The 144,179-nt window shown below is 34.7% G+C and overlaps 14 protein-coding genes across 19 annotated transcripts; 6 read left to right on the forward strand and 8 right to left on the reverse strand.

Moving 5' to 3' along the window:
- Positions 1–4,050: 4,050 nt before the first annotated feature.
- LOC110656534 (myb-related protein 315) lies at positions 4,051–5,617 on the forward strand. The gene is made up of 3 exons (XM_021813360.2): positions 4,051–4,615; positions 4,703–4,832; positions 4,932–5,617. Exons 1-3 carry the CDS (start codon positions 4,483–4,485, stop codon positions 5,509–5,511), a joined length of 843 nt encoding a protein of 280 aa, XP_021669052.2. The 5' UTR covers positions 4,051–4,482; the 3' UTR covers positions 5,512–5,617.
- A 24,171-nt stretch (positions 5,618–29,788) lies between these two features.
- LOC110656608 (uncharacterized) lies at positions 29,789–32,109 on the forward strand. The gene is made up of 4 exons (XM_021813476.2): positions 29,789–29,942; positions 30,861–30,968; positions 31,453–31,517; positions 31,623–32,109. Exons 1-4 carry the CDS (start codon positions 29,853–29,855, stop codon positions 31,768–31,770), a joined length of 411 nt encoding a protein of 136 aa, XP_021669168.2. The 5' UTR covers positions 29,789–29,852; the 3' UTR covers positions 31,771–32,109.
- A 1,424-nt stretch (positions 32,110–33,533) lies between these two features.
- On the reverse strand, positions 33,534–37,310 carry LOC110656607 (uncharacterized). Its single transcript, XM_058136255.1, has 9 exons — positions 37,118–37,310; positions 36,946–36,971; positions 36,661–36,745; positions 36,372–36,581; positions 34,744–34,866; positions 34,611–34,668; positions 34,440–34,513; positions 33,888–33,976; positions 33,534–33,811 (listed from the first exon to the last, which is right to left on the reverse strand). Exons 1-9 carry the CDS (start codon positions 37,211–37,213, stop codon positions 33,745–33,747), a joined length of 828 nt encoding a protein of 275 aa, XP_057992238.1. The 5' UTR covers positions 37,214–37,310; the 3' UTR covers positions 33,534–33,744.
- A 597-nt stretch (positions 37,311–37,907) lies between these two features.
- Positions 37,908–44,711, forward strand: LOC110656606 (peptidyl serine alpha-galactosyltransferase). The gene is made up of 8 exons (XM_021813470.2): positions 37,908–38,438; positions 39,696–39,866; positions 40,285–40,528; positions 40,635–40,835; positions 41,149–41,621; positions 42,740–42,904; positions 43,086–43,329; positions 43,642–44,711. Exons 1-8 carry the CDS (start codon positions 38,137–38,139, stop codon positions 44,314–44,316), a joined length of 2,475 nt encoding a protein of 824 aa, XP_021669162.2. The 5' UTR covers positions 37,908–38,136; the 3' UTR covers positions 44,317–44,711.
- Positions 44,712–50,755: 6,044 nt separating this feature from the next.
- LOC110656604 (protein WVD2-like 7) lies at positions 50,756–53,932 on the forward strand. 4 transcript variants are annotated; one of them, XM_021813469.2, is made up of 9 exons: positions 50,756–51,045; positions 51,183–51,752; positions 51,851–52,213; positions 52,312–52,370; positions 52,467–52,541; positions 52,859–52,961; positions 53,091–53,153; positions 53,320–53,430; positions 53,513–53,932. In XM_021813469.2, the coding sequence occupies exons 2-9, from the start codon at positions 51,264–51,266 to the stop codon at positions 53,738–53,740; spliced, it is 1,491 nt and encodes a 496-aa protein (XP_021669161.2). In that variant the 5' UTR covers positions 50,756–51,045; positions 51,183–51,263; the 3' UTR covers positions 53,741–53,932. The 4 variants fall into 4 exon arrangements, with proteins under 4 accessions (XP_021669161.2, XP_021669158.2, XP_021669160.2 ...); XM_021813466.2 differs by having other exon boundaries at positions 51,216–51,752; XM_021813468.2 differs by having other exon boundaries at positions 50,759–51,045; positions 51,216–51,752; positions 52,886–52,961.
- Positions 53,933–54,651: 719 nt separating this feature from the next.
- Positions 54,652–58,088, reverse strand: LOC110656603 (protein FAR1-RELATED SEQUENCE 7). The gene is made up of 2 exons (XM_058136256.1): positions 57,864–58,088; positions 54,652–57,492 (listed from the first exon to the last, which is right to left on the reverse strand). The coding sequence occupies exon 2, from the start codon at positions 57,486–57,488 to the stop codon at positions 55,032–55,034; it is 2,457 nt and encodes an 818-aa protein (XP_057992239.1). The 5' UTR covers positions 57,489–57,492; positions 57,864–58,088; the 3' UTR covers positions 54,652–55,031.
- Positions 58,089–65,631: 7,543 nt separating this feature from the next.
- LOC110656602 (uncharacterized) lies at positions 65,632–66,255 on the reverse strand. The gene has a single exon (XM_021813464.2). It carries the CDS (start codon positions 66,253–66,255, stop codon positions 65,632–65,634), a length of 624 nt encoding a protein of 207 aa, XP_021669156.2.
- A 1,206-nt stretch (positions 66,256–67,461) lies between these two features.
- On the reverse strand, positions 67,462–71,559 carry LOC110656541 (cystinosin homolog). The gene is made up of 8 exons (XM_021813365.2): positions 71,328–71,559; positions 71,092–71,224; positions 69,988–70,077; positions 69,765–69,889; positions 68,762–68,804; positions 68,131–68,248; positions 67,993–68,042; positions 67,462–67,819 (listed from the first exon to the last, which is right to left on the reverse strand). Exons 1-8 carry the CDS (start codon positions 71,444–71,446, stop codon positions 67,673–67,675), a joined length of 825 nt encoding a protein of 274 aa, XP_021669057.2. The 5' UTR covers positions 71,447–71,559; the 3' UTR covers positions 67,462–67,672.
- A 3,224-nt stretch (positions 71,560–74,783) lies between these two features.
- LOC110656533 (cystinosin homolog) lies at positions 74,784–77,155 on the reverse strand. 2 transcript variants are annotated; one of them, XM_021813358.2, is made up of 8 exons: positions 76,701–77,155; positions 76,492–76,624; positions 76,257–76,346; positions 76,052–76,176; positions 75,773–75,815; positions 75,516–75,633; positions 75,385–75,434; positions 74,784–75,043 (listed from the first exon to the last, which is right to left on the reverse strand). In XM_021813358.2, exons 1-8 carry the CDS (start codon positions 76,817–76,819, stop codon positions 74,900–74,902), a joined length of 822 nt encoding a protein of 273 aa, XP_021669050.2. In that variant the 5' UTR covers positions 76,820–77,155; the 3' UTR covers positions 74,784–74,899. The 2 variants fall into 2 exon arrangements, with proteins under 2 accessions (XP_021669050.2, XP_021669051.2); XM_021813359.2 differs by lacking the exon at positions 76,257–76,346.
- Positions 77,156–78,515: 1,360 nt separating this feature from the next.
- On the forward strand, positions 78,516–81,473 carry LOC110656601 (uncharacterized). Its single transcript, XM_021813463.2, has 4 exons — positions 78,516–79,070; positions 79,461–79,635; positions 80,710–80,987; positions 81,156–81,473. The coding sequence occupies exons 1-4, from the start codon at positions 78,630–78,632 to the stop codon at positions 81,258–81,260; spliced, it is 999 nt and encodes a 332-aa protein (XP_021669155.2). The 5' UTR covers positions 78,516–78,629; the 3' UTR covers positions 81,261–81,473.
- Positions 81,474–83,580: 2,107 nt separating this feature from the next.
- Positions 83,581–88,279, reverse strand: LOC110656600 (succinate dehydrogenase [ubiquinone] iron-sulfur subunit 2, mitochondrial). The gene is made up of 2 exons (XM_021813462.2): positions 87,551–88,279; positions 83,581–83,986 (listed from the first exon to the last, which is right to left on the reverse strand). The coding sequence occupies exons 1-2, from the start codon at positions 88,219–88,221 to the stop codon at positions 83,809–83,811; spliced, it is 849 nt and encodes a 282-aa protein (XP_021669154.2). The 5' UTR covers positions 88,222–88,279; the 3' UTR covers positions 83,581–83,808.
- Positions 88,280–113,559: 25,280 nt separating this feature from the next.
- Positions 113,560–114,491, forward strand: LOC110656531 (protein NOI4-like). Its single transcript, XM_021813357.2, has 3 exons — positions 113,560–113,719; positions 113,905–114,099; positions 114,185–114,491. The coding sequence occupies exons 1-3, from the start codon at positions 113,711–113,713 to the stop codon at positions 114,206–114,208; spliced, it is 228 nt and encodes a 75-aa protein (XP_021669049.1). The 5' UTR covers positions 113,560–113,710; the 3' UTR covers positions 114,209–114,491.
- A 114-nt stretch (positions 114,492–114,605) lies between these two features.
- LOC110656599 (early nodulin-like protein 21) lies at positions 114,606–115,482 on the reverse strand. Its single transcript, XM_021813460.2, has 2 exons — positions 115,176–115,482; positions 114,606–115,091 (listed from the first exon to the last, which is right to left on the reverse strand). Exons 1-2 carry the CDS (start codon positions 115,357–115,359, stop codon positions 114,754–114,756), a joined length of 522 nt encoding a protein of 173 aa, XP_021669152.2. The 5' UTR covers positions 115,360–115,482; the 3' UTR covers positions 114,606–114,753.
- Positions 115,483–115,722: 240 nt separating this feature from the next.
- Positions 115,723–121,491, reverse strand: LOC110656598 (uncharacterized membrane protein At3g27390). 2 transcript variants are annotated; one of them, XM_058136159.1, is made up of 11 exons: positions 121,290–121,491; positions 120,791–121,148; positions 120,296–120,404; positions 120,012–120,204; positions 119,775–119,911; positions 117,797–118,085; positions 117,133–117,239; positions 116,914–117,046; positions 116,541–116,736; positions 116,180–116,423; positions 115,723–116,058 (listed from the first exon to the last, which is right to left on the reverse strand). In XM_058136159.1, the coding sequence occupies exons 2-11, from the start codon at positions 120,882–120,884 to the stop codon at positions 115,809–115,811; spliced, it is 1,752 nt and encodes a 583-aa protein (XP_057992142.1). In that variant the 5' UTR covers positions 120,885–121,148; positions 121,290–121,491; the 3' UTR covers positions 115,723–115,808. The 2 variants fall into 2 exon arrangements, with proteins under 2 accessions (XP_057992142.1, XP_021669151.2); XM_021813459.2 differs by having other exon boundaries at positions 120,791–121,177.
- Between the last annotated feature and the right edge of the window lie 22,688 nt (positions 121,492–144,179).

Raw genomic sequence — 144,179 nt, forward strand, 5'->3', positions numbered from 1 at the left:
GATGTATATAATTTGAATCATTGTGACTGTGGGTAGATAGAGAACATAATTAAATTTTTTTTTGCAACATGTGCCAAATTAATAAAAGAAAATATAATTTTTAATTTGATAAGTGCCATGTCAGCAAAAATAACCTAGAAATTAACTGTTAAACATCACTAAAGGATTTTATATTATTTAAATTAAAAATTAAGGAATTTTGTGTTACAAATTAAAGTTCAAGTACCATACTATTACATATTCCTAAGTTAAGATACTGTCTATGTAATCTATTCCCTTTTTTCATTATAAATTAAAAATTAAGAGATTTTATATTACAAATTAAAATTTAAATACCATATAATTACATGCATGTAATTCAAGGTATTATTTATATAATTTGCCTTATATTTCTCAAGGCCTCATGGGTGAGTAGTGTACTGTGTAATCTTCAAAAGATTACAATTGGGAATATTCTTCTACATACATGAACCATATCACTATAATTGCCTTTGTTTATAGTTAATCATATTATTATTTTATTCAGTTGCAATGTTCTTTATTATGTGGGATATTTTTTTATGAGTTTTGTTTTGCTAGAATTATAAAATTATTTTGTGAAAATTCAATAAAATTTTTAATTATTTCAATGTGATTCAATTATTGCTGACATTGTATGTAGAGTCCCTTTCTTAGTTCTTTAGGTCAAATTATAATATGTCCAATAAGTTTCAAAAGCGATGGGGATTGAGATTGGTATATATAATAAAAGAAAATTTCTAACTTAAATGTTGCTTAGAGATGATATATAGTATAAATGTATGAAAAAATTTAAGGATCCAAAAGAACTATATTAAGTAAGAAATAATTTAAAAAAAAAAAGCAAAGAGTCACTGCAAATCCAAAAAAGTCAATAATATTATTTTTTTTATTTTATCTAAAGGTATATACACGCACACAGACGGTTTAGAAATATGACACACTTCTTGATAAAATTATGACAATTTTACTAATGTATGTTAACTCATATAAACCGTATACACACAATATCCATAACCAATATGAGATCCCGAAGGACTAGCCTTCCACACAGTGGACCATGTATACACGACTCATGTGTGGGGAGTTGCCCATGCGCACACTTGCTTACCCTCTCGAGCACTTTGATTTTTTTTATCCAAAGGTATAGACACGCACAGAAATGGTTCAGGGACAGGACACACCCTTTGGTAAAACCATGGCAATTTTACCAAGGCATGTTAACTCATATAAATCACCTATACACGCTATCCACAGCTAATATGGAATCCCGAGGAACCAATAATAGTCCTTGATCCAAATAAAAAGAGCAACGTAAAGAAAAAACAGGATTATAGAGAGAGAGATTAGCCTAAAACAAATACTATAAGATAATATTTACATGTAAAATAAATGAAATTTACAATGTTTGTAAATTAAATTATAATAAATTAAGTTTATAAGTTTTGCCCTAAATTGAGACATGCCATGTATATGTATATATACAAATAATTGAAGGTTTGGTTTGGCAATGTCATGAGATATCAGTTTTTGAGCTTCAGAATCATTTCTGACCCCCTTTGTCTGCTACTAAATTACGGCCTTTCTATTGCTTTTTCTTGAGGTCCCCTGGTCTTGCCTTTCTTTTCAGCTTTTTATTCACCACCTTTTTTTCTTTAAAATCTATAATAAGTCTTACATATACAAATTCAATCATTATATATATACTACAAAATATTAATTGCAATAAATAATTTAATACCATTAAATTATATAATTTCTTTGAGAAAATAATAAAGAAATCATGTAATTTCAAATTTTTAATTAAATAAAACTAGTAATTTTTTTTTACACCTTAAAACTTTTATACACAGGATATGATATACATGATGTTAACTATTATTTAAAAAGAATAATTTATAATACTATATTCAAAATTAATTAGTGAAAATAATATCACATTTAAATTCTTAGTTATTTTTTCTCTCAAATTTATATAGGACAACAATAATAAATACTCAATGAATTTCAAAATTTTCTAATTTTATTGAATAAAATTTTAAGAAATAGAAAGGTGGTTCCAAAATTATTACTTACATCAATTAATTAAAATAAATTTACTGATTTAAATAAAAGTACATATTTAATTTATTCTTTAATATTTAAATAAATATTAAATTTATAATATAAATTAATTGATATATGTAATTTATTAATAAAATTATATGTGTATAATTTTTAATAAATTTTAACATATTTGTTTTAATTTATTATTATTATTTTTAAATACTATCACTATATTAAATACATGAATCTTATATATTTATATCTTAAGTAGGGCTGGGCAAAATTCAGTTCAAACCGAAAAACCGAACCGAGTCAATTCGGTTCAATCGGTTCGGTTTTACATTATAAAAATTTCGATTATTTCGGTTTAGTTTTGAAGAGAAAAAAATCAGTTAAACCGAACTGAACTGAATAGTAATTTATATATTCAAATCGAACCGAATCGATTTTTGAATTAATTTATTTTTATAAGAAATTTATGAATTATATTTAATTATATATATATTAATTGTTTAATTTCATTGATTAATGGTTATTAGGTTCAAACCAAAGTCAAAATTAGATCAAATAACTTGAAAATCAAGTCTAAATTAAAAAAGCAATCAAAAATCAAAATCGATCAGTTTAAACAGAACCGAACTGAAATAGAGCGGTTTAGTTCGATTCGGTTTTTCACCCATTTCGGTTCAGTTCGATTTCTAAAATTTAAAATTCGATTTTTATAATTTAATTCAGTTCGGTTAGAACCGAATGCTCACCTCTAATCTTAAGTATATGATAGACTGGACAAAAATTTTCTAAATATAAATATATTTTTTAAAACAATATTAGATTTAGCTCTAGAGCGAGAGTCCTTAAAAAACAATCGATCCAACGTTCGCTACTTTAAAATTAGGGATGACAATAAGTAGGGTACCTGTGAAAATTATCCTACCCAAATCATATTAATATTCTCAAAATCCGAGCACGCGTCAAAACTTGATTAAAATTTATTATCAATTACCCGAATCTATTTAATTTTATATATTTTAATTAAAAATCTACATAAAAAATTATTTTTATTAATAATTTAAATTTTAAAAATTTAATAATTCTATAAAATATTTCAATTTTATTTTATATAAAATAAAATATATAAAAATTTATAAATATTATTATTAAAAACATATATTTTATATTTAATTAAATATTTATATAAACGAATTCGGGTAATAAATATTTAACATGTAAAATTTGAACATGTCATGAGTATTAAATTTCAAATTTGAACATGTTCTAAATCTAATTATATACTACTCAAATTCGTTCTATTAAGATTCGATCGGATTGAGTATAACAAAAACCCAACCGTTCCAATCCCTAATCAATGATTCTGCCAAAATGCTTTCTTTTGGGGTTTTTTTAATTTATTTTATTTTTAATAATTTTCTTCATGTGAAACCCATCTGATGAAAGAGAGAAAAAAAAAATTATAATCACATCAGTATTTTAAAATATATATATATATAGTTAGGTGCATGTATATATCTATGGATTTCTTTTCAATGCATGCATACTCTCTTTCAGCAAATTGTTGGTGTATATACCATTTCCAATTAATAATTATATAAAATTTATTTTTAAATAAAAATAATTAAATTTTTATATATAAAAAATATTATTTTTTAATAATTTCAATATAAATTATAAATTTCTATAACATGTGAAAAAAAAAATTATAGTCTCATTTAATAAAAACCCCATGATGGTACATATATTTTTAATATTTTTATCCAATTTTTTTTATTAATAGACATTGATGTCCAAGACAATAATGGGGTGTTGGGAATTTAGTTAAAAGACTTGTGAATAAGGTGGTTCCAAGTCAAGTGAATCCATCATTGGAATTCAGGACTCTTTCACAATATAGAGAAGAAAGCATCTTCTCTCTCTCTTAAAGATGATAAAGAGTTGCATCCAACGACAAAACTCGCCAGCTTTTAAGGGGCCAAAAGAATCCTACCAATCTCACTAATTTTTTGAAACCCAGTAGGAGGAAAAGACTTTAGCAGCAAATATTAATTCTTGTCAACCAAGCTGGTTCTTCTTCCCTGTACAAATTTTCTTGCCTTGCAGGACCATTTCCATTGTCTCCAATAAGACTACTACTGCTGGCCATTTTATTATTATTACCCTCTCTCTCTCTCTCTCTCTCTCTCTCTCTCTCTCTCTCTCTATGCTTTTCCGTTCAATCATTTATCTCCCCCCTTGAGCAGCATCCTCCTTTTTTTTATATGCCTGAATGAACTGGCAGCATCTTTGCTTGGATTATAAGTTCCTATAAAGCACCACCTTTTTTTATTGCTTTTGGCTTTCCAATTCTCAAGAATCATTAGAGGTTTTATAACTTGTGCTTAATCGGTGACAAGTTTTGCCAAAATGGGAAGACAACCTTGCTGTGATAAGATTGGACTAAAAAGAGGTCCATGGACTATTGAGGAAGATCACAAGCTCATGAACTTTATCCTCAATAATGGTATCCATTGCTGGCGAATGGTTCCTAAGCTTGCAGGTGTTATATTACTTCCTCTCTTTCTCCTCTACAAATGCAAAAGTTAAAAAGGTTTAGCTAATGTTGGCACTTGGTTGTCATTGATAGGTTTGCTACGATGTGGAAAGAGCTGTAGACTGAGATGGATTAATTATCTGAGGCCTGATCTTAAGAGAGGAAGCTTTACAGAAATGGAAGAGAATCAAATTATTCAGCTTCACTCGCGTCTCGGCAATAGGTATAAATCTATTTACACTTACAGTGATCGACTAGTTGACCCATGATGCCAATTCTTTATATATACTAACACATAGAGGATTTCTTTTCGTTTCTGTAGGTGGTCCAAGATTGCTTCTCATTTCCCTGGTCGTACAGACAATGAAATCAAGAACCATTGGAATACTCGAATCAAGAAGAAGCTAAAGCAACTGGGTTTAGACCCTGTGACTCACAAGCCTATTGAACAAAAAGAAATGGGTACTAGTAGTGGCGTGAATAATGAGACAATTCCTGAGTATAATTCGTCGACCGGAAGAGAGGAAAACGTCGAGGTTAAGTCACAGGATGATCAAGCCAAGAGTGAGTTGATAATAAAAAAAGATGAAGAGAAAAGAAGTGGGAAAGATGAGACAGTGTCAATGGATGAAACATCTGATCTTTTGAGCAATTATGAAATGTTATGTGGAAGCATGGATCTGGGGTCATGGACTAACCAGCTAGAAACCAATACTACTACTTATAGTTCTTCATTGTCTGCAGATGAGTCCAATAACCCTTCAATTGGTGAGTCTCCTTCAGTTCAAGACATGGATTCTATTCTTTCATGGGAAAGCTTCAATCATCTAGTTGATGATATTTTATTCGTGGAAAATATCCAGTGTAACATACCTGCTGATTCTGTTTCCAAGTATTGTTAATTTCATGAAACGTTTAAAAAAAAAAATTAACCAAATGATGATTGTGACTGAGTGCTACACGCATGGCCTCTGATATTAATCAACTTTGATGTGTTTGTTTTTTTTTCATTGTAAATTTCTTGTTCTTTCATTGTCACAAGTATTGAGCTTGACAAATACGTATGACACGTACAGTGGGCCAAAAAGCTCTTGAACCTTGATATATATCTATATAGTACTGATCGATGTTTGTCTCCTTAACCTGTAACTCTATATTTCCCTTTGTCATATTCACTTTCATTTCTTTTCCTAGAAAATTCTTAAAGAAGAGGGACTGCCAATTTTCAATCTCTAGTCTCTTACATTTTAAAACAAACATTGATTAATCATCAGTTTGGCTTATGACTTCATTAAAAATTAATCAGAAAGAGGATATTATAAATATTTTCTTGCATGCTATAACTTTTATTATTGGGTTATCTTTACAATAAAAGAATGCTTTTGCTTGATTAGTGTTATATATAGGGACCAAGAAAACTGAGTTTAGGTCGTGCTTTGCAGTGAATGTGAAGTGATTCTAAGTGCTATCAGTGTGTGCATGCATCTATCTATCTATCTATATATATATATATATATAAAATAGATGGAATCTCATAATATAAATTATTCATGGCAAAAGAATTTGCCCATCTCTTTATTATATAATAGACAGCATTAGTTAGGTTTCTATTGGCTAAGCTATATATAAATCTTTTACACTTTTCCTTTTTGCTTCTTTTTCTTGGAAGGGCTCAAGAAAATGTAGTCACTAATTCTTGATCTTGATTAGCAATAATTAAAAATGAAATGCTGGCTTATTTTGTTTGGCCTTTAGATTATTGCTATCTAATTATGCTGATTTACAATAAATATTTTAATTTATTCAATGCACATATATATATAAGAATAAGAGGTGTAATTTGAATGTTAATTCTGATATGATTCATCGTAAAATTTACAATAATTAATGATTATAATAAACTTACCGCTAGACTAAGTCTATTTCCTAGTGAAAACAGAAAATGTCATCAGATTAATTATTTATTGAATTCTGTGACATTTTAAAATGACAAAAATAAAACCAAAAATCCATTAAAAAAATTACAGTGAAATATTTCAAGGGGTAAGAAAAAGGTAAAGCTAAAACTTAGCAAAGATGACTTCTCAATGCAATCAACAGCCACAATATATATAAGATAGGCCATTGCATTACTCTATATATTAAGCTGAACTAAGTTTATTATAAATGGTTTTTGATATATATATATATATATATATATATTATTAATTTACGTTGAGTGTTTATTTTGTATGAAAAATAATTAATTAAGCAGAATATGGCCACTAACCAATTAGGTTACAATTGTTAAACTTATCGTGTGTTGTCGTTTTGGACCAGTAAACAAAAGTTTTATGGTGGAACTAATTACCTGGAAAACAGACACATATAATTAGATTCTCACTTGGTATGGTTGTAGCTAATATATTAATTATTATCCACGTTGCTTATTTCTTAAAGGAACAATATATCTTATTATATATAATTATGCATATAGTTTGTCCTACCACTAGCATTAACCCATAGCCCATTCAATAGCGGCAAACAAACACCTTCCTATCACTTACCAAAGAGGCATAATAACCCATTCAATTAAGAGAAGAGAAGGCACAAGCCAAAGAGATATTATTAATTAGAAATTATAACATATGCATTTTATCCAACATGTAAATTAAAATTCTATTTTATTGTAACATTGGATATAATTTAGTAGTAACGGCATATATATTTAATATGAAAGATAATATAAAAGATTTAAATTCGACTCCTTCCTTTATCACATATATAATAAAATATATATATATATATATATATATATATATATATATTATCAATCATATTGAAAAAATTATGGTAATAAAAATAATATATTTTAATTTAATGATATTAGAGTTTTTTTCAAAACTGAAGTATAGAATTTAAATTTTAATGGAAATCAGTTATATAAAAAGAAAAATAATAATAGTGATAAAGGCGTATGGGCTGAAGTCATCATTCTACTCATGATTATCGTCACCATATATAATAAACACTATGCTTAGCAACATAATTACATAAATATTAGGAAGATAATTACAAGTGTTTATTATATGACAACAGAAAAGCTAGTTTTAAATTTTTTTTATTTATTTAGTGGAACAGGTGTCCCTTGAAGTTATTATATTATACTCGTTCGAGATCAAATGATAAACATTATGATGAGGTTTGTTGTTTATTAATTTATTAATTAATAAGATAAAACAAAGTTAGCCTCAATTCATTTTTTTTATGATTTCTTAGCCAACTTGCTCAATGATGTACTCATCCTAGCCATATTATATTTAATTAAGAGGGGCTCCATCGTTTTCAACAAATTAAAATTAAAATTATTATTATTATTATTTTAAATTTCGAATCGAGTTGCTAGGTTAATTTATTATATATGAGAGAGAGGAAAACAATTGCAATTCTTTGCACATGGTATTTCTCTAGAATCATCATCAACAATTACTTATTTTTTTCCTTTTTCGTTATTGGTCAGGATTAATTTTCATGGAGAAAATATGATACAAACGTGAATTGAAGAAGTTGGAGATGCTAAATGTGAGATTAGTTAGTAAAATGCAAAGCAGTGGTAGTAATAATAAGATGATGTCGTATCAATAAGTAGAAGAAATAGGAGGAGAAGGATTGGCGAAGGATGGGAGCTGTAATAATGGAATGCATGAGCTATCATTCTGCTGTATTGTAACTGAATGCATGAGCCCTCATTCTGTTGTGGGTTTGTTACGTCATTGTAACTGTTCTTGGGTCTTGTTAAATAGGCTTATGTAATTGTAAAGAAGTCATGTATGAGTATTCATGAACTTTTGCTTTCTCTCAGTAATCTTTCTTGATTTCTTTTTCTTCCTTCTGGACTTCTCTTTCTAGTTCAATAAAACCTTAGTTTGCATCATTTGATATCAGAGCCCATGATTCTCGGCCATGGTGGAAGGGACTTGATCAAAGCAATGGCGTAGGGAAGTGGTAGCGATGATTACAGAATCTGAGCAGAGACAGGAGGCGATGTTACAAGCTAATATGGAAAGTATGCTTCGAACTAGCATGGAGGAATTGAAGACTCTGTTAGGGGCCATGAATCTCCAGAACCAGGAGATGGCGGCATGCAGAGTTGTGGAAACAGTAAGGTTGAGTCCATGGGGCCAGTCGACAAAACTAGAATTTCCCCATTTCAACGGTGAAGGGTTAGATGGTTAGCTGTTGCGAGTGGAGTATTTCTTTGATGTTGGTAATGTGGTAGACGAAAATAAAGTAAAAGTAGCAACTCTTCACTTTGAAGGGAACGCTATTCAGTGGCATCAGGTTTTCATTAAGTCTTATGGTTTGGAAGCCTATCAAGATTGGAATGCATATGTGCGCTCCTTGAATGCTAGATTTGGAAGTCATGCTTATGATGATCATTTATCTGAATTGTGGAATCTCAAACAAATGGGGACATTACAAGATTATCTTGATGAATTTGATGAATTGTATCTAAAGATGGATATAAGGGAGGAATAGGCGTTGAGTTTCTTTCTCTTTGGATTGGTAAATGAGCTTCAAATGCCTATGTGCATTTCTAAGCCAGGCACATTAGCAGAGGCTTAATCGTTGGCCCATTTACAGAAGATAATAGTGGTTGCTCTCCAAAGCAAACCTAAGCCTCAATTTCGGTCTCCTAATACATGGCAATCAGGTACTTCTTCTATTAAAAATACTGCAAATGTTCCCACTTTTCCAAAGCCTGTCACACCTAAGGAAAATGTAGGAATATTACCTGCCCCTTTCATTCCAAGATTGCCAGCACCTATCCCATGTAATAATAAATCTTTGACAAGTAAAGAATTAGATGAGAAAAGAGCAAAAGGACTTTGTTTTTGGTGCGAAGAGAGGTACAGTTCATGGCATAGATGCAAAAAGAAACAGGTTTTTACTATGGATTTGAGAGTAGAAGTTAGTGGAGAAGCGTTAGAGGAAGGAAGAGAGACATTTGAGTAGATAGTTAGGGAAGAAATGCAGTTATCTCTCAATGCTATAGGGGTAACAAAGGGTTCATTGTAATATCCTAAATTTCGTAGTCCGTACGTTCTACTGTTCCGACAGCTAATGTCTGCTCTGGAAAGTCGGAATGTCTGGAACTACACTGTAATGACAGTGAAGAAGTATAAAATAATGAAAAATGTTATAAGAAAAATTAAGAAAAAATAAAAGAGATAAAATGTGACTAAGTTAAACGAGCCGAACCCGTAGCGATGGGTGACCGCACCGGGAAGTTATGGCGATGACCGTTGACTAGCCCTGGACCGCGGGGAACCCAAGAAAATATTTTTGAGACATAATTAAAGGTCTACTGAGGTGTAATTGACATTGGAAATGTCAAAGAAAATTTAGTAAGTCAATATAAACAAAAATGAAAATTTAAGGAATCGACGGTACAAGGAGTAAATCGGAGCACTGAAAAAGTCCGAATTTGACCCGAAGAGGGGCATTTTGGTCATTTGACACCTAGAGTAGACTTTGACCTAAATGTCCATTAAAAATAAGTAGTATTAAATTGTAAAAATTTAATGAAAAATGAAATTAAGTATAAAATGTAATTTAAGGAAAAAGAGGGCATTAGTGCAATTATGGAGAATTTGAATTATTTAATTAATTCAATAAGGTTAGTGGAGTACTAATGGACTATATAAGCCACATAAGGACCATAAAATCTGCATCAAGACTTCATCTTCTTCCCATTTTAAAACCATGCCTAATTCAAGCTCTCCCATTGTCCTCCATGGCCATCCCACATGCAAGCTTCCTCTCCTCCATGATCAAGTCATGATTCCTATAAGTGTCTTCATTAAAAGTGATGTACACATCTTGGGCAGAATATTGGGAGCAAAAAATAAGGAAGTTTGGTGAGGTTTTAGTCAAGCTCAAAAAAGGTTAGTGCTTAATCTCCCCATTTTCTTTCATTAGATCTTGTTTTGAGCTTTGGGTCAGTTGATTTATGAAGAAATTGAATAAATTAATGTATATTTGGTGAGCCCTTCATTTCGACAGCCAAGAAATTCATGGGATTTTGATGTGTTTAAATGATGTAGATGAGTTTAAAGATGATGTTTGATATGAGTATATGTATGGGAAGTAATAGGAATTGAATTGATTGAAATTGAAAAATTTAAATTATGGTTTGAAACAATTATTGGAGATTTATGTTGTTGCTTCATTTTGGGCAGCCATGGAAACTCACTATTTGTAACTTGTTTTTACTTATTAATGGTAGTTTAAGATGTTGGTATAAGTGTTTATGTGTATAAAAATAATTTGGATAATGTATACTAAGTGTATGTGTGATAGTGCACTTGGTTTTGGAAGCTTGGAAGCAATTTGAAGGAGATGTGTAATTCGGTAACTTTTAAAGTGTAGTTGAAATATGTTGTTTCATGGTTTGTTTTACTGAATTATGTTATTTATGGTGGCAGCATGTATATATGTATAATAGATTGGAATTGGATATGTAAATGGGGTATGTTCATGTGGTTAAATTGTGTAAATGGACTTTGGAAAATTCTGAGTTATAATGTGTATATTGAGAATGGTTACAAGCTATCCAAAATGACCAAAATGTATTGTTAAGTGTGTTAATGGTATGGTACAAACCAGAATTGGCATGAAAGAGTTAGCTTGGTAAGTATAGAATGTGTAATTGGTAAGTGATGAAGAATGTGCAGTAGGGCAGTGTATGTTTTAGCTTAGAACCTTAAATGTGTGACTCCAATTGGTATGAAACCAATTGGAGGTGAAATTAGGCACAAAATGTGCCAACTTTCATGAAGGAAGTTTACCTAAATTCTGTCCATAAAGTGACATAAAAATTGATCAAATCCGGAATAGGTTAGCGCAGGCCAGAATTTTTGACCATATGAACAGTAGTCATTAGGAGGACCATAACTCACTCAAAACAGGTCCAATTGACCTGAAATTTTTATCATGAATAGTTTAGACATATATCTACAATTCTTATGAAGACACAAAAGCCCAGAAATGGCCAGAACCAAGCCAAATAGCTTGCACAAATTCGGCTATCAAAACTGGCCGAAGTGAAAATGACCTAAGCCTACTATTTTAGTGTATTCTGTCCAGCAATGGTAAATTGACCATATCTTGGTCTACACAACTCAGAATGACCTAAAATTTTGCCTCGCGTGCAATAAGACATAGACCTACAAGTTTATAGTTTGGACCGAAACCCGAAAACCGAGGGAACTAGGTTGTTCGGCTAGGTCAAAATAGTATACCGAAATCCGGTAAATTACAATAAAATACAATATACTTGAAATTGAAATTGATAACATATACCAACACTAAAGGGCTCTAAAATGTGACATATTGGGAACATTAAAATTAATTCACCTAGAGTGCATTAAAGGTCAACATTATAGGTTGACTAATAAAATGAATTAAAGAGAATAGTATCAAGAAAATTTAGATATTGGATTTTATTGTTAGAAACAATTTAACTGAGTACTGAAACACTTTAAATTGTGTGTTTCAGTTGAAAAGGATATTGAGAAGCATAAGGAACATTGAGTCAAGGCCTAGGGGTGACTCAAATCAGGTTTGTGCATAATTAGTTTTTAATTGATTTTGTTCTAAATATTTCATATGATTAAATGAAGTTATTTTCCTTATGTATTATGTTTATCAAGTATTGGATTTAATTCAATGATTATTGAAATTGTTATAGTATGTATGAATTTAGCTTTGTGAAATGGTATTTCCACAAGTATTAAGCATTGTTGTGGATTGAATAAATTATGTTTTGAAAAATTGTGAAAGAACATGTTTTGAATTGTAATGGGCAATTTGCATGGAAAAATGTAAATTTATGATTTGAATTGTGATGAGCATAAAAATTATTGGATATTGGAATTGACTTTGAATCGAATTGTATTGTGATTTATGCTCACTAAAAGGATTGTGATATTGTTTTATATCTCACTATAGATGCTTGACTAGGTTATTACCTGTCTCTCTCATTTGTTGAGAAGACAATGGAGTTAGTTGTGTTTTGATTACCATGGTACGTGCACAGGCTTAGATTCTCCTCTTATTAGAGGTTATATCTAAGTTTTATGTTATGGCCCTTTCGGAAGATTCATTATTGTGATGTGTACTATGCACGATGATTCGACCTCTCCGACCATAGGGAGTTAGAATCTGATTCGACCTCCCCGACCATAGGTGTCACGACCCAACCTATGGGCCGGACCGGCACTAGGACCTGGGCCAGCCTAAAGCCCCCGAGGCCCGTAGTAAGCCTTAACTATTCATTTACCCAACTCTAAGGCCCATTTGGGCCCAATATCAAGAAAACAAACGGACAGAGTCTGGCCATAAAATGGACTTTCCAACGGGGAGTTTTCGACTCACCCGACCTGTAAACATAATAAATACTCAATTGGGGAGCTCAGCTCATCCTCCACATACTCATATCCTCATAAAAATAAATGGGAGCTCAGCTCCCTCATCCAATCCATCAAACATGCATATCATTATACGTTTACAGGTCCAACATGATAATAATATTACAGACCATAATCAAATAAATACTTCTAACATATGCAGAAATTCTAGGAGTAAATAAAATTACACAAATATCGATAATCAACCTGCAAAGGAGAAAAGCAGGTTAACCAAAATAAAATCCTCCTGTAGCCTGAAAAAAATATTGAACAGGAGTGAGCGTTCGACTCAGAGAGTAAAATATCAATTTTAACCATAATCTCTATAACTATCTAAAACTAATGCACCCTGTAGAGTGAAATGCAACATCAACAACATTTTCACATCATAACATCAAAAAGGTAATTTGGAGCACTCACGCACTCGTAGCATCAATCATAACATATGGGAGCCGATCCCTATACACTCTCTTAAATCCAACTCGTGCGCCAAGAACTCAAGCCTGACTTTCGCTTAATAAACCAAATCGAGGGTCCCAAATAAGAACTCAAGCCGTGACTACCCTCAAGGATCGGGTCCCCAAGAACTCAAGCCGTGACTACCCGTCCTATCCATAGTCCACACCACATCACACGCACGCCAACGCACGCACACTGCTCCAAATTACCACAACAACATCCATGGCACTTTAACAGTTATCAATGCAACATAAATCGTGCCTAGAGTTTAACTACATAAATATATGCATATAAGTGATGCATGGGCATGCTTGAACATATAATAATAGTGAAATTACAATTAAAATTAATATTTTACTCACAGACTTGACGACAATCATCGTGGGCGGAGGAAGAAGGTCGTCTGCTCACTGACAATTTTATTACAATCATTTAATAAATTTGACTCAATACAAACAAAGAAAAAGACCAATACATCCTAAGTCGTGCCGAAAATCCGGCAGAGTCTCCCCTATACCTAGGACCTACCCAACCTGCAAAAGGGCTCAAAACACACTTCTATATTCACAATCCATATGTCCACAACTCAATCACATCACACAGCCCCTCCTGGGCCCACCAAATCAATCATCCATCATAATATTTAAAATTTCAATTTAGTTCTTATAATTGATCATTTTTGCAAAAACTGCTCAAATAAGCTCTAAAAATTATAGAACTCTGCCCCGCGGTCCTTAGAAATATTACTAAGCTATTGCAAAAAGAATCATAATTTTCTAAGCTACCACGAATATTTTATGGATTTAAGCACTAGAAAATTACGAAAAAGCAAGGTTCGGGTTTACCTTTGCCGATTCCGACTTCGGGAACGCGCTCGGGATGCATGACAATGGTGGGGTAGCCAAAACCTCGATCCAATTCGGAGACCTTTCCCGGTAGCTGGTCTGTCTGGCCGAAAATTCACAGATCCGGACAACTGTCGAATTTCCGCGAATTGAGGATACCTACACGAAGCCCAATAATAATATATAAAAATCGTGGGTGTTACATTCTTCCCCTTACGTAAAAATTCGTCCTCGAATTTTACACAAGGCGTAATAAAGTACATGATTACACATTGAATGTATATGGTACTTGCTACGCATGTCCCGCTCGACTCCAGTGCACTCTTCCACTGACTGGCTCCTCCACAAAACCTTAACTATAGGGATCTGTTTTAATCTTAGCTGTCTCACTTGGTAGTCCACTATGGCTACAGGCTGCTCCTCAAATGTCAAGTTCTCTTTTAGCTCTATCACATCCGGCTGTAGTACATGAGAAGGATCTGGAATGTATTTCCTGAGCATGGAGATGTGAAACACGGGATGAACGTGAGAAAGGTTGGGTGGTAGCTCCAACCGGTAGGCAACTGCTCCAACTCTATCAGTAACCTCAAAAGGTCCAATATACCGAGGTGCCAACTTGCCCTTCTTTCCAAATCTCATGACTCCCTTCATTGGAGATACCTTCAGGAATACATAGTCGCCCACTGCAAACTCCACATCCCTCCGTCTGGGATCTGCATAACTCTTCTGCCATCTTAAAGTCGCTACTGCTCTCGATTAAAGGAACTACCTCTGAAGTGTACTGCACTAGGTCTACATCATGCACCTTCGCTTCCCCCATTTCTGTCCAACACAGAGGAGACCTACACTTTCTTCCATATAATGCCTCATAGGGTGCCATCCCTATGCTGGAGTGGTAACTGTTGTTGTAGGCAAACTCCACCAAAGCTATCTGCTCATCCCATTGACCTCCAAAATCCAAGACACTCATGCGAAGCATGTCTTCCAGTGTTTGGATTGTCCTTTCGGACTGTCCGTCTGTCTGAGGGTGGAAAGCCGTACTGAAGTTCAACTGTGTGCCAAGTGCCTCCTGCAACTTTCTCCAAAACCGAGAAGTGAACTGGGGCCCTCTGTCAGATATTATGGAAGCCGGAACTCAATAAATCTGACTATTTCTCGAATGTAGAGCCGGGCATACTGTGCCACAGAGTATGTAGTCTTTACAGGCAAGAAGTGAGCTGATTTGGTTAGGCGGTCTACAATTACCCATATCGAATCATATCCTCGCGTGGTACGAGGCAACCCAGTCACAAAATCCATAGAAATCATTTCCCACTTTCATTCTGGGATAGGGAGCTCTTGCAACTTCCCTGACGGTCTCTGGTGTTCAAACTTCACCTTCTGACAAGTCAAGCACTTGGACACAAAGTCTGCTATGTCTCTCTTCATGCCATTCCACCAATAGCTATCTTTCACATCATGGTACATCTTGGTGGAACCTGGGTGGACATTGTACAGTGTATAGTGTGCCTCTCGCATGATTTCATCTCTGAGATTGTCCACATCGGGCACATACATCCTAGAACCTTGCACTAGGGCACCATCATTGGTAAATCCAAACTCACCACCTTCACCTTGCTGTACTCTTTCTATGATCTTCATTAATTGTTGGTCTCTGTATTGGGAAACTCTAACTCTATCTCGCAAGTGTGGCCTCACTGAAAAATGAGCCAACAAGACCGCCTCATCTGAAAGATCTAGGATTAAACCTTGATCCATTAACTCATGTACTTCCTTAATCAACGGTCTCTTCTCTGCTGAAATGTGCGCCAAACTGCCAGAAGATTTTCTGCTTAAAGCATCTGCTACTACATTGGCCTTCCCAGGGTGGTACTGGATGGTGCAATCATAGTTTTCCAGAAGCTCCATCCATCTCCTCTGTCTCAAGTTTAAATCCCTCTGTTGGAAGATGTACTTCAAACTCTTATAGTTGGTGTATATCTCGCACACTTCACCATACAGGTAGTGTCTCCAGATTTTTAGTGCAAAGACTACAACCGCCATTTCCAAATTATGGGTGGGATAGTTCTGCTCATGCCTCTTCAGCTGCCTTGAAGCATAAGCCACTACTTTTCTATTCCGCATCAAAACACACCCTAGGCCAACTCTGAAGGCGTCACAGTACACGGTTTATCCTTCACCGCTCATAGGTAGTGTTAACACAGGGGTAGTGGTTAGACACTCCTTATCCTCATCATTATAACTGACTCTATCGAGCTCTCTTCCTGTCCTTTGGATCTTATCCACTTCCCTTTTCCTATTTTTGGTATTGTTGGTATCTTTTCAACCTGCTGTACTTTAGTCCTATCTCATCCTTACACCTTTTCCTTCAAAGATGTCTATCCCATCATCAACTTTAACTTTCTTTTTATTTCTTAGTCTTATCTTGATTACTAGTTTCATTACTTCGAGAATTCTAACCCTATGATTTACTCCTATCAGCACATTCTTCACTTTATGTAACACTTATAATTACCCATAGAGAATTTTTTTTGTACCCCCTTTTTTCCAACTTAACTATCAGAACATTATCATTCCCTACCAGCCTTAGTAGGAAATTGCTTATCCTGGATGAATATGAGCCCCATAAACTATAAGTTCCATCTGAACTAACACGGCTGTAGGAAATATGTGTCATGCCTTAATTCCAAACAAGATACTTCACGTGTTCATTCTCCTTAATATAATCATATATACTGCCCATAGCTTTCTAAACTTCAACCTCAAATTACCCATCAGCAACAATTTCATCTATTGAAACTCATACATAAATAGTACTTCATCTAGCTCATAGTTTAAAACAGTCGCAAGCCTTAGTAGCTAACTCAATTTAACTCCTGTCATTACTCTGATCGTCCTTTCATACTTAACACTAGGTATGCACTTACTGTCATTCTCATATCAGGAAATTGTATATGAATTGGTGCCTATCAAAATCTCAAATAACTAGGTCTCCTTGCCTCAGTCTCTGCTCCTTATATAACTCTCTGGAATCAAAAACACGAGCTAAACTTGAAAAGAAAGAAAAATATCCTCTATATTCAACTACGCCCGATTGTCCATATAATAATGTTTAACCTATGTTTCTTAGTTTTTTCCCTATGAATCTGGAGCCTAAGCTCTGATACCACATTTGTCACGACCCAACCTATGGGCCGGACCGGCACTAGGACCTGGGCCAGCCTAAAGCCCCCGAGGCCCGTAGTAAGCCTTAACTATTCATTTACCCAACTCTAAGGCCCATTTGGGCCCAATATCAAGAAAACAAACGGACAGAGTCCGGCCATAAAATGGACTTTCCAACGGGGAGTTTTCGACTCACCCGACCTGTAAACATAATAAATACTTAATTGGGGAGCTCAGCTCACCCTCCACATACTCATATCCTCATAAAAATAAATGGGAGCTCAGCTCTCTCATCCAATCCATCAAACATGCATATCATTATACGTTTACAGGTCCAACATGATAATAATATTACAGACCATAATCAAATAAATACTTCTAACACATGCGGAAATTCTAGGAATAAATAAAATTACACAAATATCGATAATCAACCTGCGAAGGAGAAAAGCAGGTTAACCAAAATAAAATCCTCCTGTAGTTTGAAAAAATATTGAACAGAGTGAGCGTCGACTCAGAGAGTAAAATATCAATTTTAACCATAATCTCTATAACTATCTAAAACTAATGCACCCTGTAGAGTGAAATGCAACATCAACAACATTTTCACATCATAACATCAAAAAGGTAATTTGGAGCACTCACGCACCCTGTAGCATCAATCATAACATATGGGAGCTGATCCCCTATACAGCTCTCTTAAATCCAACCTGGTGCCAGCGAAGAACTCAAGCCGGACTTTCGCTTAATAAACCAAATCGAGGGTCCCAGCGAAGACCTCAAGCCGTGACTACCCCTCGAAGGATCGGGTCCCAGCGAAGAACTCAAGCCGTGACTACCCGTCCTATCCATAGTCCACACCACATCACACGCACGCCAACGCACGCACACTGCTCCAAATTACCACAACAACATCCATGGCACTTTAACAGTTATCAATGCAACATAAATCGTGCCTAGAGTTTAACTACATAAATATATGCATATAAGTGATGCATGGGCATGCTTGAACATATAATAATAGTGAAATTACAATTAAAATTAATATTTTACTCACAGACTTGACGACAATCACTGTGGCGGCTGGGCGGAGGAAGAAGGCTGTCCCGGCTCACCTGACAATTTTATTACAATCATTTAATAAATTTGACTCAATACAAACAAAGAAAAAGACCAATACGTCCTAAGTCGTGCCGAAAATCCGGCAGAGTCTCCCCTATACCTAGGACCTACCCAACCTGCAAAAGGGCTCAAAACACACTTCTATATTCACAATCCATATGTCCACAACTCAATCACATCACACAGCCCCTCCTGGGCCCACCAAATCAATCATCCATCACAATATGTAAAATTTCAATTTAGTCCTTATAATTGATCATTTTTGCAAAAACTGCTCAAATAATCTCTAAAAATTATAAAACTCGCCTTGCATGTCCTTAGAAATATTACTAAGCTATTGCAAAAAGAATCGTAATTTTCTAAGCTACCACGAATATTTTATGGATTTAAGCACTAGAAAATTACGAAAAAGCAAGGTTCGGGTTTACCTTTGCCGATTCCGACTTCGGGAACGCGCTCGGGATGCATGACAATGGTGGGGTAGCCAAAACCTCGATCTAATTCGGAGACTTTTCCGGTAGCTGGTCTGTCTAGCCAGAAATTCACAGATCCGGACAACTGTCGAATTTCCGCGAATTGAGGATACCTACACGAAGCCCAATAATAATATATAAAAAAATCAGGGGTGTTACAATAGGGAGTTAGAATCACCCTAAAGATGGCCCTTTCGGATTAGTCTTGCATAATTAGTGAGATAAAGAATGGTTTTTGAGATAAAGAATGGCTTTTGAGATAAAGAATGATTTTTGAATAGTAAAGAATTGTTATTTCAATTATGATTTATGTATAATTGAAATTGTTGGAATTACCTTAAATGGTTAGTTATGATTTGACAAATTGAATTTCGTGATCAAAGTCATTTATACAAATGATTTATATTATTGACAATGAATATTTTGAGTTTTGAAATTTGATGAGTATCCAGATTTCCAAATTATTTGATGTAATTTTTGTTAAGGTATGTTGTACTATGTTTTAAATTATAGTTGTGTACTACTGAGTTCACCACTCAGCGATAGCTTTATATGCTGTCGCAGGTGAAAAGAGCATAGAGCAATTGAGTAAGCTTCTTTGAAGACACATTCAAATCAGCTCCAAGTATATCATAGGTATACTCATGTACATAGGTTTTGATGTATGCATGTGATAATATGTATATAAATTATTTGAGCAGTTGTATAAAAACTCTTGTAAAATATTTTTGTATGTAATTAAATGCAAATTATGGTAATGTAAATTTGAGATTTCATTTAGCTGTATAGTTTTATAACATTAATTTTTTATTCTTGTAATCAATGAAATGTTTCTTTTATGATGAGGTTGGTTTGAAAATGAATTGAGATTTGAATAATGAGATGAAATGAAGTTTATTGGAGTTGTATTTGAGAAAAAATATTGGGAGTATTTTTCTTTGCAGGATTGAAGAACTGTTTTCTCAAAATACAGCCGGCACTCTACCGAAATTTAAAAAAAAAGTTTTATAACTCCAGATTTTAATCGATGATTTAAATTTCACGAAAATTGTTTTAAACTCCCTTGTAGTATATCTAATGGGTTATCGGTAGGCGAAGTACGGTAAATCATTAGGTGTACTACAGGATCATGTTGCATCTTACGGGGGAGTAGGGCGTGACATTCATAAAGTATGAGATTAAGTGGGAATTGAGGTAGGAGAATTGTACAAGTTCTTATAGACACAAAAAGTAGTCACAATTTCATTAGCTCACAATTGGCCAAGAAATTAGGATGTGAATTAAAAGAAGTTACGAGGGTTATGATGGAAGTAGCTAATGGGCAAAGTTTGCCATGTCAAGCAATGTGTAAGGTGTTTTTGTGGAAAACGTAGGGACATGTATTTGTTGTCACGACTCAACTTATGGGCTGGACAGGCACTAGGACCTAGTCCGGCATAAAGCCCCCGAAACCAGTAGTAAGCCTTATTATTCTCAAATCCATGACCAGGCCCACAATTTAGGCTCAATATGCATATAAAATAATTTAAATTAAACTGTTATAATTTTATTTCAGGCTTAAAATTAAGGGAGCCCAGCTCAACCCTGTTACATCATTTACAAACTATTTAAAACTCATAAAAAAAATTTCATTTGTTAATACAAAAACTTAAATTCATGCAGTCTCTAACAGAATTAATGCTACTACTAGTACATGCGGAGTTCTAAATTACAAATTTAGATAATAATAATACAGTTAAATAATTTTTTCATAACCTGCGAGGAAAGGAACAGGTTATTCTGAAAAAGGTCTCCACCTGTAGCTTGAAAAAATATGGTGAACAGGAGTGAGCATTCGACTCAGAGAGTAAAATATCAATTTTAACCATAATCTCTATAGCTATCTAAAGCTAATGCACCCTATGGAGTGAAATGCAACATCGTCATAATTTTCATACAAATCACATCAAAAAGGCAATTTGGAGCACTCACACACCCTATAATGTCAAACAATACATATATGGGAGCTGATTCCCTATACAGCCCTCTTAATCTAACCTCTGCCAGCGAAGATCTCAAGCCGGACTTTCACTTAATAAACCAAATACGGGGTCCCAGCGAAGATCTCAAGCAGTGTTTACCCCGAAGGACCGGGTCCTAGCGAAGATCTCAAGCCGTGTCTACCCGTCCTGTCCATATCCAACACCATACCACACGTACGCCAACGCACGTACACTGCTCCAAATGACCACAAACAACATCCATGGTAATCCATCAATTAAGAATACAATATAAAATGTGCCTAGTGTTTAACTACATAGATATATACATATAAGTGATGCATGGGCATGCTTGAACATATAATTATATCGAAATTACAATTAAAATTACTATTTTACTCATAGTATACCGAGGACTATTGTGGCTTCTAGGTAGAGGAAAACAGCTGATATCGATCACCTAATAATTAAATTATAAATTTATTAGTACTAAGTCAAAATAAAACTCTAAAGAGACAACAAACAGCCTAATTCATGCTGGAAATCCTGCAGAGTTTCCCCTATACCTAGGACCTACCCAACCTGAAAAAGGCTTCAAAATACACTTATATATCTGCCAATCACACAATCACAACTTAATCACATCACAAGGCCCCTCCTGAGCCCACCCAAACAGTCAACAACCACAATTTGAAAAATTATAATTTAGCCCCTATAACTAGCCCTTTTGCAAAAACTACCCAAACGAGCTCTAAAAATTCTAAAATTTTGCCCCGCGATCCTTAATAATATTATAAAGCTATTGCAAAAGGAATTATAATTTTCTGATCATCCACGAATATTTTATGAATTTTATTCTAAATCGGTATTAGCCGAAAATGAGTAACTTGGAGTTCGGGTTTACCTCTACCAATTCTGACACCTGGAACGCATCCAGAACGTCTGAAAATGTTAGGATTGACTATAATATCGACCACGTTCTGAGACGAGCCGTCGAACAGTCGGATCTGGCTGAAAATACTGTCCCGGCGCTGGTGAGCTATCCTCGATCCGATTGCACTTAAATTAAGTCTAAATTGTGTTAACATTTATTATAAAATTATTTTTAAATTTTGAAAATCGAAAAAGTTTGAAAATCTCACCAAGCTATCTGGACTATCCGATTATCGCCTTTTTCAAATGGTATACGATCGGAGCGAGATCGATCCTATCTCGAAGATCTCGTCGTCCTGAGTTCATCGGTCGCCTCGGATTTCCGATCCGATGGCCGGATGGCAGAAAAAATGGCCGGAAAGCCACTGCCATTACTTTCTCTCTCCTCTTTCTCTCTCTTCGTTTCTTGTCGGAAACTCCATTAAAACTGGCGAGTCTTGGTCGGACGAGGAACACAGTGCTGCCAGAAGCTCGCTATCGGCATCCCCTATCTTCCCGTCATCGGAGATGGCCAGAAACGGCCTTAGATGGTCCTCGTCGTCGCTCTCTCTCTCTCTCTTTAATTCTCATTGCCACCTCCGTCTTCCGTCGCCATTTCCTGTCCCTGGTGGTCGCCCCATCACGCTAAAGCAACTAAGGTGGTCACCGGCAGTGGGTCCCTTGCCAGCAAGAAGAAAAACAGGAGGGAGGAGGAGAGGGAGGAGGGGAGAAAGGAGAGTGAGGGGGGGGGGGGGGTGTCCTGCGCACTGCGTTTTGATTTTTTTTTTAACTTCTAATTACACTATTAGTCTCTCAACTTTTTAGGGGTTTACAATTAGATCCAAAATTATTTTATTTATAATTTAAATTTTTTTTTTTGGTTTGTTACATTTGTGGCTGAGGTCTTTGCACTTCTATTATGTGGTGTGAGGCGAAAAATCATCTACGATAGGATCGCATAAAGTGCACTAGGTAGTACCCAGAAAAGATAGTGGAATTACATTGGTCGCACTTAAGTATCACCTCTTAGACAAAATTTTTCAGACATGCAATTTATACAATATGAATAGAATTAAGTCTACTGGTAAGTATAATCTTCCTATAACATTACTAGAGTATTAAGGATTTATGCCACAAAAACATAGATAGACGGGAGTTACCACCCAGGTAATAACTGAAACATATTCATTGTTTCTTCTAAGGGGCATCTGATTAAGGCATCAATTTTTGAAGGGACAACCGAAAGTTTTGATTGATGCACTTAATTTTTCAATAAGGTCATGGATAGCAACTTACTCCTTGCAGAGATTTCACAACTGTCATCATCATAGCCTAATGTCTAGGTTCGAGATAGTGGGTACGTAAGGGGAAAGTGTTAGGCACCTTTATGCCTGGTCTAATTTCATTAATTTGACTGCCAGTCTTCTACTAATGTTTTCAAAATTCTTGTTTATTATTTCTTTATCAAACTTCTTACCTAAAAATATAATTTTTACATGTACACAAGCAAGTAATTCAAACAATAATTATTGTTTACAAATAATTTTCATACACAAATACTTCCTATCTATGGGGTTGCTAAATTAAATTAAGTAAAATTTTATCGAATGATTAAAATTAATTTATTATTGATAATTTAATTTACAAACAAATTCAATTTACAAATAGTCATAAGTTTCTAATTAACCTATTTTATTTATTTACCAAGTTACCATAAAGATAATTAAACTAAATAGATTATATATATGTGTCATTTATTTTAACAAACACATAAAGGCTCAAGTAATTACATCCTAAAAATAGTTGTTTCTAAATGCTAATTTAGTTTATTTCTTATCTAATATTTAATTACATTTAATTTACATGCCAATGTTGGTTTTTTTATATAGACAAGATTTAATTTTAATTTACCTAATATTTATTTAATTAAATATCATATACAAGGGGTTAAAGATGTAAATAAAATTGATTTTATTATTTATCAAGTAAATCTTATTATTACTACATATTACATTCATAATTATTATTTGAATAAAATTTAAGGAGTACTTATCTTTTAATTATTACAGTTGCCATCGGGGTAAACTACTCTTAAAGAAGAGCCCACTCTTCTAGTATTATAAGTTAATCCTTATCTTACTTTTATTATGCTTCATTAAGTTTCATGCAATTATTGCCCATTTCGGTATTTACTTTAGGGCTAATTACTAATTTAGTTTTTAAAATAAAATAAATATTACAATTAAAATTTTAATTTCTTGCAATATGAGCTTTTAATGGGCCAAGATTATACAATGGTCGTGGGTCCATTTAACCTAATTCTAACATTTTATAACATTATATCACATCATATACATCATTAAAATTAAATCAACATACAATTTAAAACTTGAACACAAAAAAATATAAACAAAATGAAATTTTTAGATCTGACAGATTCACTGTATCTTTATATTTGAATTTCTAAAAATATCTAAACAAATATAAAAATTTCAAAAAAATTACAGGAGCAAAATAAAATATCATATTAAATTATAAAATTAATAACCAGGTCAATATAATTATCAAATAATTTACAAAAGTCAGAACTTTTAACAGTAATAGATTTGTACTATTCTTTTAAAACTGCAATATCTCTTAAACTACAAAAGATTTTAACAGCTTTTTTCATAATTCTTAAAGCAAAAATTATTAGAATTTCATGAAGATTATAAATATAATTTTCATATAATTTTTACAGAAATAGAAGTACACGAACATTAATTAAAAACGAAGTGACAACAATAAGAATATGTGCTAAGTTGTTATCATCCTCAAATTTTTAACATATAAATAAATGTTATAAACATATAAGACCATTTAAAGGCACATAAACATAAAAGAAAAGATATATAGTATATTTCTTAAATATTCATAATTTAGAATACATACTTTAAAGAAATTTTGAATGTTTGTTAAAAAAAACAAGGAAGAAAGCAAGAAAAAGAAAAAGTAAGATGGGTAAAGCTTATCGAATTGGAGAGATGGAGTAAGAGTTTCTTTTCTTGTGTTGTATTATTTTCTCCTCCCCTCCTTCTCTCCAACTTTGTTTGTGTTTTCCTATGAGGCATTTATCGAGTTTAGGTCAAAAAATTATATAAAAAGTTTATGTACATCCTAAATAAGAAGATTTAAGGAGTTTTAAAGATGAAACTTTTTATTTTATTTTTATTTTCTTTTAAAAATAAAAAAGAATTATGAGCTTTTATTTATTTAATCAAAATACCTTACTAGGCCTTATTAGCCTTAGAGAGCTCAATTAGGTCAAATTAGGTTTTTTTAAATAAAACAAATTCCTAAAATTAAATTTTTTTTAAAAAAAATTTCATTTAAATTTAATTAAATATTTTTTACTATTCAAAATGATTTTATCCAAGAAACATGCCATACATATGATTATTCATTTTTAATGCCTCTAGATATATCTCATAGTCATATAAATTTTTCATCATTGAGTTCCTTACGGCCTCAATGCACATGCCTATAAGTTCACAAAAATAGAGGCCTACACATTGGAAAGTTATGACCCTTATTCTTGGTGCACAATGGCTTATGTTGGGGGAAATACGCAAGAATTTTAAGACTTTGAAGATGGAATTTGAATGGAGTGGTACAACTTGTATTTTACATGGTGATGATAGTAGTCATTTGGAAATGGTTGGTACTGAGAAAATGGAGAAGATTTTGCAGAAAGAACCTCAGTTGGCGATAATGCAGTTAGTTGTTCCTAAGAATGCGAGTGCTATGAAATATTATACTCTAGATGGTTGGGATGCACAAAATTGGCCTAAATTAGAATCATTGCTGCTGTAATATGATGATATTTTCTTAGATCTTGTAGGGCTACCTCCAAGACGTAGCCATGATCATAAAATAATTTTGCAAGAGAATGCACAACTAGTTAACGTCATAACATATAAATATGCTTCATTTTAAAAAGATGTTATTGAGAAGTTGATTATAGAGATTTTGGAGGCTGGGCTTATTCAAAACAACACTAGTCTTCATTGTAGCCCTGTGGTTTTAGTTAAAAAAAAAGAAAGAAGATAATTCTTAGCGGATGTGTATTGACTATTGGCTATTGAATAATCTTACAGTTAAGGACAAGTTTTTGATACCAGTATTGAGGAGTTATTATACGAATTGTACCATGCTACTGTATTTTCCAAGCTGGACTAGAAGTCTGGTTATTGGCAAATACACATGCATCCTCCGAATGTACCCAAAATGGCTTTTCGCACCCATGAAGGCCATTACCAATTTCTCGTAATGCCTTTCGTCTTAATGAACGCACCTGCAACATTTTAAAGTCTCATGAACTCTATTTTCAAGCCATACTAGTGCCATTTTGTATTTTTTTTTTTCACGATATTCTTGTGTATAGTGATAATAGGGAGCAGCATGTGCAACATTTGCAGCAAGTGTTTCAACTTTTGTGGGATAATAAGCTGGTAACCAAGCGTTCTAAGTGCTCATTTGGATGCACTCATATTGAATATCTCGAGCACATTATTTCGACAGAGGGAGTGAGCATCGATCCTGCTAAAATTGTTGCAGTCTATGATTGGCCAATTCCAACTAACGTTAAGCAATTACAAGGATTCCTTGGTCTTACTAGATATTACTGTAGATTTGTTAATGGCGATGGTAAGATTGAGAAACCCCTTATGGAGTTACTTAAAAAGGATAATTTTTTTTTGGTGTGAATTAGCTCAAATGGCTTTCGAAAGATTGAAAGAAGCAATGGTTACTGCCCCAGTGATTGCATTACCTAATCCAGAAAAATTATTTGTAGTGGAGACTGACGCATCTGGGGCTAGGATAGGCGCTGTGTTGATGCAATTTGGTCACCCAATTGCAAATCTAAGTAAGGCATTATCTCCACAGAATCTGGCTTTTTATATTTATGAGAAGGAGATGCTGGCTATTTTGTTAGCAATCAAGAAATGAGAACATTATGTTATGCCCAAACACTTTGTGAACAAAAACTAATCATCAAAGTCTAAAGTATTTGTTAGAGCAGAAGTTAACTAAGCCAACGCAGCAAGCTTGGATGGCAAAATTACTCCAATTTGATTATGAGATTTGTTATTGCAAGGGCAAGGAAAATTATGTTGCTGATGGTCTTTCTTGGATACCTTCACTAAGTTCTTATGCCATTATAGTTTCTACTTTAACATCTGAGTTATTGTCTCAACTTCAGTCGTCATGGGATTCAGATCTTGTACTTCAAGCTATTATAGCTGATAAGCAAATTGATCCTGCTTCGCATTCCAAATATACAGAGCATTTGAATTAATTAAAAAGGAATGGCAAGTTAGTTGTAGGCAATGATGTTAATTTGTGGAATGCTTTGATTAAGGAATTTCATGAGTCTTCAGTGGGTGGTCATTCAGGTGCTACAGTCACAGCCAAACGACTTTCAGCGGTGGTATTTTGGTCTGGGCTATGGAAGGATGTTCGAAATTATATATTGTTGTGCGACTTGTCAACATTATAAACTAGAGAATATAGCTTCACCAGGCTTGTTACAACCCTTACCAATACTAGAAGTTACTTTTTAGGACATTTCTATGGACTTTATTGAGGCTCTGCCAAAATCTTAGTCCAAGTCAGCTATCTTGGTTATTGTGGATTACTTGACTAAATATGCCCATTTTGTGGCATTATCTCATCCATATACTTCAAAAGGGGCGGCACAAATGTTCCTTGATACTGTTTATAAGCTTTATGGCATGTCTCAGTCAATAACAAGTAATGGAGACCTTGTCTTTATGAGCACCTTCTAGAAAGAATTCTTTTCACTGCAGGGAGTGAGACTCAATGTGTCTACAGCCTATCATCCACAGACAGATGGCAAAAAAGAAGTTGGTAATCGATGCTTGGAAAGTTACTTGCGTTGCATGGCTAGAGATCTGCCACATTTATGGACAAAGTGGCTCTCTTTAGTAGAGTACTAGTATAATATGTCCTACCATTCCAACATTCGCACTACACCTTTAAGGCTTTGTACGGGCAGCCACCTTTAATTAATTTGCCATATTCCCTCATGACTCAAGGGTAGCAGTAGTAGATGCTTGCTTGCAAAACAGAAAGGTTGTATTTCAATTTTAAAAGACCGTTTGCAAAAAGCTCAAAATCGTATGAAGTCATTGGCTAATAAGCATTATACAGATCAAGAGTTTTGGGTAGGTGACTAGGTTTGGGTTATTGGAGGATTATAAACAAATCTCTGCTACAGTTACAAGGTCTAAGTTGCGTCCTAAGCACTATGGATCTTTCTGTGGTATTGACCGAATTAGTTCTATGGCTTATTGTCTTGATTTACCACCTGAGGTTTTTATTCACAATGTATTTCATGTATCTTTACTTTGTCCTGCTTAAAATGTTGACCCAACTCAGCCAATTTTACCATTGTTGGTCACTACTCCTTTAGCGATTCCACAAGCTATTTTAGATTGTCGAATGGTTCATCATCATAATCAAGCTGCCACACAACTTCTGATTCATTGGAAAGGACTTTCACTAGCTGAAGCAACTTGGGAATACGCCTTTGATATGCGCCTGCGTTTTACAGAGTTCCTTGGGGACAAGGAACCTTTCAACCCAAGGTTGTTGATACAAATGTGAATTGAAAAAGTTGGATATGCCACGTGTGAGATTAATTAGTAAAACGCAGAGCAGTGTTAGCAATAATGAGATGATGTCATATCAATAAGTAGATGTAATAGTGGGAGAAGGATTGGCACGAAGGATTGGAGTTGTTTTAATGGAATGCATGAGCTATCATTCTATTGTGGGCATTGTTAAACTGTTCTTGGGTCTTGTTAAATAGGCTCATGTAATTGTAGAGAAGTCATGTATGAGTATTCATGAGCTTGTTCTTTCTCTTTGTAATCTTTCTTGATTTCTTCTTCTTCCTCATGTCTTCTCTTTCTAGTTCAATAAAACCTCAGTTTGCATCAAATTATCATTATTGCAAGAGGATTTATAGCATAGCTTGGCATTGAGGTTGATTTTGATTTATATGCATTGAGGTTTCAATCTAATAATAAATGGACATATATGTATGAATGGGTTTATACATATACATGAGTGGATTTCAAATATTTGTAACCACCTTACAATTTTTTTTTTTTTAAATAGTAACTACATTTGCATATGTGTTTAATTACTATCGAGTTATCATTTCATATCAAATACTGACATGAAATAATCACTTTATTATATAATTTCTTCAAATTAACCAGCCTATCAACAACTCTATTGGCTTCCTATAACAATGACACAAACTATATCTCCTAAGGGCTCTTCAATAAGTCCCAACATTGAGAAATTCTAAGTAGAGATAAGATCCAAGACTACCATAGAGTTCAATTCTGTTGTCTTTACACAACCCATTAGAATTCAATTAAAAAAAAAACTTTAATATTTTACTAAAAATTTTAAATTAATATGAAAATTCAAATATTTATACTAACAGGTTATGAAGAGGTGTCGAGAGTTATAAATAAGTCATATGAGATAAGAAGTCAAGAAAATATTATTTTAATAATATTTTTAATTTAATTTTTTTAAATGTAAGTTACATTTTAATATTATAATTTTTATAATTTAAAAAAAAAAAAAACAACTTTTGAAATATCAATTTTTTTGGGCTAGTAATTTCGTTTCTTACCAGTTACCCACTAGAAACTAAGAAAGAAGCCCACCAATTTCTTCGATGGGCCTAGTAATGGCTCCTAGAGCGTAAGGGGATGCTCAAACCTTGAAGCCTGACTGCTCGGAAGTAGGGAAGGATGCTAGCGGCACAGAGAACAATCAGATGGACACATACAAGCGTCGATTTCCCACGCCTCACCAGATTCACTCTGCAGGCACCCAAAAGTGTACGCTTTTTTTTTTTCCTTTTCTTTTTTCTATCTTGATTTGTTTCAATTTCACTAGTATAAGCTTTTTGTTTGTCCTGGATGACTTTGTTTCTTTATTCTTATTTCTGGGGTTGTTTTGGCTCTATATTTGATCGGTTTATTGGCTATTAGGACTAAAATGATTTGATTTCAACCCACTTGGCTGTTTAGTATATGTTTGATCAACATTTTCATATATCTTGCTCTTGGAATTGTAGCTGATGTCCATTTTATTAGGTTTTTAAACTGCCCTTTAATCATTTTGTGCTTAATGATGAGCTAAATGTGACAATGGGTACTCATATTGATGATTTCTCTGCAAAGTAGCTTTTTGAGGACATCTCATGGTTATCATGTTCCATTTTAAACAAGAATATTTGTTGTGGCAAGAAGTGCTTTGCATATTGTTATTCACTATCTGAAGTTTCTGCCAAACATGGATTACCAATGGCTTTGTGTTTTCCTGATTGATGAGAGACAACTTCCATAACCAAGTGGGTTATGTTGCAACAACTGTAAAGCTGAAAGTAACATTTTGATTCTTAGTATGTGATTTAGTATATGATTTGCCTTTGCTCTGTTCACATTTGGGACCCATGCATCTGAAACTGCCGGCTTCAGTAATTTTGGATGTTTGATAACTCTTAGCTGAATGGATGTTTAGTTTTCTACTTGTGAAGACTCTAGTTGCCCATGGCTAAGACTGTTTTTTAAGCATTGAAAAGGTATATAAGGCTAAGAAGCACTTAGGTCTTTATTCTTTTATCATCATTTCTTTGGTATAATTAATATTTTGTTTCTGTTATCTTTCAGGGTCGCAAATGACCATGTTATTTTATATACTTCAGTTTCCATGCTGTTCACATCATTATGTCCTCTTTCAATCTTTTGTTGCAGGTAGAGGTGGAATATGCCAATGGTAGCAAGTTTAATCTGTCATCTGAATTTTTGAGAATACATAGTCCAGCTGTTGATGGGAAAGTTAGGTCAATTGGAGGCGAGAAGGTAATATTTGTCAGAACTCATCTTCTTTGCAAATTTTAAAATTTGGTGTTTCCTTTTTATTTATTTTTGTTTCCCCCTTTGATTCCTATATTAAATATATTTCATCGTCCAAAATATTTGTTATTTTGCATTTGTTGTTTTTCTTAATAGTTTCATGTAGTTAGAATAAATTAGTGGATGGATACTTCCATATTTGGGTATCATATGAGTTTCAAAGTTCATTATTTTTGCAAGTCTCAACCCAGCAGTGGTAAAAATTACTGTAATTCAATACATGAGCTGATGTTGAGTTTCTTTCCTACGCAACTGCTCTGTGTCCACTTATGTACGTTTTAAGATAGAGAAACAGGAAAAAAAAAGTTGGCAGGCATGAATTAGTTGAACACCCTTTTTGTTGTACACGTGCATGGCTAAACCTAGGGCCTAAGGTCAAGCTAAGCACAAATTTATTAACCGGTTTGAGTGCTTGACATTTCTTGATTAGGTGATTTTTGGGCGGCGGCATGTGGGTGTCATGTCTGCAGAACCTGTAGGAAACTATGGGTTAAGGTATTTAAGTTCATTTTGTCATTGTCTTTGGTTCCTATACCTTGTAGCAAGTAGAAAGATATGGTTTATTTATGGTGACGGTTTCCTTCTGATCGGATGGTTCAGGATAGTATTTGATGATTTGCATAAAACTGGGATCTATACATGGGATTATTTTTATCATCTTGGTAGCAATAAGTTTACCCTGATGAGAAATTATATCAAAACACTAAGGAAGCATGGACTCAGCCGGGATCCACCTAAAAGAAAATGATGGAGACTTGATTTTGATCATCCCAGTTGATTCCTTAATCCATGTTGGGTGATGATCACAAAGCTGACTCAAAGTTGGTTAAAGATTTCCTTCATACACCTGGCGCTGAAGTTCTAATATCATCCAGGATTTAAAGCCATGGAAGCATTGTTTATGGAAGATCAGTAAGGGTCTGGAAATGAAATACAACTCTTTTACTCATTTTGAAGTTTTATGCTTTTAAGCCAATTTTTCTGGCCAAATGCTAACTTTTAATTTGGTTGTCTGCTTGAAATTTTTACACTCTCTTGTTGAACAGAAAATCAATCAGAAAAAAGTACAAATGATTGTTATTTTTCACTTGCTAAGCAGTACTTCCTATGGTGTCTGTTGATTGTTGAAAGCACACTTTATAATCTGATCCCGAACATTACTTCACTCAGAGCTGTTATTTACAAACGTAGGATATCAAGAACCTAAGATTACCAGTGAAACGAGATCACTTTGCTGGTAGACGATAATGCGTCATCCAGGTATAGCTAGAGGCTGGAACGCCCATGGTATCATCACTGCTAGAGGGTTGGTGGGTTTTTTTTCACCTGGGAGTGAATGGCGGATGCTGAACTTGCCCTTTCATGGCAAGCTCGATGCATCATGAATTCAACAATTTCACCTATTTATGTGGTTGTCCCTTATGTTTCTTTCTTTGCTATTATTTTTTAGGATCACAAGTTCTTTCTTTCATTTCCCAATAATTAGAAAGCAGAGTAAAAGCAATTCTCAGGTAGGATCCTTCATGTCCACGCAGACAACATACATGATCTCATCTTTATGAGCCTACAATACATCAGTTTAGGCCTTAGAAGCTCCATAAAAGAGAGGGATCTTTATCAAGGACTCTGATGAAACTGTCTCTGGAATGCAGCGTTTTCTTAATAATAGAAGCATCATCACTCACCCAGGTGCAACTAGTTGAACAAAACTTAACATGATAACCTCGTCACCTTCACAAAATTGCTGGTGGGTGCTAAATTTGTGATACTATGGATGAACCCTAAAGCTTGGTATGACCAAAAATTAGCACAAGGTTCTTTCTTCTGTTGTTCAATCGCAGGATAATGGATCTAGATTACTTCACCATTGTAAGTTCAGTTTGTCAGTTTGTCTTAGTAGGAACAGTATCAGCAAGCCCATCAAAAATTCACACAACACAACTGTGGAGCGTCAGAACAAGAGCCCAATAGCCATATCCAACTAATTTTTAATTTTAAACTAATTTTTGATACACCAATACATTGTACGGAGAATACACCTTAGGCAATCAAGTTAGGGAAAAAAAGAACTACAAGATGATATTCAATGTGCACTTAAAATGACATTAAGGTGGGGGCAACATTGTAGCAGTGAAGTCAGAAGGTTTCTGAAACAACTCAAGAAAGTAACGTAAATGCTAATGAAGATATTAGGTATGAGAAGTGGCAGAATAAGAGCTATTACAGGGACAAGACAACAGCATAAATGCATTGCCATAGACCATAGAGTCTGAGAGGATTGAAGCAGAGGTGAAAGATGGGCTCTTGTATGTCTATTCCTCTTAAAGTAACCACAACCAGTAAAGTCATTGACATTGAAGTACATTAGAAGTGCACCAGTGGATGGTGTATATTTCCTATGTCAATATTTGCGAACCATTTTTTTTTCTTCATATCCATTTTTTGCCTTGTAATTAAAATTCTTGTTTATCAGAAAATATCTAACCAGAAGATCAATGTACAAAGCATTCGTGTTCAGAAAAGCCATAAACATCTTTCATTACATTGGCTTGTTTCCCTATCTGGTTTTTCTTTACCCCAAAATTCAGGGTGCAGAAAAGTATACTAAAAGAAAGCTGATAGCACTTGTAATCTAAGCGCAAAAATGGACAGTTTTTACCAGTAAAAATTAAAGCTAATTAAATCAAATATCACAACAAAAATGATGTCAAAAGAACATCATCTATGAAGATTTTTTCTGTCTACTTTTTGATATGCGCTTCAGACCTTGGGTGCCCCTTTTTATTCCCCTACAGCATAATAACCAAACATTTGAATCCATTTGAAAACAAAAGGAAAATTAGATGCAAGCATTAAAATGATTACCTTCTGTACAAGTACACGAAGCCATAGAAAAGCAACAACAGCATCAGAATCATGACAGATAGTATAATATATAGTATACTCATTTCCTTCTGTGCATGTGAAACGGAACAGGCGTAATGAATCAGTAAATAATCATCAAACCTCAGAAATGCATGAAGTTTAAGTTAGAAATATGCTAAATAGCATAAAAATCTCAACAAGCATGCATGATTTTGACAATAACAGTAATTGGTGTGTGTCACAGTGAGATCTTCCACTTTACAGATAAATCAATGTTAACTTGTTTCACTTGTCTGATCTAAGCATGAGTTCATTGGTGAGATGTTTCCAGTAATTAAAATTTAACTGGTTATAAATTGAAAAATGAGGAGGAACCGAGCCAAAAATGGGCATCCCCATTTCATCACCTGTCGTTGCTATAACTTTGGAACTTTTGCTATATGAATTCAACTCTACGATCACTCACCTTACATCACTTAATCCAGTGAGCTGTTTGGTTACTTGTTATCTCTTTAAATAGAACAAAAACAAGCCAAAAGATTTGAAATTTACCTTGCCCCCTTTAGAAAATGGTTTCTGACGTCCAGTGCAAGTGTGGGCGTCACAAAATTGTCGCAAGAAGAACTCTGATAATCAAAATTATCAATAAACAACATGATAAGCTCCACAAGCTATTAAATACATTACCACTTCTCCAATTACATAAAGAAAATGAAAAATTACCCTTAAGGTGATGAGCTGAAGGACCCTCATTGACTGGAAAACAACTATGAGCTAGACTCTGCATTGAATAATCATATTGGTAAATTAAATAACAAGGGAATTGATAAAAATTCAAGTATCATTTAGAGGCCACCTCACACAGATGTTTATTCTTTGCAGCAGCTGCAGGATTGCACTTAGTCTTGCGTGTTGCAGAATCCATCACTTGGTCACAATGTAATGCACCACATACATCTGCCAAGCATCTGCCTTGACTCTGGGTTTCACACAAGCATCATATGTTTCCATTGCTAGTAAAGCATTAGAAAAGCCATAATTGGCAATGCCCAAGAGATGCATTTTTCCTCAAAAAAGTTAGAAGAAAGGCAATCTAGAAACAGGGCTATAAAACTACAGGCAAGGATATAAACTTAGGCAAACAAGTGAAAGTTCAAATGTAAACATAATATCAAATATAATCAGTACAACAGCTCCTACGATCTACAAAAATTTTAAGACAAGAAAGGTTTTAAGCCAAAATGAGAGCGAAACACTCATCATTCATGACTTTCCTGAGCTAAATTAAGAGAGATAGACCAGTAAAAGTTGGCACATTCTTCTCCATATTTCTTACCCAAGTTTCCTCCAGTGTGGAAATTATCTAGGGGAAAGCCTAAAAAGTACCATGAGGTTTCATGCTTTGATGTTTCAGGGCATGGGGTTCAATTTTTGACAAAATGGTGCCATGAGCTTTACTCCATTAGCACTTTAAGGACCAATGCTTTAACACTGTTAATTTTGCTGACATGACAGTGTGAATTAATAAAATAATTTTTTTTTTTAAAATTGTCTTAAAGTCCCTCAAATATATGAAATTATTTTAAAAATTGAATTAATAATTTTTAATGAAAAGAAAAAAATTCATTTTATTTGTTGCTACTGCCGTGTCAGCATAATTATTGGCGCTTGAGCATTTATCATTAAAGTCCTAACGTAATAAATTTCAGGGTAGTATTTTGTCAAAAATTAAATCATAGGCCTTTAAGTGTTAAAACACAAAGCTTTAAGGTTTTTTTCTATGCTTTCCCCCATTATCTAAACTAAGGTCCGAAAGGCCTAAAAAAAAGATACAATGGTGTACTGGCCAACTAAAGCATAATTTGTTGTACACCTCTAACTGAAGCAAAAAAATTTATTCTAACTTTGCCCTGCCCTGCGCCATCCAAAAGATAAATAAATGAATAAAGGTGAAAACTAATGCTCTCCTATTTCCTTGGCTTGCATTTGCTGGTAAAGTTGCATCTATTTTAGAGGGTTACACTAAAACGGGCAAAATTCACTAGCAGACTGCAACGTTGTATTCACACGAGTTCATAATGATAGGCCACCTGCCCAAGTCATGCAATTTAGAAAACTATCCAACAAAGAAGCAAAACCATATCAATAGTTTGCCAACATTTTCCATCTATGTTCCCAATTAGAAAGGTATAGTTGGAATATGTAACTTAGTAAGGATGAGCGGTTTCTTTATTTTTTTCAACCAAATAAGAATCTTTAGACGGAGTAAAAAATAAAAATTCATCCATATTAAGAAACCATCAACAAGAGTACCATATTAACTTTCAACGTCTTTGATCATGCTGTTTTCATAAATTTTCTAATCTGTCATAGTTTATTAAGTAGCGATGCAAAGACTACTCAAAACCAAGTGCAAAAATGCAATGCAAGAAAATTTTGTTGACAGAAATATTTTAAATAAAAAAAAAAGTAGTTCACTCTTACCACGTTCAGTAAATGGTAATGTCTGTTATCAAAATGCTTATCCAGATATTTCTCATCATAAAATGTCTTTTTACAGTACCCACATCTCCATTCATTTATATCTTCATGGAGCTTGTGCTGTTCTTGATCTCTGTACAGGTCATTTTCAGGATGAAGCTTACAACTAATTGAAATCTGATACTTTTCCTTCTCAACAAAGGGCATCAAATACTGCACCAAAATCGAACAATAACATAGTAAGATGCCAAACCAGAATTTTGTTGAGTTTACAGTTGTACACTTCCAGTACCTTCTCAATTATCTTCCATGCTGCCCTACTCCTTTCTCTTGAACAATGCACTTCATGAGCATTCCCCTGCTCTTGCTTGAGAGTTCTGAACATCAATTCTATACATTAACTACAATGGGTATTGATTAAATATTGTGAAACCAACAAGAAACCTATTTACTCTGATAAAAGAAACCCAATTCAAGAATCCATCCATAGGGTGAAAATGTAAAACAAACGCCGCCAGTTTGATCCTAAATAAAAAATAAAAATAAAAATAAAACCTAGGAATCAAATCGATATTACCTTGCAGCTGCATATTCTTGATAACCCTGAACAAAAATCAATAAGAGCTTCAATTAACCAGAAAAGAATACGAAAAAAGAACTGCACCCAGATTAGGGCTTTTTTTGTTGAACAAGGAAAAAGAAAAAGGAGAGAAATTGAAGAAGTGTAAATTGATTTTGCAAAGGAATACCTGAGGGGAAGTAGAAGAAGAAACTATCAAGAATTGGAGAGAGTTTGCTATGCAGAGAAATAGAAAAACGAGAAGCCGTTTTGAAGAAATCGCCATATCTTATTTGGCATCTCTAACACCAAATCTACAAATATGGGTATTATTGCCCAATAGCCATGGGCGATGGCTGTGGTTTTGGACCCCGCCGAAGCAGGAAGGAAAGCGCCATGTCTCCGCGCTGGAATTAACCAATAAAAAGTTGCCAGGTCAGAAACTGTGGACTTCGTTGACTGCCTTGTCTTTGAATTTTTTTTTTCCTACTTTAAATTATACCTATTAACTAAATATAATTTAAACAAAAAATTAAGAAAAATTCATTTAATTAAAAAGTTTTAAATTTCTTCAAATCTCCTAAGTTTGATAAATTTATTTTTATACTTATTTTATTTAAAAAAAATTAAAAATAATTAAATTATTTAATTCTTCAATCAAAGACTATTATAACCTTAAAAAATAAAAAATTATTATCGTGAGAGTAAAAATATTTATTAATAAATAAATATTAATATAAATATTACGTCAGTGGCAGCATAAATAAAATTAATAAAATTTAAACGTTGCCAAATAGGATTGAGCTTAGCAAATTAGGTGATACACTTATTGAATTTGGCACAGTCCACCATCAAAACGGTGTCGTTTCAATCATTTCTGTCGGTCGTCAGCGGTGGCTGCGGCAAAAATAGTTCTGCTAACTCCAGATTCATCTTGGTTCTCATATTCAATAGAGATATGTGCACTTGACTCTTTTTTTTTTTCAATTAGCTTTATTGCCCAAAGTATCAATCATTGTTTAATACGTCTCGCTGTCATCGCTGAACAGTAAGCATTTCGTGGTCACCTCCACTGCCTAATCTTATTAATCTATTAAGGGGAAGGAGATGAAGGTTTCCGGTGTTTGACTTTCCAATTTCTTCACAACCAATGAAATTTAGATCTTTTATAGGAACCCATTTCGAATCAGGCATTGCATTTGAGCTACAATGGCTAAATTCACGGTCTTGATCTGGGTTTTGTTGGGGTTATGGACTGATGTTGTGTTGGGTGTGGAAAATGGTCAGGAGGCACCGTACAGGATTCATACTCTGTTCTCAGTGGAATGCCAGAATTACTTTGATTGGCAAACGGTGGGGCTCATGCATAGCTTCAAGAAGGCTGGACAACCCGGACCTATTACCCGGCTGCTGAGCTGTACGGAGGAGGAGAAGAAGAACTATAGAGGGATGCATTTGGCTCCAACTTTTGAGGTGCCCTCCATGAGCAGACACCCCAGAACTGGAGACTGGTGAGTCTGTTTTTCTTTCTTTAGTTCTATGTTATTTATTGCTTTGTTACTATGAACTATCGAAGTTAAGAGTTTAGTGATCATAGTGTTTTGACTCTCAATTGAGGTATTTTCATTACTCCAAGGCTTCTTTTCATATGTTTAAGGTTATTCTGTTCTCTTTGCTTTGAAATTGGATTTGAGCAAATATGCTCCGTTCTTATTTGTTCAAACATTTAATGATTCAATGCTTAATTGCTGCATCAAACTGTGAGCTTTCTATTTGTGGTTGGCATTGAGCGTTTGTTCAACTAGTCAGTGCTTCTATCATAAAATGCTATTGCCTATGCTAATTTGATAATGTGGAAGCAAATGGATACTATTCCATTTGACTTCTCTTGCTTGAGACAGCAACATTTTGTTAGGAGAACAGGTGTGCACAAAGTTTGAATATTATTTTGCTTATTTTCCTAAATGAATGATATCATGGATTTCTCATGTTATGAACTGTGTTATATTTTTTTGATATAATAGAAGTTGGATCTTGGGAAAAAAATAAAAGAGCTTGTCTTGAAATAATGCATCTCAGCAGCTCCACACTAGAAAACACGATAGAACTGCATAATATGAGGATTGTAACTGTTAACTGCTTTTTATTCCTGGGTAGCTTTTCAAATTATCTTTATTTAAGCTAAAGTTTAATTATCTTGGCTTGCAATGTGCATAAAGTGTTTTCCCCTGTTCACCTTGTTCTGTTGCCATTGGCATATTGATTAAGAATTAGCTTATCTTATAATGGATGGAAGTCAGATTGCTGTTCACAGTGCTAATTTCTTCTCATTAATCATAAAATAGTTAAGAATGGATAAAGAGAATTCATATAGCCGATCCCAAATTCTTGGGATAAAGGCTTAATTGAGTTGAGTTGAGTTGAGTTGAATCATAAAATAGTTAAATTTCTCTTTAATTTCTGTGCTTTTATTTCCTGATCCTCCTTTCCTCTACTGCATTCTGGGTCCTTCTCATTATGCATTTCAATATTATACATTCTAAAGAATCTCACTTTGAAAGTTCATGTCGGTACTGTTAAATCACTATTCAATTTGTTCTTGTCATGTCTCTGCCAAGTTGGGATGCACATCCTTTCTTTCTTTCTATCTAATCACGTGTATTGGAGACATACATGTTCTCTAAGATCTTGGGGGAACATTGAAGCTGTTTAGGAGTTTCCTTACACAGCAAAAAGGGAAATGAAGAGCTATTTTTTGTTTTTTGCAGGTACCCTGCAATCAATAAACCTGCTGGAATTGTTCACTGGCTAAAAAATAGTAAAGATGCAGATAATGTCGATTGGGTTGTCATTCTAGACGCTGATATGATCATTCGAGGTCCAATTACACCCTGGGAACTTGGAGCAGAGAAGGGCAAGCCTGTTGCAGCATATTATGGGTACTAACTAATGATTTTTTATTTGTCAATCAAAGTTGTTATCTACTGAAAATGAGCATTCTTCCATGATGGATTGTTTAAACATAGGTTCTTGCTACAGTGAATTGACCACTATTTGCAGCTGACCAACCAATTGCATTGTGGATGCTTCTGTGTTATATTTTGGCTATACTGTTTGCATCTTACATTCTGCTTGTGTGGAGTGACACTTTTGAAGGAATAATTGAGAATTGGACTGTTTTCTGTTTTCTTAATCCAGCCCTTGGATGATGTATTTGAGCCATATTTTTAAGAAATTTTCAGATCAAATTTTTATCTCTTTGCCTATTTTAGTAATAAATATGTGCTGCCCTCCTTAGAGTGTGTACTATGGATAACCCTCGTAGCAATTCCAATTATGTAATCAATTTATGTTTAGGTACTTGGTTGGATGTGACAATATTCTAGCTCACTTGCACACGAACCACCCTGAACTATGTGACAAGGTTGGTGGGCTTTTAGCCATGCACATCGATGACCTTCGAGCATTAGCACCCATGTGGCTGTCGAAGACAGAAGAAGTACGTGAAGATAGGGCTCATTGGGCAACCAATATAACTGGTGATATCTATGGCCAAGGTTGGATAAGTGAGATGTATGGCTACTCATTTGGTGCTGCAGAAGTAAGTTGGTTTAATTGTGACAAGAACAAAGTTACGGTTTCACTTTATTTTTACTGGACTTGAAATTTCTATTGTTTATTTTTTTTGGTTATGTTCACATTTTCAGGTTGGACTTCGGCACAAGATTAACGACAACTTAATGATCTACCCAGGCTATACACCACGAGAGGGTTTTCAGCCTATTCTACTTCACTATGGTTTGCCATTCAGTGTGGGAAATTGGTCCTTCAGTAAATTGGAACACCATGAAGATGGTATTGTTTATGATTGTGGTCGGCTCTTTCCTGAGCCTCCTTACCCTAGAGAGGTATGTGGACCAAGATGCAAAAACTGAGTGATGTGTTTAACAAATGAAACTATCTATTACGAAGAAATTTGCTGAGCATTTCCAAAGCATATGCTTTGCCCTTCCTTTCATTGTTTTCAGAATATCAGCATCAATCTGTTAAGGATGCCTTTTGGATAGGCTACTAGATAATGCACCATGTGTGAATGTTTATTTCATTATAAAGTACATTATGTTATCTGAAGCCAAATATCTAGTTTTCATTCTTATTGTTGTGATATTATGTGGCTAATATTGGATTTATTTCGTTGAACTTGTGATCTTTCTTTTGCAGGTAAAATTGATGGAATCTGATCCAAATAAAAGGCGAGGACTATTTTTAAGTATAGAGTGTATAAATACTCTGAATGAAGGTCTCCTACTACAGCATGCTGCAAATGGATGCTCTAAGCCAAAATGGTCAAAATACCTGAGCTTTTTAAAGAGCAAAACTTTTGCAGAACTAACTAAGCCAAAACTTCTTACTCCTAACAGCATAAAAACGGAGACTGCAAATGAGCAGCAGGTCATTGATGAACCTCAGAAACCACATCCAAAAATCCACACCATATTTTCCACAGAATGTACACCTTATTTTGATTGGCAGACTGTAGGCCTTGTACATAGTTTCCACCTAAGTGGTCAGCCCGGAAATATCACACGGCTTCTCAGTTGTACAGATGAAGACTTAAAGCGGTATGCAGGCCATGATCTGGCTCCAACCCACTATGTTCCTTCTATGAGCCGGCATCCACTAACAGGCGATTGGTAATGTTGTTATCTGAATGTGTATGCCTTGACTAAAGTAGTTATCATTATTGTCCATTTTAAGTTAATTCTAGAACTTGCATGTCACCATTTTGGTTGTTCTCATGATTTATATGCCTTTAATGTTCTTGCCCTGATTGATTGCCTTTAATGGATCTATGGTTTATGTGAGGAGGATGTTAGTCATAGGATTAAAGCCGGATAGTTGAAGTGGAGACGTGCCACGAGAGTTTTATGTGATTGCAAAATTCCCAATAAATTGAAAGGAAAATTTTACCGTACAGCCATAGGACCGGCTATGTTATATGGTAGTGAGTGTTGGGCACTGAAGAGTCGTATGCATCTAAGATAAGAGTTGCAAAGATGAGAATGTTAAGGTGGATGAGTGGCCATACTAGACTAGATAAAGTCCGTAATGAGAGTATTAGAGAAAAGATAGGAGTGGTGCCAATTGAAGATAAGTTGAGAAAAGGGAGATTGAGGTGGTTTGGTCATGTGAAGCGTAGACATACGGAGGCTCCAGTTAGACAAGTAGAGCACATTAGGTTAGAAGATAGAAAGAAAAAAAGGGGTAGACCTAAATTGACTTGGAGGAGAGTAGTACAACATGACCTAGAAGCATTACACATTTCTGAGGATTTAACCCAAAATCGTTCAGAGTGGAAAAAGCGAATCCATATAGCCGACCCCAAATTTTTGGAATAAAGGCTTAGTTGAGTTGAGTTGAGTTATCTATGGTTTATGAAGGTAACCATCCTGGGATTTTGTTTTAGTTGAAAGGTACTGGTGATGCACTTTTAAATTAGTGTGTGATCAAAATATGAACTTCTTTATGGAAATGATTAACAAAACCTCTTCCATTTCCCAAACCAAAGAAGATTAGTCCTGCCCAAGCAGGGTTTTAGGAGTGGAAATCTATAATTAGTCTCACCTTTTATCATTTCCTGCTGTAGTGGCTATTCCAAGATTTTGAACCAGTCCTTGTGTACATGTCTGCTTTGGATTGCACTGTTGCACCAGCCAATACCTCCTCCTTAGCCTGACTAGTGTGGCAAATCCAAAAGATTAAAAGAGATTTCATGAAATACAATTTTAATCTTGCTTTTATTTCATGTCAGGTATCCAGCAATTAATAAACCAGCTGCTGTCCTTCATTGGCTTAATCATGCAAATATTGATGCTGAGTTCATAGTTATTCTTGATGCTGACATGATCTTGAGAGGTCCAATTACACCATGGGAGTTCAAAGCAGCACGTGGCCGTCCAGTTTCGACTCCCTATGAGTAAGACAAAGGCTTCTATTCCCTTCAGTTCGAGCGTACTGCATAGCTTTTTATTTATGATTCTGGTTGTCTCTGCATCTCTCCTTTTCTCTCTCATTTGTAGATAGTATATTACATGTGCATTTTTAGTTGCATAATAAATGATATTTTGACTGCCAATTTTATAATTTTTGCATGTCAGCTACCTTATTGGTTGTGACAATGTGCTTGCAAAACTCCATACAAGCCATCCTGAGGCTTGTGACAAGGTTGGGGGTGTAATCATCATGCATATAGAAGATCTTCGAAAATTTGCTATGCTGTGGTTGCATAAAACCGAGGAGGTTCGGGCTGACAAATCTCATTATGCCACAAATATAACCGGAGATATATATGAATCTGGCTGGATCAGTGAGATGTATGGTTACTCTTTTGGTGCAGCAGAGGTATGTCAGTTTCCCATGAATTCCTTTTGTATATAGATTGTAATCTCATAGTAGACAAGTAGGCATATCAACTGATGCAATTGTAGAGAAAATATCCTATCCACTTGGAGAATTTGCATGCCTGTACTTTTTTAGGGGGATGTGTTTCATATCCTGACAGGGGTGCATGCTCAATATCCATCACTGACTTATTTCACTCTTCTCTTTTGATATGAACATCTTCTTCTGTTTCTGATAGCTTATTGCGCTTTAATTCTCCTTACAAATCATAAATTATGTTGCCTTTTATTCACTCATTCATTTTACAATCAGCTGCAACTACGACACCTTATAAGCAGGGAGATATTAATATACCCAGGATATGTCCCCGAGCCGGGTGTCAAGTATAGAGTCTTTCACTATGGGTTAGAATTTAAAGTTGGGAATTGGAGCTTTGATAAGGCAAACTGGAGAGATGCTGATATGGTTAACAAATGCTGGGCCAAGTTTCCAGACCTGCCTGATCCTTCAACGCTTGATCGGACTGATGAGGACGTCTTACAGAGGGACTTACTTAGCATAGAATGTGGAAAGACACTGAATGAAGCACTACTATTGCATCATAAGAAGAGAAACTGCCCTGATCCTAACTCCTTATCCAACTCAAATGAGGATACAGCAAAGGAAGCTGTAAGTTCAAGGAAATTTGGCTGGATTGATGTTAGTAATACTGTAAGAACTGACCCTGTGCCTGTAAAACATTCTCAGGAATCATCTCTGCCTGCTGCAACAGATGGCCTCTTTGGTTCTTTTAGGTTCTGGGTTATTGTTTTATGGGCAGTTTCTGGTTTAGGTTTTGTGGCAGTCATGTTCACTGTGTTTTTAGGTCGTAAAAGTAAGGGAACTAAGGGGAAAAGTTACAGAAGCAAGAGAAGATCATCTTATTCAGGATTCTTGGACATGAATGGCCGTGAAAGGCTTCTCCACAATGCTGAATCATCCTTGTAACCTTAAAAATTTTAGAGGACACAATGATTTGCAGAGGATTGAGCATTACAGAGCTTCATGGAAAGTCTTGAGGCAAATTTCACAAGCATATGAATACAGCAAAACAGTGTAGAATATTTTCCTAAAAGAGAGGCACTACCACGGAAAAGTTTTGGCTGCTATTTCTATTGTTGTAACTTTGACCTGTCCCTAGTTTTATTTCAATGCAATAGAAGAAACAATGAAAGTTGAAAACATTTTCTTCATAATCTCTAAATTTTTGAATCCTTTAACATTTGTTTTTTGCTGCATAACTTTCCCCTTGCAGTCATGAAAAGTTTACTGATCATTAGATCTGTCTTTTCCTGGATGTATTTTACCATCCGAGGTCCTAATATTCATTCTTTTATTTGCTATTCCATTCTATTCAATACAGTATCATCTTGTAAGGCCTGAAGGAGGATATGCTAAAAGAAGGAAAACCTCTCTGATGGGTTGAGTTAGTCCCACTGTAATAACCAAGCAATTTGGAACAATCATTGTAAGAAATAACCATTAGTTTGCAAGTTTTTTTTTTTCTTCTTTTTAATTTTTTGAACTTTAACATGACAAAAAAGTTTGATTTCATCAATGAGAACTAGTTTAGGTATTAGAGGGTGTAATAACCCGAATTTTAAAAAAAAATATAAATTTTATACTTCTATTTGGTATTTAAATATTATTTTAATATTATCTAACTAAATTATAATTTTGTAATACTTTTATTTATACATATATTTTTAATGATTGTTTCCAAACGTATTATGCAAAATTATTTAACAATCCAATTTTTATTTAAATGATTAAGTTTTAAACATTAATACTAAATCAATTAATAAAATATATTATTTATTATTTTTAACTTTGTTTCTAATATTTAATTATGGCTATTAATTTAATTATTATGGTTATTATTTTTATTATTTTTTATTTTTATTTATTGTATATTGTAATTTTTATTACTTGGAATGAATCTAGACAACATATATGTCCAGATTTATTCTCAAATTTAAAAAAAAAAAAAAAAAAAAAACCACCTATGGACTGAGAAAGAGGAGAGGAACGTTATGGTATGATCAGATCCGACAGATGTCGCCGCGCGGCTGTACACCGTGCGTGGTGGTTCCAGCGGTGGCTCCGGCGAGCTTTAAGGATGATTCAACTTCCATAGGCTTCCTCATAAATTTTTGAAATTTTTGAGACATAAATAAGCTTCAGGTAAGATTATTTTCATTATTTCTCAGTCTGTGGAGTATAAATGCAGTGTTTCTTAAACAAGAAAAATTGGAGAAAAATTCTAAGAAAAATATATGATGAAAGTAAAATTATTTGGAGATATTCTATGGTGTTTGTTAAATTTTTGAGTGATTGTAGAATATTTTTGAAAAATATAGATGGATTTTAGTTAGATTTTTAGCATATGGGCATATAAGATTATATGAGATTATGATATTTAAATTTTATATGATTAGTTGAAGATTGAGAATAGAGGTTTAACTATGTAAATATTGAATTGGGTTGAATTAAGAATATGTTAGCTGTTGGAAACTTATGGAATTGAGTAATATTCTTAAATAAAATATTCATGGATGATTAGAAAATTACAATTCTTTTTGCGATAGCTTTATAACTTTATTAAGGACCGCGGAGCAAAATTTTAGAATTTTTAGAGCTTGTTTAAGTGGATTTTTACAAAATATCGGTTATAAGGACTAAAACGTAATTTTTCAAGTTTATGACCATTGAAGAGCCTAGGAGGGGCCATATAATGTTGATGAGATGTGATTGTGGAAATTGAAAATTTAGTAGTATTATTTGAATCTTTTTACAGATTGGGTAGGTCCTAGATATAGGGGAAATTTTGTTGAATTTTCAACATAAATTAGGATTACCTCTTTAAATTTATTTTTATTTGAATTGGCACTAATAAATTCACAATAAAATTACGTAGGTAATCAAGGTCAACCATCTTCCTTCACCCAACCTCTACCGTCGTCTCTGGTGTATTGTGAGTAAAATATTAATTTTAATTATAATTTCGATATTATTATATGTTCAAGTATGTACATGCGTCACTTATAAATATGTATCTATGTAGTTAAACACTAGGCACGTTTTATATTGCATTCATAATTGATGAAGTTCCATGGATATTGTTTGTGGTAATTTGGAGCAGCGTGCGCTGGCCTACGTGTGGTATGGTATTGGTTATGGACGAACGAATAGACATGGTTTGAGAGACACTCGCTGGGACCTAGTCCTTTATGGATAAGTCAGGGTAGACACGGCTTGAGAGACACTCGTTGGGACCCCGCATTTGGTTTATTTAAGCGAAAGTCCGGCTTGAGAGACACTCGCTGGCAGAGGTTGGTTTAAGAGAGCTATATAGAGGATCAGCTCTCATATATGTACTGTTTGAACAGTGTTGAGTGTGTGAGTGCTCCAAATTACCTTTTTACTGTTATGATGTGATTTATATGAAAATTTTGATGATGTTGTATTCTACTCCTTAGGATGCATTAGCTTTAGATAGCTATAGAAATTGTAGTTAAAATTGATATTTACTCTCTGAGTCAAACGCTCACTCCTGTTCACCTTATTTTTTCAGGCTACAGGATGAGACCGTTTTTAGAATAACCTGCTTCTTTTCTCGCAGGTTATCAATAATTACTTAATTTTATTATTATTCTCTAAATTTGTAATTTAAAACTCTGCATGTGTTAGCAGTAGTTAGACCCTGTTAGGAATAGTGTTAATTTAAATTCTTCATGTTAATAAATAAAGATTTGTATGATACTTAAACAATTTGTAAAGGATGTAACCGGATTGAGCTGGGCTCTCCTAATTTGAGTTTCTGATAATTATTGGGTTAAGTTGGGTCGAAATTTTAATTTAAATTATTTTTATATGCATGTTGGGCCTAAATTATGGGCCTGGTCATGGGTTTGGGAACAGTAAAAATTATTACGGGCATTGAAGGCTTTATGCCAGCTCAGGTACTAGTGTCGGTCCAGCCCATAAATTGGATCGTGACAGAGAGAGTCGAAGGAAATGCTTTAGCCCGACAAATACAATAGTAGGCTAGTCTAGTTCACCGGCCCTGAAAAACTATCCTAGAGAGTGGAGCAAGAGCCAAGAGCTGCGAGAACAAATCTCAATGTTGAATTATTTATTATTTTGTTTTAATAATATAATTTAATATTTACTTTTCATATTTTACATTTTAAAATTATATTAAAAAATTTTATTGATAATAAAGTTTTAATTAATTATTATAAATGTAATTTAAGTTTGTATTAAAACCCATCAAAATTGAATTATTTTACTTTAAATATTTTTTTATAAGAATGTAACAATATAATATTTATATTTTTAATAATAATTGATATAATTTTATATTTTATATAAAAATATGTACCATTTAATTTAAATTTCAAAATAAATTAATTAATAAATTATATTAATATAAAATTTTAATATGCCATATGATGATTGTAAAAAAATTCAGTTATGTATATATATATATATATATATCCAAAACTTGCTAATTAAAAATGAAAAATTAATATTTTGTCTATTTGTCCAATTTTTTATTATTCAGTGCTAGTTAAACTACTATTTAATCGCTTTATCAAGGTCAACCATCTTCCTTCACCCAACCTCTACCGTCGTCTCTGGTGTATTGTGAGTAAAATATTAATTTTAATTATAATTTCGATATTATTATATGTTCAAGTATGTACATGTGTCACTTATAAATATGTATCTATGTAATTAAACACTAGGCACGTTTTATATTGCATTCATAATTGATGAAATTCCATGGATATTGTTTGTGGTAATTTGGAGCAGCGTGCGCTGGCCTACGTGTGGTATGGTATTGGTTATGGATGAACGAATAGACATGGCTTGAGAGACACTCGCTGGGACCTAGTCCTTTATGGATAAGTCAGGGTAGACAAGGCTTGAGAGACACTCGTTGGGACCCCGCATTTGGTTTATTTAAGCGAAAGTCCGGCTTGAGAGACACTCGCTGGCAGAGGTTGGTTTAAGAGAGCTATATAGAGGATCAGCTCTCATATATGTACTGTTTGAACAATATTGAGTGTGTGAGTGCTCCAAATTACCTTTTTACTGTTATGATGTGATTTATATGAAAATTTTGATGATGTTGTATTCTACTCCTTAGGATGCATTAGCTTTAGATAGCTATAGAAATTGTAGTTAAAATTGATATTTACTCTCTGAGTCAAACGCTCACTCCTGTTCACCTTATTTTTTCAGGCTATAGGATGAGACCGTTTTTAGAATAACCTGCTTCTTTTCTCGCAGGTTATCAATAATTACTTAATTTTATTATTATTCTCTAAATTTGTAATTTAAAACTCTGCATGTGTTAGCAATAGTTAAACCCTGTTAGGAATAGTGTTAATTTAAATTCTTCATGTTAATAAATAAAGATTTGTATGATACTTAAACAATTTGTAAAGGATGTAACCGGATTGAGCTGGGCTCTCCTAATTTGAGTTTCTGATAATTATTGGATTAAGTTGGGTCGAAATTTTAATTTAAATTATTTTTATATGTATGTTGGGCCTAAATTATGGGCCTGGTCATGGGTTTGGGAACAGTAAAAATTATTACGGGCATTGAAGGCTTTATGCTAGCTCAGGTACTAGTGTCGGTCCAGCCCATAAATTGGATCGTGACAGAGAGAGTCGAAGGAAATGCTTTAGCCCGACAAATACAATAGTAGGCTAGTCTAGTTCACCGGCCCTGAAAAACTATCCTAGAGAGTGGAGCAAGAGCCAAGAGCTGCGAGAACAAATCTCAATGTTGAATTATTTATTATTTTGTTTTAATAATATAATTTAATATTTACTTTTCATATTTTACATTTTAAAATTATATTAAAAAATTTTATTGATAATAAAGTTTTAATTAATTATTATAAATGTAATTTAAGTTTGTATTAAAACCCATCAAAATTGAATTATTTTACTTTAAATATTTTTTTATAAGAATGTAACAATATAATATTTATATTTTTAATAATAATTGATATAATTTTATATTTTATATAAAAATATGTACCATTTAATTTAAATTTCAAAATAAATTAATTAATAAATTATATTAATATAAAATTTTAATATGCCATATGATGATTGTAAAAAAATTCAGTTATGTGTATATATATATATATATATATATATATATATATATATATATATATATATATATATATATATATATCCAAAACTTGCTAATTAAAAATGAAAAATTAATATTTTGTCTATTTGTCCAATTTTTTATTATTCAGTGCTAGTTAAACTACTATTTAATCGCTTTATTTTAGTGAAATTAATTAGTTTATATTATGTTTTGAAAAACACAATGTTTTAAAAAATATTATTAGATAAAAATAAAAATTTTATTATATGAAAATTAAATCTAAATTTATATATTTTTTAAATTGTTAAATATTTTCATTCAATTCTTTATACATCATTTTTATATTTTCTTTATATTTTCAATCAATTATCTAGAGAAATTAGTTAACTTTTTTGTGCAGAGCTTGTTCCATTTTTATCAAAAGACAAAAATAAGAAAATGAAGGGGAGAGGGGTGTGGGTACATGAGAGAAGAAACATAGGAAAAAAGTAATAAGAAAGAGTAAAAGAGAAGTAAGAGGAGAACATTAGCGTAGTTTAGGTATTAAAAATAATTATGAGAATAAATAGTTAATGGAACTAAATTAAATGAGTAATTAATGTGTTTTTTAAAATATAGAGATAAACTAATTAGTTTTACTAAAGTAGAGAGACTAAATAGTAGTTTAACTGACATTAATAAATGAAAAAATTAAAGTTTGATTGGCATTAACTAATGAAAAAATTGACAAAGTGATTAAATAATTTAATAAAAGTAAAATATAAAAATTAAATAATATATTTTTAAAAATATAGAAATTAAACAGTTAATTTTGTTAAAATATATAGACTAAATAATAATTTTTTTAATTAAAAATTCGCAATACGTAGGAAGAGAGAAATAAAATACGTGGAAAGCTCAGATAAAAAAAAATACATGGAAAGCATAATAATATTTTTGGCATTTTTTATTAGGAAAAAAATAATGTCTTTTAATACGGTAAACATGGCCTTAGCTAATGTCAACTTTCTCTTAGTCCAAGAAGGGGAATTGTTTCTTTTAAACCATAGTATAAAAATTTAAGCATATAGACTTTGCAATAAATCCAAGTTTTTAGAAAACAGAATCTGAGCAAATTCCTTGCTTCTATGAGCGTTGAGTGTACATTTCACGCCAAACCAAGGAAGACATTTTGTTGTCTTCTTCAAATTCAAATCATCCAAAACACTGTGTGTAAAGGAATTCACAATGTGGGGTCCATATGATCTTGAAAAATAATGGGGAGGAGAGCCCCACTGTCTGCTACTTTCACTTTCTGAATCAAGAAAAGCTTGCTCCAGGTCCTTTCCATTTGAAATTCAAATTCAAACGGTTCCCATAGGGGACGACCACACTCAATTTTTATCTCATCATTAGTATAGAACAAGACCACAGAGCTCAAAGCTTGGAAGATTTTCAAGTGCCAACACTGCCAACTAGCTCATGGGGGAGCCAACTTGTCTCATGCAGCAACAGCCCTTCTCTTATGCTGCTGGCATTCCCAATGAAGCTAATCAGGTCACTTCTTCAATCTGCATTATCAACTTCGTCTTTCTAGTATAATTCTTTCAGAATCGTAATGGGTTCTCTGGTTTCTGTTCTTTCACAATCGTAATGGGTTCTCTGGTTTCTGTTCTTTGGATTCATTCTTATAGTAAAACTGTAGAACCTTCATGTCATTTTGACAGGGCAACCCTCTTCATGCTCTTGGCCAATCCATCTCTTTTGGAAGGTTCATGTCCGAGTCCTTAGCTTGGGAGAAATGGTCCACCTTCTCTCATAACCGATATGTTGAAGAGGCTGAGAGATTCTCTCGCCCTGGCTCAGTTGCGCAGAAGAAAGCTTATTTTGAAGCACATTATAAGAATCTTGCTGCAAGAAAGGCAGCTGCTTTGCTTGAGCAAGCAAATGCTGCCGCTAACAATGTGTCTGAAGCAGCAAATGAAGATGAATTTCAAGAAAATGCAACACAAGATCCAGGAATAGCAATAAGTTCTGAGGCAAGTTTTGTTCCTGATGACAATGTACCTAACTCGCATGCTCAAATGGATAAATCTGAAAGCAGAAAGGTCGAAGAAGTTGATCCGCTGAGAGAAAACCAAGCTGATCTCGAGGATTTTGCTAAGATTGATTCTTTAAGCCAAGTTTATGTTGCTGATAACAAGGAGGAGATGAAGGAAACAGAGCATAGTGGAACAAAATTAATGGAGAAACCTTTATTGAAGGTAATAATTAATATCATCTCATTAATAGATGTCAGAGTTGTTTTTTCCCACTTCAAATTCAACTTTACATGCACTGGCTTATCTCACCATTTTTGCAGGATTTCATCTCTAATAAAGACGATTTGGGTTCGAAAAACAAGAAGAAACCTGCAGGTTGTTCCTCCAAGTCGTTAATTTCTGGTAGAGCATCCAAGTTGCCATGCACACCAGTTAAACCTGCAGCTTCTGTTCGTTCTAGAAAAGAAAACAATGCCACTCCAATCAGCAAGAAGTCTGCATTAGACTCCTTGGATAAGAAGAGATCAACTCCAAAATCAACTTACAAGTCAGCGAATTTCACTCCTGTCAGAGAACTAAATAGAGTAACTTCCACAATTATCAGAAAGATTGATGGTTCTAAAGTTACTTCTAATTCTAAAGCATCAAAAGATTGCCCAACTCCTCTAAGGACTCCAACCACGGTGCCTGTTTCCCTCTCCTGATGCTTCTTAGCCACAAATTTCCAACTGGGAAACTTCATATCATGCATGCTAACTGCAGATCCATTTTTATACTGCAGGTATCTATGCTAACAGAGCCTAAACGTCCGCTAGCCACCCCTCAGTCAGAAAACAGAAGGTACAAAAAGTCTTGTCACATTTGATTAAGCATACAAGAAAACTGGAATTTCTTATATTCTGACAGGTCATGTGTCATGATATGTACAAATTGCAGGTCAAAAACACCTCTTCACCCCTCAGCATCTGGGAGCAAAACAGGTCGCCCGAAGTGGCATTTCCTCCCAAAAGAGTAATACGTTTGAATTGCCATTGTTTTCAGATATTTGTATCTCTGCTTACACGACCTATTTTTATGGGGAAGAAAAGAATGTGATAACACATAAGATATAATACTTCCTAGTCATCCATCTCAGGCTCAGGACAGGGAAAGAAACTGTACTGAGTTTTTATATCTATTGCATCATAATTAGTTCTTAACTAGTAAGATTTGGGAGCCAAGTTAATTTTAGACGTTCAAAAGTTCATATTGATCCCTTCAGATGGAAGTGGAAGTTTTTTAGAAAGGATTTTGAGTTCTCATTTCTGATTATTGTTTATATATGTCAGTTGCTCAAAGTTTATGAGTTCCTGCAGAAACAAATCTCAATCCCCAAATTTATCTACACCTTTTAGATTGAAGACTGAAGAAAGAGCTGCAAGAAGAAAGGAGGCAAGGATATAGCTAAATTGCTTCTTTTCTTTTCCTTTCTCTTTTCTTTTCTTTTTTAAAAAAGGTGCAGCAATCTACATTGTTTTATAATTTTTAATCATATTCCCCACATTTTTCCTTTACTTTCAGAGGCTTGAAGAGAAATTCAATGCTAATCAGGCACAACAGGTGCAGTTGCAAGCAACTCTTAAGGTAAATAAAGCGTTGACAAGCTTCCGATGTGATGACAAAACAACTGAGATTCTCGATGGAAAACTTACTGGAGAGACAAACACCCCCAGAAATCTAATTAATAATTGTTCCCTCTCAAGTAAATTCAAAACTCAGTTTCTTACACGATAATCATGGTTTTGAGCAGGAGAAGGCGGAAACAGAACTTAAAAGACTGCGTCAAACCCTTTGCTTCAGGGCCAGGCCGCTGCCTGATTTTTATAGAGAAAGAGCAACACCAAAAAATCAGGTGGAAAAGGTATCTTTATGGATTTCCATTTTGCTAAATTAATAGCAACGTAGAAATTTTTGCTTCAATGTTTCTCCATCTCTGCTCTCAGGTTCAATTGACACATCCTCAGTCACCCAACCTAGGAAGAACACCCACTCCCAGCATGCTAAAGAGCACCTCTCAACCACCTCAGAGGTCTTCATTCAAGAACAGCAGCTCTAAGCATGCTATGGGAAAGAAAAGTGACAATTCACGTTCTCTAACTTCACGACTCCGATCAATTGCAAGTGAGAATACTTCTCCAAATATTCAGCATGAACAAGTAGCAAAAAAGTGAGCTTTTGTATGATGAAATTAATTTTCCAAGGATCCAATTATAGCAAATTCATATGAGGTGCTCTCTTGTAATCTGTATTTAGAAGGAATAGGGTGTTGTAAAATTAATTTGTCCTCCGGATACTAATTGGATTAGTGTAGGCCACGAAGAACGTAACTGTTATGTAATCTATGAACTAATTTTTTAACAAGAGGTAGATGACCTTGCCATGTAAACGTAGCGAGGTAATTGCATTGGAACAGGAGTTACGTTCCAAAATGATTGTACAAAATGTTAAGAAACAACTAATATTTGATCATCAGCATCAAAACCATCATATCCTGAAGCACACAGCTCTCAGGATATACCACAAAGACAGCAATCAGAAAAACATAAAGTCCCATGACAGCTGGCCTAGTCCCTGTAATTTAATTGCATACATCGCTTGATTGAAATGATGAATGAACTCAGAGCCTTTAACATTGCAATTTAGCATTATCAGCATGAGAAAAACAGCTATTCTGTTGCAAAATACTAGTTACCTCTTTATGGTGACTCGTTCTCTGATAAGGTATTTCAAGCTTAATATTACTGCCTTAACTAGTGAAGTCGAATGGAGAGTACAGCGGATGCAACCAATACAATCCTGCCAATTGGACTCCAGCAGCCCGGAGAACCAAGGTATGCAATTAAACCTACCAGGAATGAAATCAGTGTCTTATATCTCTCCAGGGCAATGGCCATGAGATGGTGTATATACCCCATCATAGACGATTTACAGCCAACTTCCATTGCATTTTGGGACCATTCATTAAATGAGCACATGCTTAAAAATGTACCATAATTGCATACATTTTTAGTTTTTTACTAAATCATTTAATGAAATATCATTCTTGCTAACAGTGAAAAGCACATCCACAACATCGAGCATATAAGCTGCAATAGAGCCCTAAATTCGTCAGGAAAAAAGGTTATGATAATGCAGGGCATTCACTTCTTTACAAACACAAGGATATGAAAAAAAAAATTAAGAAAAATAAAAAAAGAAGAAGAAAAAGTACAGGGAAAGGGAAAGGGAAAGAGAGAGAAGGAGATTAAAGCAAAATTGAAGAGCTTTTTATCCTCTCATGCTCAATGGTAGTCATTCAGGATGGGGTACAGTATTAATACAATATCCCGAACAGGCTGTTCTCTATTTACACAAGTTTTCTTAGATCAGTAGCCATAGGAAGTAATTAAGAGGATTCTGGTCAGATATGTTATTTCTTGCTACTGTCAACAAATTGTGGTTGGATGAAATGTAAATAAAATGTCAAATCCTCGCATCTCTAGTCCACCTCTTCAAGATGTATTGGCTCGGAAGCATCTTGATATTCCTAAAGTCAAGAACTTTCAATGCATGACTGCATAAAACTCCCATAAACTCAAATTTCTTACACTCACAAGCAACAATCTCTTCAGATGAATTGAAACTTACTGTATATTCTTGTTGTTGCCCGTATATGCTCACTTTGTACTCAAACATAGATCCATTCTCAGTGCACTGGTTAATGACAATATTCAAAGAGGTTTCATATTCTTGCTGCAGTAATTCGAATATCTTCGGAGTGTATATATCTCTTGCTTGCTTCAAGAGAATCACATCCCCCATCAGTATTGGCAATCGCTGACTCATATCATAATTAGCTTCTAACTCTTTGTAGTGCCAATCATTCAAAATTTTCCCAAGATGCTTGAAAAATGAAAGAACATCGAAATCAAACTTTAGATATTTCCTCAAGCTAGCAGTAAAACCTTCACAAAGTTGCACACTTCTGATGTCGGCACAAAAAATGTGCCTTCCATAAGCTATGGCCCATTTCTCTCTTTCTTTAAACATCTGATGCAACCATTCATTTTCCCACAGACCATATGCATCCAACATACCATTCCATGCATTAATGAAAGGCTCATCTTCCTCATGCTCAAAAAAGCAACTGCTCAAGTCATTTATAAATGAACCTGAACCCACAAACATGTGATTCAACTGTTTAAGTGCATGTTGGTACACATGCCATACACATATTCGGTGGTGTATATCAGGAAACACTGAATCAATTGCTTCAGCAAGTACAGCATCTTGATCTGTGAGGATTGTCTTGGGCTTCTTTCCAGACATTGCCTCTATGAAAGTTCGAAAGAGCCACTTGTAAGACTCAATCGTTTCATCATATAAGAAAGCAGCACTGAAGACCATCATTTGCTTATGATGATTCACCCCAATGAATGCCACAAATGGACGACAATCTTTGTACAGTCTGCAGGTTGTATCAAAGCAAACCACATCCCCAAAGTCATTATAGTCCATTAACATTTTTGCATCAGCCCAAAATATGTTAGTTATCTGATCATCAGCATCAAGTTGCATAGAATAGAAGAAAGAAGGGTTTTTTAGTTGCTTACTCTGAAAATATTGCTGCAACCTTTCTGCTTCCCCCTCTTTCATATCTCTCATTTGTTTGAAAGGTAGTTTACTATTGGAATTAATGGGTTGATACCCATGGGCATCCTGATCTCCTACTCTGTTGCATAATAACTCCGAGACTAATTTTGGCTGTGTTGTAGAACCATCTACCCCATTCCCTTCAACTTGAGCTGTAGCCAATCTCTTTTGCGAACGTAATGTGCGAACCCTGCATGCAGCAACAAGCTCATGATTGTGCTGTTCTTCAAAATGTGTGACACGATATTTACCATCTGATTGACGAGAAATGACCAGCTGAGCCATACATCCAATTCTTGTTTCCTTACGAGGTCTCTTCACATTCAAATCTCGATTGTCTTTCTGCCTAAAACCTTCTCTAAAACAAGTGAACCTCCTAGATGCCACAGCACCGTCTATCTTACTCCTATTCACATAATCTTTTCTAACACTAAAACCTACTCGCCCAGCATATGCATTGTAAAATTCATATGCATGATCTTCTGAATCAAAGCCCATTCCAAGTTTTGGCACCCCATCCATACCAGAACCTTTGGCCAAATCAGCTTCAACTGCTTGTGCAAAAGTCAACCTCTTCTGTGATGGCAACATGTGAGCTGTAGATGGGGTTACAAACTCATGATTGTGTTGTGTTTCAAAACGTGTAACACGGAACTTTCCATTGGGTTGGCGAGCAATGGTCATATGTGCCAAGCAACCAGTTCTTGTTTCATGTCGGGGTTTCCTCACATTTGCAATATGTTTGGGAGGTCGATAACCTTGCCTATAACAAGTGTATCTTCTGGACACTACATCACCATTTATCCTACTTTTATTTACAAAATCTTTCCTAATGCTAAAACCTTCTAGAACAGCATATCTACTGTAACACTTGTAGGCATGATCCTCTGTTTCAAATTCCATGCCAACTTTGGGAACCACGTACCCTTCTTCCTCCTCTTTCAATGCATCACTACTCCCTGACACATCAACAAGGGAAACATTTGGGCTTTGAGACTCCAGATCATCTTCAAAGTGTGTCTCACTCTGATTAACAGAGGACGATTTTGGACTGTCACAGTCCTCGCCATCAACTTCCACCCTACTTCTGTCATTAGAAGAACCAGCTTCACGGGTCTGACTATCATGCTCACTCTGAATAAACCCCAGGCTCTTTTCAACAGAAGAAGCTTCTGAGCCAGGATGCTCCTGCTCCACATCTGGTTCTACTGCAGGTGAAGCTTGGAGTTCATTCTCTACAACCTCTTTCTGTACATAACTTGATGTATCAGGTTCATGACCATCCATTGATCTTTATTACAATTAACCAACACAAAAATAAACAAGCAACATCAGTGAGGGAAAATACAGCAAAAACGAAAATCAAAACCATAAAAAAAAAAATTCTTGCAAAAATAAAAGTTGTACAAGTTTAAATATACGTGAACATATCAAGCATACAAACTGTTCATCAGAACAGAACATTCATTATCAATTAGAAAATGCGAAATGCACAAGTTGAGCACTAAATTTTCTAGCTTTTATCTAACCTTATCCAAAAATGGGCTTACAAAGAAAGATTGTAACGAAATCAGAGCACAAAACCAAAATGAATGCTTCAATGTAAGCATAACCAATTCAGTACACAAAAGAAGCAACCAAAAGAGCCAAATCAATCCTTACACGATAAAATTTTCTCTCTTTATCAATGAATACGCATCATAGCATCGAGAGGGTCCTTGTGACGGTCCTCCGGCGGGGATTCAACAGACGGGATCTTACCGGTGAAGGTGGTGAAATGGCGGGTAAATTTAGAAGTGATAAAAACGAGGTGCAGAGAGTGGAAATAAAGGAATCGGAAGAATTGTAGGGTTTCCTCCGCAGCTGTTCGGTTACAGAAAAGGGAGATTTTTTACAAGAAAAGGAAAGTCACTCGCTATGGAGCACGGACCAAAACAACTCACGTGCATTTCACGTGGCATTTTGTTGACTTGGCTGTCTCTTATTGGTTAACTGAACTTGACCTCAGCGTTGTGCTTACGGGATTTTCTCAAATGTACATTTTGTAATTTATTATATAATAATTTCTGCAGTAAATATTAATTTATGACTTTAAAATTTTAATTATATATTTTATATATTTATAAATTAACATTTTAATATACTATATAATTAATTTTAAAAGTAATATTAAATATCAGAATTAAACTACTTGTTAACTATTTGAATTCATTTAAAAGAGTTTCTAATTTTGATTAATTTAATTCAATTTATAATTAAAATTAAATTTTATTTAAAAAAAATTCTCAAATCAAATAAGATGAATTGAAACCGAAATTAAAATTGAGGGAACCTTTCGACTTGGTTTAATTTTCAATTTCTAATTCTTAAGACTGAAATTTTGATTAGAAATTGAATTGTATTTATGCCTATTAAACCCAAATGACTAGCAAGATTAATTGAGTTTATATAAAATTACATTTTTATATTTATATATAAATTTATAATTAAAATATATATGGCAATAAAATTTTAATTCAAACCCAATCAAAATTTTTAAAATTTATATTTTAAATTTTAAATTATTAACTATAATAATTCAATTAAAATGAATTAAAATAAATTAAAATTGAATATTTTAAATATTTTATCAAATTAAAATTAAACTCTAAAATTTCTATATTACTTATTTTTGGAGATGTCTTTTCTCCTTTATCCTTATTGATATATTATTTTTAGAGATATCATAAATTTAATTAAGGATCATGATTGAGAGATTAAATGGATTTATATTCAATACGAATCAAAGGATTTTAAGTAATATAAATATCTTATTTACCCATTATATTTTTTAGAGGTAAAATCTCTCTCCATCCTCTACTTTTCTCTCTTTCAATAATTTCCCTTCAATTACATTCCTTTTTTAACAAATAATAATAAATTTTATTTTCATTTTCAAGACAAAAAATATATATATATATATAACTTTTTCCCCTACACTTGTTTCCTTTATACACATAGTTGAAAACATATATCTAATTTTTTGAATTTTAATAAAATATATATATATATTATTAAATTTTAATTTTGAAAAGTTATTTTAATTTTACTTTATTGAAACTTTAAAGAGGACAATCTATGTGTATTTTTCCCTTAGCCAATATTTGTGAGAAAATAATTTTTCTTTAATCAATATTTATCAAATTTTCTATCCTTTAATCTAGCCAGTTCAATTAAAAAATGGCTAATTACTTTAGAATTAATTGTAATTAAATCAAATGAGTCATCTCACTTTTAATTTTAATATATAAATTTAATTAAATTTAATTATATATATTTTTAAACAAAAATGATTTTAATTTAAAATAAATTAATTATTTATTATTTAATTTAAAATTAATCTATGATACGAAATTGAATTAGATAGTGATAAGTGAATTTATATACTTGTTTGGTCTAAGTGAATAGGGTGAATATATACTAAATTAATTAAATATATATTTTGTTTAATTATATGAATTGAGTATATGACATGTCATATTGTTCATATATATTTAAATCAATTGCAAAAAATATCATTTAATTAATTCCATTAAATATATCTTTGAGTAAATTGAATCAATTTGAGTATTTGACATATCATATTAATCACATATTTTAATCAATTAAATATTTAATTGAGTCAATTGAATCAATTAATTTTGTGCAATGTTACATTGATTATATATATTTGAGTCAATTAAAAAAATTATAATTTAGTTGATTTAATTGAATATATATATTTAAGCTACTTGAATCAATTTGAGTATGTGACATATCACATTGATTATATATTTTTGTCAATTGAGTTTTTAATTGTGTCAATTAAATCAAATTAATTATGTGTAGTGTAACATTAATGATATATAGTTGAGCCAATTGTAAAAATTATGATTTAATTAATTCAATTGAATATATATTTGAGTCAATTGAATTAAGTTGACTACGTAACAAATCACATTGGTCATATATTTTAGTCAGTTAAGCCTTTAATTGAGTCAATTAAATTAATCATATGTAATGTCACACTGATTATATATATTTGAGCCAATTGCAAAAATTATCATTTAGTTGATTTAATTAAATATATATTTAAATCAATTGAATCAATTTGAATACGTAATATGTTATATTGATAATATATTTTAGTCAACTGAGCCTTTAATTAAGTTAATTGAATCAATTGATTCCGCACAATGTTACATTGGTTATACATATATTTGAGTCAATTATAATAATTATCTTTTAATTGACTCAATTAAATATATATTTGAGTATATTGAATCATTTTTAGTATACAGTATGTCACATTAATTATATATTTTAGTAAATTGAGTCTTTAATTGAGTAAATTGAATCAATTGATTATATATAATGTCACATAGAGTAGATTGAATCAATTGATTATTTACAATGTCACATTAATCATATATATTTTGTGTCGATTGTGATCATTATCATTTAAATGGTTCAATTGAATATATAATTTAGTTAATTGAATTAACTGAGTATCTGACATGCCACATTGATAATACATTTTAATCAAATAAGTTTTTAATTGAATTATTTAAATTAATTAATTATGTACAATATCACATTAATCATATATTTGGGTCAATTATGATAATTATTATTTAAATAATCTAATTGAATATATATTTTAGTCAATTATATCAATTAAATATGTAAAATATCACATTAATCATATATTTCAATGAATTGAGCCTTTAAAAATATATAATTTATTTATGCGAAATGAATTTTTTTATTGAGTCAATTTAATCAATTTAAATTCATATTAATCAATTGTTCAAATGTAATAAAGTAACATACTGTATTGTTTTCTAATATTAATCTACACAACTCAACTCAACTCAACTTAACTATGCATTTATCCCAAATATTTGGGGTCGGCTATATGGATTCGCTTTCTCCACTCTAAACGATTTTGGGTTAAATCCTCAGAAATGTGTAATGCTTCTAGGTCATGTTGTACTACTCTCCTCCAAGTCAATTTAGGTTTACCCATTTTTTTCTTTCTATCCTTTAACCTAATGTGCTCTACTTGTCTAACTGGAGCCTCCGTATGTCTACGCTTCACATGACTAAACCACCTCAATCTCCCTTATCTCAACTTATCTTCAATTGGCACCACTCTTACTTTTTCTCTAATACTCTCATTACGGATTTTATCTAATCTAGTATGGCCACTTGGACTTTAACATTCTCATCTCTACAACTCTTATCTTAGACGCATACGACTCTTTCAGTGCCCAACACTCACTACCATATAATATAGCCGGTCGTATGGCTGTACGGTAAAATTTTCCTTTCAACTTATTGGGGATCTTACGATCACATAAAACTCCCATGGCATGTCTCCACTTCAACTATCCAGCTTTAATTTTATGACTAACATCCTCCTCACATCCCCCATCTACTTGAAGAACTGAGCCTAGATATTTAAAGTGATTACTTTGGGACAGTACCACTCCATTCAAACTAACTCCTTCCCTATCACCAGTTTGGTCTTCACTAAACTTACAATGTATGTATTCTGTCTTCGTTCTACTTAACTTAAAACCCTTTGACTCTAGAGTACTTCTCCAAAGTTTTAGCTTTCTATTGACTCCTTCTCGTGTCTCATCTATCAGAACAATATCATCCACAAACATCATGCACCAAGGAATATTCTCTTGTATATGTTTCGTCAATTCATCTAAAACTAATATAAAAAAGTAAGGGCTTATGGCTGATCCTTGGTGTAATCCAATTGAGATTGGCTGATCCTTGGTGTAATCCAATTGAGATTGGCTGATCCTTGGTGTAATCCAATTGAGATCGGAAAATCTCTTGTGTCCCCTCCCACTGTGCGCACAATAGTAGTTGCTCCTTCATACATATCTTTCAACACTTGTATGTATGTAATAGATGCCCTCTTTCATTCTAACAAATTCCATAAGACATCTCTTGGAACACTATCATAAGCCTTCTCCAAATCAATAAAAACCATGTGTAGATCTTTCTTCACATCTCTATATTTCTCCATCAAGCTTCTAATGAGAAAGATCGCTTCCATAGTTGAACGACCGGGCATGAAATCAAATTGATTGAGAGAGATAGAAGTATCATGACGTAGTAGATGCTCCACAACTCTCTCCCACAACTTCATAGTATGGCTCATGAGTTTAATTCCCCTATAGTTTGAGCAACTCTGTATGTCTCCCTTATTTTTAAAAATAGGTACTAAAATACTCTTCCTCCATTCATCAGGCATTTTCTTTGAGTTTAGAATTTTATTAAATAATTTAGTTAACCATGCCACTCCCATATCTCCCAAACACTTCCACACTTTAATTGGTATTTCATCGGGTCCACAGGCTTTACCCACTTTCATTCTCTTAAGTGCTTCCTTTACTTCTAAAGATATAATCCTTCTAGTATAATTCATATTTTTTTCTATTGTTCTATAATCTATATTCATGCTATTACCATTTTAACTATTATTAAAGAGATCATTAAAATAATTTCTCCATCTTTCTTTAATGTCCTCATCTTTTACCAACACTTTTCCTTTTTTATCCTTAATGTACCTAACTTGATTGAGATTTTGATATTTCCTTTCTCTCCTCCTTGCTAATCTATAAATATCTTTCTCCCATTTTTTAGTTCCAAGTTTTTCATATAACTTTTCAAAGGCCTGTGCTCTTACTTGACTAACTGTATTTTTTGCCTCTTTCTTTGCTATCTTGTACTGTTCATATGTCTCATTATTATCACATTTAGGTAATTTCTTATACCATTCTCTTTTTCTCTTCACTGCCTTTTGTACTTCCTCATTCCACCACCATCTCTCTTTTGAGGGTGGTCCATGTCCTTTAGACTCTCCAAGTACTTTTCTAGCTACTTCTCTAATCTTTGATGCCATCTGTATCCACATATCATTGGCCTCCATATCCAGCTTCCATACTTCGGACTTGAGAAGCTCATTTTTGAACTTCACTTGCTTTACTCCTTTGAACTCCCACCACTTTGTTCGAGCTACACTATTTCTTCTGACCTTACTTGAATTGTTCCTAAACTTGACATCTAAGACCACCAACCGATGTTGACTTGTTAAAGCCTCTCTTGGAATGACCTTGCAATCCTTGCATAGAGCTCTATTTGTCTTCCTGGTTAAGAGAAAGTCGATTTGGCTTCTATGTTGCCCACTTTTGAAAGTCACTAAATGTGACTCTCTTTTTATAAAGTAGGTATTTGTTAGTATTAGGTCGTATGCCATAGCAAAATCCAGGATGCTTTTTCCCTCCTCATTTCGACTGCCAAAACCAAAACCTCTATGAACATTCTCATAACCTTGTCTATCACTTCCTACATGTCCATTCAAATCTCCACCAATGAAAACATTCTCTTCATTCGGTATGCTTTGCATTAAATCATCCATATCTTTCCAAAACCTTTGTTTACTCCCACTGTCTAGTCCTATTTGTAGGGCATAAACACTAACTATATTTATTGTTTCTCCTTCTAATACTAGCTTTACTAGTATAATTCTATCTCCTACTATTTTCACAGCTATTATTGCGTCTTTTAATGTCCTGTCTATGATTATGCCCACTCCGTTCTTGTTCCTCTCCTTTCCGGTAAATCACAGTTTGTATCCTGAATTACCCACTTCCTTACTTTTCTCTCCTACCCATTTAGTCTCCTGAATGCAAGCAATATCCACCCTTCTCCTTTCCAAGGTATCCACAAGCTCCATTAATTTTCCTGTAAGTTATCCAACATTCCAAGTACCAACCCAGATCCTCCTCCTATCCTGCTCCTTCCTAATTGGTCTCCTTCTATGATATCTTCTATTGTTTTCTATGTCTATCTTGTGTTCTGTTCTACTATCTGTCCTATAGACTTCTTTACCCACATCAGTCCATGATGTGGGAACCCTTGCTCACTTAACACCACACCCGGGCGCCGGCATGGCGCGTCGCTTTCGGTGAACTTCCTACACCCTTGCATATTTCTCACTACACCCGGGCTCCGATGTAGCGCGTCGTTAGTAGAGGACGCCCCAACGTTTGTATCATTTGAATCCATATCATAAAGGTGTGACGAAATTTTTACGCTGGTTGTCACTACAGTAACCCTCCTCCTTTATCCGGGCTTGGGACCGACTAAGCGCAAATACTTAGGCTGAGTTAATATTAATCTACACATTTAAATAAAAATATATTATTTATTTTGATTTTTAAATCCTTTTTAATTTACATGAACTTTTTTTTCTCTAAATGTATAATCTTAATTATATAAAAGAAGTTTGTGTTATTAAAAAAAAAAAGGAGAAGAGAGAGTAAATGACACTTGAAACTTGTATTATAATAAATACGACAAATATAATTTAAAATTTAAATTTTCAATCTCTATATTTTCTCATGAAAATAATTTATAGAGCATTTTAAAAAAATGACTTAATTTTTATATATGAAATAATTTTATTATCTCCATTAATTCACATTAAATATGGATCAAATTGTTCTCTCAACCATTTTTCTTTAATTAATATGGCATGATGTAATAGTATTGAAATCTTATTTAAAATGTTGAGTCCCAACCAAAACAAAAAAAGAGGAAAAGGTTAATGCCTTAGTCCAAACGATTGGACATTTAAAACGACAGAGTTTCCTACAGCACTATCTAATTCTTGACTTGCACGCATTGGTGTATCTCAAACGCCCAACTCGCACTTAATCCGTACGCTAACAATTCTTTTGCTCTTAACACTTTATTCAGTACCAGCATTTAAGATAATATTTAATATTTTTAATAATATTAAAATATTATTTTTTATTTATATTATTTAATAATATAATATTTATATTAATATTTAAAATTAAAATAATAATTCATAAAATATTTATTTTTTAATTTTTTAAAGATTAAAAAAAATATTTTAATAGAGATTAAAAAATATTATTTTTTAAATATTTATATTTTAAATTATTATCAAACAGTTAATAAAAATAATTGATAGCTAATAAATATTAAAATACTTAATATTATTAAATGGACTCTATATTAATATAATAAATTTATATTTGAATATTTAATTTTTTAATTTAAAAAAATAAAATTTATTTAAATCCTTACATTAAAATTACATAAATTAATCTATACTCTTTACTGTTATTCTTTAATATGATTAGTTTTAATTGAGATTCAAACTCAAAATCTAAGATAAATTGAACAAAGTTATTTCTAAGCTTCTATTAACCAAGTACCCAACTGAATCAAACACACAAAATACATTATTTATTTTTAATTTAATAAACATTCTTGTGATATGTGAGGAAGCATTTAAAAAATCATCCTCCAAATATTACATAAATATATTAACACAATTTAAACAAGAGCAAAATCACATTTCTTCAACCAAACACCAACCATCATCTCCCTCAATTTGATCCACTAAGAAACCCACATCACAAAAACTCAACCCATCATCATCATCATCATCATCATGTTCTCTATTGTCCTTATCATCATTAACATTAGCATCAGCAATTTCTTCAATCTGAACCCCTTCATCCATCTCTCTTGAGCTCGAAGTCTCATTCTCCCAATAACTATCATAATCGCCATCAATGCCATCATCCAAATAATCATCTTCATTCGCCAGATGATTCAAAATCCCAGTAGCAGAAACCCCAGAAAAGTTCAAGCCAGGACGACCATCCGCCATCCGCCAATTGATCAACCTATAATTAGAAGCAACATCAAGGGACTTAAGCTTCTCGGTACCTTTAGTCTTGTTCTTGGACTTGCAAGAAGGGTGCAAGTGACAGCCATTACAGCGAGGCCTGGTGCACTTTCCGGTGAACTTGGAATGGTTGGTGGGGCGAGGGTGGACCTTGGCGAATAATCCGGCAGTAGGGGGAGAGTCAAACCTGTTGAAGAATCTGGAGTGGGGCTTGGGGTTCCATGGAGAAGGCAAGATCCTGTAGGTCCTAACCATTCCATGCTGGCGACCTTCCCTCCTCATCTTGGACAAGAATGGCTTTGTGGGCTAGAAGAAAAACAAGAAATGGCAAATGGAGATGAGGAAGAATCAGTATTTATAGAGTTTATCGGCAAGAGACATGCTTGGGCAGCAAGGTGTTTTGGTTGGACAGAGTGCGTGGAGACCAAGCTAGGGATTGACAACTCACCTTGGTTAATTAATTAGAGCTTTATTACTTCTTTTTATAAAAAAAATAATTTTAATAATTTTTTATTGTATTAATATTAAATCCAAATAATTCAAGATTAATCTTTCCTTCCATAACTCTGTAATAAGAAAAAATATATTTATTTTTTTAATTAACTTTATATAAATATTATATTTAAATATTTAATTTAAAAATTATTAAACTTATTATTATATAAAAATAAATTTATAATAGCCACGTCCTTAATTTCATCTTTCTTTTTTTTCTCACAGTAAACATCTTCGTTGTTAAGGTATTATACATAGTATAAAATGTATGGGAACAATCGTAGATGTTGACTCGTATCCCCCACCAAAAAGGCGGCAAGCAGGCCTTGGTCCATAAGCCAACTGTTAAACGCTGTCGTTTTACTGAACCTACCATTCCTTTTCAATAATCTCTCAATTGGGGACCTATTCCATACTGCCATACACATCATTCCTAACAGATACATATTTTTCTAATCACTTGGAATGTATTTTCTGCAACATCTAATGTCTTTTATATATTTATGAAAAAAAAGGAAATGATTTTTCTAAAACATTTTTATTTACTTTCGTTATATACAATTTAAAGTTACCACAAATGATGAATTTCATATTATTATTATTATTATTATTATTATCTTGGTACATTTTTTTTTCAAATTAATAAAATTATTAATATTATAATTTTTGTTAATATTCAATTCATATGCAATGTGTATTGATTTTATTATTATTGCAAAATATATTATGCATACCAGCATATACCCTCTTGGTTTACCACTTTTGGCATACCCAAACAAATTATCAGGCTTTTGACTTCAAAAACAATTTGTAAGAAAGCTACAGAAAGTGTTTGTATCTGTGATTTATGCCTGATTATTTCATGTCCAATTCCCAAGTCCCAACAGAACCACTGAGTGAACAAATGTGATTTCATGAACACAAAATCAAGGCTGACTCTGCATTGTGTTCTGTGGATTTGTATGCATATCAGGCCTCATTTGTCACATCAAATAAGTAAAAACAAAACTTTGAAATACTTATGGAAGAAACAGCTCTTACATTTACATAAATACTTTATCTTTCAGCTACTTATAATTCAATGACTATGGATGCATTTGTTCTTGTACAACAGGCAAATACAAGATAAAGAAACAGCATCAATGTTGACTATCTTTACACAAATCTATATGTTTATTTCTAATGTTATCGGCCAAGGTAAGCCTTACACATTTTCTGATGATGGGTCATCGGCAGACTTAACAAGCGGCTCTGCCCCCTCTTCATTTGGCTTGGGAGAGATGTGCGCTTTCTTGGCAGGATATAATATATAATGCTGAAACATGAAAAGGAGGTCGAAGAATACAGAGACCTACAAAATGTATTATGTCAAGACCAATGCAAACAAGAAAAAATAAGAGGTAAACATGATTATCAAAAAGTAATTTTTTATTTTAGGAAAAAAGGATACCAAGAGAGATAACTTTTTGAACAAAATATACTTGGCAATTTAAAATGACATCAAACAACAGAAACGTTACATACCAAAGACAGCAATGTCTTCCCTATGTTGCCATAAAAGTTCACCCAAGAATCTGGAATAGACAATGAGATCAAGTCAACATTATGCATAAATATCATTTCAGATAACAAGATTTTTCAGTTTGACAAGCGATGACACACTTTGGTCTATAGACTGAACAGCCATTTGGGCATAATTTGCTATGCCTCCAAGAAAGTCAAGCAAAATGTTCCCAATGCTGAAGCCGTCAGTGCTCTTTCGCATGAAGTTCATTACTGCCTGTATCTCAAAGCAATCACAAACAATATTAGAGGTGCCATATCATGTCAGCATCAAAATTTATATGACTTCATTATTATTAGACAATATATGTTTACGTTTTTTGTAATATCAAGATTAGGGTAATAAAAAAATAGTCAATATTCAAAAGTTTGAGCTAACAAATTTATAAATTTGAAAATTTGTCAAATTTTAAATGTAGTCTAAATTTTCAATGATAGTTTAGAAATTTTAATTTTTAACATAACATATATTGTGAAGATTTTCACGTTTATTTTTAGAGATAATATGTATATTTTAATTGGACTCCCATATTAAAATTTCTGCATCTGTCACTGCCTTCATTGTAATGTATTATTATCCTGTCATGTAGTGCTCATGCAGACAGGTTTGAAACCAAGCCATACAAATGGGTCACTTAGGCTTTACCACCCCCGTTACCACAACATAGATGGCACTTAGTCTAGGCTTAGATGGACTTTTAAAGGAAAAGTAGAAGGAAGCAACTCAGACCTGGGGAATATACTTGATGACTGTCATAAAAACTTGAATTGAGCTGCAGAGAGGGAAAATGTAGCAAAGCATTATAAAGAAATTTAAAACAGTGACTCATCAGTCTATCTAATGACAAACTAATAAAGAAATAATGAAATAAACTCATCGAAGAAAGTTTATACTGCACAAACACAGAGAAATAAGCGTCATTTTGTTCTCACCACCATGCATTTATTATATACCTACAGGGAACTCTTTTCTCTGTAGAAAACAACTTCATTTTTCACTCTTTTATCTTCTTTGCATATGACCAGTGAACTCATTTCAAAATTCAAACTAATCATACTACGTTAAGCCAATGTATTCAACTTTCTAGACTACCAAGAGTGCAATCCCACACCAACAACAGAGACAGAAATGCCAACTTATGAAGAAAGAAGTTCGAGATTTTCTAAAGTTTCCATATCATTAACTTATAGGAAAGGCATATATATTATATATGGTCCTAAAAAAGATTACATGACTGAAAAATCAAGTGGAAGGCAATCCCAGTAACAGCAAAGGTAAAAACCAAATGAAAAGTAGATAAAGAAAAAGAGGCTACATGGACCATAAATTTGAGACAGTACAGCCCATTTGAAAAAATAAGTCAGGAAACTCTGACTCTATCGCCAGGCACAGAACACCTATGTCAAAGTTGGATGCACCAAAAAAAGGGTACCCTATTTCAATTTCAACAAAAATCTTGAAGCGTCAGTGAGAAGGAAGAAGTTATCTTTCCAGAAAAATTAAGCAGAAAGCCACTCTAGTGTGGCTTTGTTAATAAGATCTGACCGCAAAAGACTTGCTGCCGATGTAGTGACCTTCTAAGTCTACTAAACCAAATCCTGATTAATACAGTTCAGGATTCGATACTTTTAGATCTTGAAAATAAAATTTGATATACATCACAAACCACCTCATATTTAAGAGGTTTTCATGTCAAGTTCACATGAAGTTAGGAATCAAATGGGCAACTTACTTGAAGATTGAGATCAACCACAACCAAGAGTGGCTAGGCAAAGCTATGAAAAAACAAACAGCTGCAACTAGCCAAACAGCACAGACAATTGCTATAGCAATCTTAGAGACCTTTTGATTGCCACGCTGTTCAAAAGGCAAAATTATTGCATCAGACATTCAAGGTTCTATATACAGGACAAAAGGAAAACATTAACCATTTTGAAGAAGACTAAACCACTTACATCATAGATTGCAATTTGGAGCAATGTAATTGCTGTCAACAGAACAGCATGCATTGAAAAGGCAACATCATTTGCAGCTACAGGTATCATCTGCAATAAGGAAAAAAATAATTAACAAACCAATGAGCATAAAGATATCCAAATGCTGTATATTTAACTCCACTGGAGTGCATTCATGAACACCAAATCAACGGAATTCCAGTATATTTGAAATAAGTGGTTCAAATTAATGCCTAGTATGTCGTAGTGCAAGTCAGTAGTGTGAAAATTGATGAGGTATATAAACTAATACAGAACCAGTTAACTGAAATCCATACCCTAGAATCAAGTTCAGGATTTCCTTCAAGACATTCAAGTGACTTATATTCCAGGGTATAGATTTCAACAAACTGGCTCTATGCTATTTATCTGCCACTTCATTAATATGGATCTGCATGGTGAAAATGAAAGTGCTGAAAAATAACACCAATATTTTTTAAAGGACAGAAAAGATAAATTAAAGAGTATATTTTTGCCTTTGTGCAAATATGCAGAGGAAAATGGTCATCCATTGAAGTTTAAAAAAGAAAAGAGAAAATCAAAACTATCAAATCTTGATAATTGTTGGTTCCTCAATAAGTTGGAAGGACCCCATGTATGATCTATGCAATGACAATAAACCAATAATTGACTTCTAGAACCAAGTGAGCCAAAACAAGCAACAGGGAATCAATGACATCTTAATTATAGGGAAGTCATCCCCTCCAATTTTGAGGCCCAAGTAAACTTAAACCACTGAAGCTAAGACTGCATGTGATTCTGATATATACATCTCAACATAGTCCTGATTAAAAATCCAGTCTAATAATCACCTAAACCGAATGACCATATGCGAAACACTACCAAAACTGACAGAAAGTAAAAGATTTTTCATAATATCCATTCTTCCACAAGATCAGCAAATGATTATGTAATAAAATGGAAAATAAACCAATCCCAGATAAAATTGTTTTATGGGGTGAAAAAAAAAAAAGAGGGGGGGGGAGGGGGGGGGTGTGTGGCGGGCGCGGAAGGAAATTTAATGAATTTAAATACTAATATGAAACACAAAGCAAAAGCACAAACCTCTCCGTAGCCATACTTGTCGAAATACTGCTTCTGAATAGCAGAGCTGAAGTAAAGAGAAGCGTTGTAAATCAAATAGGAGGAGTGTTTGGTCAAATTCAACATCACGAAATCGAAGTTCAAACCCACCACGCTGTGGAAGCCAAAGAAAAAACCGAATATCGTCAAAGCAAGAAAGAGGTATTGAAGGATGAGATACATCACTCATGAAATTGAAATCCCCAAGGAAAGGAAACCTTTTCCGGCGGAAATTCAAGATAATTTGAGGATAGAAACTGATGGACCAAGAAAAGAAGGCGATCCATCCAAAGGTTTCGTATGTGATTTCGAGTGGAATTGAATTCCATGACGCCATTTCTCTCCCTCCGAGCTGGCTCCGGCGATGTTTCTAATATGGCTGGGGAGAGCACTTTCGCCCGATGACAGTCTTTTCTTAAGCCCTCGGATCAAATTGCTGATTTCAATTTTACTAGAAAAGTTGACTAAAACTAAAAATAAATAAATAAATAAATAAAAATTCATATTTTCATTTATTAAGTGTTACTAATTACTTCATCATAAAATTTTATTTACTACTTGTTTTCTTTTTTTTTTAACAAATTACTTATTTTCTTGAAAATTAATTATTTATAAAATATTTTAATATTTTAATAAAATTATTAAAATTTAAAGAATTATATTTTAAAAAAAATATTTTATTTTTTTATTTAACAAAAAAATATTTTCTATTATAAATCACTATAATAATGATTTTTTCCATTAAATAAATTATTTTAATTTAATTAAAAATAAACATTCACATGAAATTTTTTACACAAATTTTTTTTCATAAAGACGAAATAAATTTATTATTAATTACTACTAAAATAAAAAAAAGACATAATTATTAAATCTGATCCAAATATTTGTTTCATTGAGAGAGAATCATTAATTTTGTCATTGAGTTATTAATTTAATCAATAAATTATTTTAATATAAATAAAATAAGTTAATTAGTTAAGTTTTTAATTTTTTAAACATAATATTATTTTAAAAATGAATTATTAAATAAAACAGAAAAATTAAACAAATTGTATTTATTTTTATATTTATAATTACTAATATTATATAATATAAAAATAATTTATTTATTTATTATAAAAATAATTTTAATATATTTATATATGATAATTTAATTCATATAAAATAATTATTATTAAATAAAAAAATATATTTTATAAAATAAAAATATATATAATTATTAAGTTAAATTAATTTGACTGAATTATTATTAATAAAGGATTTAATAATAGTGGGAAAGAGGTGGGCGGGATTTGTCTCCAGCTAAGCCAATGAATCAGGACGGGATTACCGCCATATTCATCAAGTGGCATTGGGCTTCTAGACCTGCTGTCCAAGATCATAGTCATCAAAGCAAATTATTTGGTGTATCGTGTCTTTACTCATAAAAATATATATTTTATTTTTTAAAATTTAAGTCTCAATTATTATTCTCTTAATACCCTAATTTTTAGCGTATTAAACACAAAAAATTATATAATAAATTTACAAAAAAATTTATTTAGTATAAATTATTTCATATATTTAGTTAATTAAAATTTAAAAAATTATTTTATTATTTGATTCGTTGTATTTTGTAAGAATTCATTATTATTTTAATAATATATTAATTATTAAATAAATATATATTTTTTAATATATATAAATATATAATTAATATCAATTTTGAAGGATAATTAATAGCAAATTTAAGAAAATTGAAATATATTGTTTTTTATAATTAATAATTTATTTTTTATTTATAAATAAAATAATTCGGTTTTTGGTTTCTTGAATGGTTTATTTATTTATTTATCATTTTTTTATTGGTTCATAATTTCATTTAGAAATCCTGCATAAAACTGCTGCTTCATTACATAATTTATTCTTCAACCAATACTAATTTGTCTTGTTAATGCATATCCAACTTCATTCATAATTATAATATAAATATTACATATTTAATTATATTATTTGATAATATAAAAAAATTTAACATAATAAAATAATAATTAAGTAACGTAGTTAATTATATTTAAAATAATGTAATAGTCATTATATATAAATATATATATATATGTATATATATATCATGATTATTTATTTTAATTTTTTAATTTATTATTAATACAATCACTACTACCATTACTTAGTCACCACAATTATTACAACCATTACTTCTACTTTGTCTTCATTATCACCACAACTATCATCATCACTATCATTTTATCATTATAGCTATCAACATTACTTAACTATTATTAGTATCACTTAGTTATTGTCAGCTTAACTACCACCTCATCAATATTACCACTACTATCTCACCTTACTACCACTACTACCATCTAACTATCCTTGTTACCATCACCGTCGCTACTACCACTCGACTAACAATCATTGCAACCATTATCACTCAAAATTAACATTATAAATAAATTAAATATTAAAATAAAATTTATCATTACATTTCACTACTTATGTTTTTATTTTGCAACAAAGCGGAGGAATGTAATAACAATTACATTACATTCTTATATTTGGTTATAAAATAAAAATATAAGTAGTATAATAAAATGATAATTTTTATTTTAATATTTAATTTATTTATAATGTTAATAATAAGTTATAATAGTTATAATGATTGGTAGTCATGTGATACTAGTAGCTAAATGGTGACAGTGATGGCGATAACGATAGTTAGATGACGGTGGTTGCAAGATAAGATAGTAGTTGTGGTAGTGACGGTAGTGGCCAAGTGATGTAGAGGTAAAAGTAGTTAAACGGTGATAGTGGTGGTGGTGATGGTGACGGTGTGACAGTAGTTGTAATAAATAATAATAATGGTGACTTGGTAGTAGTGGTAATATTGACAATAAATAAAAAAATCAAAATAAGTAATTATGATTACATCCATTTTTATATGTAATGGTCATTACGTTAGTTTAAGTATAATTAATTACATTATATAATTGTCATTCCATTATATTAAAATTTTTTTGTATTAGCAAACAACATAATTAAATATGTAATGTAATCATGATTATATTATAACTTTAATTACATCATACCAAGTATGACCATAGTTCACCATCATTTTAATGTTAGTCTTAAGTTTTTGGTAAAATGTTTAAAAAATAAAGGATAAATGTGCTTAGTAAAAAGTTAAAAAATTAAGTGTTTGATGTCATCATTGTAAATTTTAATCTTTAAATAGAATAATTATTAACCTAATTCTCACAAAATTTAACCTTTCGGAGGATATAAATATTAATGATTTGAAAAGTTAACTTAATTTTTTTAAATATTTAAACATCATTAATAAGGGGTTAAAATTTATAAAAATAATAATTATTCTTTATTAACTCATAATAAATGCGCCTAAGATTAAACAATAAAATAAAGTAGTTTTGATTTTAATTTAAAAAAAAAAACTAAAACTGTTTATGTAATTTATTCTCTATTGTTGTTTAGAAATTAAAATTTTACAAAAATTCAATCCGATTAACTTTTTTAGTCAATTCTTGTATTTTGAATGAAAGAATTCATTTCTTTCTAACTTAAAATTTTAATTAAAAAAAAATAAAAATCAAACATAATTATATGCGGACCCAATTAAATTATTTTCTTACAAATGATTTATTTTAAACAAAGCCTAAATAAATCATAATCCATTCTTGATTGAATCATTTACTAATATTAATCCACTAATAATATAAATTTCTTTGAGAATAAACCTAATAAGTGTGCTATGAACCAGTATATAAAATATCTACACATTTTCAGACTGTGAAGAGCAATTTGGTGGCTGTGCACTTTCTCCATTGATTTCAGGGGAGCTATGCCTATGCTGCTTCTTGGCTGAATACAGGATATAATGTTGAAACATGAAAAGAAGGTCAAACAATATGGACACCTGCAAAATATGCATCATGTCAACACCAACCAACGCGAAAGGAACAATGATGAAAACTAATTTGAGTATACAGTCCAGGGAAAATAGATCGAGATCAAGTCAAATTTTACTCTAAAAATTAGCTCGAAAGGCGTAAGTTTACCTAAATTTTATATATGTAACTTAAACATCTAGTCCCGAACTGATGTGAGACAAAAGGTTATATAATTTTTTTTTTTTTTTATCATTCTGTTTGATATCAATTTCACATAAACTAATAATTTTATAAGTAGAAAATAATATAAAGCATCAAGTACTGGATCATAGTGAAAAACAATTATGTGTAATTAAGTGTTGCATACCAGAGAGAGCATTGTCTTCCCTATGTTGCCATAGAAGTTCACCCAGGAATCTATAGAAACAAAAAAGAAAAGGCTAAGGAAGATTGTTTCAGATGGATGGAAAATTTGTGTTTCAGGAGAATATAACATACGTTGGTCTATAGATTGTGCAGTCATTTGGGCATAATTTGTTACCCCTCCAAGAAAATCAAGTAAAATGTTCCCAATGCTGAACCCATCAGTGCTCTTTCTCATGAAGTTCATGGCTGCCTGTATCTCAATAGAGGAATTGCAAGTAAATAAAAAAAATATTTTACCTTTTTTTTCTGATTCATTTATTTTTTATTGATTTAGCCATTGTTTGTTTACTGTAATGAGAATAAAAGAAAATAATTCAGTAATTTCTGACCTGGGGAATGTACTTTATCACTGTCATGCAAACTTGAATTGAGCTGCAAATAAATTTCAGTAACAGGTTTAAAAAGGATTATTTCTACCAATATTTATATTATTAGGAAGATAAAGCTGCCCATTCCTATTGAAAATAGACAATTCCTTATAGTGATAAATGGCAATCAATCAGTGTTGTTGGGTGGAGCAGAGATAAGGCAGAGTTGTAGTACCGATAAGAAACAACAAATCAAATGCAAACAGGAAGTCACCAAATCAAATGCAAACAGCAACTTACTTGAAGACAGAGATAAGCCACAGCCAAGAATGGCGATGCAATGCTACAAAGAAACAAACTGCAGCAGCTACCCACACAATAAAGACAATTGCTATGGCAATCTTGGATACCTTTTGATGCCCGCGCTGTTAAAAAATGATTGCATTAGTAAAGATTTTAAGCAGAAAACAGTAGTTGTTGAAGATGAGTAAATTGTCAAGTTTACTTGGTAGATTGCAATTTGGAACAATGTAATTGCTGTCAACAGAACAGCATGAATTGAAAATGCAACATCATTTGCAGCTACAGGTATCATCTGCGATATAATGAAGATTAAAATTTGGATTTGGCCAAAGCCCATTTTCTTAATTCATTTAAAGACCTTGGATTTGAAGCTGAAACTAGAAACTATTTGCAATTTAACTGCCCAGATAGCAAGAAACTTGAGTACAAGTACTGACCTGTTTCTGGCCATACTTGTTAAAGTATTGCTTTTGGATAGCAGAGCTGAAGTAAAGAGAAGCGTTGTAGACCAAGTATGAGGAGTGCTTCGTCAAATTCAGGATCACGAAATCGAAGTTCAAACCCACCACACTGCAACAATGAAACCAGTTAAAAAATGCAGTAAAAGATAAGGCAGGGCAGACATTGTTAGCGAAGAAAATATTGCCTTTTTCGTCGGAAATTCAAGATGGCTTGTGGGTAGAAACTAATGGACCAAGAAACGAAGGCTATCCATCCCAAGAGCTCGTATGTGATCTTCAGAGGAAATGAGTTCCAGGCAGCCATATCTTGATTCTTGAAGAATTATCTAAGAAAGGAGAGAGAGATAGAGAGAGAGAGAGAGAGAGAGAGAAGTCCCAGGGCTGGTGCCAACAAATCCTGGTAAGGATCTAGTTTATATATGGAAATGAAAAGTGTTGTTCAAGTTTGAAAGAAGAGAAAAGAGCTCTGGCGTCAAGCAATTCAAGTGGAGAGTTGGTTTTGCTGTAAAAACCTTGCACGCTGATACAGGTAGAGTTTGGCGGGGCATTTGCCAATCGGTTTCCTGAATTGAGGATGCTTTCAAGGGTCGATTCATCTTATCACCATTAATGCTGAATATCTTGTGTGCGACTCACTAAACACTTTGCTTTCCAACAATTCAAATATTTATATTTAAATTTATGCGATATTATTGTCCTGTAATCATTATTATAATTTACTCTCTTCTATAAATAGTAATTACATTTAAAATTTTTACAATCATTAAAAAATATTAAATAATATCATTTTTATAAAAAAATATTAATAATTTATTTAATTATTTTTTAAAAAATTTAAAAAATAAATAACAATGTGATAAATAATTAATTTAATTAAAAAAATATAATAATAATAATAATTTTAAAAAATTATATAAATATCTATATTATTTTATAAAAATAAAGAATAAAATTAAAAAAATAATTAATTCTTTTCAACCTTCTAAACGGGACAAATAATTTTAAATATAATAAAAAATTAAATATAATTATTATTTATAAACAGATGAAACATTTAATTTTCTATATATTTAAAATAAATATTTAATATAATAATTATTAAATTTATAATTAATATATATATATATATATATATATATATATATATATATATATATATATATATATATATATATATGATCCACTAACTAAAGTTTGTCTGCCACCGTACCCAATTATCTTTTAGCTACCTTAGATGAGGATAATGACCTGCATTTTTCTTTCTCCAAGTTTAAATTTTGGAGCAAAGGGTCCATAAGCCATTTGTGCATTATGATATGGTTCTACGTATGCTTTACAGTTGAGACAATAAAGATGGCTAAAAGTCAATATTACTTGTTCCACACCACTTCCTTGGATTGAATTCTTTGCTACATTAAATTGGTGACCAAGTATTTTATTTAATTGGTAGAGAAAAATCAAAATTAATATTAAAAAAAAAGCAATTTTTTTTCTTTTTTTTAATAAATAAATTAAATGGGCTGCATTTTTTAAATTATATAATAGTGATTTTTTTTTCTTTTCTTTAAGTTGTATAGTAACAGCAAAGCTTTTGTCCGTACGACTAATTCGAGAAATGGGTTTTCTTGGTTTGTTGCAAATTTGAAATATTCATCTTTTAAGACTTTGATTTATTGATTTTTATCATAATTGTTTTTAAAAAGCACTATTTATATTACAATTTTTTTATATATTTTTAATATCATACAATAACGAAATAAAAATTCATGATAAATTTTTATTTTCTCCTCTCCAATTTAATTAAATATGTAAATAAGAGGTTTAGAGTTTTACAGCCTATTTAATATTATTATTAAAATTACTATTAAAAAATTATTAATTAAAGAATATTAAAAAATTAAATTTAATAAATTTTAATTATAAAAATATTAAAATAATAAAATTATTTTTTAAAATTATTTTTTTAATAATATTTAAAATAATAATGCTAAACGCTAACACATCGTTGTAAGTTGTCTGCTCCTCTTCCTCTCTGTGTGTGTGTGTGCGTGTGAACCCTGACGATCAAAATTACATTTTCATTGGCATTCTATAGTTCCCCGAAACCCTATCAGATGGCTACGTCACTAATCAACAAAACCCTCAATTCAATCAAAACCCCTAATTTCCTCACTCCACTCTCATCATCCCTCAACCGCCACTTTACCTCCGTCGCCACCGCCCAACAACACTCGCAGTCCGACCATCCATCTTCCTCCTTCACCTTCACCGACAACACTAACGCCTCCGGTGATAGCATATTAGTCAAGGCACCCAATTCGAATGGGAAACGTGATTCGGCGTCGTCGTCTTCAGTAACAATGCCAATGGCGTTTATGACTGGATCGATTGTGGGCAAGAGGTTTTACAAGCAAGTGACTACGAGAGAGGCGGATGATGGGAATGGATGGACGGTGATGCTTGATTATAGGACGCTTAAGACTCCTTCTAAAAGGCCACTGAAATTGCCCACTTTAGCCCTCGCTAAGGCCATTGCTGCTGAATGGGAGTATCAGGTGTGTCTGTATGCTCATTTATTGGCTTTCCTGTTCAATGATTGGCTTGTTTTAATCGGGTGTTTTCTGAGTTTTGTTTGATATCTAGTCGCTAAAAGTTGTGTTCTTTATGTATTTTGAGATATATGGCAACTCAAGTGGAATATTTTGTCAAAATTGAACTTTCCTCACTTGATTGCGAAATCCCATCATCTCTTATTCAGTGGTTTTGACTGAATGTCTGCATTTGAGTTCAGTTTTGGGATTCTACATTTGAGTTCAGTTTTTGACACTCAATAGACTAAAATGGTTTAAATATAAAAATAGCTTTTGCCCCCTCATTGATTTAGTTTTATTTGTGTGTATTCATTTGTTCTTATGATTGGAAGAATGTAATGTTATTTGTTGTAGCAAACAGATGGGATCAGGCCTTTTACAATGCCTCTCATGAAAATTGCGTGTACTGCACTGGAGAGAGTTCCACTCACGCGACCAAAAATTATAGAACACTTGATGAAGAAATTTAATCAAGATTTAGTTTTCTGTCGTGCCCCAGAGGATAATGCTCTCACCAGTGGTGTCTATGGTATGCCATTTATTAATCTAAAGCTGTATTCCCTATTTTGTGTCATCAAGCATGTATTTGTGTACTTTTTCTTGGAACATTGAATTCTTAGCATTTTATGTTAATGTTTTTCATTATGATGAAAGCAATGGTTCTTAGTTTGTCATCTTTGGTTGACTTTCTATTAAATGCTTCTTGCCCAAATTTTATATTTTTTTGGGGCTATATTTTCAACGAATGGTTTGGTTATTTTTAGTTTTAGATTCAATTTTTACTTGTTAGTTCATGGTTGGACTATGGTTTGCCAAAGATTGGTGCATTAGTTTAGCAAGAATCGAACTTGTGTGATTGTATGTAGGTTTATTCTTTGTTTATTATATGAACCTATCATTGTACTTGTGGCTGTTCTGTGCTGGTTTCTGTTGCTGAGGAATTTAGGACTAGGAATTTTTTGGCTTAAGTCGTGTCCATGTTATATATATTTTTGTGACGTGTGAAACTGCATCCAGCAAATTTAGTTTTCAGATCTTTAATATTGTTCCTATGGTTGGTAGTTGATTTTTCATGGATGGACTATATATATGACTTAGTAGAGTCATTTATTTGTTTTCTACTTACTGTTGACTGTGATGATTCAGTGGATATGTGGCTCAAACTACCTTCTGCATGGCTGGATAATATAACCATTATGCTTCTCTGGAAGACATGCCTCATTGCTGGGTCCCTTTCTATGTTACATGTGCGTATAGATGTGATGTATTTGAAAATTTTGAAAACACCGACCTTGATATTTGGCAGATTCAGTACTAGGATATCAATTTCTGAAGCTTCTTGTGAGAAACTACACTACAAAATTAATTTAAATGTATATTTATGTATTCATATTATGAAGTTCCTTTTGGCATAAAGATCTGCTATCTGTGACAAGAATACATTCCTTAGTTGCAAATTGGCACTAACCTTATCCTACTTTTGTCATAGCTGTTGCATGCTTGGTACTACTGCAACTTAATTGTTACGAATTCACTTACCACATATGGATTTTGTTTGTTCTCAATGATGATAATTATTGAATTACCTTGGAAATTTTTTCAGAGCTACAAGTGGAGAAAATTGATCCCTTGCTTGATTGGGTGAAATCCGAATTTGGCTTTAAGCCTGTTGTGTACTCGAGTTTTTTTGGTGGCCAGCAGGAGGAGGGTCTGGTGAAGGCATTAGAAGATCTTTTGAAGAAAACGGACAACTGTGAATTGGCATCAATTGATGCAATTGCATCAGCAGCCCATTCCTTGGTAATTGCTATTGGAATCTTTCGTGGAAAATTGAATATTGAGGAAGCCATTGAGTTGATCAGACTTGAAGAAGATTTGCAGGTTCTTGTTTTCGCTTTTTTCATGCACCCCTTTCTCTTTTTTCTCACATGCACACAGCCCCGCATGCATGCAAGAAACCTGTGTCTCAACCATACTTGAGGCATTCTGGTATATTTCTTGTTTTTATTTGCTATTCTGATGCATAAGCCCTTGTTAATTGCTTTGCAGGTTGACAAGTGGGGCTTAGTTGAAGGTGGTCATGATGTAGATATCGCTGATCTGAGGGTACAGATATCATCTGCAACTGTGTTCCTTGGTCTTTCGAGGATTTGAGCTCTGTGTGTGGCATTTTGCTCATAATGTTCAACCTAAATTCTAGCTTTAATGCTTGTTTGTCTTTTAAGATGTAGATCGTAGAATATATGTAATGCCTGAGGTTTTGTCAGAATTGTAGTTAATTGCTAAGATAAAGTATCATAATAATTGAATTCAGAACTAGAAGCAGTTTTTTTCCTATTACAATCAAGAGAATTCACAATTCTAGTTTTTCTCGTTGCCACTGGAGAATTTATATTTTGTCCCATGCAGTCCTGTTTGAAAGTGCTTTAAAATGCTTGTGTCTATGAATTGTAGGATTTAGAATGAAGGAAATGAGTGTGGGTTAAGTCTGCTGTCACCGAGGCATGGATAAATGGTTGAAGTTGATCACATTACGAATTATTTGCAATTAGCTATATTCCTTGTTAATGCCACTGTAGGTTTGTAGCAAGAGCTTTGTTATTCTTAATCAGATTGAGGGTTATATATGATCAAATAGTGCTGAGTTGCGCAAATCTCCTGGATAGGCAGTGCTTGACACATTGTGGCCTTAGTTCTCTCAAAAAAGTCGGCTCTTTTCTCTTCTGGTGGGTAGGTTTTTGGTATTGTCAATCTTCAACTACCTGTAATGAACTAATGATTGCAATAAAGAGTTTGGTTAGTAATAGATGTGTCGATATATATTACAAATCAGCAGCTAGGCTGCTGGTATTATTTTTTAGTTTTTTTTCATATTCCACTATTAGTTCATATCATCTACTTGATTGTTGAAACCAGGTGAGATTTGTTTTCCCCGTGTTTCATGGGATGGTTATTGTTGAATTACGTGAATTTTTTTTCCTTTTTCTATATTTTTTAGGGCCTACTTCAGAGGTTTTGAAGATTCGAAGCTAGAGCTTCTTCAGTTTGATTTTCTATTAATTTATTCACCTCATTATCACTTTCCAAGTTTTTGTCAAATGCCTTCTCCTTGAAATCATAAGATTGATTTTCCTTTATACATAATATTCAAATGAATACGTCATCGGACAGGCTTTAGTAAGGTGCATTTGGAATTTGAGAGGGCAGTCTTTTTCCTCCTAGTTTTTGGTACAGGGCAAGCTGATTGCTGATGCTTCAAGTGTTGAGGGAATGCATATAATACCTGCAAAATGATATGTTTTGAGATGAAACAGGCAAACAACTCAAGGGTCTCCTTGGCAGCATTGGACGCATAGCGGTGGCTGTTTCTCAATGTCACAGTTGCAGCAGGAGCTATCACAGTCGTTGTTGCATCCTACAGAAGAACCAAGTTCATGTTAGCAATTGGTTTTCCAAATACCACATCTTATAAAATTCAATTTAAGTCCTATTTCTGTGCCTGTCCGTTCTTTTGTATAGTTGGCATACCATCCTGACTTTGCAGAGTCCATCAACACACAAGGATTCGGTTACATTACCTGTTATAGTTACAAATTGGGGTGGTTGTTCAGGGTAATGAGGGTTTTGAAGTGAAATCCGTGCGCTTGCTTGGAAGGTGTTTTTTCCCAGAATGATAATGAAAACTATTATCCAAGCAATTCCTGACATCTTCATTGCAGCATCATTGATCGAAGTGAACAACAGAAAAGTAGCTGCTTAGTGGATGAAGTTTTCTCATTAATAAGGCTTTATATAGGCCCCTTTTGAAGCTGAAGTTCAGAGGATGATGAACCTAACTCATTATGATATTACTCAGAATTTAGAATCTGTTAGTATATGTTCTATACGTGTTTTTGAATATATGAAGAGATCATTCGGAAACTGTGTAGAGTACTAAAGATTTATTCTATGGTGTGATTATATTGTTATAACTTTTCGGGGGTAGAAAATGAATCACAGCAATCATATGAGGAGAGCATGCTGTTCATACACTACTTTTACTACTATATACATGATGATGGGAGATCCTTCACCTAGATTATTGAATCTTTCACCTAACCCTTGACATCAAATCATTATATTTGATGGGAGTTCTTAGAAGCACCTGCGGCAAAATTCAGCCCAATACTGAACAGAATACAGACGCTTTTTCATGTAGAACGCAGCATTTCTTTCAGCACTCGTGAGTTACCCAATTAGTATTTTCCCTTCCCATAAACCCTCATCTTAATCGATCCAATTTAACCTGAAATTTCCATTATAAGATTACGAACTTTTAACCCCTTAGATAGGCAATGAGCACTATTCCAGCAAGAAAATTCATTCGGACAAAACCTAAAGCTGCATCTTCTTAGTTCAACAAACTATATTCGACAAGTCCACAAGATCTTTTTACCCTTTTCTGGGTCTAATAAATACGATCCACCAACACAGCTTATTGAAAATTAAATCCAAAATCATAAACATAAACCCCAGATCTACAAGCATTTATTTGGAAAGAAGGGTAACACACTTCATTCCTAATTTTAAATACAAAGGGGATGTCCAATACAATTGGTGCACATTATTATTGTAAGTTCAGACATAAAATTCATGGGTCCTCCAAAAAATCCCAGAAAAAACTGGTCAGATGCGCATCCTCATGCTTCTACAACCTGAAAATTTATGCACCACCAGATAGCTGGAGCTGCTTGATGTGCATGATCTGTTTTCCAGGATTCAAGCCTTTAGGGCAGGCTCGGGCACAATTCAATATGGTATGGCAGCGGTAGAGCTTAAACTCATCATTTATTGCCTCCAGCCGTTCATTGGTATATTCATCTCGGCTATCACTGATCCACCTACGTGTACCAGTCAAATTACAAGCGAAGTCAGTTCACTCCCGTTGTCTTGAGAACAACTAAAACAATATCCCTAGTGACCTTGCAACTTATGTAGCAGGGGGCATGAACAATTAAACAAAATAAGAAGAATCCTTGAAGGCTGGAGCAGTTAAAAAAAACTTCCTGGTACTTGGAAGCAAGTAGGCATTGCTGGTTCAGGGCATCCCAGCATGGAACCTTGTAATGTGACAAGAAAAAAAAAAAAAAACAGTAATCTTAGGTGCACATTCAGGGCCTAACATGTTAATAGTATGCCCTAGAGCATATCATTTAATATGTATCTTGTACATGTTTTATTAATAAAAGGCATTTTCACTTTTCCGTTTGCATAATATATTTATGTGTAATAGAAAAGGTTCATTGATATTTTGTTAAAAATTCTATTCTTAAATTGTTAAGAATATGAGTGACAGTATTTCTAGCACAAAGTATCATAAATTGGTTCACAATCGAGAATACTTCACAATAAGGACATGACTTATCCAGAAAGATTGTATTCATGTTTGTTCTCAATGTATTTATATGAGATATAAATAAGATGGAATGGTGAGTCTCATGCCATATAACAAACATGATAGACCCTTATGCATGATAAGTAGGTCGAACCAGTGACATTTATGATAAGCACATGGAGTTTACTCTTGTCAATATATTGTCATAAATCATATCAGTGCATATAATCTTTAGACCTAAGATAGCACAGTTATCTTGTATATAAGTGGTTTGAGTTTAATACTGCTTTCATACTTGTACTGTGTATGGGTATATGAGCATGTGTTGGCTCCTACTAGTTATATATGGAGGTAGGTGTTGATCAAGATGGAATCTGTTACCTTAAGTAAATAGGGATAAAATCCTATATTCATTTAATTGTTCTTGATGTTTCAAGTTCCTAGCCATGACAGATAGATTTAATCAGAAAAGGGTTTCTGATGAAAAAAATCTTTTTAATCAAGAACTGGAATTAAAAAAGAACATAATATTCATAGCAAATGGGGTTTGACATAAACCATGACTCCAGCTCGAATTGAGATTTTGTAAAAGAGAGATTCTAGTGCATGGTAACATATGATTATAGGTTCATTAAAGGTAAACCTTATTATTGATTGGGTAGCCATGGCATGCTATGCTAGGTGTTAACCATGGTCTATAAGGTGCATGAAATGATTTAGAGAAATCATTTATGGTAAGAAAGAGTTCTGATGATATTAAGAGTTGATATCATATCTCATTGCCAATTAATAATGAGCCTAGTGAGTCACACACATATACAAGTAATCACCAAGTTAAATATGATTTAATTAATTAATTAAAGAGTTTAATTGATTAATTAAATAGGTTTGATTTGCATTAGATTGCAAAGTCCCTAACATGACTTAAAACCAAATCTAGATTATTTAAAGTTAAATTTATATTTAAAGTGTTTAAATATGAATTTAATTATGAGAAATTAATTAATAGAGATTAATTAATAATTTATATTTGATATAAATTGATTAGAAGAAGAGAAATAATTATTTTGAGTTAAGAACTCAAAATTAAGACACAAGGGTATTTTGGTCATTTCATAGGGTAACATGTGGCACTACATATAAGCTTGCCAATTGTCTTTTAATCATGTAAGATGATCAAAGTCAAGATTAAATCTAAATTTGACACTTGGCACAATGTGATTGGGTCAATTAAACTAAGAGCCAATCAGAAGGTGACATGTGGCCAGGATTTAAGTGGTGACTTAGCTATATAAGGGAAAGGATAAAATAACAAAAACATAAGCTGCTGTTGTTTCATATGTGCCGCCACCCTTGGAGACCTCTTCCTCTCTTCTTCTTCATCTCTAATCAATTCAAAGAGAATTGCCAACATTCTCTTGAATTAAAAATACTAGAAATCGTTTCTAGTGTCCTGTATGCATCTATAACATCTCTAAAGGAAAAACATGATTTTTTAATTAATTGGAAAGGCTTGAGAAGCTGTTCAAGGGGCTGCCATTAGTGATCTTAGTGTGGACAAGCTAGAGGGACAACATCTGGTGTCCTAGGTGCATCCCAAAGGTGCCAAACACAACTGCAGTGCATCAAAAGGTTAGTGCACTTGTTCTTGATCTAATCTATGGTTCTAATGAATTAATCTGTTAATTCTAAAATCTTAAATGGCAAATGTAGATCCAAAAATATATTAAAAGTGTTTTAATATGTTGTTTATCATTGAAATCAAATAGATAAAAATGAATCTTGCATGATGCATGTGAACCTAGAAGAAAAATTTTGAATTTAATGATCTAAACTTATGTTTTTCATGCTTTCGCTCCTTCATAACAGCCACATGAATAGACTCATTTGGTTTACTTCATCTAATACACAAGTTATTCTAAAAAGTTTCAAATCCAATAGGCCTCATGCCATGGTGATGAGATAAGTTCAAATGCGTAAATCACCCGCGCTTACAAATATAATTTGACATTGAGCACGAAAATAGATTTTAACATAGGAGTATTAGCATCCTTGGTGGACCAAGGGTTAAATTCATGATCACAAATTAGAATTTTAATGAGTTTTCATTGGAGTTTCTGTGGCATCAAGCATCCAAATTAAGCAAAAAAAATCAATCAGAAAAACTAAAGTTCATGAAATGGTTTTCAATAGTCACCTTTTGAAGAGAATGATCATACAACAACAACTAAGTCTTAGTCCCAAATTAATTGGATCGGTTATATAGATCATTTTTCACCATTTAGGTCTGTTTGAAACCATTCCCATATCCATATCCAAAAGTGATCAAACAAATAACATATTTTACACAAGCGCTTTAAAATAGTATTTGAAGAAAAACAAAAACTTTTGGAAGCTATAAAATAGGATACATAAAGGAAAAGAAGTTAACCTATCTAGCAAATGAGAAGAGTTACAGCTTCCATGATATAATCAATGATTAAAGCTTCAATTTTCCAAACATCTATCAAAGCAAATAGCTCTCTTGTTGATTGTGAAACTAAACTGCTATACATATAGGTTCTTGGAAAAAGAAAATGAAGAAACAAAAGGAAAAATTAAATTATGCTCAAATAGAGGCATTTCTTTTTTTCAAAGACACTTCAAAATCGTAAACTTTTAAACCAAAGGCAAGCATGCATCAAGAAACCAGCTCAGATACACCAAGCATTAATCACCCAACCTAACATAAATTCTGAGATGAATGCAGCTGATCAATACTCAAATACAACTGAATTGATAATGATCTCATTCTTCAATCCTTTCTCATTATCAATCAGACTTGACTAAAACCATTTCTATTTCTATCCATAAAAGGACTCCAGTATTCCAATTACATTTCTTTTTCCTCAATATTTTAACCACAACACAATACCTATCCTAAACCCTGAAAAATTCAAATTCCAGACTCAATCCCACAAGAACTATTAGCCTACAATAAAAGATGAAGTAAACAACAAAATGGGGAATACCGATGAGCTTAAACCAATAAAAAGGCGGAAAAAATAAAACAAAAACTCAACAAACATACCTGTTAGCGTGAAGCAAAGCAGCTGGGCCCAAGTAAGATTCAGGGTTCCACCAATAGCTGGGGCAGGATGTGCTGCAGCAGGCACACAATATACACTCATACATCCCATCAAGCTTAGCCCTATCTTGCTTACTCTGCAGTATCTCCTTCTCCGGCACCGGAGGCGGGTTCTTTCTCTTAAGCCACGGCTCGATACTCTTGTATTGATTATAGAAATTAGTCATGTCAACAACCAAATCCTTAATCACGAACATGTGAGGCAAAGGAGTAATAGTCGACGAGGTCCCAGATGGGATCTTGGTTAAGCACGCAAGCCCATTACAGCCGTCGATGTTCATAGCACAGGAACCACAGATTCCTTCACGGCAAGATCGGCGGAAAGTGAGGGTAGGGTCTATCTCGTTCTTGATCTTGATGAGAGCATCCAAGACCATTGGTCCACATTCTTGAAGGTCGATCTGGTAGTCCTGAAGGTGAGGTTTTGATGGGTTGTCGGGGTTCCACCGGTAGATTTGGAAGGTCTTAAGGTTCGAACCAGAGCTGGCCTTGGGCTCCACCTTCTGGGCTTCCGCTTCCGACGCGTGAAAACGAGATGAGACGAATCTAGAGAACGGCGTCGTTGAGGATACCCTACCCATTAAAACCGCTCTCCTCAGCAACCCAGTAGCCATTGATGCTACGTCTGGAGAGAGAGAAAGCGATGGGTTTTTTGTTTTGGCAATGAAATGTCAGGAAGGGGAAAATAATGCTAAATATTAAGGGTAGTTTGGGGATTTGGTGGTGGGGAATTGGGGGCTAAAGTGTATGGTTATTTTTCAATGCCATAGATTAGTCGGACTCTGCAAGCTTTAATTGACGTGGCAATCTGTGAATCGTTAGTTTGGGTCTGACATATGCGGATATCCGACGGTCGGTTTTTTTATTGAAATACCAAAAAGGTCCTTGAATATTTTTTCTTTTTCTAATGTTAATTTTTTTGGTCGTGTGCTCTGCACTGCGCACTGTGATAATAATCTTGTCACTACCACGTGGGTAAATAAAATGTGAAAGTTTAATTATTAAAAAATGTAAAAATAAAAATTATTTATAAATTTAATGTGAATTTAAAATTATTTAAAAAATGTGAAAATTTATTTTTATAAATTTTTTATTAAAAAAATACTGTAATATATTTTTGAAAATATTATTTTAATAATATTTTTAAAAACACATATCCATATAATTTTAGAAACGTCACTCTTAATAATATTTTTATAAATATACAATCATATATTTTTAAAAATATCACACTCAATTTTCAAAAAGCACATAGCATATATTTTTGAAAATGTTATTTTTAATAGAATTTTCATAAGTACGTGTTTGAATTATTTAAAGGATTATAATCATTTTTTCTTTTTATTTTTTTATAATTTTTATTCAATCTTAAAGTAAAATTTTGATAATTAAATATCATTCTATGAATTTGATACAAAATAACTTTTTACATTTTAAATATATTTCATAAATTGATAAAGGATTGTGACATTGTATTTCTTTGCTTATGCCATACATGGACTAAAATCTAAAGAAAAATCTCTTCGTGATTTGTCATTATCCGATCCATCGAGTCTATAAAAGAGTTGAGACATAAGCTGATAGTGAATATATATATATATATAACATTTATATGTATTATACTTTATTCATGTATATATATTTAAATATGAATTTAATATTATTTAAACATCAAATTTATTAATTAATTATTTTATTAATAAAATAAAATCTCAAAACTTAATTATTTCATATTGAAAATAGAAATATCAGCACTTTGATATTTTTATTATAATTAATAGTAAATAAAATAGAAATAGAGCAAATAAATTAATATGTTAATAAAATTAAAAATGAAAGTGCTGTTTTCAAAAATATATGACTATATATATTTAAAAATATTATTAAAAATGATATTTTTAAAAATATATAATTTTACTTTTTGATAAAAAATAATTGATTTAACGTGCCAATAAACTCTTTTTCTAATGATATTTTTTTAAAGTAAATATTATTTTTATAAATAATTTCACATTATATCCATAAATATTTTTTATTTTTTATATTTTTTAATAATTAATCCGTGAACAAAAAGCCCTTAAAATCAGAACTATTTGGCTTTACGCATGATTCTCTTTAAGGATGTACTTGGTTGGGTTGATTAAATTGAATATGTTAAGCCCAAATAAATTGATCTAATCGATTTTAAAATTGTAGAAACTAAAACTATGAAAAATGAATTGTTAAACTAAGTCGTTTGAATTCGATTTATTGTTTCATTAATTTGGATTTTGCTTTTCTTTTGGTCTCCTTTGATTTTTTTCCCCCTTCTATACCATCTAAGATCTTTTGAGTTTTTAAAAACCTACAAAGACTTCTTCATACACGTACAAAAAAATTCACTATAAACAGGAATTTTTTTTATCATAACTTTACAGAAAGAATAACATATTTTTGTCACGACCCAACCTATGGGCCGGATCGGCACTAGGACCTGGGTCAGCCTAAAGCCTCCAAGGCCCGTAGTAAGCCTAAAGCCCTCGCGGCCCGTAGTAAGCCTAACTATTCCTCAACCCAATCCAAAAGCCAATTTGGGCCCAATTTCAAGAATTCAACCGGACAAAGTCTGGCTATAAAATGAACCATTCAACGGAGAGTTTTTGACTCGCCCGACCAGTAAACATAATATAAAATAATCAGCTTACCCTCCACATGCTCATAATATCAAACATCCAATGGGAGCTCAGCTCCCTCATCCAATCCAGTCATGTATGCAATTAATAATCTTACAAATTCAACACTATATTATATTACAGATTCAAATTAATTTAAAATACTCCTAACACACGCGGAGTATAAAATTTAATTCAATCGTACAAAATACATCAAATACTACTAATTGACCTGCGAAGAAGAAGAGCAGGTTAGTCACAAAAAGTAATCCTCCTGTAGCTTAGAAAAATAGATGAATAGGAGTGAGCGTTTGACTCAGAGAGTAAAACACTAATTTTAATCACAATTTCTATAGCTATCTAAAGCTAATGCATCATAAGGAATGGAATGCAACATCATCATAAATTTCATACAAACCACATCATAATAGTAAAAAGGCAATTTGGAGCACTCACACACCCAACAATGTTCAAACAGTACATATATGGGAGTTGATCCCCTATACAGCTCTCTTAAACAAACCTCTGCCAGCGAGTGTCTCTCAAGCCGGACTTTCGCTTAATAAATCAAATGCGGGGTCCCAACGAGTGTCTCTCAAGCCGTGTCTACCCCGACTTATCCATAAAGGACCGGGTCCCAGCGAGTGTCTCTCAAGCCGTGTCTACCCGTCCTGTCCATAACCAATACCATACCACACGCATGCCAAAGCACGCACACAGCTCCAAATTACCACAAATAACATCCGTGGCACTTCATTAATTATGAATGCAAAATAAAACTTGCCTAGTATTTAATTACATGGATACATATTTGTAAGTGATGCATGGGTATGCTTGAACATATAATAATATCGAAATTATAATTAAAATTAATATTTTACTCACAGACTTAACAGCGGTCACTGCGGCGGCTGAGCGGAGGAGGAAGACTGTCTTGGCTCACCTGACAAATTCCATTGTAATTATTTAATATATTTGACTTGATACAAGCTTGAAAAAGACTAAAGACACCCTAAGTCGTACCGAAAATCCGGCAGAGTCTCCCCTATACCTAGGACCTACCCAACCTGAAAAAAGGGGTTCAAAATGTACTTCTATATCTACAAGTTACACATCCACAACTCAATCACATCACGTGGCCCCTCCTGGGCCCATCCAAACAGTTAACAACCACAATTTGAAAAATTACAATTTAGTCTCTACAATTACCTTTTTTACAAAAACTACACAAATGAGCTCTAAAAATTCTAAAACTTTGCCTCGCGGTCCTTAGCAATATTATAGAGCTAACGCAAAAGGAATTATATTTTTCTAACCTACCACGAATATTTTATAGATTTTTAATCGAAATCAAGCACTAGATAATTAAGAAAAATGAGGGTTCGGGTTTACCTATGCCAATTCCGACCCTGGAGATGTGTCCGGAACGTTTAAAAATGGTGGGGTAGTCTAAAACCTCGACCCAATTTGGAGACTTTTTAGGTAGCCTGTCTGCTCAGCCCGAAATTGCAGACCCAGCAACAGTTGAATTTTAGTGAATCGAAGGTACCTACATGTAGCCCACAACACGGGGGTTAGTATATAATTTTTACAAAATTTTCTAAGCTCATTTAATGCTCGAAAAATACTGTGAAATCTCGCGGGACCCACCTAAAAACGGTGTCGGAAAAATTTGAAATGGGTATTGCCGCGAAGCTCTCGATGAGTGGAGCACTCCAGTACCCTCGAATTTTTGGTGGGATTTACGGTTTTCGAAAAATCTAGCCCAAAAATCAAAATAGGCTAAAACTTCCCGGACAAAAATTGGGCAAACCGCTCGATGGATTTTGGTGTTCTTAGTGTCTATGAAAAGCTCTCGAGGTGTAGAAGTGTTTTGAGACAAAACCAGGTCCGATTGGTGGCCGGATCTACTGGAATCTGCCTGGGAAGACGAAATAGCTTGCTGCTCGCGTAAGCTTTTTTGGGCGCGTTTTTCTAGTGCTTCAGGCGGCGGTCGGCGAGGGGGAAGGGCGCTGGAGGTGCGCCGGTGAGCTGGGGAGACTGAGGCAGTGGCTGGCCGGTGAGGGGGGGAGGGAGGAGAGAAAAAATGTGAGAGAGAGGGAGAGTGTCAGGGGCGCGTGAAGAAGAAGAAAGAAAAAGAAAATGGGCCTGTCCGATTCGACCGGTCCTATCCGATTCGGTTCGATTCTGTCAGTTCGATTCAAGATACTCAAAATTAAATTTTTACTCTGCACTGGGATAAAAAACGAGACCCAAAAATTCTGAAAAAATTTCATAAAACTTAGAAAAATTCGTAGAGTCTAAATATACTTTTAGTTTTGCCACGTGGTCTTTAAATAAATTTTTAAAAATCATCAAAGTTCTATATTTTTGGAAAATCGAACCCAATTTCAAAAATTTGAAAAATTTCAAATAATTCTCCAAAAATTTAAATAAAATAAAATATTAATATCTAACCATAAAATAATTAATTTAAAAATTAAGGGTGTTACATTCTTCCCTCCTTACAGAAAATTTATCCTCGAATTTTTACACAGGACAGAATAAAGGAACATAATTACATATTGAATAAATAAGGGTACTTGCTACGCATGTCCCGCTTTGACTCCCAGGTGCACTCTTCCACTAACTAGCTCTTCCATAAAACCTTAACGATAGGGATCTGTTTTGATCTTAGCTGCCTTACTTGGTAGTCCACTATAGCTACAGGTTGCTCCTCAAACTTCAAGTCTTCTTTCAGCTCTACTATATCTGGCTGTAACACATGAGAAGGATCAGGTATGTATTTTCTGAGCATGGAGATGTGAAATACAGGATGAACATGAGAAAGGTTGGGTGGTAACTCCAACCGATAGGCAACTACTCCAACTCTATCAGTAACCTCAAAAGGTCCAATATACCGAGGTGCCAACTTGCCCTTCTTTCCAAATCTCATGACTTCCTTTATCGAAGAAACCTTCAGAAATATGTAATCGCCTACTGCAAACTTTACATCCCTCCGTCTGGGATCTACATAACTCTTTTGCTTAATAAAAGCTGTTTTCAATTGTTCCCTAATTAAAGGAACCATCTCTGAAGTGTATTACACTAAGTTTACATCATGCACCTTCGCTTCTCCCATTTCTGTCCAACACAGAGGAGACCTATACTTTCTGCCATATAGCGCCTCATAGGGTGCCATCCCAATGCTGGAATGATAACTGTTGTTGTAGGCAAACTCCACCAAGGGTAGCTGATCATCCCATTGACCTCCAAAATCCAAAACACACATACGAAGCATGTCTTCTAGTATTTGGATTGTCCTTTTAGACTGCCCATCTTTTTGAGGGTGAAAGGCAGTACTAAAGTTTAATTGCGTGCCAAGTGCCTCTTGCAGCTTTCTCCAAAACCTAAAAGTGAACTGGGGCCCTCTGTCAGATATTATGGAAGTAGGAACTCTATGCAATCTAACTATTTCTCGAACATAGAGCTGGGCATACTGTGCAACAGAATATGTAGTTTTCACAGGCAAGAAATGAGCTGATTTAATCAGACAATCTACAATTACCCATTTCGAATCAGATCCTCATGTGGCACGAGGCAACTCAGTTACAAAATTTATAGTGATCATTTCCCACTTCCATTCTGGGATAGGAAGCTCTTGCAACTTCCCTGACGGCCTCTGGTGTTCAAACTTCACCTTCTGACAAGTCAAACACTTGGACACAAAGTCTGCTATGTCTCTCTTTATGCCATTCCACCAGTAGCTATCTTTCATATCATGGTATATCTTGGTGGAGCCTAGGTGGATATTGTACAGTGTATAGTGTGCCTCTAGCATGATTTCATTTCTGAGATTGTCTACGTCGGACACACATATCCTAGAACCTTGCATAACAGCGCCATCATTGGCAAATCCAAATGCACCACCTTCACTCTGCTGTACTCTTTCTATAATCTTCACCAATTGCGGGTCTCGGTGTTGGGAAACTCTGATTCTGTCTCGCAGGTCTAATTTCACTGAAAAATGGTCCAATAATACCCTCTCATCTGAAATATCTAAGATCAGACCTTGATCCATCAACTTATGTACTTCCTAAATCAATGGTCTCTTCTTCGCTGATATGTGTGCTAAGCTGCCAGAAGATTTTCTACTCAGAGCATCTGCTACTACATTGGCCTTCTCAGGGTGGTACTGGATGGTACAATCATAGTCCTTCAGAAGCTTCATCCACCTCCTCTGTCTCAAATTTAAATCCCTCTGTTGGAAGATGTACTTCAAACTCTTGTGGTCGGTGTATATCTCGCACACTTCACCATACAGGTAGTGTCTCCAGATCTTTAGTGCAAAGACTACAGCCGCTATTTCCAAATTATAGGTGGGTTAGTTCTGCTCATGCCTCTTTAGCTGTCTTGAAGCATAAGCCACTACTTTTCCATTCTACATCAAACACACCCTAAGCCAACTCTGGAGGCATCACAGTACACTGTATATGCTTCACCACTCATCGGTAATGTCAACACAGGGGCGGTAGTTAGACATTCCTTAAGCTTCTGAAAGCTCTCCTCACAATCATCTGTCCAAATGAATGGAACATTCTTCTGAGTTAACTTAGTTAGGGGAGCTACTATCCTAGAGAAATTCTGCACAAAACGCCTATAGTAGCCAACAAGGCCCATAAAACTTCGCACCTCAGTGACTGTTGTAGGCCTAAGCCAATTAGTTACTGCCTCAATTTTCTTGGGATCCACTTGAATGCCTTCATTAGAAACCACATGTCCCAAGAATGAGATGCTTTCTAGCCAAAATTTACATTTTGAAAATTTGGCATATAGCTGGTGCTCCCTCAAAGTATGCAACACCATCCTCAAATGCCACACATGTTCTTCCTCGGTCTAAGAGTATACCAAAATGTCATCTATGAATACGATGACAAAACGGTCCAGGAATGGCCTGAACACCCTCTTCATCAAGTCCATAAAGGCCGCTGGTACATTAGTGAGTCCAAAAGACATCACCAAGAACTCATAATGACCATATCTTGTCCTGAATACTGTCTTGGACACATCCTCATTCCTAATTCTCAACTGATGGTAGCCTAATCGTAAGTCTATTTTGGAAAAGAATCTAGCCCCTTGGAGCTGATCAAACAGATTATCGATTCGAGGAAGTAGATACTTATTCTTCACAGTCACCTTATTTAGCTATCTATAATCAATGCACAACCTTAAGGACCCATCTTTCTTTCTCACAAATAAAATAGGAGTGCCCCAGGGTGAAGTGCTCGGATGTATGAAACCCTTATTCAAAAGCTCCTGTAACTGCTCCTTTAGCTCTTTCAATTCTGCTGGTGCCATCCTGTAAGGCGACATTGATATGGGGTTTGTACCCGGCACAACATTAATGCATAACTCTATTTCCCTTCCTGGTGGCAATCCTGGAAGCTCTTCAGGAAGACATCTATAAATTCTCTGACAACAGGAACATTTTCAATGTTAACACCTTCTACAGATGTATCTCTCACTAATGCCAAATACCCTTGACACCCACGCCTCAATATTTTTCTAGTACTAATTACTGACACCAAGTTATACGGAGCCACGCTCCTGTCACCATCAAAGCTAAACTCTTGCACACCAGGTATATGAAAGTACACCCTTTTGTTCCTATAGTCTAAAGTGGCATAATGAGTTGTCAACCAATCCATTCCCAAAATTACATCGAAATCCATTACTGGTAGAGCAACCAAGTCTGTTGGGAGGATCCTTCCATCCACTACCACTGGGCTACCCGAAAAAACCATATCTACATCTTTGTTGTCACTAAGTGGGGTAGCTACAGACAAGGGACATTCTAAAGTTGTAGGGTTTCTACCCAATCTCATGGCAAAAATAGGGGAGGCAAATGAGCGCGTAGCACCCAGTGGGTCAAGGTGAAAACCCAAGCTTGACCCCTACCCTGCATTGCAGAACCCTGAAATTGACTTCTACCTCCTGACCTGTCTCTAAATCCACGTCCTCCTTGTCCTCGGCCCTGTTGGCCACAGAACTTGTCACACCTTACCCCTCTGTAAGGCATAACATGATCCCGTAGAATACCTAATGAACTACCGAACTTCACCTACCGATAACTCATTAAGTATCCTACAAGGGATTTTAAACAATTTTCTTGCTTTTGACAAGTGGTGAGCATTTTTTAATAGGTATTTAAAACATATGATTAAAAGTAAATCTAGTTAATATTTTTGGTCCATTTTAGTTTTCCGCAAATTTTATAAAAATTTTGACAGAGTTCTGTGTGTATTTTAAGAAACCAGTTCTTCAAATACCTGTAAAAAGCACTTCTAAAAGTTTTTCTCAACCACTACTTCGATTTCACAATCAAACTCAAGCAATTTCACAATCATTTCAATAAATTTCTCAAGTTCAAAATTCAATAATCCTCAAAATACTGTCAATCAATATCATTCATATTTCATTAGAAACAAAATAATTTAAATACATCATTACAAAATTTACATTAAGAGAATTTCAAACTACAATAAATATTACAACTTTATACAAATTTTATACAAACTGCTCAAGACCCATTTCTACATGTCCATACATTTATATACAATGCATACATCAAAATAAATATTTACAATTAGGGTATAATTTATACCCGATGACTTTAAGCTGATAGCTCTTCACACCTCAGCAGCTCAGTCTGCTGCTCCTCTAGTCTCTGTATCTGCGACAGCAATAGAAGCTATCGCTGAGTACTAGGACTCAGTGGTGCACAACATACTAAAATAATCTTTATGCAAAACTTAAATCACATTTATTCAAAAATTTGGCTGAACATGAGAATTAAGTGCAAATCATGCATTATGAGATTTTAATCCCAAACAATTTCATTTTGAAGTATCAAATCACATTTCATAAAACCCACAGTTAGATCATGCCATTCGAAACAAATAGAATCTCAATAGCCAGAGGCTAAAGAAAAATCACATCACAAGGCTAGCTAGCTCAAATATATGGATATCCATTCACATCCTCTTCTACTGGCACACCTCAACACTTCTCCAGAGAAGGAATCAAAATTCGAAACTAATTACCCCCACTAGTCGTGCTAGTGAGGTGTTCAAATATATGGTCATGATACTGTGGTTTCAAAACTTATCTTAACAGTTTGCTAAACATTGTCATTTCAAATATACACAATAACCTTCAACAATTTAATTCAAAACATCATAACTAATGTCACAAATAAATTTTCAACAATTCAAGCAAATGTAAAATACATATTTCATTCACTTTATCAATACATTTTAAAGCATAGTGATGTTGTGCACAAACCTCAAACGAGTCGCTTCTTGGCCTCGACTCGGTTCCTCGGGTTCCTTCCCGGTATTCTTTTCAACTGAAACACACAATTTTATAATGTTTCAGTACTAGAACTTAACATAAATCCAAAATAAATTTAGCTTCACATTTACCTAGCTCTAACGTGTTAAATTCGACGTTCTCGAAATTTTGTGTTTCGGATTACTATTCACTACACTATTCAAGTCAAATTGTTGACTTTTTAAGGCTTAATAGGTATGGGAACTCCAACTTCACCCACATACCACATTTTGGTCATTAAATTTGTTGGTTTTGGTCATTTTCTCAAAGCTTAGGTCTTTTAGGCAAAATTGCCAATTTTCGGTTTTGGAGTCCTAAGTTGCACTGTTTCATTGGTCCTTTTACTGTTGGAATTTGGGAAACCTTCCTTCACAGAAAATGTTCCTTATTGTCTTAAGTGTATTCTCATTTTTGAATCACCCCAATTGGAGTTTTGTAGCTCAAGTTATAGCCAAAATACAATTACTGTTCACGTGCACTGTTCATGCTGCAATTTTGGTTCTGGCAGATTTTTGATCTAACTTCATTCAGTAATTTGATCAAGTTAAGTCCATAATTTGGTCTAATTTCCTTCATAAGAAATGTTCTACTATGTCTTAGGTTTCCATCGGTTCAAGAATCGCCTAAATCGGAGTTTTCTAGAGAGAGTTATAGCCATTGGAACTTTACTGTTCAAATGGAAATCTGCAGTTTTGTAGGTTCAGTAACTCAATTTTGCTCAATAATTTGATTAGGTTAATGGCATAATTTGGGTTGGTGTTCTCATGAAAGTTTTAGATCTATATCTTATCTAGTTACTGGTAAAATTTCAGGTCAATTTGACCTGCCTAGCTCGAGTTATGACCAAATGAACAAATACTGTTCATTCGGTCGGTTGTCTGATGTGATCGCTCTTAACCAACTTTGGTCAATTGGTTCACTAGGTTTTGGTCAGTTTTTGGGCATAGTTCCTTAATGAAAATTGTGTCATTTTATGTCTATTTTCATCCCTAATTGGTGGCATATCAATTGGACTTGTAAAATTTCCGTTTTGGTCCTTCAAAATTGGCTTGGTCATGCTGTCAGCAGCATAACCATTTACCCTACGAATTTGACTTCCATTCTAACAATTCCCACACATCTCCTTTGGTCATTATTGACCATTTTTCACTTCACAATAGGTCAAAGTCATCATTTAAGCATTTCTCCAAAATTTGCCTCAAAACTCTAGGCCTCCAATGTCACGACCCAACCTATGGGCCGGACCGGCACTAGGACCTGGGCCAGCCTAAAGCCCCCGAGGCCCGTAGTAAGCCTTAACTGTTCATTTACCCAATTCTAAGGCCCATTGGGCCCAAATTCAAGAAAACAAACGGACAGAGTCCGGCCATAAAATGGACTTTCCAACGGGGAGTTTTCGACTCACCCGACCTGTAAACACAATATATAGTCAATTGGGGAGCTCAGCTCACCCTCCACATACTCATCAACATAAAATAAATGGGAGCTCAGCTCCCTCATCCAATCCATCAAACATGCATAGCACATTTAAGTTTACAGGTCCAAAAATAATAATTTAGTTTACAGACCCAAATCAAATAAACATTTCTAACACATGCGGAAATTCTAAGATTTAACAAGTTTATACAAACAGTAGTAATCGACCTGCGAGGGAGAAAGCAGGTTAACCTCAAAAAAAATATCCTCCTGTGGCCTGTAAAAATTTTTGAACAGGAGTGAGCGTTCGACTCAGAGAGTAAAATATCAATTTTAACCATAATCTCTATAACTATCTGTAACTAATGCACCCTGTAGCGTGAAATGCAACATCAACATCATATTCACATCATAGCATCAAAAAGGTAATTTGGAGCACTCACGCACCCTGTAGCATCAATCATAATATATTGGGAGCTGATCCCCTATACAGCTCTCTTAGATCCAACACAGTGCCGTGAAGAACTCAAGCGGACTTTCGCAATAAACCAAATCGAGGTCCCAAATAAGAACTCAAGCCGTGACTACCCCTCGAAGGAACGGGTCCCAGCGAAGAACTCAAGCCGTGACTACCCCGTCCTATCCATAGTCCACACCACATCACACGCACGCCAACGCACGCACACTGCTCCAAATTACCACAACAACACTCATGGCACATTATGATTATGAATGCAACATAAATCGTGCCTAGAGTTTAACTACATAAATATATGCATATAAGTGATGCATGGGCATCTTGAACATATAATAATATCGAAATTATAATTAAAATTAATATTTTACTCACGGACTTGACGACAATCACGTGGCGGTGGGCGGAGGAAGAAGGTCATCACTCACGACAATTACATTACATTTATTTAACACAAATGACTCAATACAAATAAAGAAAAGACCAAATACGTCCTAAGTCATGCAGAAAATCCGGCAGAGTCTCCCCTCTACCTAGGACCTACCCAACCTGCAAAAGGGCTCAAAACACACTTCTATATCCACAATCCATATATCCACAACTCAATCACATCACACAGCCCATCCACGGGCCCATAAAATCAATCATTCATCACAATAAGGAAAAATTTCAATATACTCCTTATAATAAATCAAATTTTCAAAAAATTGCCCAAACAAGATCTAAAAATTATAAAACTTTGCCCTTGTCCTTAGCAATATTACTAAGCTATTGCAAAAAGAATCGTAATTTTCTAAGCTACCACGAATATTTTACGGATTTTTAATCCTATTTAAGCACTAGAAAATTACGTAAAAACAAGGTTCGGGTTTACCTTTGCCGATTCCGACTTCGGGAACGCGCTTGGGACGTCTGACAATGGGGCTAGCCAAAACCTCGGTCCAATTCGAGACTTTTCCAGTGCGGTGCATCGGGCTAATTTCACTGAACGGTCAATCGTCGAATTTCCGCGAATTGAGGATACCTACACGAAGCCCAATAATAATATATAAAATCAGGGGTGTTACATTCTTCCCCCCTTACAGAAAATTCGTCCTCGAATTTTTACACAAGGCAGAATAAAGCACATGATTATACATTGAACAGATAGGGGTACTTGCTACGCATGTCCGCTCGACTCCAGTGCACTCTTTCACGGACTGACTCCTCCACAAAACCTTAACCATAGGGATCTGTTTTGATCTCAGCTGTCTCACTTGGTAGTCCACTATGGCTACAGGCTGCTCCTCAAATGTCAAATTCTCTTTTAGCTCTATCACATCCGGCTGCAGTACATAAGAAGGATCGGAATGTATTTCTGAGCATGGAGATGTGAAACACGGGATGAACGTGAGAGAGGTTGGGTGGTAGCTCCAACCGGTAGGCAACTGCTCCAACTCTATCCGTAACCTCAAAATGTCCGATATACTGAGGTGCCAACTTGCCCTTCTTTCCGAATCTCATGACTCCTTCATTGGAGATACCTTCAGAATACATAGTCGCCATCGCAAACTCCACATCCTCCGTCGGGTCCGCATAACTTTTACATCTCTTGAAAGGTCATCGATCGTTCCACGATTAAAGGAACTACCTCTGAAGTGTCTTGCACTAGGTCTACATCATGCACCCTTGCTTCCCCATTTCGTCCAACACAGAGGAGACCTACACTTTCTTCCATATAGTGCCTCATAGGGTGCCAACCCTATCTTTGTGATAATCGTTGTTGTAGGCAAACTCCACTAAAGCTAGCTCATACCATTGACCTCCAAAATCCAAAACACTAATGCGAAGCAATTCTTCCAGTGTTTGGATCGTCCTTTCTGAATGTCCGTCTGTCTGAGGGTGGCAAGCCGTACTGAAGTTCAACAGTGTGCCAAGTGCCACCTGCAACTTTCTCCAAAACCGAGAAGTGATCGGGACCCTCATGAGATATTATGGGCCGGAACTCCATGCAATCGACTATTTCTCGAATGTAGAGCCGCATACTTGTGCCACAGTATGTAGTCTTCTAGTAAGAAGTGAGCTGATTTGGTCAAGCGGTCTACAATTACCCATATCGAATCATATCCTCGCGTGGTACGAGGCAACCCAGTCACAAAATCCATAGTACTCATTTCCCACTTCCATTCTGGGATAGGGAGCTCTTGCAGCTTCCTTGACGGTCTCTGGTGTTCAAACTTCACCTTCTGACAAGTCAAGCACTTGGACACAAAGTCGGCTATGTCTCTCTTCATGCCATTCCACCAATAGCTATCTTTCACATCATGGTACATCTTGGTGGAACACAGGTGGATCTTGTCTGATGTATAGTGTGCCTCGCATGATTTCATTCCTGAGGTTGTCCACATCGGGCACACATATCCTAGAACCTTGCACTAGGGCGCCATCATTGGCAAACCCAAACTCACCACCTTCACCTTGCTGTACTCTTTCTATGATCTTCATCAATTGTTGATCTCTGTGCTGGGAAACTCTAACTCTGTCCCTCAAGTCTGGCCTCACTGAAAAGTGAGCCAACAATACCCCATCATCTGAAAGATCTAGGATTAAACCTTGATCCATCAACTCATGTACCTCCTGAATCAACAGTCTCTTCTCTGCTGAAATGTGCGCCAAACTGCCAGAAGATTTTCTGCTTAAAGCATCTGCTACTACATTGGCCTTCCCAGGGTGGTACTGGATGGGGCAATCATAGTCTTCCAGAAGCTTCATCCATCTCCTCTGCCTCAAGTTTAAATCCCTCTGTTGGAAGATGTACTTCAAACTCTTATGGTCGGTGTATATCTCGCACACTTCACCATACAGGTAGTGTCTCCAGATTTTTAGTGCAAAGAATACAGCCGCCATTTCCAAATCATGGGTGGGATAGTTCTGCTCATGCCTCTTCAGCTGCCTTGAAGCATAAGCCACTACTTTTCCATTCCGCATCAAAACACACCTTAGGCCAACTCTGAAGGCGTCACAGTACACGGTGTATCCTTCACCGCTCATAGGTAGTGTTAACACAGGGGCAGTGGTTAGACACTCCTTATCCTCATTATTATAACTGACTCTATCGAGCTCTCTTCCTGTCCTTTGCATCTTATCCACTTCCCTTTTCCTATTTTTGGTATTGTTGGTATCTTTTCAACCTGCTGTACTTATTCCTTAATTTTAGTCCTATCTCATCCTTACACCTTTTCCTTCGAAGATGTCTATCCCATCATCAACTTTAACTTTCTTTTTATTTCTTAGTCTTATCTTGATTACTAGTTCCATTACTTCGGGAATTCTAACCTTACGATTTTCTGCTACCAGCACATTCTTCACCTTTTGTAACACTTATAATTAACCATAGAAAATTCGTTTTTGTAACCCCTTTCCCAACTTAACTATCAGAACATTATCATTCCCTACCAGCCTTAGTAGGAAATTGCTCATCCTGGATGGATAGGAGCTTCAGAAACTATAAGTTCCATCTGAACTAACACGGCTGTGGGAAATGTGTGTCATGCCTTAATTCTAAATAAGATACCTCACGTGTTTATTCTCCTTAATATAATCACATATACTGCCCACAACTTTCCAAACTTCAACCTCAAATTACCCATTAGCAATAATTTCATCTATTGAAACTCATCCACAATTAGTATTTCCTCCAACTCATAGTTTAAAAGCAGTTGCAAGCCTTAGTAGCTAACTCAATTTAACTCATGTCATTACTCTGTTCGTCCTTTCATACTTAATACTAGGTATGCACTTACTGTCATTCTCATATCAGGAAATTATGTATGAATTTGTGCCTACCAAACTCTCAATAACTAGGTCTCCTTGACTCAGTTTACTCCTTATATAACCTTCTAAAACCAAAAGCACAAGCTAAACTTGAAAAGAAAGAAAAATATCCTCTTATATTCAACTACGCCAATTGTCCATATAATAACGTTTAACCTATGTTTCTTGGTATTTCTCTTCAAATTTCATCATCTCTTAGCACAATTGTGCTCTACCTATAAGATATCATCTGCATGAACACTTTACCATACCATTGTCCTTCCTGACATAATATTTTATAATTTATTAACTTTACTTATACTCGACCAATGATTCATATCTATCATCGTTTATATTGTGCCATTAACTTTTGTTGATTCCTGAAAGATTTCTCTCACTAATAAATTCTTCCAACACCAATTCCACCCTTATCTATGGTCATTAATTTGATCCTTGAACTTTCTAGTGATTTATAACCACCCAGACTTGTCACTTTTCGTTCTACTCCTCTTTGTTGTTATCGTTATTGCTTCCTTTGCAAAGTGATTCGGTTGATCACACTAAAAATGTTTGCCTAACATTCATAACGAACCTCTAACTACCTTCTCACTATCTCAAAAGTCTAACCTAACGCTTATGTGTCATTATCTATAATTCTTTCCACTCATCATACCTATTTGATCCCTTAGATTGACCTTTATTCAACTTACTACTTACTAACTTCGTTTTCTCTACCTAATTAGGTAGTCCGCAATACCATCGCACACCTTCTAGCATTTACTCATTATTATGTTATTCCATACCTCCATCACTATTCTCACTAATGTGGTCCCATTTTGGGTTTTCCATCCTTGTCATTCACCTTGCCAAGAATAACACTTAGCCTACCCTATATCTTAACTTTGTTCCTTTTATTATGCGCTCTTCAGGTTGTCCTTCCGTTTATCTCCTTTGTCTTACCCAAAATAGAACTTAACTATTCTATCCCTAGTTCCATTCTTCTTCCTAACATGACAAATTGTGCACAAACTATATCTTTGAGTTTCTACCACGTTATCACATGTCTATGCTACTCAGATTTGGTCCTTTGACCACTCTAGCTAGTACTTCCACTAGCATTTAGATTATATTGCATCTGCAATCAATTGTCCAAACTTTCATTCTGCACTTTCTCTATCCATTGGCCTTCTATAATTTATCTTTGCTAATTTATTACTCTTGACACTATTATAATTAGATTATACTATTGTTTTGAACGATATGAAGTTAGAAAGGAACTCAGGAAATTACAGTCATACTTTTTTTTGTATGATTTATATTCTTAGCTTACATAATACCCTTACTACCTCGAGAACTGATTCTGCAGTAATTTTATTTATTTGTTATTATTATTATTATTTTCAATGTTAAATAAACTATACAAAACTTAAGATAAAGGGTACCAAAACCCGTCATCAAATTCAAAGGATATACATCCATCATGATCTGCTAATATATGATTCCTATAATGGAACTTGTATCATCTGCAGGATACTGACCAACTACTCTCTACCACATTCTACATCCCATCCGACTATTTGGTTGGTCACCATTATTAGTAATAACTTTCGATCCCTTCCGAAAGATAGGACTACACCCTAACTTGCTGCATCAAAGGTACTACATTTACCACCTTGCCCAAACCATGTCAAATTAATGACTCTCCTATCATATCATATCTCTGTGAATCATCAATTCATAGTTTCGACCTTCCCTAGGTAGTAGGGTTGCACTTTACACCTTGCTAATACACACAAGGTATTCTATTCTCACTAAGTTCTAAGCAAAACGTCTATCGCTCGCAAAAACCATCCAAAATTCCATACCAAGACTAGATGGTCTCACTCTATAGGTATCAACTTTACTTTGCAACTAGTCCAAACCTGCAGTCCGATGGCAACTCTTCATCAGTAACTCTAGCTCATGCTAGGGTAATCGAGTCACTAACTCTAGTTACCACCCAACCGTGACCTTCGATATTCTAGCTCTAGACTCTTAACCAGGAGTTCCCAACTCCTCTGCAGATATAGAACTCTGTTCTGGCATAATTGTACCAAAACAGAAGCCACCCGCAAACACCCTCATTATGGAGCACCACGGGGATGCACGCAGCTCTATACAATAATCTCATGTCGGTACTGTAATCTGCAGCTTACAGAGCAGACATCGAGAACATTGTATAGTTACTACGATACGTCCGGACCGACTAGGCCTCTTAATTTCTTATCTCTCTCGAATCTTCTATTATCATAAACTTATTCTGACGGGGTCATCCACTGATGACTGCCTGCAGTGGTATCCTCATCCTTATCTAGGGCAATTGTACTTTCAAGACTCACGTTTATGTACTCGTGCCTTGCACGAAATGGGCACACCATTTAAACCCATACAGACAGAAACATAGCATTTCTTGGAGTACGTATCCTCATGATGAACCTCACATGTCTACCAACTCTATTTCACATTTCTGTGTACTCCACGAAAATCAAGACACTAACTGAGGTAATCTTATACTTCCCGAGGTATAACGTAGAATCTAGAAACAAAGAATTACAGGAAAAGACGAAACAGAATCCTATACTCCGCATGTGACTCCTAGTAGACTCTTCCCAACACTTAGATAATTTTTCCCTATGAATCTGGAGCCTAAGCTCTGATACCACATCTGTCACGACCCAACCTATGGGCCGGACCGGCACTAGGACCTAGGCCAGCCTAAAGCCCCCGAGGCTCGTAGTAAGCCTTAACTGTTCATTTACCCAATTCTAAGGCCCATTGGGCCCAAATTCAAGAAAACAAACGGACAGAGTCCGGCCATAAAATGGACTTTCCAACGGGGAGTTTTCGACTCACCCGACCTGTAAACACAATATATAGTCAATTGGGGAGCTCAGCTCACCCTCCACATACTCATCAACATAAAATAAATGGGAGCTCAGCTCCCTCATCCAATCCATCAAACATGCATAGCACATTTAAGTTTACAGGTCCAAAAATAATAATTTAGTTTTGCACCCAAATCAAATAAACATTTCTAACACATGCGGAAATTCTAAGATTTAACAAGTTTATACAAACAGTAGTAATCGACCTGCGAGGGAGAAAGCAGGTTAATCTCAAAAAAAATATCCTCCTGTGGCCTGTAAAAATTTTTGAACAGGAGTGAGCGTCGACTCGAGAGAGTAAAATATCAATTTTAACCATAATCTCTATAACTATCTCGTAACTAATGCACCTGTAGCGTGAAATGCAACATCAACATCATATTCACATCATAGCATCAAAAGGTAATTTGGAGCACTCACGCACTCGTAGCATCAATCATAATATATTGGGAGCCGATCCTATACTGACTCTCTTAGATCCAACTCAGTGCCAAGAACTCAAGCCGGACTTTCGCTTAATAAACCAAATCGAGGGTCCCAGCGAAGAACTCAAGCCGTGACTACCCCTCGAAGGAACGGGTCCCAGCGAAGAACTCAAGCCGTGACTACCCCGTCCTATCCATAGTCCACACCACATCACACGCACGCCAACGCACGCACACTGCTCCAAATTACCACAACAACACTCATGGCACATTAACAGTTATGAATGCAACATAAATCGTGCCTAGAGTTTAACTACATAAATATATGCATATAAGTGATGCATGGGCATGCTGAACATATAATAATATCGAAATTATAATTAAAATTAATATATTACTAACAGACTTGACGACAATAACTGTGTCGGCTGGGCGGAGGAAGAAGGCTGTCCCGGCTCACCTGACAATTACATTACATTTATTTAACACAAATGACTCAATACAAATAAAGAAAAGACCAAATACGTCCTAAGTCATGCCGAAAATCCGGCAGAGTCTCCCCTCTACCTAGGACCTACCCAACCTGCAAAAGGGCTCAAAACACACTTCTATATCCACAATCCATATATCCACAACTCAATCACATCACACAGCCCATCCTGGGCCCATAAAATCAATCATTCATCACAATATGGAAAAATTTCAATTTAGTCCTTATAATTGATCATTTTTGCAAAAATTGCCCAAACAAGCTCTAAAAATTATAAAACTTTGCCCCGCGGTCCTTAGCAATATTACTAAGCTATTGCAAAAAGAATCGTAATTTTCTAAGCTACCACGAATATTTTACGGATTTTTAATCCTATTTAAGCACTAGAAAATTACGTAAAAACAAGGTTCGGGTTTACCTTTGCCGATTCCGACTTCGGGAACGCGCTTGGGACGTCTGACAATGGGGGCTAGCCAAAACCTCGGTCCAATTCGGAGACTTTTCGTGTAGCGGAATTTCACAGAATCTTGGCCAATCAGCCGAATTTCCGAATTGAGGATACCTACACGAAGCCCAATAATAATATATAAAATCAGGGGTGTTACATCCAAACCCTAATCTCACTACTTAATTACTATTAGCAATTTCAAAGTTCCCAACTATAATCATTCAACTAAGGGAGGTCCATAACTCATTCAAACCCATCAAATTCATGCAAATAATACTCCTCTCAAGCTGCCCGAAAATTCAGTTTGATCCTCCCCATATTTGTTTTCATTTCATTAATTCCAAGCTCATTTCAACAACCAATTAAGCATTTAAAATGGAAAAATGACAAGTTAACATATTAACCTCAACTTAAACACCAAATCTTCAATTGTTCTCCTTCTTTCTTCTTTCTTTCTTGTTCTTAAGTTGAGATTGCAAAGTCTAACAAGGTTTTTAGGGGATTTATTAAGGTTGAGTGAACAAATTAAAGCTTGAGTGCAAGCTTTAATGGAGAGTTTTTCATGGAGATGAGAGGGAAGAAGTGAGGCGGCACCAAGGAGAAGAAGAAGAGATTTTTCTATTTTTTTTTCTTTTGTTTTCTTTTATTAATTTTGCTTATGGAAGACCACAAAATCCAAATTTAATAATTCAATTTAATTGATTCTTTTATGACATCATGCATGAGGTCATGCATGATGTCATCACCTTTTTACTTTTTCATTTTTTTTCTTTTTTTTTTTCTATTTTTCTATTAGTTCTTTAATTTAATTTTCGATTCCTAAATTTTCTTTTCTCCGATTTTATTTGACAGTTAGGTCAGGAGTCAGCTCTCGGGGTCAATTGACCAAATTGCCCATTGCCGGTTCAACCCGGTTTGCAATTAATTCCATATTTCTTCCGGCTCCCTGACCTAATTATTTGACTGGCTTAACAGTTATTTTTCGTGATTTTCTCTTTTCCACTGTGTTCATAAGGGTCCTAAGGACCGCAGCGTCACTTTACTGTTGAAATTTGAGTTTGAAACGACTTCGATCATTCCTAGAAGGTCACCCATCGTGACTCTCGGCTCGTTTAACTTCTTTACTCGCTTTTTCTTATTTATACTTAACTAATTGAACATTACTAATTATTTGTGTTTATGGTTTCTCTAGTTATCTTAAGTATGGTTCTAATCCCCTTAATTGTCCGGACCGACACCGGTCACCGGAACAGTGAAATATACCAGGCTATACAAATAGGGGTGTTACAGAACTAACTCCCTGCGATGCTGGAAGCACTAGCATACAATTGACGAGGAACATTTGCAATAGAACCTTGTGACCCCATCTGTAGCTCGCTGAACACTGGACATTCTCTAGTAAAGTGACCCTTCTGGCCACACCAGAAACATACTTTTGAACCCATCATACAAGGTCCTGAATATCCTCTTCCACACTGCGTGCAAGGTGCCAAGGAAGATCCTTAACTGCACCAATCGCTATAACCCGAATCGTGACCACCGCCTGGATCCGCACTGTGCAATCCTCGAGATTTTTGTTTAAAACCACCCTTCTTTTTGTTTCTACCCCTTCCTCTGTAGTGACTTTGGCCTCCGCTATCTGTGGTACCCACATAGGGAACACTTGAAGAACCTTTTGCTCTATTCTTCTTTGCCCTTTCACTGTCATCTCCTGTATAATTAATCTCAATCTGTCGGGCTCGATCAACTACCACATCAAAAGACTGATCATATATCATGGCCACGTTTGTATACCTCCTGTCCAGCCCCTTTAGGAACCTCTTTACCTTCATACTTTTTGTAGCCACTACTATGGGGGCATATCTACTCAGTTCCAAAAATTCTGTAGCATATTCATCTACGGATCTGTCATTCTGCCTTAAGGCCTCAAAGGCCAACTGCTTTTGATCTCTGAAGCTTTCTTGCACAAACCTGTTAATGAACAGTTCCACAAACTGGGTCCATGATAATCCCTCAATACGAGGTAGTACGTAGTCTATCATCCACTGTCTTGGCACTGGCCCCAATACATGCTGTACACACTCTATAAGCCTCTAATCAGTCAACTGTAACTCCATCCCTACCTGTTTGCAGGAATCCAAAAACCGATAGGCATCATCCGATACATCATAAGTACCAGGCACCAACTTCTTGTAATTAATTATTTGTTTGTAAGGTTCCCCTCTTGGTGCGGTGGGCTGCTGCTATTGTGGAGGGTGGACCATATATTGTACCATCATATTGATGGTTCTCTACAATCCTGTTAAGATAGCTGCCATTGGGTCCATGGGACCCTGGGCCATAAAAGATTGTTCCTAAACTGGTGGTGGCTACTCTTCTACTTGAGCAGCTCTAGGTCTCCTACCCCGCCTCCTTGGGGCAGGCGCCTCATCCAATGTCGACACCTCGTCTGGCACATCCTATTTTGGTGCAGTGGCATCTCTTCTGCTTCTACGCATTTTCCTGAAATTCAGCAGCATTAGCCCACAAAAATTTAAAAGAGCATGTTACATAGCTCTATAGACTCATATTTACACACAATTATATAAATCAGAAACTAGAAGCAAAGATGACAATGCAAGGATGAATGTGGACCCTATTCTCCGCATGTGACTCCTATTAGACTCTTCCCAACACTTTAGACATATATTCCCTATGAATCTGGAGCCTAAGCTCTGATACCACATTTGTCATGACCCAACCTATGGGCCGGACCGGCAATAGGACCTGGGCCAGCCTAAAGCCCCCGAGGTCCGTAGTAAGCCTAACTATTCCTCAACCCAATCCTAAGGCCCATTTGGGCCCAATTTCAAGAATTCGACTAAACAGAATCCGGCCATAAAATGGATCATTCAACAGAGAGTTTTTGACTCGTCCAACCTGTAAACACAATATAAAATAAATTGGGGAGCTCAGCTCACCCTCCACATGCTCATAATATCAAAAATCTAATGGAAGCTCAGCTCCCTCATCCAATCCAGTCATGCATGCAATTAATAATCTTATAAATTCAACACTATATTATATTACAGACCCAAATTAATTTAAAATACTCCTAACACATGCGGAGTCTAAAATTTAACTCAATTATACAAAATACATCAAATACTATTAATTGACCTGCGAAGAAGAAGAGCAGGCTAGTCACAACAAGTAATCCTCCTGTAGCTTGAAAAAATAGATGAACAGGAGTGAGCGTTCAACTCAGAGAGTAAAATACTAATTTTAACCATAATTTCTATAGCTATCTAAAGCTAATGCATCCTAAGGAATGGAATGCAACATCATCATAAATTTTATACAAACCATATCATAACAGTAAAAAGGCAATTTGGAGCACTCACACACCAAAACTGTTCAAACAGTACATATATGGGAGTTGATCCCCTATACAGCTCTCTTAAGCCAACCTCTGCCAGCGAGTGTCTCTCAAGCCGGACTTTCACTTAATAAACCAAATGCGGGGTCCCAGCGAGTGTCTCTCAAGCCGTGTCTACCTTGACTTATCCATAAAGAACCGGGTCCCAACGAGTGTTTCTCAAGCCGTGTCTACCCGTCCTGTCCATAATCAATACCATACCACATGCACGCCAACGGACGCACACTGCTTCAAATTACCACAAACAACATCCATTGCACTTCATTAATTATGAATGCAATATAAAACGTGCATAGTATTAACTACATAGATACATATTTAAAAGTGATGCATGGGCATGCTTGAACATATAATAATATCGAAATTATAATTAAAATTAATATTTTACTTACAGACTTAACCACGGTCACTGCTGTGGCTGGGCGGAGGAGAAAGGCTGTCCCGGCTCACCTGACAAATTTCATTGCAATTATTTAATATATTTGACTTGATACAAGCTTGGAAAAGACCAAAAACACCCTAGGTCGTACCGAAAATCCAGTAGAGTCTCTCCTATACCTAAGACCTACCCAACCTAAAAAAAGGGTTTAAAATGCATTTCTATATCCACAAGTTATACATCCACAACTCAATCACATCACGTGGCCTCTCCTAGGCCCATCTAAACAGTCAACAACCATAATTTGAAAAATTATAATTTAATCCCTACAATTACCCCTTTTGCAAAAAATACCCAAATGAGCTCTAAAAATTCTAAGACTTTGTCCCGCGATCCTTAGCAATATTATAGAGCTAACTCAAAAGGAATTATATATTTCTAACCTACCACGAATATTTTATAGATTTTTAATCGAAATTAAGCACTAAATAATTAAGAAAAATGAGGGTTCGGGTTTACCTATGTCAATTCCGACCCTGGAGACGTGTCCGGGACGTCTGAAAATGGTGGGGTAGCCTATAACCTCGACCCAATTCGAAGACTTTTTCGGTAGTCTATCTACCTGGCCCGAAATTGCGGACCTGAGCAACTGTTGAATTTTCACCAATTGAAGGTACCTACGCGAAGCCCACAACACGAGGGTTAATATATAATTTTTACAGAATTTTCTAAGCTCATTTAATGCTTGAAAAAGCACTGTGAAATCTCAAGGGACCCATCGAAAAACGGTGTCGAGAAAATTTGAAATGGGTATTGCCGCGAAGCTCTCGACGAGTGAAGCACTCTGGTACCCTCGAATTTTTGGTGGAGTTTACGATTTTCGAAAAATCTAGTTAGAAAGTCAAAATGGGCTAAAATTTCTCAGACAAAAATTGGACAAACCGCTCAATGGATTTTGGTGTTCTTGGTGTCTATAGAAAGCTCTCAAGGTGTAGAAGTGTTTTGGGACAAGTCTGGTCCGATTGGTGGCCGATCGGCCCGGAAAGACGAAACGGCGCCCTACGCGCGTAAGCGTCTTTGGGCTCATTTTTCTAGCACTTCAGAGGCAATGGCGAGGAAAGGAGGCTGGAGGTGTGCTTGTAGGAAAGTGGGAGGCTGGCGGCGTGACAGGTTGGGGAGGAGAGAAAAAACGCTAGAGAGAGGGAGAGTGTCGGGGGCACGCAAAGAAGAAGAAAGAAAAAGAAAATGGGTCGGTCCGATTCGACCGGTCTGATCCGATCCTGTTCGATTCGGTCAGTTCTATAAATTGAATTTTTACTTTGCCCTGGGATAAAAAATGAGGCCCAAAAATTTCGAAAAAATTCCATAAAACTCAGAAAAATTCGTAAAGTCTAAATATATTTTTAGTTTTGTCACGTGGTCTTTAAATAAATTTTTAAAAATCATCAAAGTTCTATATTTTCAGAAAATCGAACCCGATTTCAAAAATTCGAAAAATTTCAAATAATTCCCCAAAAATTTAAATAAAATAAAATATTATTATCTACCCATAAAATAATTAATTTAAAAATTAGAGGTGTTATAATTTTGGCTTATAATATATATATATATATATATATATATATATATATATATATATATATATATATATATATATATATATATATATATATATATATATATATTTGGTTTGAGTTAGGTTAAGTATGATTTTTAATGCTTTAATCTAAAATTCAAACCGAAAAGTCGATTTTTCTATTTTTATAATTCATAACCACTATGTAGTTTTCTAAAACCATTTATTTCAATTCGAGTTCATTTGGTTTATTGAGATTTTCACATTTTTTTTTGTACGTTTTTAGTTTTTTTTTTAATATAATAATGAAAAAATATGCAAAGGCGAGCATTAATATGAAATAATTTTTTAGTAATCGATGTCATTATAATTTTTAATATCAAATGGAATGCAACAAAAGATAAAAGTATTAAGGGACTCTTTGTACAAAGTTGAGAGATTAAAAGATGGTTTTAGCCAGTAATTAAGGTATGGATTAAAGAAAATGATGATATATAGGAAATGTGGTAAGTTGGTTAGGTGTATTAGGTCATGAAAGAATGAGCGATAATTAACATCTCTTAACCTCTATTAACCTATCCCTTTATACTCGCTCCCCTCCTCCCCTCTCTCTCTTTCTATTCTTTGTCTCACTCTTCCTGCTTATTTTCCATCTCTCTTTTCTCTCCTCCTTTTTCTCTTCAATCTTCTTTTTCTATTCTCTTTTTCTTTTCTAGGAGTTGCTGCAATAAATCCTTCATGTCGACTGTACGTAATATTATTATGTATAATCTTCTCTTTTCTTCATTTATCTCTCATTCGTTTTGTAATTATTGTTCTGTTTCATTTTTTTATATGATTTTCATTCCATAATATCACCTTCTTGAATGGTGGCCAGCAATACTTATTAATCAGATTGTGCTTACATTGGTTGGTGTTTTTTTGATCTGCAGCAGGATAAGGGTCGGCCTTTGCCGAAATTTGGAGAATGGGATGTGAATAATCCTGCATCTGCTGAAGGATTTACTGTAATATTTAGCAAAGCCAGAGATGAGAAAAAATCCAATGCAACAGGAGGGGCAGGAGCTGCCTCACAGAGAAACAATAATCTGCATAAACCTGAAGAAAATTATCAGGACCCAACTGCAGTATGACATTTTTCTATGAATCTATAGCTTCACTTTTAAAGAAAAACACAAAATTTCTGATTCTTGGTAATTTTTTTGGCTGCAGAAGAAATGGTTTTGCTGTTTCTGAATCTGTGATACATTGGAGATGAAAAAAGAAAGATTGTAATTTGACAATTGAGCTATGAAAGTTTGAAGCTTTCGTTTCAGATTCACTGCAGGGATCGAATGCTGATTACATCCTTACCTCTTCCATCTAATCTTTATTTAACTGCTTTGTTTCATGTCCCTCAGTATTTTCTTATAATAATCTAGGAAATGAACAATTGTTCATAAAACATATATAACTGCGATTAACCTTTTCTAATGTTCATGTAATTTCATAGAACTTTTGTTCAGCTCCGCTAACTCTATTATTCGCTGCTGATTGATGATGATAGTCTTTGTTTTATACATTTTGCATGGCTTTACCAATGCTTATCCAATAATTAAAACATTAAAAACTAATTAACCAGAAATAAATCCCATATTCAAATATAAATGTTCATTAAGGGGGGTAATTAAGCTAAAAATCTGCAAACAGACGATTAAATAAAGATTTGAGGACACCTAAACTTCAAACTGGGAACAGAAGCAAAAAACAAACAACATAAATTAACAGACAAATTAAGAAACCTAGTAGAAGACACGAGAAGCAACATAAGACAGAACAAGTTGAAGACAAGCAGCCAGTTCGGATCCACCAAGAGGTAGAACTGCGGGACGAGAACCTGCAGACTTCTTGCCACCACCATGCAAAGGATAATCCTCTTCAGGAGCCATAACCTTGATGATGATCTTTTGTCCCTTCTCGCAGTGCCCAGAAACTCCACTAACGAAGTAGAAAGGGCCTGAATGGTCAAGCTTGTAAACTGTATTCCCTGTGTTGGAGAAGAAACTGGGGTGACTAGAGTTGCACTTCTTGTACTCTTCTTCAGTTACTTCCATGACAGAATCCTTCTTGTACCTAAACCCTGAACAGAAACAAGAAATGAAAGAAGAAGTGAAGCACCTAAATACATAAAAACAATGTGTTTAATATCATTTAATGAACTTACTGACGGTGTCGCCGACTTGGAAGCGGTTCTCGGAGGCCCAGTAATTGTAGATTCTGGTGTCATTTGCAGGAGGAACAACCCAACCTTTGTTGCCGCCAACTTGGTACTCGAAGGAAGAGACAGAGAAGTAGTGAAGAGAAGAGAAGATGGTGAAGATGAGAAGCAGTAGCTTGGTAGTAGTCATGGTGAAACAGTAAGCTATTGCTATTGCTCTGAAGGAAAACAAAGTGAGAAGCTGTAGGATTAATAAGCATGTTAATGGCAGTTACATGGCAGTGAAGAGTGGAGAATGGAGATGGAGATAGTGGGGGGTTAAGGGCAACAGTTTTCTTTGACTTGGTCTGCTTTATGTCTTCCTTACTCAAAATTGGGTAAAATGACCTCATAGTTATTGTTTTGACAAATTAATTATTTTTGCTGTGTGCGAGTGAGTTAGAGAGTGCAAGCAATTCTAAACCATAATTGCATAATCTTGTTTTCATACAATTGACTTTCATTATTCTCCTAAGGTGTCAGCAACAGGAAGATAAAAAAAATTGCAGCTATTAACCAAGATGATTAAAATAATAAATTACACTTAGCAAAAACAAATTAAAAATGAGATGGTTTCTGTTCCTCTACTAACACCTATTGTCATACAATTTCCATATCCCTTTCAACTGCTTGTGACGTTTGATCAGAACTATTGTAGCTTGATCTATTTTTAAAAGATCTTTGGAAGACAGCAAAGGCACTTCTTGATCTTGAAAATGCTCGGGTTGCATTGCTTGACTTGTTGTCACGATTCTTCTTCGCCAGATCTTCTGATAATGTCTTGACAAGATTTTGGAAATGACGTCTTGATGTAGGATATCTTGATACAGATTTAGTAATCCCTTGAAGCCTGAATTGTCAAAAATAGAAGTGATGAAAGGTAAATGAGCTGCATAAAAGAAAACAGGAATACAAATAAAATTAAACCATTATGAGAACTCGAGGATTGTTTAAAAATTTTGCTTTGTTACCTTCGAGCTAGTGCATCAAGTTCAGCTCGTTTACGTTCAGAATCTGGTGCTGGACCAATATTTACACTTTTCAACTTCATGGGGTCGCCGTTCAACAATACTAGTTTGCAGAGATAATCCTCTTCTTCATCGGAAAGGTGTAGTACTTTAATCTGGTCTTTCATTATTATAAAGGGGTTAAAAAACCAATCAAAGAAGGCCTCTTTTGGTTTGTTTGAGCTTGTCAACTCAGTCATATTGTCGCCTACATAAATGAAGCAAGTATGAGGAACTTAAAAACGAAATAGCAATAACTAAATCCCTATTGGAGAGAAAGAGGGAGAGGGTGGAGGGGAGGTAACAAAGAAAAGCATTCACTTACTCAACAAAATACCCTCAGAATTGGCTTTCACAGAGCGCAGGAGCGCCTGAAGAAGGCAATAAGCTGGCAAGCCAATGCTAACCACAGTGCCACCCTTGTTAGCCTTGGCATCTTCAATGTCTTTTGGTGTTATTAATCCTTCATAAAGAAAATGCTCCCCATGGCGTTGACACTCCTTAAATAAGGCATCAAGCACCTAAACAAGAGGCAAACACATTTTTATTCAGTACCTAAACTATTAGCTAAAGTCTAAATGTAGATACATTCAGAAATCATAACTGTATGGCTAAACAATGCATCATCACATAGAAGAAAATAAAATGCAGAATTTCATTCACAAAATAGGCCAAGTAGGAAAATATAACATATGTACCGCAAATGGTTTTAGATCAAGCATAGGTGTAAGAGACTCTGTGCGCTTGAGTCGATTTTGAAAAGAACTAGGCCTTGAAAAAGAGGGTGCACGAGATGTGCTCTTTGTCAGTTCAGCTTTTCGGTACTTCGGCCTATTGATATCAGAAATTTATGGAACTTTGTCAGAGTCCATAAAACCCATGTCACAACCATAAAGTATTTGAGAACTAAACAAAACCTCGGAAAGCAAGATCCTTCTGACATGTCTAAGATGTCATTGCTGTATTCATCATAAATAGCCCAAGATGCGACAATATAGCAAAGCCCGAACCAAAATGAGGAATCCTGCAATCCAAAGCCCACAGGATCAACAGTTATCATATGTTGCCTGCAATTTGTGCATGAGGGAATTGACAGAACTCTCTGTATTTCAGATGATTTCAAGAAGTCTTGGATAAAATTATCATGATGCAACCAACTGCAAAGGTAGAATTGCTAAAAATGGATTCACGTGCAAGTTTATGGCCCATTTAACAGGGCAAGAAAGTAAGATACCTAGCAAGTAGCAATTAAGCACAAGTTCATGCCAAAAGGCTAATAAAATGGTAAACAAGTTAAGAAAGTGATGTGATTATCACAACATTTGCTCTAGCAGGTGTTTGGAAACTACAAAAAAATTTAATTGAATTTGCCTTCTTAATTCAAATTCCCTATGTGATTTTATTTGTTGAAACTCAATCAAATTAAAAAGTCTCATTGTCAAAATATGAAAAGAAAAATCAAATAGATGATAATGTTCCATTTTATTGAAATAAACATTTAGGCATAATGGCTCAATTTGAATTACATATATGTAAAAAAAATGCAGTAAACTAAAACCACTACAAATATAATATTTTGACCTGATAAACAACCACGCCTGCATAAGCACCAAGGAAGATGCTGGATACCATGGAGCCCAAAACTGCTCCAACAACAGCCAATGGCCAGAGAAGGATAGCAAGACCTGCAAATGGTACACATATTGTCTCCAAGAATGGGCCTTCCCGTCCTATGAGGTCATGAATCAGACGATGCCACCCCTTAAAGAGCATGTATGGGCTTTTGTAGAGGGCAACAAATGAAATAAGTGGAAAGTCGAGCATGACACCAAGTAAACCAGCAATAATAGCACCTGCAAGGTAAAGCAATCTGCAAAAATATTGATTAAAATTGCAGGCAAACCAGTGTCCACCTCTGACTGGAATAACAAAGGCATACTTAACTAATGTACTGAAAGGGCAAATCAGTCGAAATAAAGTTTCTTTCCTTGATCATTAAGTTCCTGGTTTTCAGCTTCAAAATTTCCAGCTAGAAAGGCCAATTCCCATATCTTAAGATTTAAATTATCGTCTGCAGATAGAGTGATTGTGTTCCATTCTCTAACTATGTCACATGCTGAGTAATTTCTGTGAGGAATATCCAAGATTGGATCATAGACTTCCTCCAATTCTTATGGCCTGTTATATAGTGTCGTTATATATTTGCAAAAAGAAGATAGAAAAAGTGAAATAATTCCCATATGGCTTGTTATATAGTGTAACTTATGAAAAAAAGAAAGAAGATGAAAGGTCAACAGCAAGTAATTTCTTTTATGTGAAGTTCAATGACTGGAATTGTCCAAAAAGATGACCCCAGTGAAGAAGTGAGTTCCAGATGGAAAGAATTTAGAAGACTCGTGTTCCTTTCAAGTTAACTTATTTTTATTTGGGAGCATCTTGACCGTTGACAACTTCCAAAATAAAAGGGTATGTCATGTTTGATATATGTTATCTTCATAAAGACACAACTGAGTTGGTGCAACACATTCTATTGAGGTGTATTCACCTTGATAACTTCGGCACCTAGTTCATTCTTTCATAGGAAATTCATGTGTGGCCACAGAGTTGATTGAAATGAATTGTGGGCTTTGAGGGGCATAATCTCATGTACAGAAAAAAAAAAATTCCATTGAATTTCTCTGTCTGCTTTTCAGGTTTTATAATGAGAAAGGAGAAGGGATTTTCAGCAGGAACAGTTCTCTCTCTTGGCTCTAAAAGAAAGATGGCTTAATAAAATGGACTTTTGGTTCAGCAGGGAGCAATTTGAGGACACACAGGCTGCCTTAAATTTAAATTTGTCTTGTATATGGGTTGGCATTTATTCTATTCAATCCTCTAAAGCAACTATTCTATCACAAATATTGCTTTCACAACCATTCTGACCTCGTACTTTAGGTGTTATTGGTGTGCAACCTGAGCTAATTACTGCAATCAAAGAATGCGACAGCATTATACATGAAGAGGTAAAAGACTATTTTCTCAAAGCTGAAAGGTCGTCAGACCATCCAGACATGGTGTTCAGTTGACTTTTGGATGTGAACTCATTCCTACCATTAAGTAAGCATCAAATCCTTCGGACCTCTGCATGACTTCTAAGAATCAATTCACATTTTTAAGTGTGCAGTTGATAGCCCAAGCTAAAAAGCATATATATATATATATATATATATATATATATCCTTCCATATTCAATTACAATCAGTTACTTGAGTAGTGAATTAGTTAAGAAAGTTTGAAATTAAAAGATAAACCCTATTATAATATGACTTAAGATCTTAAATTTCTGCGTAATATTACTTTGATCATCACAGAAGTGGAGTTAATTCCTGGATTCAGGGCTAAAATAACTCTTGCTGTGGTTCAACATACAGGTTGCTGAGAATTATCAAGGTCACACTTGCTTTATTGTTGTAAAGGAATGGCCTTATTGGACTATACGAGTTAATGAGATGAATAAGAACAGAATCGAAGCATTTTTTTGTTTTCTTAAATAAAGGGAAAAAAGAAAATAGAGGAAAACCTGATCTCATAATATTTCCTATCAGGAGGTTGTTGTCGTTGTAGGTCATCCATATATGATAAATAAGAATGATAACAAACATCTCCAAAATCACGGACAATAGTGCAACTCTTTTTAACAGTGTCCCAAGTTCCATCCTGTAAAAGTAGAAACAGAGAAATTGTCATATGTGAGGAGAAAAAGGGGAACAATAAAAAGATAATAAACTCATAAAGATATGGTGGTATTAATACGCACAACAAAACAGTGGTAAAGCTCCTTAGTCTTCCCTTCTCCAACTGCATCAAAAGTGGCAAATACTGGTGAAAGAAAACCATACAGTGCACCACCCACAATACTTCCAACAATGCTGAGAACCGGCCACAGTATCAAGGGAACTGGCAGAAATACACAGAGAACAATCTTCAGAAGTGGCCCTAATTGTTTAGCTCTGCCCATTGGAGAAACTAAGAGAATCAGCCAATGCTACAAAACGATATTGGTGGCAAAACATACAGTTTCATATTGGGTCAGGAAAGCACCTTATAATTGAATAATACGTCCAAAAACTATGGAATGGCCAAAGACCTAATATGATAGCAGAGTTTCCAATTGCCATGATAAGGCATACCAATGGGCAGAAAATGATACCTGTGCATAAAATTTGGCACCCAATAAGTTCAATTAGACTACAGTCCAATCAAATGCAATTACTGATTGGAATTCCAAAAAGTAAACCCCATTTATTTTCTGAAAGTACACCCCTTAAAAAACATTATAAGCATGAACCCAATAATTATCATTTCTATTTACTAATATGACAAATGCTAACTTGCAGAGTATTTAAAATATAAAGATGATAAATACGGAAAGGTACTAATTATATTCAAGCATGATATAAGAAAATGCCCTTCTAAACAGCATATTAGCCTTGTTGACTGAACTGTTCAGAAAGGAGCAGTAGCCAGAAGAAAGAAACAAAACAAACCCAAAAACAAAAAGGGAATAGATCAATCAGAATCGATATTAACACTAACCTTTAGTAGTACCCAGAAGTAGAAGCCCAATGAAGAAAGGGAGAAAGCGAATAAGGTTCCACAAAGAAGCCAAAAACCCTTTTGGAGGCTCCATATCTGTCTATAGACTTCGAAGCAACCCAGATCTCGACTAATTTATTACAAACCTATCTCAAAAACCGCCCCAACTGCGGCCTGCAAACACCAAAGGCTAGAACTTGCTGATGTTCTTGTGGCAGGAAATGATCATACTCTCTCTCACTGAAAAACTGCACTCGTGTATTATCTTTAGACGTTGGAATTTGAATAAGCAAAAAAGTTCTGTAAAGCGTAGCACACGGGAATTACTGACGAAACGGCAAGCAGTTGAATAACCGTCCTTGAAAGGCATCAAATTCAGATTATGGGCTGCAAAATCAGTTACAAACAAAAGATTGACATTAGAAGAAGAAGAAGAAGAAGAAGAAGAATCCTTGGTTCCTTAGCATGAAAGCAAAGAGAAATGGAGTAGTGTTACAACATGCGAAATTCTCGATACACGTGCGAGGTTGTAGAAAGACACAGAAATGGCGAGTGTTGAGGTCTGTAGGAGAGAAGAGCGTGAGGCGTGGAGCGAGGAACCGAGTTTAGGTGGTCGGTGGTTGTAGCTTGTCTCTTTCAGTTTCATCAAATTCTGTGAAATTTTGAGGCACAAAGGTTTTCAGGGACCTGAGGCGCCGAGACTGACATTTTAATTGATTTTTGGACAATGATTTTTTTTTTTTTTCTCAAAATTTTCTGACATTTTAATTTTTAATATTTAATATCTTATATTAAAAAAATATAAAATCACTAAATTATTAATTTAATAATCAGATTTGATACCAAATGGTCCATTCTTGGCATGCTAGCCTGGCCTGCCATTGTTGAATTGATTTTGGTTACATGAGTTGTCAAAAAAATCCAACTTAACCAATAATTCTATATAATAAATCTCAAATTTTAATTTTTATTATAATTTTTTTTAAAAAAACTATAAGAATGAAAAATAAAATCTGAGATTTATAAAGTAAATTATATATTTTTAATTATTAAATTAAATTAAGCTATACAATTTTTATTATAATTAGATTGTGAATTTTGTGTGGCTTATCCAATTAGATAGTGGATTTTATTTTATATATATATATATTAAAATAAAAATATTTCAATGCATGTTTTTTTGGAGTGTGATTATCTGGGTAAATTTCACACACTCTCTTAATTTAAAATATTATTTTAATATTACCTCTTACCTTTAATTTATTTCTTAAAAATTGTAATAACTTGAATTTTAAATTATAAATTTTATATTTATATATGACATTAAAATATTAATTTATTAGTGTCTACATAATTTATAATTATTAAACAATCTAATTTTAATTGAAATGGTTAATTTTATATATTAATATTAAATCAATTATTATAATATAGTTTTATTAAATTGTTATTAATTTTATAAATATTATAATAATTATCATTACTATATTTATTATTTTTTGTTGTCTAATTATACACAAAATTATATTTAGAACCCAATTGAAAAGAATTTTGAACCTATTAAATTATACTAAAAAAGTATTATTTTTATATATTATTATTATACATTATAAATATAATTTTAAAAAAAAGAAAAGAAAAGAAAAGGGGATGAGACTTGGCGTGTGACAGTGGATTCCACTGTCACTGCTAGTCACATTATTAAAATAATTCCCCCCCCCCCCCCCAAATTCCTCTCTCATCTCCTTCTCTCTTATTCTTCTTCCCTTCTCCGGTGATCGGCCGGTGACCTCCCAAGTGGCTCCACACTCACTGGCGACGTCACCAGTGGCGGCAACAGCCCAGAATTCGGCCAATAGTGGAGAGAGAGAGAGAGAAAAAAAAAATGGGTCTCAAACTTTGAATGCTCGTATCAGGTGATCCTGACGTCCGATTGGAGTGATTCCAGCAGCTATGGACTCCTAAGAGAGAGCTATTTCAGATGAGACCAGCCTCGCCGGATTTGGTGGCCGTTTCTGGCACCGGCGAGGAGAGAGAAAATCGACTTTTTTTTACTTTTCGACGAGATTTCCGACAATTCGACCGTTGGATCGAAGATCCAAGACCACCTATGGACTTAGGAGGAGGAGAGGAACATTTTGGTGCAACAAGTTCCAGCAAATGTCGTCGGCGGCCATCCACCGTGCGTGGTGGCTCTGTCGAGCTTTGGGGATGATTCAACTTCCAGAGGCTTCCTCATAAATTTTTGAAATTTTTGAGACACAGATAAGTTTCAGGTAAGATTATTTTCATTATTTCTCAGTCTGTGGAGCATAAATGCAGTGTTTCTTAAATAGGAAAAATTAGAGAAAAATTCTAAGAAAAATATATGATGAAAGTAAAATTATTTAGAGATATTCTATGGTGTTTGTTGAATTTTTTAGTGATTGTAGAATATTTTTTTAAAAATATAGATAGATTTTAGTTAGATTTTTAGCATATGGGTATATAAGATTATCTGAGATTATGATATTTAAATTTTATATGATTGGTTGAAGATTGAGAATAGAGGTTTAAATATGTGAATATTGAATTGGGTTGAATTAAGAATATGTTAGTTGTTGAAAACTTATGGAATTAAGTAATATTCTTAAATAAAATATTTATGGGTGATTAGAAAATTACAATTCCTTTTGCGATAGCTTTATAACTTTATTAAGGACCGCGGGGCAAAATTTTAGAATTTTTAAAGCTTCTTTGAGTGGATTTTTACAAAATATCAGTTATAAGGACTAAAACATAATTTTTCAAGTTTATGACTATTGTCTGATTTGAAGGGCCCAGGAGGGGCCATATAATATTGATGAGATATGACTGTGGAATTGAGAATTTAGAAGTGTTATTTAAATTTTTTTACAGATTGTGTAGGTCTTAGGTATAGGGGAAATTCTGCAGAATTTTCGGCATAAATTAGGATTGCCTCTTTAAATTTATTTTTATTTGAATTGGCACTAATAAATTCACAATAAAATTTCGTAGGTGATCAGGGTCAACCATCTTCCTTCACCCAATCTCTACCGTCTTCTCTGGTGTACTGTAAGTAAAATATTAATTTTAATTATAATTTCGATATTATTATATGTTCAAGCATGCCCATGCATCACTTATAAATATGTATCTATGTAGTTAAACACTAGGCACGTTTTATATTGCATTCATAATTGATGAAGTGCCATGGATGTTGTTTGTGGTAATTTGGAGCAGTATGCGTGCGTTGGCGTGTGTTGGTATGGTATTGGATATGGACAGGATGGGTAGACATGGCTTGAGAGACACTTGCTGGGATCCAATCCTTTATGGATAAGTCAGGGTAGACATAGCTTGAGAGACACTTGCTGGGACCCCGTATTTAGTTTATTTAAGCAAAAGTCTGGCTTGAGAGACACTCGCTGGTAGAGGTTGGTTTAAGAGAGTTGTATAGGAGATCAACTTCCATATATGTTGTGACACCCCTTACCTGTCTACAGTGCAACCGAGCAAGATATGCCACATAGTGTGCCGAAGCATCAAATCATATTTCAATTCAATTTACCCTTTTTACTTATTTATTAAAAAATTTTTTTTATTAATCTGAATTTTCCGCAAATTTTATAGATAATCCGACAGAGTGCTGGCTGTAAATTGGAAAAACAGTTCTTCTGAATCTGTTAAAAACACTTCTAATAAAATCATCACATCATTCCCAGTCAACCACCAATATATTCTCAACAATTTTTCAAATGACTTCAGTATCTCAAAATTAAATTCAATTCATATCACAGTCAACTCAATGAGAACTGCTCACATTTTATTACTAAATATAGTTCATAGATAATTACATCAAAAACATAATTACATGAGTTTATAATATACATTACAGAAGTTTACAAAATACAAAATATCAAAATATCAAAAGTGGCCTAATGTCCTACCAAATGCACTGTAATGTGAGGTGACTCTGAACTCTGTGTGTAGATCTGAAAGCTCACCCAGTATGAGGTCTGCTGGACTCTCCAGCTATGTCTCCAGTACCTGCGCATGGCAAAAGCCACGCGCTAAGCAATTCTACTTAGTGGTGACAATATAAAATAAAATAACTAAAATAAAGTAAATATGCAGAATGTATGTTTACATTTTTGGTAGACTTAATTTCTGGCATTTATTTCAATATAAGTTGATTAAAATTTTGCAAAATTCATTATCATTGCCCGAGTAACCCATACTAGACGATTGAACTGGATAAATGGATAAACTGGTACTGGGTACTACGTACCTCAGACCATCACACCATCAGTCACATTGTGTCTCCCGGTGTGCAACAGAATAGCTAATAAGCCGTAATAATCATCAAGGATATAATTCAAGTATAATAACTCAATTACCATAGCCAAAAGGCTATTTTATCACAGAATGGAATGGGAGGCCATGAAACACAGAATGGCATGAAGCCATATGCAGTACTGCTAACAGAACCCTATTGGCATGCCAACCTATCCAAACCAATCTTGCTAGGTATATTAGGGCATATTACACTTTTAAGTTTCACAATTCTTGAAATTCAAGTTTTGGTGTTACTATTCAATTCATTAGTCAACAAAATGTTGACTTTTACATGAACAATAGGTGCATTGGTTTTAATACTCCCAACATACCACATTTTGCATTCTAAAATTGTTGGTATTGGTTACCAATACCATTTCTAAGCTTAATGTTTATTGTTCAAAATTTTTAGTTTTCAAGCTTTGTGTTTACTATTCCATTAGTCATTTTTGCAGTGGGAATTTGGCAAAATGATCAACATAAAAGTTGTTTCTTATTTTGTCTAGTTACATTTCCTTTTTTGAATCACTTCATTTGGAATTTTGTATCTCAAGTTATGGCCCATAAACCACAACTGGCCGGATTATAATTTTTCCAGAATTTCTGGACTGACTAAATCTACAGTAATTTGAACAGTGATTGCAAGTCACTTTTTGAATATGTTGTGTTCATAATTTGGGTTAGATTTCTTCATGAAAGTTGTAGGTCTATATCTCAGCTTATTGCTGGTAAAATTTCAGGTCAATTGGACCTTTCTACACTGAGTTATGACCAAATGACTAAATACTGTTCATTTGGTCATTTTACCCAGGCAGATTGCAGGTCACCCGGATTAGGGTAATCTTTAGGTCAACTTATTTTGGTTTTATGGGCATGGTTTCTTCACCAAAGTTGTGCTATTATGTGTCTAGTTTTATGTCCAATTGGCGTTGCACTAATTGAACCTCTACAACTCCAGCTATTGCTGCTCAAACCTGCTGGACTCATGCCCAGTCCTGCAGGTCACCAAGGGCAGCCACACCAAACTCAATTCCCACTACACAACCCACTTCATTTTTTATTCAAACAAAACCAAATGGTCACTAATTGACCATTAAAACCTACTTTCATCATCACATGATCAAAGTCTCATTTTCATCCCAAACCCTAACTCAACTATCTCAAACCATGCATTATAACTTGCATTTCATTACTCCACTTAAGAGGTTAATACCAAGGGCAGCCATACTACCATTTTAGTTCCATGAAAACCATCAAAATCTTACCCCAACCAAGGCTGCCGAAAATATGGGATGAGCATACATATGGTATTTATTAAATTCTTTGTAATTTTTGCACTCAATCATACTCCTTTAATATGAATTTAAAGAGAAAATCAAGTTTAGGTTACTAACCTCTAATGGAGTGAAATTGCAACTTGCTAGAGTTCTTCTTTTTCACTTCTTTTTGCTCCCAAAAGACTCACCAAGATGAAAGAACAAGTTTTTGTGTTGCTAGGTTAGGGTTTTGTTGAGAGAGGACTAAGGGAAGGGAGCTTGTTAACTCACAAATGGCGGAGTGAGGGAGAGGTATGGGACGGCAATGAAGAAGAGAGAGTGGCTGCTGCAAATTCTAGAGTTTTATTCCTTTTTCTTTATCCTTTAATGTATTTTAATTGCCTTTCTTTAATTTGATTGGCCATCCTTTTTAATTACCTCATGCTTACATAAGCATGAAGTAATAAATCCCATTTTCTTTTCATTTTCTTTTCTTTTCTTGTCTACTTAATTTCAATTAATTTTTTAACAATATTTATTCGTATTTTATGTCATATAAATTATTTATTTAACTGGACAAGTTGGCCAAAAATCATCTCTGAAGACAAAATGACCAAAATGCCCTCCGTTGGGCTTAACGAGCCAAAATTATGTGTACTGATAGAAAAATTTTTCTAAGTATTTTCTTAGCATGCTAATGCCATAAGAATCTCAATGACCCTTCTCTGGAGTCCCAAAAATTATTTTATAATTTTTCCCCCGGGTCTAGGGTTGTTAACGGCCTTCACCGTCACTTCCCTTTCGGGTTACTCATCACTGGGGTTTCGGCTCGTTTAACCTTAGTGTATTTCATTCCTATAAATTTTCCTTGATTGTTAATGAGCATTATTTAGTTTCTTTATAACTCCTCACTCTAGTCTATTTATAATTTCAAACATTCTAGCTGCCCGGACCGACATTGTTCACCGGAACAGTAGACTGTACGGACTAGCTAAAGTGAGGATGTTACAACTCTTCCCCTCTAATAAAAATTTCGTCCTTGAAATTTACCTGATGCAAACAGTTGAGGGAAATGTTGCCTCATCGTCTCTTCACTTTCCCAAGTTGCCTCTTCAGTGTTATGATGCCTCCAAAGCACTTTCACCAGTGGAATTTGTTTATTTCTCAGTTCCTTCACTTCCCGAGCTAGGATCTGTATAGGTTCTTCTATATATGTCAAGTCCGATTGGATTTCAATCTCTTCCATGGAAATGACATGTGAAGGGTCTGAGCAATATCTTCTTAACATAGAAACATGGAATACATTATGGATTTTATCCAGTTCTAGTGGTAAAGCTAGCCGATAGGCCACTGGTCCCACACGTTCAATGACTTCATATGGGCCAATGAACCTAGGGCTTAACTTACCCTTTCTTCCAAACCTCAATACTTTCTTCCATGGTGAGACTTTGAGAAAAACTTTATCGCCAACTGCATACTCTATCTCTTGTCTCTTCAAGTCGGCATAAGATTTCTGTCTATCTGAGGCAACCTTCAGGTTAGCTTTGATTATCTTCACTTTCTCCTCAGTCTGTTTCACCAGGTCTGGTCCTACCAGCTTATCTTCGCCCAATTCAGTCCAGCACACTGGCGTTCTACATTTCCTCCCATACAATGCTTCATACGGAGCCATTTGAATGCTAGCTTGGTAGCTATTGTTATATGCAAATTCTGCCAGTTGGAGGTATCTATCCCAACTCCCTTCAAACTCAATGACACAACTCCTTAGCATATCCTCCAGGATCTATCACATAATTCACATTGTTACTATCATTTCAATTTATTAACTATGAAAATTCAATTAGTTCTTAGGTTAACCTGGATTACTCATTTTGACTGTCCATCCGTCTGAGGATGAAAAGCCGTGCTAAAGCTGAGTTGTGTGCCCAAGGCTTCTTGCAACTTTTTCCAAAATCTCGATGTAAACCTTGGGTCTCGATCCGATATGATGGAAAGTGGGATTCCATGCAGTCTAACTATCTCACTGATATACAATTCTGCTAACTTCTCCAGTGAGTAGTCAGTCCTAACTGGTAGAAATGTGCTGACTTCGTCAATCTATCCACTATCACCCATAGTGCATCATGCTTCTTCTGGGTGAGAGGTAGACCACTAACAAAATCCATAGTGACCCGGTCCCATTTCCATTCAGGTATGCTTATAGGCTGTAGCAATCCTGATGGAACTTGATGTTCTGCTTTAACTTGCTGACATGTTAAACACTTAGTCACATAGTCAGCTATATCCCTCTTCATACCAGGCCACCAATAATGAGGCTTCAAATCATTATACATTTTTGTGCTTCCCGGGTGCATAGCATAAACACTAGTGTGTGCTTCTTTCAGAATACTAGTCTTCAGTTCCCCATCATCTGGTACACACACTCTTTCTCTGTAGTACAGACACCCATCTGCTTGCACCTCATAATTAGTTTCCTTTCCCTCTGGAATTTTACCCACAATGGCCATTAATTTTTCATCTACCGTCTGCCCATCTTATATATGCTGTAGCAGGTTTGGCCTCACTTGTAACTCAGCCAAAATAGCTCCATCTTGAGCTAAGGACAGACGGGCATTTAGTGATCTTAAAGCTGTGATGGACTTACTGCTTAAAGCATCAACAACTAAATTTGCCTTCCCAGGATGATAATCTATCACACAATCATAGTCCTTTAGGAACTCAATCCATCGCCTCTATCTAAGATTGAGCTCCTTCTGGGTTGGCAAATATTTTAGACTCTTGTGGTCTGTATAGATGTAGCATTTTTCACCATATAAATAATGCCTCCATATCTTCAGTGCGAAGATAATTGCTGCTAACTCCAAGTCATGAGTAGGGTAGTTTTATTCATGTGGCCTTAACTGCCTGGAAGCATAGGCAACCACTTTCCCCTCTTGCATCAATACACACCCTAGCCCATTATGTGAGGCATCACTGTAGACCACAAAGTCTTTTCCCGACACTGGCTGTGTTAACACTGGTGCTTCTGTCAACATAGCCTTCAGCCTCTCAAAACTAACTTCGCACTTGTCGTTCCAGCCAAATCACACATTCTTATGTAACAACTTGGTCATTGGAGCAGCTATAAGAGAGAACCCCTTCACAAATCTTCTGTAATACCCAGCTAGCCCCAAGAAACTTCTGACCTCAGTTGTATTTCGAGGAGGCTTCCATTCCATCACTGCTTCTGTCTTTTTGGGATCCACTTTAATCCCCTCTGCTGATACTATGTGTCCAAGGAAAGAGATTTCACTCATCCAGAAGTCACACTTGGACAACTTAGCATACATCTTCTTTTCTCGTAGGGTTTGCAGAACAATCCTCAGATGTTTATCATGTTCTTCCCTGGCCTTGGAATACACCAGAATATCATCAATAAAGACCACTACAAAACGATCTAGGTATGGATGGAAGATACGATTTATAAGATCCATAAATACTGCTGGTGCATTTGTTAACCAAAATGGCATCACTAAAAATTCATAATGCCCATACCGGGTTCTGAATGCAGTTTTTGACACATCTGCATCCTTTACCCTCAACTGATGATACCCTGATCTGAGATCAATTTTTGAAAATACACCGGCTCCCTTCAACTGATCAAACAGATCGTCAATTCTGGGCAACAGATATTTATTCTTCACAGTTACTTTGTTCAACTGCCGGTAATCAATACACAATCTCAAGGTTCCATCCTTCTTCTTCACAAACAGCACCGGAGCTCCCCATGGTGACACACTGGGGTGTATGAACCCCTTATCGAGTAACTCCTGCAACTGAATTTTCAACTCCCTCAATTCAGTGGGTGCTATCCTATAAGGGGTAATAGAAATGGGTGTTGTACCCGACATTACCTCAATAGCGAACTCGACTTTCCTTTCTGGTGGTAAACTAGGCAACTCTTCAGGAAATACATCTGGGAAGTCTCTTACTGTGGGTATATCACACAGGTTCGGCTTAGCCTGCCTAGTATCAACCACGTGTGCTAGGTAAGCTTCACAGCCTTTTCTCATCAATCTTCTTGCAACTGTGGCTGAGATAACATTGGACAGGAAATCTGTCCTTTCACCCACAACAGTAATCTCATTATCCTCAGAAGTTTTCAAAGAAATCCTCTTCAATTTGCAATCAACTATTGCCTGATGACGTGACAACCAGTCCATACCCAAAATCACGTCAAACTTGTGGAAGGGCAATTCAATTAGGTCTGCCGAGAATTCATACCCCTGAATCCTCAACGGGCAACCTTTATACACTTTATTCACTATCACACTGTGGCCTAGTGGATTTGTGACCAGAATGTCTTGATCACTCTCCTCTACTGGAACTCCCCTCTCTACGGGTAGGTTGATGCAGATGTATGAATGAGTGGATCCTGGATCCACCAATGCATGCACAAAAGTGTTGTAGAGGGAGAACGTACCCCTGATGACATCAGGGGCATCTTGCTCCTCCTGAGCTCTGATAGCATAGGCCCTAGCAGGTATTCTAGTCTCTGGCCTCTCAGCTGACTCGGATGCAGGCCTCAGTGATGGACCAGCTACCTCAGATTTACCGGGCTTCCTACCCCTCTGTGGTGCAGCAGCAGGTCTGTCAGCTTGTGTTGGAGCAACTGTGGTAGTCCTCTTCGGACAATTCGTGATCTGATGTTCTGTAGATCCACACCATAAGCATGCACCAGTCACTCGCCAACAGTCCCCCTTATGCCACAACCCATAGGTCCCAGGATCAAAACCTGGCTCTGATACCACTAAATGTGACACCCCTTACCCATCTACAGTGTAGCCGAGCAAGATATGCCACACAGTGTGTTGGAGCACCAAATCATATTTCAATTCAATTTACCCTTTTTACTTATTTATTAACAATTTTTTTTTATTAATCTGAATTTTCTGCAAATTTTATAAAAAATCCGGCAGAGTGCCAACTGTAAATTGGAAAAACAGTTCTTCTGAATCTGTTAAAAACACTTCCAATAAAATCATCACATCATTCCCAGTCAACCACCAATATATTCTTAACAATTTTTCAAATGACTTCAGTATCTCAAAGCTAAATTCAATTCAGATCACAGTCAACTCAATGAGAACTGCTCACATTTTATTACTGAACATAGTTCATAGATAATTACATCAAAAACATAATTACATGAGTTTATAATATACATTACAGAAGTTTACAAAATACAAAATATCAAAAGTGGCCTAATGTCCTACCAAATGCACTGCAATGTGAGGTGACTTTGAACTCTGTGTGCAGATCTGAAAGCTCACCCAGTATGAGGTCTGTTAGACTCTCCAGCTATGTCTCTAGTACCTGCGCCTGGCAAAAGCGACGCGCTAAGCAATTCTGCTTAATGGTGTCAATATAAAATAAAATAACTAAAATAAAGTAAATATGCAGAATGTATGTTTACATTTTTTGTAGACTTAATTTTTGGCATTTATTTCAATATAAGTTGATTAAAATTTTGCAAAATTCATTATCATTGCCCGAGTAACACATACTAGACGATTGGACTGGATAAATGGGTAAACTGGCACTGGGTACTAAGTACCTTGGACCATCACACCATCGGTCACATTGTGTCTCTCGGTGTGCAACAGAACAACTAATAAACCGTAATAATCATCAAGGATATAATTCAAGTATAATAACTCAATTACCATAGCCAAAAGGCTATTTTATCACAGAATGGCATGGGAGGCCATGAAACACAGAATGGCATGAAGCCATATGCAGTACTGCTAACAGAACCCTATTGGCATGCCAACCTATCCAAACCAATCTTGCTAGGTATACTAGGGCATATTACACTTTTAAGTTTCACAATTTTTTGAAATTCAAGTTTTGGTATTACTATTCAATTCATTAGTCAACAAAATGTTGACTTTTACATGAACAATAGGTACATTGGTTTTAATACTCCCAACATACCACATTTTACATTCTAAAATTGTTGGTATTGGTTGCCAATACCATTTCTAAGCTTAATGTTTATTGTTCAAAATTTTCAGTTTTCAAGCTTTGTGTTTACTGTTCCATTAGTTATTTTTGTAGTGGGAATTTGGCAAAATGATCAACATGAAAGTTGTTCCTTATTTTGTCTAGTTACATTTCCTTTTTTGAAACACTCCATTTGGAGTTTTGTAGCTCAAGTTATGGCCCATAAACCACAACTGGCCGGATTATAATTTTTCCAGAATTTCTGGACTGACCAAATCTACAGTAATTTGAGCAGTGACTGTAAGTCACTTTTTGAATATGTTGTGGTCATAATTTGGGTTAGGTTTCTTCATGAAAGTTGTAGGTCTATATCTCAGCTTGTTGCTGGTAAAATTTCAGGTCAATTGGACATTTCTACACTGAGTTATGACCAAATGACTAAATACTATTTATTTGGTCATTTTACCCAGGTAGATTGCAGGTCACCCGGATTAGGGCAATCTTTAGGTCAAATTATTTTGGTTTTATGGGCATGGTTTCTTCACCAAAGTTGTGCCATTATGTGTCTAGTTTCATGTCTAATTGGCCTTGTACCAATTGAACCTCTACAACTCCAGCTATTGCTACCCAAACCTGCTGGACTCATGCCCAGTCCTGCTGGACTCATGCCCAGTCCTGCAGGTCACCAAGGGCAGCCACACCAAACTCAATTCCCACTATACAACCCACTTCATTTTTTATTCAAACAAAACCAAATGGTCATTAATTGACCATTAAAACCTACTTTCATCATCATATGATCAAAGTCTCATTTTCATCCCAAACCCTAACTCAACTATCTCAAACCATGCATTATAACTTGCATTTCATTACTCCACTTAAGAGGCTAATACCAAGGGCAGCCATACTACCATTTTAGTTCCATGAAAACCATCAAAATCTTACCCCAACCAAGGCTACCAAAAATATGGGATGAGCATATACATGGTATTTATTAAATTCTTTGTAATTTTTGCACTCAATCATACTCCTTTAACATGAATTTAAAGAGAAAATCAAGTTTAGGTCACTAACCTCTAATGGAGTGAAATTGCAACTTGCTAGAGTTCTTATTTTTTACTTCTTTTTGCTCCCAAAAGACTCACCAAGATGAAAGAATAAGTTTTTGTGTTGCTAGGTTAGGGTTTTGTTGAGAGAGGACTAAGGGAAGGGAGCTTGTTAACTCAAAAATGGTGGAGTGAGGGAGAGGTATGGGACGACAATGAAGAAGAGAGAGTGGCTGCTGCAAATTCTAGAGTTTTACTCCTTTTTCTTTATCCTTTAATGTATTTTAATTGCCTTTCTTTAATTTGATTGGCCATACTTTTTAATTACCTCATGCTTACATAAGCATGAAGTAATAAATCCCATTTTCTTTTCATTTTCTTTTCTTTTCTTGTCTACTTAATTTCAATTAATTTTTTAACAATATTTATTCACATTTTATGTCATATAAATTATTTATTTAACTGGACAAGTTGGCCAAAAATCATCTCTGAAGACGAAATGACCAAAATGCCCTCCATTGGGCTTAACGAGCCAAAATTGTGTGTACCGATAGAAAAATTTTTCTAAGCATTTTCTTAGCATTCTAATGCCATAAGAATCTCAATGACCCTTCTCTGGAGTCCCAAAAATTATTTTATAATTTTTCCCTCGGGTCTAGGGTTGTTAAAGGCCTTTACCGTCACTTCCCTTTCGGGTTACACATCACTGGGGTTTTGGCTCGTTTAACCTTAGTGTATTTCATTCCTATAAATTTTCCTTGATTGTTATGAGCATTATTTAGTTTCTTTGTAACTCCTCACTCTAGTCTATTTATAATTTCAAACATTCTAGCTGCCCGGACCGACATTGGTCACCGGAACAGTAGACTGTATGGACTAGCTAAAGTGAGGATGTTACATATGTACTGTTTGAACAGTGTTGAGTGTGTGAGTGCTCCAAATTGCCTTTTTACTGTTATGATGTGATTTGTATGAAAATTTTGATGATGTTGCATTCCACTCCTTAGGATACATTAGCTTTAGATAGCTATATAAATTGTAGTTAAAATTAGTATTTTACTCTCTGAGTCAAACTCTTACTCCTGTTCACCTTATTTTTCCAGGCTACAGGAGGAGACATTTTTCAGAATAACCAGCTTCTTTTCTCCCAGGTTATCAATAATTGCTTAATTTTATTATTATTCTCTAAATTTGTAATTTAGAACTCCGTATGTGTTAGCAGTAGTATAGACCCTCTTAGGAATTGTGTTAATTTAAATTCTTGAGGTTAATAAATAAAGATTTGTATGTTACTTAAACAATTTGTAAAGGATGTAATCGAGTTGAGTTGAGCTCCCCTAATTTGAGTTTCTGATAAGTATTGGGTTAAGTTGGCCTAAAATAAAATTATAATATTTTAATTTAAATTATTTTTATATATATGTTGGGCCTAAATTATGGGCCTGGTAATGGGTTTGGGAACAGTAAGGCTTACTACGGATCTTGGGGGTTTTATACCGGCCCAGGTCCTAGTGCCAGTCCGGCCCATAGATTGGGTCGTGACAAAAATCATTTAACTTCAATTTAAATAAATTTAAAATTCTTATTATATATTTACAAATTTACAAGTTATCATAAATAAAAAATTATTTTTTTCATTATTTTAATTTTAATTATTTGATTTTAATATGAATAAATAATTATATTACTAAATATTAAAATTTTTAATCATTATAATTTTGAAACCCCATCGGAGTTGTAACCCTAGATAACCATTATATCTATCCTCAGAAGATTGATGGTCACTGTCCCTGGGATCTTCCAGGATCGGGAGAATGTGATGAAGACTGTGATTGTCGTAATAATTACTGGGAAAATGAGTATGACCATCCTCTGTCTGATAAAAACTGGAAGAAGCTCATAAAGAAGACAAAGAGAGCTTCCTGCAGACCGCAGCAAGTCCTCAGAAGAGATTATCCAGATAGCAGCCCATGGATTAGTGTCCATGATGAAACCAAGCAAAAGAAACCTCTCCCCATATATGAGCTTGCCCTTGAAATTATTAGAAAAGAAGGAAAGAGACTGCCTCCTCCTAAACCAGTCCCTTCCATTCCTCCTGCCCTTCCATTAGTCCAACCCTGTATGATGTTCTCACCTGCTTCTTATGAAGCAGATTTTCCTCCTTTGGCACAACAGACAGACCAGCAAACCAAAATCTCCACCAGACCTTTTATTCACTCAACTAAGGTTGATAGTGAAGGTCAAGTAACCCCGATCACTCAAGCTGAAGAAGTTCTGAATTGGCAAACGAAGAATGCTGCTGTCCAGAATAAGACACTACAGCAAATGGACTCCAAGATTGACCAGGTCCTTATAAGGACTCAACATGTTGATCAGAAGGTTGATTCCTTCACTGCCTTTGCCCAGAACATGTACAAAGACTTACAAGGCAAGATTATGCAGCTTGATAGGGATTTAAAGGCCTCAATCCAACAACGGAGATTTGGTGCAGAGTTCAATCAGAAGGAACAAGAAATCTGAAGGCTAAAGAAACAGTTAGCCCAAGTTGAGGCAGACTTGCATAAACCAATAGAGACTCCTGTCTCTTACAGCCCTTTCTCCACACAAATGACCCATAACCCTTTCCTTCCTTCCCCTGAACCTGCTTACTCTCCTTTCGGACCTTTTAACTACTCATATGAGCCATCTCCAACCACATACCATCCATCTCCTCTGTTCAGATCAGCTCCTCCACCTACCAGACATGAACCGAAGAGCCCATCTTCTTCGAAAGAATCCCATCCTCCAAAAAGAAAAGTTGATAAAGGCAAGGACAAGATGTATCCTGACCCTCCTCCACAACATATGGTATCCATACCTTCTGAGCCAGAAGACAGTTCATCCGATGGTTCATTATCTGACATCGAAGAGGGACAGATGGATATCACCACCTTACTCATGGCTGATCCCCAGCCGACGGCCTCACAGACAGGTCCTTCACCAACTACAGACTCCACCAGTGGTACTACAGGCCCTCCTACTGGGCCTCCTCAAGACCCACACATAGAAATACCAGATGATGATCCAATCCTGGATTTTGGCTTACCTGGAACCTCACAACAAACCAGGCCTAGTTCAGGCCCATGGTTCACACTGGATGATATTCCACCACCAAAGTGGAGAGATCGCCTTGCAGAATTTAAAGCTTGGCTTGAAGTCCAAATGCTCCGGGAAGGTGCTGATTCTCACTCTGTCCTCAGAGAATTTATTTCTCGGACTGTTGGCACGTTACAAGACTGGTTTTCCTCTATTGGAGAATATCAAAAAGCCCAGTTTTGTCATTTCAATATTCTACAGGCTGTTAATGTACTCTTCGCTGAGTTCCTCGGAGATGCATCCTTATATAGCAAGCAGTTAAGGCAAGAATTCTTTGATATGCGCTGCTGTTCCCTCAAAAGAACAGACATAGAAAGGCACTACCAGCGCATGGTCCAACGTTATTATCTGCTTAATGGTTACAATGATGTCAACCTCAGGCATACTTACATTGTCTCCCTACCAGAAGCTTTACAACCAGAGCTCCACAGGAGCATTGCTGCTACCAGAAGAGCAATGAATGCCATTACTATTGGAGAAATCCATCAGATGACTTTAGCTTGTCTGGACAAGATGTGTGAACAACAAAAGCTATTTAAAGACATCATTGACAATAGCAAAGCCTTGAAGAATGTTTGTCAAAAGTCTCACCTTGCTATCAAGTGCAAGGAAAAGCATTGTGAGTGCAGAACAAAGAAGAAGGGGCATTATAAGAAATACTCTCTTATATTCAAAACCCTCGACAAGCAGAAGAAAGGAAGAAGACGGGTTAGGTATTTCCGGAAAAGAAGAATGGGTACGCAGAAGTCTGATCGATGTTACATCTATGGAAATCATGGTCACTATGCTAAGAATTGCCCGAAGAATCCTAATAAGGCAATTAAGCTTCTGCAACATATTCAATAAGTATCTCATATCTCTCTGGAACATGATGATGTTGAATCCCTGTTCTCTGAACAAGATGAACCAGATGAAGATACAGTCTTTGTTCTTGGAGCAGATACTGGTTCAGAACAAGACCACTCTTTCTCTTCAGAAGAATCAGACTCAGATGCTGAGACCCATTACTCATCTTACCTAGCCCAACAAGTCCAATCTTCCCAGCCAACTTTTGGCCCAGACACTATTCCAATTCCTCTAGTCTCGATTCATATTCTTCCTAGTAAATATGAACGGCCCATTAGTGTCATTGGCTTCTTGGATACAGGGGCTCACAAAAGTATGATGAACCCAGCCATCTTGCCCTCAGAATATTGGGTTCCCCATGAAGAATACTTCAAAGCAGCAGATGGGAATGTTTTCAAAACTAGTCTCATCACCAAGCAACCCATTGGGATTCAATTCTTCTCTACTTGTATCCTCTGGACCAGAGTCATCGGGTCGGATCTTCCCGACAAAGATTTGCTGATAGGCTTTGACTTGTATCAACAAGCAAAGCATTTAAAAATCCTTCCAACAGGATTAAAATATAAGAGGAATTTTCAGCCATTCACCTCTGTCCCGAGGTTATATTCCTTAACTGATGCCTCCGCTGAGTTCCAAGAACACAAAGAGCTCTTCTTAAAATCCTGTGCTGACTCCCATGCACATTTTCACCATCACCACCCCTGTGGAAAAACCCAGAGTTCTTTGTCAGCCTCCCGTTCAAACTTAATGAGGATATCAACCCAACTAAAGCATCACATCTGGGGATGAATCCTACAGACTTGGCTCTAGCCCAAGAAGAATGCAAACAGCTTCTTCAACAAGGTCTTATAGAACCCACTTCCTCTCAGTGGGCTTGCCAGACCTTTTATGTTGAAAAAAGATCTGAGTGGATAAGAGGAAAGAAATGACTTGTCATTGATTACAAACCCCTCAACCACTTTCTTCAAGATGACAAGTTCCCATTACCAAAGCCTGAAGCCTTATTCACTCAACTTCATGAAGCCCATGTCTTTTCCAAGTTCGATCTCAAAGCTGGTTTTTGACAATTGGGTATTAACCCTTCTGATAGGCCCAAAACTGCTTTCTGCATTCCTACGGCCCAATAGCAGTGGACAGTCCTCCCATTCGGCCTTAAGACGACCCCATCAGTTTTTCAAAAGGCCATGATAAGGATATTTGAGCCCATACTTCACAGTGCTCTTATTTACATAGACGATATCCTTCTTTTCTCCAAAGATGTTGCGGCCCATAGGACACTCCTCTCAACCTTTCAACAATTGGTAGAATCCTATGGAATCATGCTTTCAAAAAAGAAGAGTTCATTGGCTTAAACTGATATCGACTTTCTTGGAATGAAATTCAAAGATGGAAAATACCAACCGGGACCTCACATTGCAGAAGAATTACTGAAGTTCCCTAATAAGAACTTGACAATAAAACAAATACAGCAGTTCCTTGGTATTATCAATTACATCAGGAAGTTTATCCCACATGTGGCCTCCCACACCTGCCAACTGTCAAAATTACTCAAAAGGAATGCTCCACCTTGGAAGGAAGAACAGACATGTGTAGTCAAGGCATTAAAAGAAGTGGCTCTGAATCCGCCACCTCTAAAGATCCCAAGCATTGGACATCGAATCCTTCAGACTGATGCTAGTGACACCCACTGGGGTGCAATCCTTGTCGAAGAGATACAAGGGGAAAAGCATATCTGTGGATATGTTAGTGGAGAATTTCCAGAGCCTCAGAAACATTATCATTCGGTCTATAAAGAGATTTTAGCTGTCAAAAATGGAATAAAGAGATTCGAATTCCATCTCATAGGCTACCATTTTACTGTGGTTATGGACAGCTCATCCTTCCCGAAGGTTCTAGACTTCAAGAACAAGTCTCTTCCTGAACCACAATTATTGAGGCTAAAGGACTAGTTCGCTAAGTATAAATTCACAGTCCAACACATCAAAGGAAAACATAACCTGGTTCCTGATCTCCTATCTAGGCCCAGTAATCTCCACCTCATTCAATCCTTCTTCATTCCTGACAACCATTTCCTCACCTGCTTTAGTATCCATCCTAACAGAGAACTTATTCTGGAAGAACTATGGTTTCTCTGGTGTATGATTACTTCTACTCTACAGGGATAGAATTCCCCCTCATGGCCTTGTACCAATATGTTATGAGTAATACCAACAGGTCTCTCCTGTCCAGATTCCTAGAATGGTTCAAGCCCATCTCAGCATGGCGATACGGACTGAAGCGTATCATAGACACACATGGGATCGAAGACAGGCCCATTAGCACTCAGCCCAATATCAGGACTATGTTCATCATGCATAGGCCTTTCTCCAGAAGGCCCGATGGACTTCTCTAGACCCAGAATACTGAGTATGAATGGAGAACTTACGAAAGGTCAATTACTGAAAAGGACGCCATGGGGCCCCTAAGAAAACAACTGGCTGAATATCTCTGTGAAATCAACAGTTATCGATGCCTGGTGCCTCCACTTATAAATTGTACGTCACTTGGCCCCATTCAGTCTCTCACTGACGAGCCCATTGATTGGACTCATCCCATGTGGCAAGATTCCCAGGATCCAATGGACACCGAGTCTCGGGATGCCATCCAACATGCTGATCCACCATCACCTGTACACCGACAGTGGCCAAAGGACTTTTTTGGAATCGACTCTGATGATTCTAACTTTGATACCCTTAACCTGTCCACTACCCCATAACTAAAGTTGAAGCTTGTCGGTCAATAATGTAATAAAGTGTCCTTCTCTGTCTTTTGCTTTATTTACTTTAAGAGTGTCGATAGCCAGTTTCAAACCGGTTGCCTGTAATCCTAAGAGCCTCTAGGTCTATATAAGGAGTTGCTCTCTTCAGCTGTAAATGGACTCAAGCTTTTAGCTACCTTTAATATAATATTTGAGTTTCTCTTCTCATATGGCTTTCTAAATCTTTTCTCTTTCTCTCTGAAAACCTTTGAACGTGTATCATACTCTTATAATCAGAGATACGTATGCTCTACACTTGCCTCTCTAAGAGGATCCTGTGTATCAGAAATATCTTTGTTTTGATATTAGATGCTACGGTCCCGTTATCACATGTATAATGTACAAAAGGGCACAGCCAAAGAGTACCTATGGAGAGGGAAGCGGCATAGCATGAGTATATCATACGTGTGTTAAGGGCTCCCTGCTCATCTTGGTATCATTAGTAAGTGGCGGACAGAAGGATAACATGCAAATTTGGAGTTTTGCAATCAGATGATGCGTGTGTAGAATGGATATTCGTGATTTCCACAGAAGGCATGGTCGGACAAGGCAAGACTCAAGACCGAGTTACCATAGAGGGCAAGAATGAATACACAACTCCACCCTATAAAATTATAGCTATTGAATAATATTATTCTAAAAAATTTAATAATTGAATTTATATATTTATTAAACTCTTATTGACTTACCATCTCACATAATATAATATGCTTGTATAAAATAATAATTTTATAATATAATTTCTCCTCAATACAAACATTGCATATCTTGCATTCAAGGTGGAATTCAACCTTAGAACATAGGTTTGTATTCAATACAGTAATTCCAATTGAAGATAATTTTATTATTTTATCAAAATTTAGAGTACATTCAACAAAATTTTAAAGTGCAGTTAACAATAAGTATGATTATTTTTTTTTACAAATTATCGATAATATGACTAATTTATGTTAATTGTTATAATTTTTATAAGTTCAAGTATTCAATAAATTATACTTTTAAGATCAGATATTTAATGGGTTAATTCAAAATAACACAAAAATATAAGTATATATTTAGTAGTGAAATGTTTTCATAAAAATCTCCATTACAATATATATACTATTGATTAATAAAATTAAAAAAAAAATTAAATTGCTTATAAAATAATTTAAGTTAGGTTGTAGACTGAATACATATTATTCTTCCTGCCATTGCCATAATTTGCCTCATAATTAAGTAATATGGCATTGTGTACAAGTTACAATTATGTGGCAAATTAAATTGACTTGCGTGATTAATGATGCAAAGGATTAAACTTGCACTATAGCTTATCATAAAAGACTATTAGCTTGTCCTTGCTCTACATAAATAGCAATCAAAGTGTTATAAGTTACCACATTAGGAAAAATTCCATCTTGATTCATATATTTTTTAAGAGGATATTTATTTGATGAAACTTGAATAAAAGGCCAAAGCCCATAAAAAAAAAATTTTACTATATTAACTCCAAACCCAAGTTCAGAAATATTAAACCCAAAACCTTAATAAACATGGATTCCTAAAACTATATGGGTTTGACCCGAAATAAACTCATCACCAGTCCATCACTTTATCATTCTTCACCAGCAGAGAACTACTGACTGCCTAAGGGGAAGTTGCATAATCAGAAAGGCAAACATGCATGGGACAAACAAATATCACCAGCAAAGGGAGGCAAAACGTGGTGTCCTGATCCAAATGGCTTCACTGCACAAATCCTTCACATTCAGAGGGAACGGGAGAGATGAACAATATATGCCGAACGAAATTAGGGTTAGGACCAGCGTCCGACAAATCAGGAAGTGGCTTAGCAAAGTATGGGGTTCTCATTCTTGTGTAGCCCTGATAGAAATATATGGTGACCAAATGATAGCAACACTTCTGAATATGCCAATTGATGACAGAGAGAACTCCATAAGTCGGAAACTGAATCATCTAAGCACCGATGATTCAAGATTATCTGTTTTATCATATTATTCACACCGTTTCATTACGCTCAATGAACTGTTATATATGAAAAGGTTTTGACCAATAGTACTGCCTATTTACTCGAACCACTCAAGAAGAGCAAATGTAGACTCCATTTTTTTTTTGTTCCAGTCTAAACCCTTAATCATGGATGAGGAAACTTGAAGAGGCAATTCACCCTTGTCCTTGAGAACCTTTTCAACATCATCGACTGTTGTAGCAGAATGCAAGTACTATAACCCGCCCAAAATCGAGTTAATGAGTCAATGATTAATCAAAAAGTCAAATGTTAGTCAGAAGGTCAACATAGTCAAGAAGTCATGATAGATGACCAGTCTGAACATTAGATAGCTCGGCTAGGTCCGAACCAAGCACACATATAAATGAAGCAATCTAAGCAATAGTAGAACCGAATGCTTACCCAACGAGTTTGAGAAACAACCAACCGAATATTGGTAGAACGAGTCAACAGTGGAGATAAATTTTTAAGCGAGAATCTCAGGATAGCAACTGAGCATAAGCCAAAATCTTTAGAACTAATTTCAATAGCTCTCTAGCCCTCAATTTATATATATTAGAATAAGGCATAAATCAGGCACGCTAACTCTGTTGAATTTTCTATTGAACTCTGCTTTCATTCTCAAACAAACTAAAGATTAAACTCTAACTTGACTATTGGAGTTGTTGGCCAATAGGTCACTGACCTCACTTATTTTCATCATATTAAAGGCTAACAACGCACCAAGAACCGTCAAAGGAGATTTACAGCGACATCAACAAGCTACAGGCTAGCGCATGAACATCAATCTTTCTATCCTTCTCTTCCTCAGCTTCTTCGCCACTTGCTTATCAGAAAACAAAAACCTTCTTCGCCATTTTCAAAATCTAAAACTCTAATTTTCCTAGGTTACGTTATGATCATCACTATCTTCTACTTTATCTAAATTATGAGAACCTTGACAACCCATCATCTAAATTCAAAACTCCTCCATGACACTCAATGCCAATTTGTTGTTGCTTCTGTCCAATCCAAAGCAAAAGATGACCCTAAAGAATCTTTCTTTGGCTCATGAAAGAGAACAAATTTCAATTTAGAATACATAGAAAGAAACTCACTTTTCAAAAAATCTTTCTTTGGCTCATGAAAGAGAACAAATTTCAATTTAGAATACATAGAAAGAAACTCACTTTTCAAATCAAATCTTGAGCTCATACAAGTTCCATCTCTAGCATATCTGGAATTGCCAGAAACCATAAAAAGACCAGAACTTGTACAGTGAAAAACAACTAGAACCCAGTTCAAATTCCAACTGGGGCACTGTGCAATGGCCACAAACTGAAAACTTGCATTTTCCAGATAATTCAACAGCAAATAACAAGGAAAATCCAAAATGCAAAATGAAATTAAAAAACAATGGGCCAAAGGTGGCCATGTTGCACCTAATTTAAAAATGGCACATGAATTGCTTTGGTTCTGTTCAAGATTATTAGGAAAAATTAACATAATTCCATCGTTAATTTTTATCGAACGAGTTCTAATAGATCAGACTAATGATATTATAGCTTTTTAAATTTGCATTAAAAACTCCCACTAAAAAACTTCTTTGTTACATTGCAAAATTAATTAATTTATATAAAATAAGTAAAAAAAATTGAAGTTGAACCAATATTATATGGCATTTCAAGCATGTATATATATATTAAAAAATATGAAAATAAAAGTATTTATAAATCTAATGTGTTTACTTTTTACAAAAGTAGTGTTTGTTTAAGAAAACGTCATTAAAAAAGAGTTTTCTTACAGGTCAAATTAATAACATTTTTCAAAAATTAAGTACAGTTATATGCTTTTGAAAACGCTATTCCCGAATATATTTTCAGAATAACGTAGTATAAAAGAGAGAATTGTTTAAAGGTTTATAATTATTTTTTGTGATTGTATTTTTTTTATTCAATCATTTTTCTTTTAATGAGTGAAGTATGTATATATATATATA

This window comes from Hevea brasiliensis, chromosome 15 (genome assembly GCF_030052815.1).
Source record: "Hevea brasiliensis isolate MT/VB/25A 57/8 chromosome 15, ASM3005281v1, whole genome shotgun sequence".
Classification (NCBI taxonomy): domain Eukaryota; kingdom Viridiplantae; phylum Streptophyta; class Magnoliopsida; order Malpighiales; family Euphorbiaceae; genus Hevea; species Hevea brasiliensis.

Coding starts and splice junctions, on each gene's coding strand:
- LOC110656533 (XM_021813358.2), bottom strand. CDS start 76,819: ATGGCTGCCTGGAACTCATTTCCTCTGAAGATCACATACGAGCTCTTG. Junction 75,634..75,772: donor TGATAAAGTACATTCCCCAG/GTCAGAAATTAC, acceptor ATTGAGATACAG/GCAGCCATGAACTTCATGAG. Junction 75,435..75,515: donor TGCACAATCTATAGACCAAC/GTATGTTATATT, acceptor TTGTTTCTATAG/ATTCCTGGGTGAACTTCTAT.
- LOC110656541 (XM_021813365.2), bottom strand. CDS start 71,446: ATGGCGTCATGGAATTCAATTCCACTCGAAATCACATACGAAACCTTT. Junction 70,078..71,091: donor ACAAGTATGGCTACGGAGAG/GTTTGTGCTTTT, acceptor TCCTTATTGCAG/ATGATACCTGTAGCTGCAAA. Junction 69,890..69,987: donor TCCAAATTGCAATCTATGAT/GTAAGTGGTTTA, acceptor CCTTTTGAACAG/CGTGGCAATCAAAAGGTCTC.
- LOC110656531 (XM_021813357.2), top strand. Junction 114,100..114,184: donor ATTATCAGGACCCAACTGCA/GTATGACATTTT, acceptor TTTTGGCTGCAG/AAGAAATGGTTTTGCTGTTT.
- LOC110656599 (XM_021813460.2), bottom strand. CDS start 115,359: ATGACTACTACCAAGCTACTGCTTCTCATCTTCACCATCTTCTCTTCT. Junction 115,092..115,175: donor CCAAGTCGGCGACACCGTCA/GTAAGTTCATTA, acceptor GTTTCTGTTCAG/GGTTTAGGTACAAGAAGGAT.
- LOC110656600 (XM_021813462.2), bottom strand. CDS start 88,221: ATGGCTACTGGGTTGCTGAGGAGAGCGGTTTTAATGGGTAGGGTATCC. Junction 83,987..87,550: donor GCTTTGCTTCACGCTAACAG/GTATGTTTGTTG, acceptor TGGTACACGTAG/GTGGATCAGTGATAGCCGAG.
- LOC110656607 (XM_058136255.1), bottom strand. CDS start 37,213: ATGGCGATTTCTTCAAAACGGCTTCTCGTTTTTCTATTTCTCTGCATA. Junction 34,867..36,371: donor ATTACCATTTACTGAACGTG/GTAAGAGTGAAC, acceptor TGTGAAACCCAG/AGTCAAGGCAGATGCTTGGC. Junction 33,977..34,439: donor CATTTTCTAAAGGGGGCAAG/GTAAATTTCAAA, acceptor TCACATGCACAG/AAGGAAATGAGTATACTATA.
- LOC110656606 (XM_021813470.2), top strand. CDS start 38,137: ATGGCTAAATTCACGGTCTTGATCTGGGTTTTGTTGGGGTTATGGACT. Junction 40,836..41,148: donor AGCCTCCTTACCCTAGAGAG/GTATGTGGACCA, acceptor TTTCTTTTGCAG/GTAAAATTGATGGAATCTGA. Junction 43,330..43,641: donor ACTCTTTTGGTGCAGCAGAG/GTATGTCAGTTT, acceptor TTTTACAATCAG/CTGCAACTACGACACCTTAT.
- LOC110656602 (XM_021813464.2), bottom strand. CDS start 66,255: ATGAGGAGGGAAGGTCGCCAGCATGGAATGGTTAGGACCTACAGGATC.
- LOC110656604 (XM_021813466.2), top strand. CDS start 50,971: ATGGGGGAGCCAACTTGTCTCATGCAGCAACAGCCCTTCTCTTATGCT. Junction 51,753..51,850: donor TGGAGAAACCTTTATTGAAG/GTAATAATTAAT, acceptor CCATTTTTGCAG/GATTTCATCTCTAATAAAGA. Junction 52,214..52,311: donor CTCTAAGGACTCCAACCACG/GTGCCTGTTTCC, acceptor TTTATACTGCAG/GTATCTATGCTAACAGAGCC.
- LOC110656603 (XM_058136256.1), bottom strand. CDS start 57,488: ATGGATGGTCATGAACCTGATACATCAAGTTATGTACAGAAAGAGGTT.
- LOC110656601 (XM_021813463.2), top strand. CDS start 78,630: ATGGCTACGTCACTAATCAACAAAACCCTCAATTCAATCAAAACCCCT. Junction 79,636..80,709: donor TCTCACCAGTGGTGTCTATG/GTATGCCATTTA, acceptor AAATTTTTTCAG/AGCTACAAGTGGAGAAAATT. Junction 80,988..81,155: donor GACTTGAAGAAGATTTGCAG/GTTCTTGTTTTC, acceptor ATTGCTTTGCAG/GTTGACAAGTGGGGCTTAGT.
- LOC110656608 (XM_021813476.2), top strand. CDS start 29,853: ATGCTAGCGGCACAGAGAACAATCAGATGGACACATACAAGCGTCGAT. Junction 29,943..30,860: donor CTCTGCAGGCACCCAAAAGT/GTACGCTTTTTT, acceptor CTTTTGTTGCAG/GTAGAGGTGGAATATGCCAA. Junction 31,518..31,622: donor GTAGGAAACTATGGGTTAAG/GTATTTAAGTTC, acceptor CGGATGGTTCAG/GATAGTATTTGATGATTTGC.
- LOC110656598 (XM_058136159.1), bottom strand. CDS start 120,884: ATGGAGCCTCCAAAAGGGTTTTTGGCTTCTTTGTGGAACCTTATTCGC. Junction 117,047..117,132: donor GAAGGATCTTGCTTTCCGAG/GTTTTGTTTAGT, acceptor TGATATCAATAG/GCCGAAGTACCGAAAAGCTG. Junction 116,059..116,179: donor CTTGATGCACTAGCTCGAAG/GTAACAAAGCAA, acceptor TTGACAATTCAG/GCTTCAAGGGATTACTAAAT.
- LOC110656534 (XM_021813360.2), top strand. CDS start 4,483: ATGGGAAGACAACCTTGCTGTGATAAGATTGGACTAAAAAGAGGTCCA. Junction 4,616..4,702: donor AATGGTTCCTAAGCTTGCAG/GTGTTATATTAC, acceptor TGTCATTGATAG/GTTTGCTACGATGTGGAAAG. Junction 4,833..4,931: donor CACTCGCGTCTCGGCAATAG/GTATAAATCTAT, acceptor TCGTTTCTGTAG/GTGGTCCAAGATTGCTTCTC.